General features: G+C 39.5%; 1 protein-coding gene across 2 annotated transcripts; it reads left to right on the top strand.

The window, feature by feature from the left end:
* The first annotated feature begins 50,744 nt into the window (after nucleotides 1-50,744).
* On the top strand, nucleotides 50,745-104,729 carry SP3 (Sp3 transcription factor). 2 transcript variants are annotated; one of them, XM_058549276.1, is made up of 7 exons: nucleotides 50,745-50,835; nucleotides 51,455-51,591; nucleotides 52,031-52,153; nucleotides 60,228-61,587; nucleotides 94,204-94,393; nucleotides 99,771-99,967; nucleotides 102,996-104,729. In XM_058549276.1, the coding sequence occupies exons 1-7, from the start codon at nucleotides 50,829-50,831 to the stop codon at nucleotides 103,310-103,312; spliced, it is 2,331 nt and encodes a 776-aa protein (XP_058405259.1). In that variant the 5' UTR covers nucleotides 50,745-50,828; the 3' UTR covers nucleotides 103,313-104,729. The 2 variants fall into 2 exon arrangements, with proteins under 2 accessions (XP_058405259.1, XP_058405260.1); XM_058549277.1 differs by lacking the exon at nucleotides 52,031-52,153.
* Nucleotides 104,730-144,179: the final 39,450 nt, after the last annotated feature.

The following is a 144,179-nucleotide window of genomic DNA, read 5'->3' as shown; positions in this document are numbered from 1 at the left end:
GGGGAAGAAGACCCCAGAGAGGAAGTGCCTTTCTCATGACGTCGTACCAGGGGGTTCATGATATGAGCATGACACATCACAGTGTTGTTGACCTTGATCACTTGGTTACCATGGTATCTGCCAGTTTTGCCACCTTTGTAAAGTCACTAATTTTCTTTTTCCATATTCTGTTTGTTACCAGTAATTCACACTAAATCCAGCCCACACTCAAAGGAAAAGGAATTAAGCTCCTTCTCTGGAGGAAGGAGTATCAAAGAATTTGCAGACATATGTTAAAACCAGCACAGTAATTAATTAGTATTTTTAGGTAGACACTGTGAGGCTTTGCAAAGATCCTGCTCCTCCTTAAGTCTCCTTCTGACTTCTCCTTAAAGTCTCACCACTAATTTCCCCAGTCCTCAGTGGTCCTGCCTGCCGTCAGTTATCACTGTGGGGCTCTAATGGTGATCTTCTACATCCTCCATTCTGCCTACATTTATATTTTGGAATCCTTCTGTAAGGACAGTTTGTCCCTTCTACTTATTTATTTATTTATGTGGTAAATCATTTATTTCCATCAATATGAACACACGGATCTCTATGTTTTCTTTGAGTTATAATCTAATACTATTGTTATTAATTTTGTTGCTAAAATTGTTCCAGTTTTGGACATTGGGAGCTCTTTCAGATTTGCTTCTGTGTCCTTCTGACGTGCCCTCATCCTTGTCGTGTTTTGTTCATTTTGAGCACAACTTTACTTCCTGTCAGTATAAAATGCCCCAAGCTCACCTTGTATTGTCAGCTCCAGCTGCTCCAGTCCTGGAATCTGCCATTTCTCCAGAGGGCCTCCCAGGGCATTTCTAATTTCCCAGCTGATAGGCTGCTAATCTTACTTGGGGCCTGCTGTTCTGCCAGGATCAGAATCCTTCCTTACAGGCAGCTCTCACAGTGGTAAAGAGCTAAGGGATCCATTGTCCCTGCCCCCATACTTAGTCGTTACACGGCTTTTAGCACATAGCTATGTAAGGGTCAGCATTCTCTTCCATGAAATGGGGAATAATTGTACTTCCTTTTGAGGTCTGTGTGAGAATTAAATGGGAAGCAGTTCACATGCCCATCATAAGTAGTCAATAAGTATTTTTGATAATAATAAAGATGCTGCTGCTTTTGGAGGGGTGATTGGTTTTAAGGGCATGGATTCGAGGCACAGTGCCTGGCTATGCAACCTTAATAAAACTCTCTGTGCATCGGTTTCTCATCTGTAAAATGGGGATAATAACAATAACTATGTCATAGAGTTCTTGTTGGATTAAATGAGTCAATACACAGAAAGCACTCAGAGCAGGGCCTAGCAAATAGTAAGTACTTGTCAACCATTAGCTATTGTTGTTTTTGTAATTATTATTATTGTAGACTAAATCTCTGGTTCCTTTGGTGTTTTCCTACCCATGGTTGGTAGGCCAAGAATTATGATAGAAAGATTAAACTACAGTCATGCAGCGAATAACGATGTTTTGGTCAATGATGGACTGCATATGTGATGGTGGTCCCATAAGATAGTACCATATAGCCCAGGTGTGGCTATACCATCTAGGTTTGTATAAGTGCACTCTATGATGTTCGCACAGTGATGAAATTGCCTAATGATGCATTTCTCAGAACACATCCCTGTCATTAAGCAACTCATGACAGTATCTAGTTTTTTTAAAGAAAAACTGAAATTTAAAGGTAATAGATGGTTAACATCATGCAGTTACAATCCTTAGAATGAGAACATCCAAATTCAAATTCATAACTAGTTTGATCACCATCATGTGCTGCTGACATTTTCTCCTCTGAGGTGTTGACAAATGGCTGAGATTGAATTACTCAACTCACATTTGTCTCACGCTCATGCAAGAGGCCCAAATGGCCAGCGGCTTTGGTGAAACTCTTTGTAAATCCATCAAATTTAGTCATTAAAAAATGATAACTATGATCAGCCAATGCCAAGGGACCCATTTTGTGGAAAAAAGAAAGGGAACCAACACAGTGACACAATAATTAGGACGCAGGGGAGACTGCTGACAATTTGGAAATGTTTTCTTGGAGAAAGTATCAAATGACTTACAGTTTGCAAGACATTAATAGATAATTAAATTGGCAATTTATTGCTGCAGAGTGACAGTTGTGCCCCTCTCCTCTGTGCACATAGAGCCAAGCATCCAAAGGCAATTCCTGCCCAGTCTTAATTGTAGGATAGCGTCATGAAAATTCCTTCCCTCCTGCTGAAAACCCCAATGAGTTTTCTTGTCAAGAACGTTAGGATTTTCTTACTATTCAAGTGCAACTGAAGCCACACTCGAGGAAGAGTGTAGAGGTATGATGATGTGAGGGAAGGCCCCCTGGCTCAGGCTAGTCCATTCAGGAGTCCCTTCTCCTTTCTTTCACTCATCTTATACCCCCGGCCTCCCTCACCCCTCAGTGCCCTCCTTGATGCCAACTTGAGTTATTCACTGGACGAATGCTTCCCCAACTATAGCCATCTGTGAACAACTTTCAAGGTTTTGCCTTATCCACAAACCATATGGGTTATCATTTATGTAATATTTTTCTTTTAATAAACTCACTTTTGAAAAACATGAATGCCCAAGTTGGCCTCATCCTAACCAACAATATCCATGGAGCCACAGGGCTCGGATGACGATGAGGTCGGCTGACCTCAGCCAATGGCTAGGTGGGGCCTCCCCTCTCTGTGAGGAAAACTCCACTGAGACGCCGCAGCTAGGAACAGAAGCAGAATGGACAAGGGCCTGTAGGAGAAACCGGGCTCTCTTCGTGGAGGCAGTTTTCTCCAAAATAAGATGACACTGGCAGCAAGCCCTCCCAACAGTAAGGGACACACGTCTGTTCACTATTGACAAACACTAGGGTTCCTGAGGTCCAAGAGGATGAAAGGCAAGCTGGCTGGGAAAAGTGAGGGTGAAGTTTGTTACATGAGTCAAGAGTCTGCAGGGTGGAGGCAGGCAAGAGGGACGTGCAAAGCCATCTCAAAGACACTGTGGCAGGGAGCTCACTATATTAGGAGGTGTCCCCTAGAGCCTATTCCAGTGATTTGGCAGTCTGCATGACTCTCTGGTTTGGTTATTGACCGCTGTAAGGAAGACAGGGGTCTTTCTAGGTAAAGGCTTAAGGCTAACAAAGATGCTGAGTTGCAAATATTTGGATCCCATCCACATTAGCACAAGAGTAATAGTTTTACTGGAGCACAATGTGCAAGGAGTGAAGCAGTGAGAAGTAAGGCTGGAGAGGTGGTCTGTAGGGGTCAGATTACAGAGGACCCTGTTTGTGAGGCAAAGTAGTTTCGACTTTATCCCAATGATGGTGGGAAGCCCTAAAGGATTTTAAGCAGGGAGTGACGTGAACAGATGTGTGTCTTCAGTCATTCTGGTGACACTGTTCTAGCTGCATTGAGGAGGATGAGTTAGAGGGGTTTGAGACTGGAGGCAAGAGGTCAATGACATTAAAGATGTTAAGTGACGTTACCACTGAACACGTGGTCCAGATGAGAGATAAACCAAGGTAGTTTGTGGAGGTGAAGAGGAGATAAACTACTGAGATCAAACCTGATGGCTGACCTGATGCAGGGGATGTAGGAAGAGGAGCTTATGATGAATCCTGGGTTTCTAGCATAGGTAACAGATACCATAATCAAGGGCAGGAATAGGGGAGAAAGAGCAGGATTTGGGGTAAATGTGATGCATTCAATTATTCACATGATGACTTTGAGAGAACGGTGGGATCCCTTTTGGAGATGTCTTATCTTTGGACACATTATAGACACATTGACCTAGAGTTCAGGACAGTGGGATGGACTTGAGAAACAGATGAGAGACCTAGTGTCTGTGTGATAATAGAAGCTGTGGGCATGGATAACCTCATCCAGGGAGAAGAGAAGGAAAGCAAGGGTTAACTTTTAGTAACGGAAAGGAGAGAGAGGTGCCCAAGGAGACTCAGAAAGAGCAGTCAGAGAAACAGGAGACACACAGAATCTAAGGGAGGACAGTTTCAGAAAAGGAGGGATTGGTGAGCCGTGTCAAATGTTTCAGAAAAATTCTGAAAATTAACCACTGAGGGTTTGGCCAAAGAAAAGGTATTGGTGATTTTAATAGGCGCTTTTTCTGTGGAGAGATGAGGGCAGAATCCACATGAATGGGAGGTGTGGCTCGGGTCAGGGAAGGTTCTACTTTTATAATGCAGGAAAGGTAAAGGCAGAAGGCTGACTTCACATAAACCTCGTCTATGAAGTGGGCAGAGAGCCGGGTTATCCGCTGAGAGATGGAGATGCAGTAAATCTCATGCCTATTTTAGACCCTGTGTCTGTGAAACTGGGATAATAATACTTTCTCACAGCCTGCACACAGTAGGGGCTGTATGTTCTCTCTCTGCCTCCTTTCTCTACTTTTTCCTTTCGTTCCTCACAAATCCAGCACCACCCTCCCAACAATTTGAAAATAAAAATAATTTAACCTTTGGTCTTGACCAAATTAATCAATTGCCTATTTGCTTCTCCTTGAAATAATCTTAGCCAAACTGGAGGACAGTATTTGGGTGCCTCTTCAGTAATCCTTCAGCATCTTTGCTCAGAACTCCATCCCTTAAAAAACAAACAAAAAAACTATAGTTCAGTGACATGTTTGGCAAAACAAATGCAAACTGCACTGGGCAGCAGTTTTAAAACAGAATTGACAATTATATAAATAAAGTATGTGTGGACACCAGGATTCCTCCCCAAACTCAAGTATTCTGAGAACCTAAAGGGATGGAATCATAAAACAATAATCTGGATTCAGCAAACCTGTAGGTTCCTCTCACCATTTCTATTCATTTGCTTTGCTTTGGAAAATTTAGAGTTTTTTGCCAACCAGGTAGAGCCAAAATTTTTTTTTTTTCTTTTTTTTGAGGACGATTAGCCCTGAGCTAACATCTGTTGCCAATCCTCCTCTTTTTGCTGAGGAAGATTGTTTCTGGGCTAACATCCGTGCCCACCTTCCTATACTTTATATGGGACGCCGCCACAGCATGGCTTGACAAGCGGTGCGTCGGTGTGGAGCGTGCGCACTTAACCGCTGCCCGCTGTGCTGCCACCAGGCCTGCCCTCGTTTTTGTTTTTTGACGGATATACTGAGGTACAGTATCCTAGTGACTTATTCACACAGGTTATTATAATCAAAATAATAAGATCAGCACATAACTATTTCTGGATAGTTATGAAGATTAAATATTATTTATCTGGCATTTCTGCTTCCTTTAGTGACAGTAGCTATAAAGCAGTGTTTCTCAATCTTCTTGTGTTCCTGTCACCCTTTTGAATAGTTTTGGTGACCTAGGTAGTTGCAGGCCAGAAGTTACAAACTGGTAGCTCACAGAATGAGTTTTGATGGTCTTGCAAGTGTTTTTCTATAAGTTTGAATTAGCTGACAACATTTAGAAATCAGGTGATTTCACAGAAGTATTCAGATTTCTGGCTTCTCCTGAAAGATTGGGAGACGTCATAACCTGGCCCTGCATGTCAATAATCGCTGCCTGCTTCATGGTGGCTCCCCCTTCAGACCAGGCCTCTCAGCCTCTCACCTTATGTTACCTGTCTCTTCTCTGTAGGCATTTGAGTTTGAGACCAGACTTTCACTCTAGGCCAACTGACAGCTGCTTAAAGTGAATGGCTGATGGCACTGTCACTGTCATTATTTGTGCTTGTCTCCTCCTGAGACTGGGAACTCCCTGAGGGCTGGAGTGTTACTTGTGTCACGTGCTTGTGTACTTATAGCCCTGGGCTGTGCCTGGCACACAGGCACTCAATAAAAGTTTGGTTAATGACTCTATGACATTTAATTCTTTGCCAGCATTTGGCTACAGATGAGGAAGATGAAATTGCAATGACTTGCCTCAGGTCCAAAAGCTTAGAAATCCCATGTATGAGATCAGTTTAATCTGCCTGTGAGGATATGAGTAAAAGATAGGCTTGGTGCTCAAGACTATTTCTTGAGACGATCCGTCAGTCCTGAAGTGTTGATTCCTGGGAATCTCTTTTGAGTCACAATATGCATTCCAAAGGCTTTGAGGAATCCTCTTGTAAAACCACAACAAACAACTTGTTTTATTTGGCTTAACTGAATGTTTCTGAATGTTCATCTATCTTTTCACTATTTTGACACTTGATCTTTGATTCATAACATTCCCTCTTCTCAGATGTACTAAATGGCAAGCTATTTTTTTTTTTTTTTGTGAGGAAGATCAGCACTGGGCCAACATCTAATGCCAATCCTCCTCTTTTCGCTGAGGAAGACTGGCCCTGGGCTAACATCCGTGCCCATCTTCCTCTATTTTACATGGGACGCCGCCACAGCACGGCTCTACAAGCAGTGCGTCGATGTGCGCCTAGATCTGAACCGGCGAACACTGGGCCGCCACAGTGGAGAGAGCACCCTTAACCGCTTGCACCACCGGGCCGGCCCCGCAAGCTATTTTTTAATAATGGTAAAATAGAAGTATCCTAGTTAAGACAATTTTGCAAGAATTTTGTGACAGTCCCACAGATCCCCAGGGTCTCCTTCAGGGTACTGCTAAAACAGTGTTGGGAAATATGGCTTTCACTGTGGTCTTATTGGAAGTTAGAGTGAAACTGTTTCTTTTTCTCCTTCGATTGGACCATAAATCTCTGAAGATATAATAGCTTACATTTGTATGGCATTTTATAGTTTACATTATCACATGCATTATCTCAGTCTCTCCTCACAACAACCCTGAGGGTAGGGATTATTACTCCATTTTATAGTGGAAGAAATGGTCTCAAAGAGCTTCAGTGACTTGTTCAAGGCCTAAACTAGCCAGAGGCAACGCCAAGATTTAAGCCAATCTTTGTACTCTAGATCCGACCACCTTCCTGCACTTCCAACTGACTTTTTTTTCTTGAGCACATCATCTTGCTTTTTGGTCAAATGAAAATTTGGCTCAATTCCTATGATTTGGGATTGTAATCCTCTCCCCCCAACCTAAAATACTGGCTCTACTGTTTCTAGTGAAGCCTTGATGACTACTAGGGGAAGGCGCTAAAGCTGGTTCTAGCACCTCAAGGGCCTGGAGGGCGCTTGCAGGGACATCAAGGGGGCTCAGATCCCCTTGAAGAGGCCCAGGACACAGGCAAGCTAGGTCTGACCTGGGCCTTTTGCTCCTGCACCTAAAATTTTTCCCACTCTGCGCCGTGCCTCTGGGCTACGAGCCTCACCTGCGTCCACACATTTGCTCTAAGGAGTTGCAATCTCGCCTCCTAGTTCTCCGGGTCCTAAGGGAGGAGTCACTCCTGTGAAAAGCTTCATTTGCCGAAAGAGCCTCCTCGACACCCATCTGCGCGCCTTTAACCTGCTTGGCGGGTGTCCCTTGCTCAGTTTGCAGATCTGGGTCCGGAAGCTTCGGGACACAGGCAGGCAGAGAGGCCGGGGCTCCAGTTCCCCAGCTTCCAGCTCCCTAGGGAGGGACCGGGTCTTCACCTCTGCCCGGTGCCCCCTTCCCTGCGGAGCCCCGGGGGAGGGGAGCGGGAGGGAAGGGGGAGAGAGAGGCGTAGTGGGAAGATGAGTGGGCGGGGAGAGTCGGGGGTTGGGAGAGTGGAGGAGAGGGAGAGGGGGAACAGGACGAGGGGGAGGAGACAGCCGTGAGTGGGGGCCGCGAGGCCGCGGGAGGGGAGGCGGGCGGGGAGGGCGGGGCGCTCGGGCGGCGCGCCCCGGGGGCAGGGAGGGGCGGGGGCGGGGCCGGGGAGCCGAGACCTCCCGCGCCGGCCGCCAGTCCTGGCCCTGACCCGCTGGGCGCGCCCGGAGCCGGGCCGGGGCCTCGGCAGTCGGAAGAGGGAGGCTGAGGAGCAGCTCACAACGTCGAAGGGCAGCGTCAACTTCTGTTCCCGCGCTCACCGGCCCCGCTCGGCCCGCGGGTCCCGGGGCGGGCTGGGGGACAGCCGGGGCGCGGCCGGGGGCGTCCGCAGTCCGGGGGAGTGAGCGAAGTCAGAGCAGAAACCGCGGAAGGAGGGGCGGCTGGCGGAGGTCGCCGCAGCCTCTGAGGCCAGTTCAGATTTGCTCTTGCCTCTTCAACTTTCAGGTTTAAGACTAGAGAGTGGCCACGCTGTGCTTTCTGTAGAAAGCAATGGCCAAGAGTGCATCTCGGGTCTGGTGCTCAGATCTGAAAGGCGGCAGCTTGGTGGTCGGGGGTTCAATGCGGCTCTCCGATTCCTCGACCAGCCCTTCAAGGGGCTCCCGGTTGTGAAAATGAGGTCTTCATTTCTGCGGTCCCCATGTTGGAAACTTGCAGAGGAAGTGTGTGTGTGTGTGCGCGCGCGCGCACGCGCGCGTGTTGGCGGGGGTGGTTCTCAGTCTTCCAGGCTCAAGGTGTGTGAATGCGAGCGTGTACAGAGGCTTGCGAGCGTCCGTGTGGGATGAGGGTTTTTCTTCCAGGAACCCCTCTGTCCAAACCTCTAGTGAGTGGTGGGGTGAAGAGTTAGGGCTGCCTGAAGGCGGGGCCGCTTGTCTGAGTTCAAAAGAGCAGGTGATCCCCAGGGAAGCTCCGGACCTGCAGTGCTGAATGCTCCAGACACCTTGCCTCCCGTTCCTGTCCTGCCCGTGGTCATCTCCTGGGAAGTTGCTCATTAAATAGTGACGAGTATTGCATTTGTTCTCACTTCTTGCCTGTCATTCTCAGCTCCCAAACCCAGGTTACAAGCTCATACTTTTGTTTCTGCTAAACTTGATTGGATGTTTCCCCTTCTTTGACTCTCTAGTCTCCCTTGGGCCTTTGGACATCTCACAGAAGGCAGCGTTAAGAGCTCAACTCTGGAGAGACACTTTGGTTGACTCTCAGCTCCACCACTAACTAGCTCTGTGATTTGAGGCAAATTGCTTCATCTCCCTAGGCTGCCGTTTCCACTGCTGTAAAATGGAGATAATAATAACACCCACCTCACAAAGTAGACTAGAGGAGTAGATGAAATGATCATGTAGAGTTTATCTAGTCTTATCTGTCAGAGCCACAAGCCCCTTTGCTCCTAAGCTACCCTTGGTATCTCCCCTTCTGTACCTTTTTACTTTGGCACCTAACTCATTAAACAGGGGGTTGCTTGACATATATTTTCTTTGTGTGTAGATAGCTTGTTTCCTCAGTCTGCTTTTTCAGTTCTTTAAACATAGTCACTTTTATTTTGAAGTATACTCAATGGCACCAATTTGGCACATTGCACATAGCTTGTATTCAATAAATGTTTGTTGATTGATTAATAAAATCACACTGATAGAGAGATTTTTCTAGAAAATTTGAAGTTATGGAAAAGGAAAACTCTTCATGGGGCAGGGTAAGGAGAAGAAAACTTAATATATGAAGTTATCTTGTTAGTTTAGGACCATAAAAATGTATCATGTATAGTAATCCCAATTATATAAGGAAAACTGCAAAGAAGACAATTGGAACAGCATGCCAACTGTTAGAGTTGATGCCCTGGTCTAGTAGGATTAGGAGTGGGTTTTTTTCTCCTGTTTTATAATTTTTAGTCCTTTCCAACTTTTCTACAGTCAGTATGTATTATTCTGTTACTCAGGAAAAGTACTTTAATTATATATATAACTTAGCTGATAAAAATAATCATATTTTGTTTTCTTGTTTTTGTTTTTAAAATTTTTTTTAATGATCATATTTTGGATATGTAGAGATGGAGGGAAAAAAGATCCTGAGAATAAAAGCAATAATTTTCTTCTAACTTTTCATTTTATTTTTCCAGACCAGACAATCTTTTCTGATTTGTGGTAGAAAATCAACTCAGCAGTTTGAAGTATAAAGACATTTCCTTTTCAGTGACCAGAATATTTGTCTTGCCTATTTAGGGGACTTCCTTTGAAATTTCAAGATCCAGGCAGGGAACCAAAACCATAAAAGTGTTCATATTAAATCCAGAGTCAAGGCAGTGTGAGTGGAATGGTCTTAATGGTTATTTCAACCAAGCTGTAACAGTCTAGTGAACTTTGACCTAATCAATGATTTTCTTTTTTGGCTTAAAGATGCACCACTGCCCTCCTGCTTGTATTACTGTAACACTTTTTTTTTTTAATTTCCAAATTTACAATTTACTTCAAAAAGAGTTACCTTCTGAGCCAGCCCTGATGGTCCAGTGGTTAAAGTTCAGCGTTCTCATTGCTTCATCCGCCTGGGTTCACTTCCCTGTCGCAGAACCACACCACCGGTCTGTCAGTTGCCATACTGTGGTGGCAGCTCACATGGAAGAACTAGAAGGACTTACAACTAGGATATACAACCATGCCCTGGGGCTTTGGGGAGAAAAAAAAAAAGAGTTACCTTCCGTTTTTATTGAAAACTAGGACAACATCTTGATTTATCTGTGCACAGAAATATTCATTCAACAAAAATTTGCCACGCACCTACCCAGTGCCAAGCTCCATGCTGATGCTGGGAATACTAGGCAAGACTTGGGCCTTCCAGGAGCTTAGGGTCTAGTTGATGGACATGCATATATAAACAATGAGGTAGAGAGAATTATCTCAGGGGCTTTGGTAGGTCCCTGGGTAGACAAACTTAAAGCAGCCAGTGGGACACTAAGGAAGAGCCAGTTCTAGTGGCACAAGAGGACAGCAAGAAGGAGGAGACAGGAAAAGCTTCATAGAAAACTGGTTATCTGGGCTGATTACGACTCTAGCTTATAAGTGGGTGAGACTATTATTTTTTTCTGTACTTTGCTCTAATCATGTTGTCTTATACACTAGCTGTCTGATTACATTCTCTGATACAATAAGGATATTCTTTGTGATTCCTTCCTTCATTGATAGTTGCAGTGAGTTTACAACATTCAAATCCTATTCCATGGACTGGCCAAAATTTAAAAATAATGTAAGTCCTTTTATCACTATGATTGAGACTGATAAAACACCTTAAACTTTAAATTTTTTGGTTTTACTTAAAGCATGTAATTGTACATTCATTCCCCAGTCTTTAGGTGTTGGAATCACTGTGTGGGTCCTCTGACTGAAATTACGCATTGTTTTTCTTGCATTAGCTCCACTCTTGATACACTGGGTTTAGGATGTCCAGCCTTTGTTTTTCTATAGTGGAGAGAGAGCTTAAAGACACTTGTAAAACAATATCAGTTTTAGGCTTTACAATTTCTTTCCTCATCTTTTACGGTTTTTTAGCTCGCAACTAATTTGACATCAGTTTTTGTTATTTATTTTTTAGTGACCTGCCTTTATGGAGTCTTTTCAAAGCATTCAACTTCTTTTTTACATCATTTTTGATGTCTGATTTTTTTATTTGTTTATTTTGGGTTTTGTTTTGTTTTTTTTTTTACACTCATATTTCATTGTTTTCTGTAATGGGCATAAACACATTTTAGAATAAATAACTGATTCTAAGTATACAATTCAACTGTTCTGTATTGTTTCATTTAAAAAATGCTAGTCATGACCTAGTGAATTATTTCAACCCAGTAAATTGATATGAAGACCTACAGTTTGAAAAATACTGCATCAAAGAGTAGTCTCCTAGTATTCAGTGCACCTGGCTTCATGGGGTTACAGAGGAATAGAGAGTGAAGGTGAATCTAGTGAGTTGGTTAAGCAGTGTTTCATTAAGAGGGCTTCTACTATATTAAGATTTTGTTGGATTGAATTTCTGGGCCAACCACTAGGGTTTGGAAATCTCATTGTACTCAAGTTTGGGCTGTTATGGTTTGAGTTTTAAAGAAACCTGTCCTGGATCTAAAACTCTCAAGCTTAGAGTTAGTGCTAATGGCCCACAGAGTTCATGTTATATATTTAACCAACCATAACTGAGCCATTTTAAGGCCATTTGATTATATCCTTTTCAATGGCTAGAACAAGGAGATTAATTGATAAATTGTCTAAGCTAATCTAAGAAAACATTTTTCCTAGTTTATGACAATATCTAGGGCTTCTAAGAATCTCCACTTAAGTCTTAGCCTTGTGTTCTCTCCAGGGATACAGGACTTGAAAGATATTTGATGGAGCCAGAAGAGGATATGATAAGCAAGAATATTTGTTTAAGTTGAAATCAAGACCTTCCTTCTCCTTGGTGGAGGGTCCTGATACAAAAGGTATTGGGAGCTATCCTACCAGATGGCATAGTAAAGACAGGTGGGTATTTTCCTGGGTTGATAGCTTTATTTACCCTGGTCTGCAGGACTAACTCTCAGAAGTTTACTTCTTTTCAAAATGCCTGTTGTTCAGTGAAGATGGGGCCAGTGATAGGACGGACTATCACTATCTGTGGCAAAATATCTGGGAATCCCCACCTGCGACTCAGGTACCTCTATCCTCTTTTTAATGAGGGCACACAGTATGACATCCTTCATTTTTGAGGATGTCAGGCCTGGAACCTTAAAAGTAGGTTTGTTGTAGAGATGGCTGGGAAACAGGGGTGGCGAGGGGTGTGCACTAGCCACATCTCCTGGCTTCGCTAGCTGTGTTTCTGAATCTTTTAAGATGAAGTTCCCCCTTGCAGTTATAGAGAGGACACAATAATAGCAGAGAGAGAAGCCAACCAATTCTGCAAACAGGGCCTATGGGGGGTCATCACAGTTATGTAGTGAAACTATAAACTCACATTGTCAATGCAAGCAGAGTGACCACGCTCTCAGGGACTGATTCATGCTAGCCAGACTCACTGAAGACTCTTGAGTGAACAGAATGCCAGTTCACAATGGGGACATTCATCTCCAGTGGCCAGAAGACTCATGTATGTTCTCCAGCTCCCTCACTGCTAAATCCTCGGTAACTGGGGAACCATCCTAGTAACTAGAAAGTTGTTTGGTGATCTTAAAATCACAAGAGAGAAATGGTTGGTGTTATAGGTTGAATTCTGTCCCCTCCAAATTCATATGTTGAAGACCTAACTCCTTGGAATGTGACCTTATTTGGAAATAGAGTTATTGTAGATGAATTAGTTAAGATTAAGAGTAGAGTTGCCCCTAATCCAATATGACTGGTATCCTTATAAAAAGGGATAGGATAAAACTTAAGTTGTTATCAACTTAAAATAGACTGTTATAGATATAAGTTGTTTTATGTAAACCTCATGGTAAACACAAAGCAAAAACCTGTAGTAAATACACAAAAGATAAAGAAAGAAATATAAGCATACCACTAAAGAAAATCATCAAACCACAAAGAAAGTGAGCAAGAAAAGAAAGGAATAGAGAGGAACTACAAAAACAGCCAGAAAACAACAAAATGGCAATAAGCACATACCTATGAATAATTACTTTAACTGTAAATGGACTAAATTCTCCAATCAAAAGACATAGAGTGGCTGAGTGGATAAAAAAACAAGACTTATCTGTATGCTGCCTACAAGAGACTCACTTTAGATGTAAGGACACACAGAATGAAAGGGAAGGGATGGAAAAATATATTCCATGCAGGTGGAAACCAAAAGAAATCTGGAGTAGCTATACTTAGATCAGACAAAATAGACTTTAAAACAAAGACTGTATTAAGAGACAAAGGCGTAGAAAAAGACAAAGACATAATGATAAAGGAGTCATCCAACAAGAAGATATAACATTTGTAAATATTTATGTACTGAACATATGAGCACCTAAATATATAAAGCAAATATTAATAGACCTAAAGGGAGAAATAGACAGAAATACATAATAGTAGGGGACTTTAATACCCCACTTACATCAATGGATAGATCATCCAGACAGAAAATCAATAAGGACACTTGACCTAAACCATACGTTAGACCAGATGGACTCAACAGATATTTACAGAATATTCTATCCAAAAGCAATAGAATATACATTCTTCTCAAGTGCGCATGGAACATTTTTCAAGATAGATCATATGTTAGGCCACAAAACAAGTCTTAATAAATTTAAGAGGACAGAAATCATATCAGGCATCTTTTTTGATCACAATGTTATGAAACTAGAAGTTAATTACACAAAACTGGAAAATTCACAAATATGTGGAGATTTAACAATATGCCACTGAACAACGAATGGGTCAAAGAAGAAATCAAAAGAGAAATAAAAACAATACCTGGAGACAAATGAAAATGAAAATGTAACATACTAAAATTTGTGAGATTCAGCAAAAGCAGTTCTAAGAGGGAAGTTCACAGCAATAAATGCCTGCCTCAAGAAACAAGAAAAATCTCAAATGAACAATCTAACTTTATACCTCAAGGAACTAGAAAAAGAACAAATGAAGCCCCAAGTTAGTAGAAGGCAGGCAATAACAAAGATTAGAATAGAAACAAATGAAATAGAAACTAAAAAGACCATAGAAAAAATCAACAAAACTAAGAGCTGGTTCTTTGAAAAGATAAACAAAATTGACAGACCTGTAGCTAGACTCACCATGAAAAAAAGAGAGGACTCAAATAAAATCAGAAATGAAAGAGGAACTGTTACAACTGATACCACAGAAATACAAAAGATCGTAAGAGACTACTGTGAACAACTACACACTAACAAATTGGTCAACCTAGAAATGGATAAATTCCTAGAAACATACAACATACCAAGACTGATTCATAATGAAATAGGAAATCTGAACAGATCAATTACTAGTAAGGAGATTGAATCAGTAATCAAATACCTCCCAAGAAACAAAAGTCCAGGACCAGACGGTTTCACTGGTGAATTCTACGAAACATTCAAAGAAGAATACAAATCCTTCCCAAACTCTTCCAAACTCACTTTATAAGGTCAGCGTTACCCTGATACCAAAATGAGACAAGGATGCCACAAGAAAAGAAAATTACAAGCCAATATCTCTGATGAACACAGATGCAAAAATCCTCAACAAAATATTAGCAAACAGAATTCAACAATACATTAAAACAACATACATCATGATCAAGTGGGATTTATTCCAGGTATGCAAGGGTGGTTCAACATCCACAAATCAGTCAGTATGATATACCACATTAACAAAATGGAGGATAAAAATCATATGATTATCTCAATAGATGCAGAAAAAGCATTTGACAAAATTCAACATCCATTTACGATAAAAATTCTCAACAAAGTGGATATAGAAGGAACGTACCTCAACATAATAAAGGCCATATATCATAAGCCCACAGCTAACATACTCAATGGTGAAAAGCTGAGAGCTTTCTTTTTAAGATCAGGAACAAGACAAGGATGCCCACTCTCACCACTTCAATTCAACACAGTATTGGAAGTCCTAGCCAGAGTAATTAGGCAAGACAGGAAGTAAAACTGTCACTATTTGTAGATGATATGATATTATATATAGAAAATCCTAAACTCTATCAAAAAACTGTTAGAACTAATAAATTCAGTAAACTTACAGGATACAAAATTAATGCACAAAAGTCTATTGCATATCTATACACTAATAATGAACTATCAGAAAGAGAAATTAAGAAAAAAATCCCATTTACAATTGCATGAGAAAGAATAAAAAACCTAGGAATAAATTTAACCAAGGAGGTGAAAGACCTGTACATTGAAAACTACAAGACGTTAATGAAAGAAATTGAAGAAGACACAAATAAATGGAAAAATATTCTGTGTTCATGGATTGGAAGAATCAGTATTGTTTAAATGTCCATACTACCCAAAACAATATACAGATTCAATGCAATCCCTATCAAAATTCCAATGGCATTTTTCAAAGAAATAGAACAAACAATCCTAAAATTTGTGTAGAACCATAAAAGACTTCAAATAGCCAAAGCAATCTTGAAAAAGAAGAACAAAACTGGAGGCATTACACTCCCTGATTTCAAACTATATTACAAAGCTATAGTAATTGAAGCAGTATGGTATTGGTATAAAAATAGAAACACAGATCAATGGAACAGAATAGAAAGCACAGAAATAAACCCACGAATATATGGTCAATTAATTTACGACATAGGAACCAAGAGTATATACAATGGGCATAGGACAATCTCTTCAATAAATGGTGTTAGGAAAATTGGACAACCACATACAAAAGAATGAAACTGGACCACTATCTTACACCATACACAAAAATTAACTCAAAATGGATTAAAGACTTGAACATAAGACCTTAAATCATAAAATTTCTAGAAGAGAACACAGGCTATAAGCTCCTTGGCATAGGTCTTGGCAATGATATTTTGACTCTGACACCCAAAGCAAAAGCAACAAAAGCAAAAATAGACAAGTGGGACTACATCAAACTAAAAGGCTTCTGGATGGCAAAGGAAATCGTCAACAAAATGAAAAGGCAACCTACTGAATGGGAGAAAATATTTACAAATCATATATCTGATAAGGGGCTTATATCCAAAAGATATAAAGAACTCATACAATCTAGGAGCAAACAAACAATCTGATTAAAAAATGGGCAGGGGCCGGCCCTGTGGCTTAGCGGTTAAGTGCGTGCGCTCCGCTGCTGGCAGCCCTGGTTCGGATCCCGGGCGCGCACCGACGCACCGCTTCTCCGGCCATGCTGAGGCCGTGTCCCAAATACAGCAACTAGAAGGATGTGCAGCTATGACATACAACTATCTATTGGGGCTTTGAGGGAAAAAAAAAAATTGGCAGAAGATCTGAATAGACATTTTTCCAGAGAAGACATACAGATGGCCAACAGATACATGAAAAGATGCTCAACATCATTAATCATAGGGAAATGCAAATCAAAACCACTATGAGATATCACATCTGTCAGAATGGCTATTATCAAAAAGACTAGAAATAAAAAGTGTTGGCAAGGATGCAGAGAAAAGGGAACCCTTGTGCACTGTTGGTGGGAATGTAAATTGGTGCAGACACTATGGAAAACAGTATGGAAGTTCCTCAAAAAATAAAAAACTAGAACTATTTTGTGATCCAGCAATTTCACTTCTGGGTATTTATCTGAAGAAAACAAAAACACTAATTTGAAAAGATATATGCACCCCCATGTTCATTGCAGCATTATTTACAATAGCCAAGATATGGAAACAACCTAAGTGTTCTTCGGTGGATGAATAGATAAAGAAAATGTGATGTATATACAATGAAATATTATTCAGCCATAAAAAAGAGTGAAATCTTGCCATTTGTGACAACATGGATGGACCTTGAGGGTGTTATGCTAAGTGAAGTAAGTCAGACAGAGAAAGACAAATACCATATGATCTCTCTTATATGTGGAATCTAGAAAAAAAAATATTAAAAAAAAAACTAAGATCATAGATACAGACCACAGATTGGTGATTGCCAGAGGTGGGGGGAGGGGATGGGAGAAATGGGTAAACTGTTTTTGTTTTTAGTTTAAATAAATTGAATTAAAAAAAATAACTGTATTGTTGAACAAAAAGTAGCCCTTAAATGAAAACTCTCCTTCGGATTCAGAGATTAATTAAATATGATTATAAAAATGTCAAAAGCAAAATCTAGTTCTATAAACTGGAATGAAATTTAACCAGGTGTTAATCTAGTTATATTTAAGGGCTAGAAATAAAAATGCCATTTTTTTTAAATATTGCATATCTGTTGTAGAAGAATCAAGAAATACCACAGATAAGCAAACAAAAAGAAGTAATAATCTAACCAGAACTCCAACTCTCAAAAATCGTAACGGTTTCAACTTGGAAATATTCTTCCAGATTTTTGCCTGTGTGTGTAAATATTCAAAAACAAATATTTTTAAATTTGTAATTATACATATAGACATATATACCTACATGTATAAAACCTGCATTTGTCCCTTAACAATATGATGTAAACAACTTTATATATCAGTACATATACTTCTGCAACATCATCCTTGTAATAAAAAAAAAAAGGAAAATTTGGACACAGACACACTCATAGAAGAAGGACACCATGTGAAGATGAAGGCAGAGATTGGGGTGATGCTTCTATAAGCCAAGGAACTCCAAAGATGGCCAGCAAACCAGCAGAAGCTAGGAGAGAGGCATGGAATGAATTCTTCCTCATAGCGCTCACTCAGAAGGAACCCATCCTGCTGACACCCTGATCTCAGACTTCTGGCCTCCAGAACTTTGAGACAATGAATTATTTAAACCACTTAGTTGGTTTAAACTTTATTATGGCAGCCCTAACAAACTAATAGAGATGGTTTTGCAGACTATTTCATATTGTGGAGCTTGACGAATCAGCTCATAACCCTGTCCAGTGACCAGATTATCTGTAATCCCTAGATCTAGTCTTTGTCCCTTGGGCAGTACTGGAAAAACACTCCCCAAATTTTGGTCTTTGGGTTTCGTTTTCCTAGATCTAAGAACATCGTCCTTCTTGTGTTTATATGTCCTTTCTTCTGATATGTCAGTACCATTTATTCTATCTCAGTCCTCCTCGCCACACTCCAGTTATGACTCACATTACACCTCTGTTGCCCCTGCCAAGCATTTACACACGCTCTCCCACTATTCTCGGTTTTAGTGAATAGAAAAATCATCTGGAGGCTGCTGATTTAAAAAAAGAAAAAGAAAAAAGAACAGGAAAGAAAGAAACAAACAAAAAAAGCAGATTTATGACCCCTGCCCCTCGAAATTTTGATTTCTAAGTTTGTGGTGAGACCCAAGAATAATCATTGTACATAAGCACCACAGGTGCTGTTAACCTCATGGATCATTTGTTGATTCTCACCAGTTTCTTTTTTAGAGAATAATCTAAATTCCACGCTCTGGAGACACCCAGCGTGGTCCAACGTTGGTAGGTCCTATTCCTAGCTTTAAGGACTTAGGCATTCTCCCACTAAGAGTTCAGAGTGGGTGTTCAAGCCAGGCCAATTCACTCATTCAACAAAATTTTTTTAGCACCTCCTATGAACTAAATACTGTTCTAGAGTCTGGAGATACATCAGCAAAACAAATGGACACAAGTGCCTTACATTCTAGCTGAATGTAGAATGGGAGGAAGCAATCAATAAATACACTAGGTGAGCAGTCCTGTAGAAAAAAATAAGCAGTGTTGGGGGATTGCAAGTGCAGAGGGTCTGCAGGCATTGAATTTTCAATGGGTGTCCTGGGTAGGCTTCACTGACACCATGACTCAGGTAACCATGTGACTCTCCAGAAGAAGAGTGGTCCAGGCAGGGGGACAGCCAATATAAAGTCCCCAGTCACAGGCTGAGCACACCTGGCATGTTAACAGAAACAGGAGGCCAGTGTGGCTGTAGTAGAGTGAGAAGGGGAGGAGAGTGGCAGGGGCTGAGGTCAGAAGGGTCACAGGGGAGCCAGATTGTGCCCTTAAGGGGCATTGCAAGGTCGTTGGCTTCTACTTGAGTGAGATGGGGAGCCAATGGAAGATTCTGAGCAGTGACATGATCTGACTTACATTTTTAAAATATCATGCAGGCTGCTGTTGGGGGACAGGAGCAGAAGCAGGGAGACCAGTTTGGAGATGACTCTAGTACCCCAGGTGAAATGTTGATGGCTGGCAGTGGGGCGGTAGCAGCAGAGATGGTGATTGGATGCTGGATATATTTTGAAGGCAGAACTGACCATTTTCTGACAGATTGGATGTGAATGTTGGAGAAGAGAGATGTCAAGGAGGACTCTAATCAGGGTGAATCTTGGAATACTTGCTTGGAGTGCTGATTGGAAACATCCCCAAATGAGGAAGCACAGGACCCACATGTTGCTGGCAGCCATCCTATGCCCATGAGGAGAGCCAGCCTGGGGGTGGAACCAATGCTGTGTTTGGCAGGCAGAGTGGCAGAAAGAAACTGGCCTGAGAGCAGTGCTGAGCCACTGGCTCCACACCTGAAGCCTGATCCACCTCTGCACTTCTAGTTACAAGAGTCAGTGGGTCGCCTTTATTACTTGCATCCAAAACATGCTTACTGCTGCTCTGACCCAGTCTCTGAGATGTCTCTCAGATGCATTATTTGCCTACAGAAACTTTGCACAGTTCCACCACAGCTAGTCTCCAGACCTCAGGGATGACTTTCCCAAAACGTTCTTTCTCATGCCTCTTCCCCCTCATTGGTCTCTTGGCAAATTGTAAGCCCCTTAGAGTGCTGTGTCAGGAGCAGGGCCAGACAGACCCAGCACGGCAGAAAGCCTGAAATGATTAGCACAACATCCCTGCTGGCAGCAGTGGTAGTGGTGGTATGGCCTGTATTTTACAAAGTTGAGAGCAGAGATTAAGGGACTTACCCAGGACCAGAAAGTCTTCTATTTCAAAATTAAGATTGGTTTGTCTGATTAACCAATCACAGTCCATCTGTCACAGAGAAGAGAGTAGAGCTTTTCAGGAGGAAGCCATCTGGCTGCTGCCCTGACTGGCAATGTATTGGTCCAGACACCACAGATCTGATCTTTAGCTTTACAGACCCAGTAACCACTGGGCACCTTCACTCGGGGTGATTAAGCCAGAAAGGATTAATTCATCACAGTCAAACTTATAAGAGACTGATGTATTAACCAGCTTGTCAGATTACTTATAATAGGAGATGTTTCTCAGACTTGAAAACTTGTAGACTCTTGAATATACCCCAGTTTGAGAAACATTGCATTCACACTTACATTATGAGACTTTGGGTGATCACTTGACCAAAGCAGTCATAAATGCAAATCCAGTCTGGGCATTGATATTACAGGGCATTACTTTGTAAAAAGGTGGCGATCCAGCTGAAGGTTTGTTAAAATTTTAATATTATCTTTAAAATAAAAACACAAAATTTTAAATTATTCTAAAGAATTCATGGACCTCTGAGAATATGATTAAAGGCTCTAATATGAAAAACAACACAATAGGAGAAAGGCTTTGTTTGAAACCTGGAGCTGGTTATGTATACAGGATGCTCTAAAGCAAGTCCACTCAGGAAACTGGATTGCAGATCAGAAGGCAGATTGGTGGGTGCAGAATAAGAACAGAGAGAGGTGGCTGTCCTCAGGAAACACAGCCCACAGACAAGGGTAACTAGTTATCCTATCTGCATTTGCTCTACCAATATTTCTGGTTAAGACTCGCTCAGTCATGGAGAACAGAGCTCCATCTTTCTTGCATTATGGTGGAGAAGCCCTGACAAATTATTATCCACTAACTTCCCCTTTCCTAGACTTCATCTTGAATCCATGAACCCTCCCTGCCAATGCATCATTTCTAGGTAAATGGTATTGTGCTCTCCTCCAGACAAGGAAGGGACTGGGACCAGATGGGTGGAACTCCAAAGCGCATGCTCTTTCCGATTAGCACGTTGCTAGTTTCTGTCACTGAACTAAAATTATGAGGGACTCATATACACTATAGGAGATGGTAAAAGCAACTTTTTGATCTCTCCCAATTTTGTCTACAGCAGACTCGGAGAATGATCGTTCTTCTCAAATGACTTCTCCCAGTGTTGTCTCCCTACTCCTATTTCAGATCTGCCTTTGACCGACTCTCCCCTTTCCCTCCTCCAGCCTCAACTGAGTCAGTGCTAGGAACTAGGGAGCACCCACCGCCCATTGCCACGTACTCCCTCCTGGCTCCGAAACCAGATTGGGCTAGAGCCAGACTCCGCGCTGGGCTGCCTCCAAGCAGGCTGAGAGAATGCATCCTGTTCCCAGGCAGCGATTCCTGGGGCAGCATTCAATCGCCAATTCTTCCCTGGCCCGTCAGAGCCAGGCAAAAGGATGTAATCCTTAGGCCACTTGGCAAATGCCTGCTTGTTCTCCGGTATGGTCAGAACGGGGGGGGGGGGGGGGGGGGAGCGGGGAGAGGGATTGTGCCTGGCCAGTTTAGAAATGGGAGGGCTCCCAGGGAGCATGCTTGAACCCAGAGAGTACTGCTCCAGAGCACACGGTCATTGCCGACCCTCCCTTACCTGTCTACCACACCCACTCCTGCGCGTGCGCCCAGTGGCCCCAGCCAGGCTGGCCTCCAGCTGTTGCCTTTCTTTCCCTACCATTTCTTAGCGATGCGCCCGCTTATCTTCTTCTCGCAGCCTGGAATGCTCGTCCCGTTCAGCTCCTCCTCACCAAATCCTCCCCACCCTTTAAAAGCCACAGCTGAAATGAGCCTTCCAGAAAGCCTTTTATGATCTACAACCAGAAAGGATCCCTCCTTTTTTGTCAACAGCCATACCCATTTTCCTGGACCTGTCTTAAAACACAGATAACTTTCTGATTTCTGTTGTTGCTATTGAGGTATATTTATTTTTTCTTTTTCTTTCTTTCTTTTTTTTTTGTGAGGAAGACTGGCTCTAAGCTAACATCCATTGCCAATCCTCCTCTTTTTTTGCTGAGGAAGATTAGCTCTGAGCTAACACCAGCGCCCATCTTTCTCTATTTTGTATATGGAACGCTGCTGCAACAGGGCTTGATGAGCAGTGTGTTTGTCCACTCCTGGGATTCGAACCTGCGAATCCGGGGCTGGTGAAGCGGAGCGCACAAACTTAACCCCTACACCACCGGCTGGCCCCTTGAGGTACATCTCTTATCTGTTCTACTAGGAAACAAGGTAGGACATGAGAGCATGTCTGACTGCCTTTGTTTTTCCCATAAGATTCTGCACATTGTCAGTACTTAATATTTGTTGAATGAATAATAAATCGGAAGCATTGTACACGTAGTACGGTAATTACAGAAGACTGGATCCTTTACCTGTTTCCCTTCAGAAGCTGCCTCTAAGCAGGGCTTCCCTGAGATCCCTCTGATCTCCCCACACACTGCAGGGGGAGGGGAGCCTCCAGGTCCTTGATCCAGCAGTAAGGCAGCGTCCCTTCCCACTGGTCAGCGCCTGGGCCACACCAGTTGTTAAATATTTGTCTTGAATATCAGCTCTGCATCTAAGACAGGAGCACTCAACCATGTGACGTAGAGGAGACAGTGGATACAAATGCACGTTATAGCAGTAAGATGTTCCCATTGTGTGTTAGGCACAGGCTGGGTGTGATGGGGCAGGGGGATGTGAGAGGGTGCGGAAGCTGGGTGTTGCTGGAAAGCATCTTCATTAATTACTTGAATAACCTTGAACAAGAGAGCGCTGGCCTGGCAGTGAGGAGACTCGAGTGCTAGTTCTAGTTCTGACACCTGTGCTTAGAACTTGGGCAAATCTCTTCATCTTGTCACGGTCAATTCATCTCCACAACAGGGGGATGGTTGAGGTTTTAGGGAGATGCAGGGTTGCTGGGTGCATGTAGAAAGTCATGAATGGAGCCTTGAGAATGGATAGGGCAAAGGGATGTGTTTATCTGTTGAGCCTTCCTGTGGAAGAAAGCATCCATTTTCTTCCTGTGCTTTGAGAGGATATATTTATTGGTTTTAGACCAAGCCTTGGAATTGAGTGTCAGGCAAAAGATGGAGAAAATAAATAGGTGTATTCAACATCAACCTGATAATATGCCCTGAAGCATTTTTGCTTGAAGTAGAAAGTGTTTCTTGTCAGGTCAAATCCCAGTTAAACCATTCTTCTATTTTTTTTTAAAGATAATTTTTTGTCATTTAAGTTCTTTGTTATTTCCCTTCTGAAAGGGCTCACAACACATTGCCAGATGTGCCCAGTGAGCAAGGAGTAGGTTATGTAAATGTCTGGCATAGTTTAGTTTATTATCACTGCTTTTAGTACTTGGTAAAAAAAAAAAATCATTTGTTGGTTATATTTTTCTGTGCAAATAGAATTGCTTAATAGAAGAAAAGGAAATAGAGCAACTATTACTAAATAACCCAAAAGCAGAAGCTGAGTTCCTTTCGCATGAGTATTCAAAATTGTTTCAGCCACACACTCTGGTCTTGGCAGCTCAGAATTGAGGAAGGCCTGAGCAGTGTTGAGCAAAGTCAGAAGTGAAGATATACGAGCTGCCGGAGGAATGCAGGCAGGAGGTAGACATGTGGAGGTGGTATTGGGGGTGAATCTTTAAGCAGAACCACTTAGTAGCCGTGAACACCACTCAAAAACCCAGTTATAATCATGTAACAGAAACACATGTAGTGGACTTTCTAATTTCTTAGACACATGTTGTGTTTCAGGAGTCTTGAAAGCTCCCCATGGGAACTTTCTCGGAACTGGTTCTGTTTAAGACCAAACCCCTGACTGGCTGACCAGTAAGATAATTTTCTAGATTTGGGAGATATTTGGAATCTGAAAGTCTTGAAAATAAGCATATTACAACAGCTTAGAATCTGGAACAGAGATTACAGTTTTAACAATATGCACTTAAATGTGAATTGTTATCATTGATTAGACAGATATCAAATTTATCCAACACATAATTCCCAGCCTCTTTTTACCCCATAAGAGCCATAAATACAGTACCAAGTGGGAAATGAAGGCTGCAGGGTAAGCTACGGTAAGACAGCTGATTGTTTCTCTGGCAAAGGGAATTTTCATAACTTGTTCATATGCCACTGCATTAATGCTAAAACTTGCTGTTGGCTGTTATTTATCCCCTACAAAAATTTAGTTTCTGTTTATAATCTTCTTCTTCTTCTTCTTTTTTTTTTTTTTTGGTGTGGAAGATTGGCCCTCAGCTAACATCTGTTGCCAATCTTCCTCTTTTTTGGCTTGAGGAAGATAGTCCCTGAGCTAATATCTGTGTCAATCTTCCTCTATTTTGTATGTGGGATGCCGCCACAGCATGGCTTGATGAGCAGTGTGTAGGTCCATGCCTGGGATCCAAACCTGCGAACCCCGGGCCACCAAAGCAGAGCACATGAACTTAACCACTATACCACTGGGCCGGCCCCTGTTTTGAATCTTGGTGAGAGAGCAGTTGTGACTGTAGTCTTCAGAGAAAGAATGGTCGCTGAGAGAGTGGCGCTGACAGGTAGAGCCAGAGTGTTCACAAGGGCAGCTTTGTTACACAAAAAGGATGAGGGCATGAGGGGAGGTATTTTAACACATTCTGCCTCAGAAGATTAAGTTTTCTCATTGCTTTTGTTGTTAAAATGCAAGTGTACCAAATATGTGTCTGATTAATTTTGTAATAAGAGGGCCAGTCCCCAATTCTGCTTATACCAGTTATAAGCTGATGCTTTATTTTTACCTTAAGTTTGATGTTTTAAGAAAGATTTAAAATTTAAGTATAACTAAGGGACAGTACAGACAATTATCTCCTTCAGGTCTCTAATCAATGTCACCATCTGCATGAGGCCTACTTTGACTGCCTTACTTAAAATCGTGATACCATGCCCAACCCCGCACTCTTTCTTTTCTTCATAGCACTTATGACTTTCCAACCTACTAATTTACTTATTTATTATATTTATTGTTTGTTATCTGTCTCCTTCTACTAGAGGTAACCTTCAGGAAGGAGGGCTTGCCTGTGTTGGTCACTGATATATTTTTAGTGCCATCAACAGTGCCTGGTGTATAATAGGCCCACAGCAAATATTTGTTGAGTGATTGAATGACATCTGTATATCTGCACTTTCAAATCCTCTTCTGTTCGCAGAATGCTGCCAACATGTAAAAACCCTAAAGTGCATTTCTTAAAGGCAAAACCCCTGTGGATGTATGTGATCAAAGTATAGTCAGAGAACTGACGTTGGACCTCTGGTCGCTCTATGAGCATTTACTAGAAGCAGCTAAGTGCCAACTTTGTCTAGGACATAGGAAGAAAGTTCTCTCGGTTACTAGAAAGTCAAGGCAGCATGTATTTGTGGAGCACTCATTTCTGTATACCCAGTGCTGAACCCCCTCTGAAGTTCCCCCAAAAGGAGAAGGTACTGCCCTTGTTCTGAACAAGTTGGCCATCTGGCTGGGGAAATTTCTATAGTAATGGCTGGCTACCTAGGATTTGTGACTCTTAATTGCAAGAGGATCCACCTAAGTTTGACAAAGGAACTGTGCCAACTTGACAGCTTTTTAAAACAAATCTCAATAAAGTTCATTAAAAGCACTGGCAACCACCTGCTCAGACCAGTAGCCAGTTCCTTTGACCTGGTGACCAAAGGTTTTTTGAGTAACTACTTGTGCAGTGAGCCTGTGCTGAATATTTTCAAGGTGTCTCCGTATCCGAGTGTGCTTGAGATGAGAGCTGGAATATTTCCACGCTGTCTTGGACTTGCTGTAAACAATCCTGTCTATTTAACTGAGACCCCAGCTCAGTTAAATTGCTGTAAACAATCCTGTCTATTTAACTGAGACCCCAGCTTGACTCTTGCCCTAGCTCACCAATCAGAGCCCCCAGGTTCTCCTGAGTGAGTTCCCCAGTCTTCTAGAGAGTTCCCCAGTGGTCTCGCCTAAATGATGCAGTCATCTGCTGGTCTCACTGTCTCTGGTTCCTCTACCTCCAGCCCCTCCTGCTCACCAGAGCCAGATTAATCCTTCTAAATCATGGCTTTCACCTTATCACATCCCTCTTTAGAAGTTAATTTTACAAACAATAAGTAGAACTAAATCCAAACTCCTCACCCTAGAATTTTAAGCCTTCCATCAAATAGTCACCTGGCTGAGAGGACCTCAGCTCCTACCCCTTGCCACAATGAACACTGTGCTCCAATCTGGTCTTTTTCCTCTTCTTTCCCCTTCCACTTTCTCATTTTCCCTTTCCCAGCCCTTGCTCTCCGTCTTGACCCCATCTCCTTGCCTTTCTTTGTACCGTTTCTCATTCTTTCATCCATTCATTTGTCAAACAGGTATTGAGCTCCTGCCTTATACTAGTCAGTGTTTTGGGCCCTGGGGATACAAACTCAGCAATTTGGATTATGCCCTCTCCTCTTCTTCCTCAATCCAAGGCCATCCAAACCATACACTGCCCGCAAGAGCCAGTTCAAGCCTCACCTTCTCAAAGGTTTCCTGTCTGACCCCTCTGGACAATGGAAGGTAGCCAAGTGTAATGGTTTAAGAGCAGAGGCTTGGGAATTCGATAAATCTGGGTTGGGATTTTTGCTCTGCCACCAAATATCTATGGAATATTAGGAAAGTTACTCAACCTTTCCAAGCCTCTTATCACCTTACCTATAAAATGGGAATCAGAGTACCTCATGGTTTGTTGTGAGAATGAAGAGAGGTAATAGTAAATGGTGATGTTGCTGTTATTATCTTTTTCTTCTCTGAAACCTCATAGCAGATAAACAATGCCTGGTTACTTAAGAATGAGTGAATATTGCTTATAATGCTTTCGTGTGTTTCATGAAACTCCTTTCCCGATCAGCAGTACTTAACGAGTGTGTAGTGAATATTTGCACAGTAAGAGACACCTGGCTGTCTCGTTGTCTCTCTCCTACTGGATCCCCAATTCCTCAGGGACATCGGCTTCTAGCTATCCTTTCTATGCCACCTCCCCATCAGGAAGAACCCTTTCTGCAGACTGAAAGCCATTAAGATAGAAATGGAGATGCCTCTGTCCGACCTGGGGCTATTGGGACAGGGAAACTTTCACAAACTGGAGAGTGCCTGAATTTCCAGCTAGTGTTAAGTGGCCATAGCAAAGTATAACCCATGGCTTCAATTTGGTCTGTCAAAGATGGAATTAAAAGTAAATTTGAAGTTTCACAACATAGTTCTCTCTATTATGGGTGCTGCTGTGCATTAAAATCATCTGTGTGAGGCTCACGGGATGGGCAGAGATTCAATCACTTCTAATGGCTTAAGGAAATGGGGTGGTGAGAATTAGGGTCATCCATCCCAATTGGGGCAAGAAAGAGAACCAGGAAATGTGTTTTTTCAATCTTGACATCTTGCCAGCTAGAGCTAGAAGGAAATGTTTTTCTGAACTCATTGAACAGCCTACTCACAAATCATAGAGACAGCTGCATTCAATGAGAATAGATATAATTTTTATGTGGTCTAGTTAAAGACTTGCACCACCCACTCAGAGTTGTGCAGAGCACTCCTTAGGGACCCTTGAAATGATACCACATCACTAGGTAGAAGCCCACTTTAGCAAATGCCACCATAACTGGTTTTATGTAGTGAGGTTGTGTACGTATCCCCAGTAACGGTATCGCCCAGTAACGGTTTGGAATATTATAAGAAAAATACGATACGCATATTTAGCCATCAAAAGATAACTCAGATTTTGTCTACCAGGTATAATATTTCAATGTGGTATCTGGTTTTGAATATCTATTGATGTTAAGTGGTCTTAAAAAGAATGAATATTCTGAATAGGTTACAAGCCAACTGTATCATTTTCAAAAAAATTTTCACATGATCTCATCTGGTTCTTATGATAACTCTGGGACAAGGGCAGGGGACTGTCACCATTTTACAGGTGAAGAAAGAGAGGGGTTAAGTGACTTGCCCAAGGTCACAAAGTCTCTAAGTAGCAGAGTCAGATGAGAATCCTAGTAGCCATTATTATTTTTGTTATTATTATGGTGATGATTATTACATTGACTTCTTGACACACTTCTCTGATTTTTCTGCTCTATACACAGAGATTTCTGGAATGCGTGTGCCCCTGAGCTGCTTCTGTTTACCCTGGGCTGGGGAGTAGGCATCCCCGAGTGGGTCCTTGACTTTCACAGAGGCAGAGAGGAGCTGGCTTGGCCCTCCTCATTCATTTTCTAGTTTTACCTCAGGCCGGGCCTGAGTGGGATGGTTAGAACTGGAGCCCTTTTTACATTTCATGTTTTTCTGGTTTCTAAAAATGAAACAGGACAAGAAACCCCTGCAGCAGGAGTGTTTGTTCCAGGCAGGGTAGTGTTTCTTCCTTGCCAGTCTCCTCCTGTAGGAGGATCTCTGCCTTTGGGCATTCCAATTCCCCTACCTTGGTATGTGATCACTCTGACAAGTTTTAAAGATATATCACATTCAGCGTCTAGATCTGACTATTGGATTTGAATGCAAATGCAGTAGGTTACATCGTTTCATTTCATTAAAAAAAACTTTTCTTCAAGTTGGGAGGCGCACATATTTGCTAATTTATGCTAACGCTTTAAGAAGGGACCGTCCCTAGCCCCAGAGGAATCAGGCTGGATGGCTTGACTCTGGGAAGGAGCGGTGGTGACCAGCACAGGCTGAACATGTGCTGGTTTGGTGGTGAGGCACAGGTGGGGCCTGGGCTGGGGCTCTGGTGGCGCATTATCTGAGAGAGAGCTCGTTCACTCTCGTTTGGTCTTTGCTTGAATTTGTTTTGGGAAAAAAAAAAAAAGAAACACACCCAAAATTCCAAGTAATGGAACTTCATTAAGTTGGAAGTGCCAAGGTTGTGTGAATGGGGAGAGTTTCAATTGAACAAGAGAATGCAAAACCCTTGCTCCTTCAAAGCTGGAACTCATCCATATTGCACATCTGCATTAATCCCACTGCCTATGCTTTTCACGGTTGTTTCTGAGGGCAAGGACCTGAGTTTTGGATGTTCCTAAATCAGAACCGTGCCAGGGGAAACCCAGAAACATTTAGCAACTCTATCCAGAGCATGTAAAATTGTTGCACCCTTCCGTTCAGTCCCCTTCACACACCACCTAGATACAGTGGACTCCAAGGGCTGCAGGAAGGCATGACTTTGAAAGTCTCTTTAATGGGCTGTAAGAACGTGCTTTCCCACATAAACTCTGAGACATCTGGGGAGAGAGAGAGATTGGAAGAAAGATGGGTGGAGGCAGGGAGATTTTCTCCTTATAGAATAAGCCAAGAGCGCAACAGTAGCCGTGAACGTACCAGAGGAAGGCAGGCAGATAGCCAAGAAATCTCTGAGCGAAAGCTGAGCAGCAGGGCAGGCCCCTCTCGCAGTAGAGTCACCAGCCTGGAAGAGTTGGATGGTGCCCACCAGTTGCCTAAGCAACCAGGAGGTGTTTGGAACTCCCGGGGGGTTCATTTCAACCCTGGCCTCCAAGGAGGGGCCTCCTTTTTCTTTCCTAACTGCGTGGTGAACAGCTGGAGGGGCTGAAGGGGCCATGGTGCTTTGGGGCTTCAGGAGGCACCTTCCCCCTGCCCAGCTGAGTCCCTGGCCTTCGTGTGACCAGGAATGGACCATGTCATGGCAGCAGCTGTGTGTCTCTCCAGCTACGATCTGCATGTAAAATCATACTTGTTATTGCATCCTAATCCTTTCAGCATAGATGTGGCTTAATTTTTAAATCGTCCTTTGCTGGCTGGCGATTGTGTTCTCCTCCCTAGTCTCTGCATCACAGTTCCTGAGTCTCCAGTGTCCTCCACGACTTAGTTTTTCCCCTCTCCCACGCAGCAAGAAACAAACTGAGCATCGTGATCCTCCAAGTCCTAAGAGGATCTGGCCCTCAGCAGAGGAGGTGGCCTCTGGACACCAGCTGTGTGCCATCACATCCAGGGAGGCCGGGAGGACCACCAAGGCCAGCCTCCTTCAGGCCTCGGCATCACGTCTCTTTTCAACTCTCTTCCCTTCTAAAACTACACTGCACTCCCTAGGCTGCCAGACTCTATTTCCTGGCTCCCAGAAATCTTTGGTGTGAGAACAGGCAGAGGAATCTCCTGGGGTATGTTTGGAAGGAAGGGAGTAAGCTCAGGGTTGGAAAACTTCCATGAGCGGAATCTAAATCAGTGGTTCTTAACCGTGCTGCACAATGGAATCATCTGGGAGCTGTTAAAAAATTGTGACGCCCAGGCCCAGAGATTTGGTTCAATGGGCTTGGACAAAGGTTTTTTTTTTTGACAAAGGTATTTTTTGAACCATTCTCAGGCAATTCTGAGATACAATGAGGGTTGAGAACCACTGATGTAAAGGTGAGTAGCCTGCACATGAGCTCAGATGAAGTCCCTGTGTGCCACACAATGGGTCCCAACCTTATTCGTCTGCAGGAAGCCCCTCAGTTTGGGCCAGTCAGGCAGCTGGACCTGATGGTGGAGACCTCTTTCTTCCTCTCTTTATCTACCACATATGCCCTCTAACTTGTTCTAATCCTGAGGCAGGTAGGTGATCCTGGGTAAAAAGAACCCAGTTCTGTGGCACCATTATAGTAAGGGAGCTTTTGGAAGGTCAGCAGAGGAGAAATACAACTTCAGAGAACTGGGGAGAGAGGGTTGGTTGATTTTTTTCTTTACGTCTAAAATAAAACCGAGAGGAGGGGTGGGGCAAAGACAAAAGAGGGGAAGAAACGGAAGTGAAACAGCAGATAAAGTCATGAACGAAAATGAAAATCCAATAAGATTAAACCTCTCTGCACACCTGTTCTTTGAGAATCTCAGAAGGGGGGGCTTTTGACTCAAACAATTAAAATTGCAAGTGGCCTTCCTTAGAAATCTCTCTCAAATCTCTGAATAGCTATAGCTCTGGCAGCTGCTGTGGGACAGTTATTTCAGTGTCCCAGAGGAAAGATATTTTGGGGTTTAATCCTTGCCAGAAATAAGAAGCCAAGGGAAAAGGAGAAACATTACAGAATTTCCAAAAATATTTTGATAGCAATGCAAAACTTTGTGTAGGCTTAAAGAAAAATTAGAGTACACTCTTATTTTAAGAATGCCTAGTGGACTGGCTTTGTAATTTGGCTAGCAGATTAATTATGTTATCCTGCGTTGTCATCTGCAGAAGGGCCTAGAAGTTTACAGGTATACATGTGGGAGTGTATGTGTGCGTGTGTGTGTATGCATGTGTACACATTTATATATTTTTAGTTAGTGTTATGATTTGTATATATAGAATAGATAAGTTTTAAAATAATATAGAACTTTTCCTATTTGGGAAAATGAAAATGAAGGGAGATGATATCAGGTCTAAGTGAAACAGGGAAGGCTTCAGTTAGTGATTTAAAGTTGGACTATATTGGGGGCCGGCTCCGTGGCTTAGGGGTTAAGTGCACGCGCTCCGCTTCTGGCGGCCTGGGTTCAGATCCCGGGCGCGCACCGACGCACTGCTTCTCCAGCCATGCTGAGGCCGCGTCCCACATACAGCAACTAGAAGGCTGTGCAACTATGACATACAACTATCTACTGGGGCTTTGGGGTAAAAAAATAAATAAATAAATAAATTTATAAAGTTGGACTATACATCTCAAGAGGCCAAATATGACCCTACCTATCTATGGCCATCAGGGCAGTACTGGCCCATTACCATAACTCAGGGACCTTCTGTGGGCCTGCTGAGAAGTAATGCACTCCTATAAAGCTTGCTGTCTTTCTTCTTCAATCCTTCTTCCCTCTACCAACTCCTGCATCTCTTGCATTGCCTAGGAAATGTCTCTTTCTAATGCGTCCCAGTCTTTGTGGTTAAAGGACTTTGCTCCACCCCAGTGGCCTGGCAATAAGACTATTATATGGGTTCTTATTTTTAATTAGCTTAAGCTATTAGTTGTTCTGTAATATTTTATTTGTTATAATGTGCTCATTTTCTCTACAAGCACCCAAGGGCTGTGTTGCACAGGGTGCAATTTTAAAAATAAAATCATGTTAATTATGCCCCGGAGGTCAGCAAATGTGGATTTAAGAATTACTGCATTGTAAGGGTGTTTCTTGGTTATGCGCACGCTCATAAATATCTGCCCATCAGTCGACTTGTCTGGACAGCCCAATCTGTAGAATCAGTTTGGGATCAGAGGTACCAACAGTGGCAAAGCTTTGCTTATCTCAACAAAGAAGGTCTTCATGCAATTTGGGACCAAGTCATAAACGTTTCTGTGGTAGAAAATGAAAGTACAGGGTTTAAAGGAACAAGATTTTCCCAGATGCCAAAAGTGTGAGCCCTCTTGGAGGATGGGCTGCCAATACTGATTCTCATTCTGCTCCAGCGCTCAGAGATTGAGTAAACAATATTTTGTCTGCTCCATAAAGCGTATGTGAAAAAACTTTAAAAACTCACTTCAGTGGCTCTTTTTTGAAAAATTTTTCCTTGATAAGGGAAAGAAATTGTATCTTTTCTTTAAAAAAGATAGAAAAAGTATTTTCATTCATATGATTACACTTGCAGGAATTTATTTTGTTTCTTTGTATTTTAAAATATCAACGTTGGTAACATGTAAACCACCCCAGAGCAGAGTTTCAAGTTCATATTATTACTAAATTTAAGACTGAGTTTAATTAGGAAAGTCAAGTTGAACGTTAATTGAGAATGATGATTAAAATTTTACAGTGCTTTACAGTTTATAAAAAGCGTTCACGTACTTGCTCGGTTAATTTTCACAATGTGGAGAGGATGCTGAGGCAGGTTTTACTATCTCCACTTTATGGGCACAGAGACCAAAGCTCAGAAAAGTGAAGGATCTTGCCCCAAGTCATAAAACTGGTCCATGATGAATTTAAGTCTTCTGATCCCAAACCCATGCTCTTACTTAATTACTAGTTGATTAGTTGGTAAGGACTGTTAAAAACTAATGAATTGGGTATAGGTGTCTTGGATCATATGGTTTCTTATTAAAGTTTTAAATTTTGTTAGAACTCTTTAAGAGAAAATCTCAGACGGTAAGCAATCTCAAGCTTCCTAGGGCTTCAGCTCCCTGTCCCATATTCATCAGCCTTGTTGGCTCAGGCAACTGTTGTTCCTAGTCCCAATACTGAATGAGATCTAGAAAAATTCTCTTTTCTCTTAGTGTAGTCCAGCCCAGCTGTGACAACATTGGACTCTTTCAAAATTGGCTCATCCTAGTAAACTGAGAAAACAGTTATAAAAACATATAATGGATTAGTTTATGGAACATGAATTTTTTTCAGTCTGACTTAACTGTGGACTGTAGCCACAGTGGCTTTCAGTAGACCCAACTCCACTTCCTAAGTCTTGCTTTAAGTCTATTTGGGGTGATAGAGAGGATGTGATACCAAGGTGCTCAAACACCGAGCCTGGGGTGGACTTCAAGTCTAACAGGATATTCAGTCCTCTCTAGCGTTATTCTCAAGTGTGAGCTCTCTCTGACCATGCGTCCTGCTGCACCTCTGTTCTGTAGCCACTTTTAGCTCTTTTGGCCTGTTAGATCCACAGGGTGTGTCACTTATGATATGATGAAAAAGCACTAGGCTGGGAGGAAGGGGCCAGGGCACAAGCCCAGGTCCCCCAGTGTGACACTGGCAAATCACTTTGCTTTTCTGAGTCTCAGTCTCCACATCTGGGAAGTAGGTGGGTTAAACTAGATGATCTCATATTTTTCCCAACCTCTGTCCTGGAAGTCTCTTACAGTAGACAGATTTTCAATGGCCAGAGCCTAAAAAGATACAGGCTGAGGTGGTGAGGAACATGTGATATTTGACCAGTGTGTGTGCACATGGCGGAGAGTCTGGTTGGACCAGGGATCCAGAAATGCAGAGACTCTGCTTCTCCAAAGACATAGCGAGCTGAAAACAGACTCATTTGGGGCCCAGAGATGCAAATAACAAGACAAGCAAGATAATGACCTCCAAGAGCTAAGACCTAGAGAAGATGCAAAACTACCACAAGGATTGTGATGATGCCCAGATGGGACTCTACGCCAGAATGTGAATTTCACCAGGGCAGGGATTTTTGTTCTGTTTGATGATGGATCCCACACATAGGCACTCGATACATGCTGTTGAATGACGAATGAACACTTTAAACTCGTGATAAGCTAAATGAGCAATGTGAGATTATCTAATTTATCTAGCTGCATTCACCCTGAAATCACCTGTGTCCTAGGGCAGGTCTCTGGCTAGCAGTGGTTAATTTAGAATCACTAGCTAAGCTGCTATCCCTGTAGCCACTCTTTGGCTTGGCCTTTCCTTCTATTACTTGCACTTTTGCTAGTTTGACCCTTGCCTGTGGAATGTTTGGTCTGACATTTATGACTCTGCCCATCATCAGTTAATAAACATCCCCAGAATAATCACACTGTAACCGTAAATCAACCGTAAGTCGTACCGTAAGTCATTAAGCTGAAATGGTCAGTGAGCTCACGCAATCCTGTAGCAACTTTGTCTTGAACTAAGGGTGTGTTAACGTGTGGGTGGATATGTAGGAAAGTAAATATTCAACTGAGAAGAAAAGGAGAAAAAGCGGAGAAAGCTGCCTGTTTCTGCGTGCCTCTCTCTGATAATCAGGGATGTGCTCAGATCAGTTTATTCGCCGCTTTGCCTGTGTTCTACCCTGAAAACAGACGTAGTACATAAACCGGTTTCATTAACATCATTTTACACATAATAAAGGCAGTCAGGGTTCTTTGAACACAAGGAAAGCCCGACACAAATAGGGAACAAGCCAAACAGGGTAATAGAGCTGGAAAAAACCCGGCAGCTCTTGCAAAAGCCGCGTGGAGCCCATGCCAAAGCTCTGAACTGCTGTCCAGCCACACCCCCCGAGGCTGGGCTGTTTCTTGTTTGCCTCTCCTTCTCCAGACAGGTTCAGGCTGCTCTCTTTGGCTTATCTCCTCTTCAGAACTCAGTTCCATAACCTGATGATTTTGCTTTCCTGCTTAGTTCCTAATAGTAGTTGCTTTTTTTCTTTTCTACCAACCTCGATTCATCTGGGTCTGTGTCTTCCTATAAAAGATTTCCTCGTGGGTATACTGTTCAGGGCACTGAACACATTGGTTAGCCTGTGTGTTCCTCCCAAGAGGCAGGTAGCTTTACATAGTTTGGGTTATACGTGATCCTTGCCCTCTGAGCAGTTTACAACCAAGTAAACAGATAAGGCAGGTAAATATTGGATGATGTGTAAAGAAGTAAATCGATTGATTACAATATAAATTATGTAAAGCGCATAATGTATATGGAAATAGGGCTAGTTGCTTTTAGTAGAGAGCATAAAAAGGTCTGGCAGATAGGATGGATTTGTGGTTTGTTCATTCATTCCCTCATCCAATGACAACTAAGTAAGTATGCTGTGTGGAGGTGGTAAGAGAAAGAAGATGGGTAAGGCTTGATTCTACTCTCAAAGGTTATAGTTTGTAGAAGAGACATGATGTGTGCACACATATCTAAAATACAAGGTAGAAAGTGTTATGAGAGGTACACAGATACGGCTTAGGCAGGGAGCAATGATTTCTGGCTAGGGAGGAGGTGGAAGCATTTGGTGGACTTGAAGCATAGGTGGGATTTCATATTCTCACATCACCAGTGTTTTACCAGGTCACTGATACCTCGAGGTAAATATGTCACATTAACTGAGAAAACAGTATTTTTCTGGCTTTGACCCATATCCTACCATAGTGGTATTAAAATCTGCTTGCCCCAATATTTTTTTTGGCAGTTGCCAATTCTTAACCTTTTGAGGATCACATCCTCTTTTCAGAATTGGAGAAACTTATAAAACCTATTTCCAGAAAAGTAAACACATATGCCCAGTAAGTTGCATGCAGGTTTCAGGAGTTCATGGACCCCTGCAGCCTATTCTTGGACTCCCAGGGGTCCATGGTGTCTGGTTTAAGAATTCCTGGTGCTGACAGTCCCTGAAGTGCGGAAGCCATTGGTGTTCAAAGCTACACAGCAGACCAGACTGCCAGAGCCTTGGGAACTGTCACATATGGAAGCCATCCTGTGTTCTCTGGAGTCCCCAGTGCCCCTGGTGCAGGCTCAGCTGCATGACTCTGAGGGCCAATTTTGGTGCCAAAGCAGTGCTCCTTGCTAGTGTGTGCCCACGTGTATACACACAAACACACAATCGGAATGGGGGATGCATTTGTGCAGGGTGTACATATTTTTTAAAGTTTCCTTGGTAATTCTGATACCTGGGATGTGTCCCCCCACACCCACTGCCTTAGGATGTTATTTTCTATGTGCCTCCTCAATCCCTATTGCTGAGAGACTCCTGGCAAGCCCATCAGACAAGCCCAGATGAATCTGAATTTTGGCTCTGAGCCCAGCTTCGGCTCAGGCTGGGACATCCCTCCACTCCCCTTCCATGCTGAATTAATATTGAAGCTGCATGGCAAAACAAGGTCACCAACAAGGAGATTCCACAAAGCAGGCGGTTTACAAGTGTTAAAGAAACTATTTCTATAACACAGCTTCATTGAGCAGTTGCTGGGCTGGAGACTTGTAGAATCAGGGGTGTGACCTGGGGTTGCTGGCTGAACTTTTGAGTTGTTCTGATCCGCATCTTCAGAATTAGACCAGCTTCTGGGAGTAGTGAGTAGGCTGGGGTGAAAACCACATCCCTTTTCCTATTTTTTATATCATTTAACATCAGTGTGGTATCTTTCTTAGGACCAAAACTGGATTACCCAGTGGGCAGAGTAAGCACTTGCCTAAGGCACCAGTAGCACCCCACTCCTGGTTCCTACTCCCACCTTAATCAAGGCCATGCAGGCCCTTGCTCCATCAAGATCCCCTTCTCAACTGGAAAGGGAAAATCAGGCAGAACTACAGGTATCCTTTATTTCTAGAGGGCAATCTGCATCTCTGAAGACTTGGGGACAAACACCTAGCTTGTAGACCCCAGTACTTCCTGAGAAAGTACTACATTTCTAGCAGTTTCTGCTAGAAATATTACATTTCTAGCAGTTATTCACAAATACTCTATCTGAGTATTGAGTCAGGCACTTCAGAAAGAAACCATTTATGTTGAGTTTGTGGCAGGGAGATAGTCTGGGGAATGTGTGAGGAGGAGGCCTTTCCGAGGCCCCTTGATTCACAGCACAAAAGTGACTATGTTTATCATCTGTGAACCAGGCCTTCTTCTTTCCTTAAGTCTTTTTTTTAAATTTTTTCTTGGCTTAAATTCAATGTAAAACTTTTTCTGTCTTAAATGTTTTCATTAAAAAAAAAAAAGGAGGGGGGCCGGCCCGGTGGTGCAAGCGGTTAAGTGTGTGTGCTCTGCTGCGGCGGCCCAGGGTTCGCCTGTTCGGATCCCGGGCGTGCACCAATGCACCACTTGGCAAGCCATGCTGTGGCGGCATCTCATATAAACTGGAGGAAGAAGGGCACGGAGGTTAGCCCAGGGCCAGTCTTCCTCAGCAAAAAAAGAGGAGGATTGGCGGATGTTAGCACAGGGCTGATCTTCCTCACACAAAAAAAAAAAATGGAGGAAGAAGGCTTTTAAATCTTTCTGGTTCTTTCTAATAACTTTCAGTCCTGACATTTGCCCTGAAATTGTCATGACTTCAGCCGTCCTAAAATGGAGGCAATGAGAAGGGGAAACAGGAAGAGGACTCCTGGCCTACCTGAGACTAACTTCAGAGCCCAGGCTTTCTTCCCTGTTCAGAGGGAGCCAGGAGCCCTCCTAGGGAAGGACTTGAAGGCAGGGGTGCTGACAAACAGTAGGCTAGGGATCCCTGCTCTGTACAGCACTAAAGCTATTAAAACAGATGATTTTGAGGTTTGGGAGCTGAATTGTCTTAAAAGACAGGCTTTTTTTAACTGAGAGTTATTATGATCTTTGGAATTTATTTCCTTGGAGGTCGGTGTCAGCCTGGTTTTGGCAGCTTTCAAGGCAGTGTGCTTTGGACTTTGCTTTTATTTCTTTTTCTCTCCTAAAACTTAGGACTGTGAGGGCTCAGGGCATTGTCTCATTAGGAATGGGAGCATGTCAACCTGTGCTGAAATTGCTGTGCTGCATGATTCCTAGACTCACAAGAGCTGCCCCGAACAGGAACACCCAGGGTTCAGGACTGAGCTCAATATTAAAACCAAACCAAAACAAACATAAAACCAAAAGCAGCTACCAAAGGCACAAGACAAATGAGAACGATTCACACCTCTGAATGTCAAAATATTATTAAAAGGCAAATGCGGGCTGGCCCGGTGGCGCAGGCGGTTAAGTGCGCGCACTCAGCTGCGGCCGCCCGGGGTTCGCTGGTTCAGATCCCGGGCATGCACCCGATGCACCGCTTGGAGGAGGATGGGCATGGATGTTAGCCCAGGGCCAGTCTTCCTCAGCAAAAAAAGAGGAGAATTGGCAGATGTTAGCTCAGAGCCGATCTTCCTCACACACACACAAAAAAGGCAAATGAAAAACTGGGGAAAAATATTTGAAACATATGAGAAAAAAGTTTAATGTCATTAATGTGCACTTTCAAATCAATAAGAAAACAAAGAATGCCTTGATAGAAAATTGGAAAAGGAGTGGGGCCAGTCCCGTGGCATAGTGGTTAAGTTCGCGTGCTCCGCTGCAGCGGCCAGGGTTCACTGGTTTGGATCCTGGGCACGGACCTACACCACTCATCAGCCATGCTGTGGTGGCAACTCACATACAAAATAGAGGAAAACTGGCACAGATGTTAGCTCAGGGCTAATCTTCCTCAAGTGAAAAAAAGAGGAAAGATTGGCAACAGATATTAACTCAGGGCGCATCTTCCTCACCAAAAAAAACAGAAAAGAAGAGAAAATTGGGTAAGGGGTATAACAAGTAATGCACAGTATAAGAAATACAAATGGCACCAATCATACAAAAATGTACACTCTTACTAGTAATCAAAGGAACACAACTTAAAACAAAATGCCATATTTTTGATGACCAAATTGGCAAAAATTAAAAATAAAAATAAAAACCTAGTGGGTATGTGGAGAAATGGGTACTTTTATAAATTGCTAGTGAGTGTACGTTGGTAAAACCACTCTGGAGGGCAATTTGGCAGTGCATATCAGAAGCCTTAAAACTGTGTATACTCTTTGATGCAGCAAGTTCACTTAAAGGAATTTAACCTTGGGAAATTTTCATGGATCTACGTAAATATTTAGCTAGAAGGATGTTAAGTAATATATCTATACTATGAAATATTATACAGATATTAAAAATGTCATACGTGCTTACTTATATAAAAGGGTATTCATGATGTATCAAATTTTAAAAAGTAATTAAAATTAGTGTGTAACAGTATAATCCAATTTTTGTAAAAGAAAATGTGCTGGATAGAAAAAAAACTAAAAGGATATAAAAAAAGTTAACAGTTATAACCAGTGGTTTCTTCAGGGTGGTGGAATTATGTGTAATTTAATTTTCTTCTTTTTCATTATCTCTATTTTCTAAATTTTCTACAAAGAATATATTTTCTTTTCATAACTAAAAAAATAAACCTTCATAGCTTTATTTATTTAGCCAAATGGTGGTGTATTTTTACCCTATGAGGATGGTACCAGTGGAGAAGCCTCAGGGCTTCAAAGGTAATTTGGGCAATGAGCTTGTCATTTTTAAAGTTTAAATAAGAATTTTTTGAATTTGAAGCAATTTGATTTTGCCCTTTGTGGAAAAATAATGTGAGAATTGTATCTAGAATCAAAAATTCACTCTTACTCTTAGACAAGTGATTTAATCCCCTTTTAAAAATTAAAATGATGTTCTGAGGAATTTAAAGTCCATGATCGCGAATGTAAACATGAAAATAAGCACTGACATTTGCAGAGTTTTAAAATAAACTAGGGCTCCAAAGCCCATAATGCCAGTCTAAATATGAGAGAAACATGAGATAAACCCAAACTGAGGGACATTCTGCAAAATACTTTATAATTACTCCTCATAAGAGTCAAGGTTGTGAGAAGCAAGGAAAGACTGAGAAACTGTCACAGGCCAGAAGACACTCAGACATGATGAGTAAACACAGTGTGGTACCCTGAACTAGATCCTGGAACAGAAGGATATTAGTGGAAAAACTGGTGAAATCCAAATGAAGTGTGGAGTTTAGTTGGTAGTAACACACCAATGTTGGGTTCTTAGTTTTGATGAATGTACCAAGGTCATGTAAGATGTTAATACTGTAGGGTGATGCATCATCCTGGTTTGCCTGGGAGAGTGATTTCTTGGGATGTGGCACTTTTGGTGCTGAAACCAGGACACTCTCGGTAAAACTGGGATGATTGGTGAACCCACCCTAGAGGAAACTGGATTAGAGGTATATGGGAATTCTGTATTATCTTTGTAACTGTTTTTTGTAAATCTAAAAGTATTCCAAAATAAAAAGCTTATTAAAAAATAACCAATAAATTAAAAATAAAATACAAAATAAATTAGGGAGAGCTGACTAATAATGGAATAATAGGGCTAAAGAAGTTGAATATCCATCTATTCAATAAATTTATTGAAGTCCTACTATGTTTCCTGCTGGTCCCTGCTTTCAAGTGGACGAAGCAGATACATCCAAATATATATTTATATTTGTATATGTTAAATATGCTCTTCTTTTGACTATCTTGCTGCTATGTTTTCAGACATACATGTTTGTGGGGAATTCTGTGGGTTTATTCCTTTTGCTTTTTATGCATTCACTTTTAGCATAAATTAGATAAACTTTAAAAAGTTTGTACTTCTCTCCATGCTGTTGCTTTACCCATGGATTTTACCTGCTTTCAAAATATTTGTTTCTAAGCCTTTGTTCATATGCTCTCATCTCCTCAAAAAAGTTTCTGTGATTAACCATACTAAACCCCACTATGTATGGGTCTCTGTGCTATTCTCAGAGTCCTTCACTTTCAGTATTCTATTAGATTTTTTTAAAATGAAGATTCTATTTACTTTTTTCTCCCATTTAAAAATTAAGTTACAATTTACATATAGTAAAACTCAGCCTTTTTAGGTGCAATTTTATGAATTTTTGACTGTTCTACTAGATTTTGACCATTGTAATTCAAATATTTTCTTCATGATTCTTAGTAGATGTTTGAATTCATCAATAAAGATAAAGGTAACCTGAAATACTTTGTCTTTGACTATGTCTATATCAGTTATAATAAATAAAACACTCATTAAATTATTGTTCATTCCCTAAATATCATTTTTCTCCTGAGTACAAGATTCAGAAGTATTGAGTTTAACTTCCATGGACAACAAGACATTGGTAAATTTTACAGGAAATAAATGATTGGATATCAGAAAGTTATGATTTAATTTAAAGTGGCAGTATGGATTCACATCTTGTTTGCTTCAGTGATGTGAAATAACCCCTGGGTCTAATGACAAATATCAGCTGAGGGAAGCCATGAACCAATTACTTAGGATAAAGTACCATGAAAAGAACACTATACAACAACTAATCTAGAAGTCAGAGAAGTATGGTATAGGGATGAACTACTTAAGTAGATTAAACATTGACTTTGATATCAAAGTATAGAATAGTTTGGAATGGATGGATTACAAAGCACCAGGGATCAATATTAGGACCAATTTTATTCATTTTATATGTCAACGACTTAGAAGAAGGAACATGCAGTCAGCTTGTTACACAAAACCAGAGGGAGGGACAGTCAATACAAAGAATGAATGAAATGACTCAAGTAGACTAGGAATATAAGCAGATAAGTGGCTTATTTAATTCGGTGTGGAGGAAATATGAAGTAGAAAGATTATCTCACAATAATGTGATATCAGAATGTTCAAAATAGAGTAAAAAAGTAAAAACTCATGAGATGAGTAAATAAGCATGTTAGAAATAAAATAATTCAAATGCTGTGAGGGAGACAGGAATATTGGCTATAGAATCTAAGTATTAGTATTTAAATAAAAATATTAAGTATATTTTTAATATACAGACTAAGAAAATAACTCACTGGAATATATATAATTAGAGCAAAAATAATGACACTTGCTGTCAATGATGATAGAACCCTTAAATTATGGGTATTCTATCAATACCAGAAACATCTCAAGTTAGGTGATAGGGTCACCTAATTTATTATTTACTATGCTTTGTAATTTACATATACATTGCACATATTTTATATATGTCAAATGGTATACAATAAAAACATTTAAAGATTGCCTTATAAGTTTTTGATGATTTGTTCAACTGGTGAATACTAGTGTTGTGGCCCCTTTACAATCAGCAGGTCATATTACTAGCAAGTTCTCCATTCAAATAAGAAGTCTGAAACTTTAATCCTAACAGAATCCAAACTTGTGGCTTATTGAAATCAATGAATCGTTCAATAGATATTTGTTGATTATCTTCTATTTGCTCAACGCTGTAGAACTGTTTCTTGAACGCATATTAAACAACATATCTCGGGGGGGCCAGCCTGGTGGTGTAGTGGTTAAGTTCGCCTGCTCTGCTTCGGTGGCCCGGGGTTCTCAGGCTGGATCCCGGGCTCGGACCTACACACCACTCATCAAGCCATCTTGTGGTGGCATTCCATATACAAAATAGAGGAAGATTGGCACAGATGTTAGCTCAGGGCCACTCTACCTCACCAAAAAAAAACCCACAAAAAAAGTCTCTCATTTTTTTTTTTTTTTTGGTAAAGCATAGAAATCTAATGTTTTCCTTTAACATTTGAAATTCAAATAAGTTAATATCATAGCTTTTAAAAAAAAGTCCCAGTGGGACAAACTAAGAGCTGTTTTGTTTTCAAACTGTACCTCTCTCCTTCCTTGACAATCACTGTTTACGAGCCACAGAAGGGTGAGACATTGTGCTTGTGGACAAAATGCTTGTGATTTAAACAGTGGTGACAATGCTGTCATGAATTAAGTGTAACATTAAGGGTACATACTAAGTGTAACGGAAAGTTAAAGGTGAGAGAATGACTAATTGCTGGAAGCAATGGCTTTATGGAAAGAGGTTAAGACTTGAACTGAAGCTTAAAGGCTTGTCAGAATTTGCATGATCGGGCCAGCCTGGTGGCATAGCGGTTAAGTTTGTGCCTTCTGCTTCAGGGGCCTAGGGTTAGCCAGTTCCGATCCTGGGCGTGGACCTACTCACCGCTCATCAAGCCATGCTGAGGCAGCGTCCCACATAGAAGAGCTACAACTCTACAACTATGATACACAACTATGTACTGGGGCTTTGGGGAGAAAAAAGAAAGAGAAAGATTGGCAACAGATGTTAGCACAAGGCCAACGTTCCTCAAAAAAAAAAAAAAAAGAATTTGCATGAGCACAGGGGAGAGGGTAGGATGATCCTGGTGGCAGAGTGAGCAAATGTTCAAGGGTAAGAGGATTAAATATAAGGCAGTGAGGAGTTGTGAGAGAGACTCTTGTACGTGTTACATCATGGGGATCACTAACGTTTTTTGAGCAAGGTAAAAGAAGATTAATTTGGTGGCAGATACAGAACAGAAAGGAGCTGGAAAGTCTGGAGTACCATCCAGAGCTGCATAAGTCCAGCCAGGGCAAAGAGATCAGAAGGAGCTGGCCAGCCCTCAGTGATTTCTGAATTAGGAGGGCACTCCTTTGGCAATGCATCTAGTGTACTTTAGACTTTATTTCTCTTCTATAGTATCTGAATTTGTGTATGTTTATATTTTGTCTCCTCATGGGATTATCTGCTTTTTGAGGGTAGGGGCCATGCAGTATCTTGCAGAGTGGGGTTCAATAAATTTTGTGGTTTCAATGGGTAGCAGAGAGAGATTCTGCAGGAAAAGTTAGCACCTGGCAACCGGCTGCCAATGGGAGAAGAGAGAGAGAGAGAGACGTCAAAGGTAATTTCATGTATGGGCTTCTGAGAAAATAATGAGGACACTGCTGTCAGATACAGCAATGTCGTAAGGGACAGGGGGGCTGGTTCTGCAGAGAAAGTTATGGGTTCAGCTTTGAGCATTCTGAGGTTGAGGTGAAAGTGAGACATTCAAGAGGAATGTACAGTGCTTGAGGATACAGAACTGGAACTCAGGTGACAGGAAACAGCTAGAGATGAACTTGGGATTGAATTTAGAGATAAGGCTGAAGTTGCAGGAATGGTTGTGCTTCCAGGGGATGAGCTTGTAAAGAAAAGCTCAGGGAATCAAAAACTGAGTCTGGAGTAATGTTCATATTTAGGGGCTGGAAGAACGAAAAGAAACCCTAAAGCTGCACTGTCGGATATGGTAGTAACTAGCCACACATGGCCATTTAAATTTAAATGAATTAAAATTAAAAATTCAGTTCCTTGGTCACACTAGCCACATTTCAAGTGCTCAGTAGCCACATCTGGCTAGTGGCTACTGTAATGGACAGTGCAAACAGAATGTTTCCATCATCACAGACAGTTTTTTGGACAGCATTGCAAAGATACAGAGAAATATTCATTTGAGAGAAAATCAGAAAGCAGATGACCTTTCAGAGGAGGAGAGAGTTTTAAGGAGGAAATGTTTACAGTGTCAAATGCTGAGAAAAGCTGAAAAAGAATAAAAATCAAGGTGGGGGGTATCCATGGATTCAGCAATAAGGAAGTCATTGGAGACCTTGAAGATAGCAATTTCGAGTATCACAGTAGGGACAGAAACTGAATGTAGCATTAAATTAGGGAGGCAGTAGGTAGAGAGCAAGTCATTGAGACCTTGGACAAGGAAAGGAAAGAAAGAAAAAAGACAATAGTTAGAAAAGACTGCAGAGTCACATGGAAGGTTTTTAAAGATGGGGAGACTTGTTCATTTTTGAAGACAGAGGCCTGTGAAGATGGTAAGGGCTCTGTCTAGGAAAAACTCTGTTTCTCTCTTTACTCTCACTCTCACAATATTCAGAACACTTCACTTCTGGTCACCAAATGTGTGTGTTTATTCCCATACCAACCAACTCTCCAACACCAGCTGGGTGTCCTACAATTCAATTCAGTTCTGACACTATCCACCTGGAATTAGTGTCAGATCTCATAGGTTAAGAGCTCAGTCCCACAAGACTGTCCCCACTTCAGACACCAATTGCAAGTCCTAGGTTGTCCCTAGTACTTCTGACACACTGGCTATAATTCGGGGTTCGCACAACCCCCTCTTTGAGTTTGATAATTTGCTAGAATGTCTCACAGAACTCAGGGAAACAGTTACTTACATTTACCAGTTTACCGTAAAGGATATAGATGAACAGCCAGATGAAGAGAGCCACAGGACCAGGGCAAGGTATGGGGAAGGGGTGCAGAGCATGTGGGCATGCCACCTTCCTAGCACCTCCAAATGTTCAGCAACTCTGAAGCTCTCCGAACTCCAAACTCTGTACTTTAGGGATTTTTATGGAGGCTTCATCACATAGGCATGGCCGATTAGTAACTCATTTTCCAGCCCCTCTCAGGAGGATGGTAGGTGGGGCTGAAAGTTTCAAGCTTCTAACTGTGGCTTGGTCTTTCTGGTGACTAGCTCACATCCAGGAGCCCACCCAGAATCGCCTCATTAGAACAAAAGATGCTCCTATCATCCAGGAATTCCAAGGGATTTAGGAGCTCTATGTGAAGATCCAGGGTCAAAGACCAAATATTTGAACAAAAGGTGCACCTAGTGCTCTTATCACTTAGGAAATCACAAGAATTTTAGGAGCTCTGTGCCAGGAATTGGGGGCAGAGAGCAATATCTATATTTTCTATTATTTCACAGACTCCCAAATCCATGCCCTGCACTTGCTTGGCTTTTTAGCTCTGGGTCCAAATTTACAATAATCGGTTGGTTGTCTCACGGATATCCTGCTAGCACCTCCAACTCAACATATATAAAACCAAACTCATGATTTTCCATCCTATATCCATTCTCATTTTTTATATTCCTTATTCCAGCTCATCTTTCTGGTTACGAAAGCTGGAAAACTTAGTCATATGTGAATCATTCTCTCCCTCCCGTCCACTCCTTCAGTCAATCAGTTGTCTGGGCATGCTTATTTTACTTGCCTCTGCTATAGGCTCATTTATTAATTTATTCTGTTCGTTTGTTTAAAAATAATGATTATGAAGTATTTCAGTCAACAAACTAGTAATAGAGAACAACATCGTAATAATAGTGTACTCAACTTAGCTTAAGTAAAACTTGCAAAAACAAAGCCCCCTGGGAAACTCATTCAAATCTCATTCTCCTCTCCATACCAAAGGTAATCACCATTTAAAATTTAGCATTTATTATTCCTAAGCAAAATTTTATAGTTTTACTCCACATGTATGTATCCACATATAGTATAGACTATAAATTAGTATGTTGTTATACTTTATATAAATGATATTATACTGTTTCTCCTGCTATAATTAGCTTTTCTCATTCAGTATTATTTTTGAGATTTATTCATGATGAATTCTTTTTTCATTTATTTTAAATGTTATTTAAAGACTATACCATAATTTATTAGTCTTTGTGGATTATACTATAGATTGTGTGCATATATATACTATATATGTGTATATATATGCATATATATGTATCTGTGTGTATAATTGCATTTTTTACTCCACCTCTTGTGTTGAAATGGAGTGATGACATGGTGCAGCATTTCAACTATTTTAGGAGTAACTGAAAAATTCTATTCCTTCAAGGCAGGTAAAAACCATTTTCAATATTTTCTACAGTCTATCCAGCTTTCTCCCTGCCACCTCATTCTTTATTTTTTCCCTTTCCTCTTACCTTCTCTAACTAGGCCTTGGGTATGGTTGGTTCTTTTGGGAATAGTTGATGGATATGTCTGGTTTATAAGATTAAAGAAAAAAGTTCCACTATAAGATAGAGATTGAATCATGAAATAAAATATGAATACAATTCATGCTGAAGGTTGTTGCTCATCATTTAAGGACACTACACCTTAGTGGCATCAGGTTATTTATTTATTAGTATTGTTAAGTAAAGCTACCTCCTAAGTTTGCTAATTTACAACCAAGAGAATTTCTAGCATTCTATATTATTCCAAGAAAGATAATTAACACAATTCCTAGTCTTCTATATTTTCCCAAGACAGATTATTCACAAGGTAGATATACGTAAACCACCTTTTCTCAGAAAATTGCGACAACTGAGAAATCTGTCAGTGGACTAAGCTTCCTGGACTGACATGAAGATGACTTCAGAAGTGTTACGAATAATTAGAAAATTTAGAATACCCAGGGATGTCAATAGCCTGGATACAGAATGGGATTCCTTGAATTATAAAAACATCAGTCCTTTTGTACCATGGTGATATCATTGGTGTGGAGCTTGAATGAAAATGAGGGTGTAACTCATTTGGGAAAGGTGATCTTGAAAGAGGCGAACTATTATAAGGTCGAAGAAATTTTATCATGTGGTATTTATTGGTTAATTGTAATTTTTTATTCATCATTCATTTTCCCACAAGATAATTGTCTTGACAATCTCTCCGCTTAATATTAATTAAATATCCACAACGTGTTCAGTATTAGAGCATTCAAAATATATGACCCCGAACAAAAGGAGCTCACATTCTAAAAAGACTTGCTTCAAAAATGATCTTCCCTATAAATATGTACCTATTTTATCTACTTGTTTTCTTTTTTCTTTTCTTTTCTATTTTTTTCATAATGGGTAGGTGAATCTCTTAAACTGATCATTTAAGAAGGCTTGATATGATTGGTGAGACTGACTCATGTGGGTTTGAATCCTGGCTCTGCCACTTATTTGAAAATGACACTGAGCAAGTCCCATAATCTTGATGAGCCTCAGTTTTCTCATCTGTAAAATGATAAACCTATAATACTGATCTCCTAGGGCTGTGAGGATTAAAGACGTGAAGGAGTTAGCACACAGCAAAAGCTCAAAAATGTTGCTCTCTCTTTTGGTAGATTAAGAAAAAATAAGATGAGATATGACTTTTGAGGTATATTTTTGAGAAAGAAGGGAAGATATGAAATATGAAGGGGTTAAGTATACCTAGTCAATGTCAACTAGAATGCTTCTGAAATATGATAGTGATTATGTAAGTAGAACAAACTCGAAGATTCTTGAAATTCAGTGTAAACAGGTTAAAGAGATCCAGGGCCAGGTACAAGGGAGTCATGATCATAGCAACAAATGTTACACATGTTAAAGAGATATTGACTTATGTGGAACTATACAAAATTGCCACTTTTTTAGATAAAAAATGGTTGACTATTGGCAATTTCCTATGGTCCACTTAATAGATGCTCACCAGGGAAGGAAAGCAGTAGGGACTGTGAAGGAAAGGGCAGAGTCCTTCAGGTGAAGTGCACTTAACCCGGACGGTTGCTGTTTTTAATACAGAATGGCTAGGCTCTTGCAGATGTGAATCAAGCATTATTTAGTGCTCTCTTCTCTTTGCAGAAAAAAGGGGTTGAAGATGGGCGAAAGAGTTCATGCCAATGGGTCTATATAGACGTCTTGTAGGCCCTTTGACATTCATCAGTTTCCAAAGGATTTAAGAAAACTTACAAAAACACACACAAACAAGTGAGGAAATTGAGGATAAGGGAAAATAAAGTGACACCCAGATCTCCTGCTGTAATGTAAACAGGGCCAGCACAGAGCTTCCTCAAATCATCTTTGGAAAGGAGAAGTGTACATAATATTCCCATCCCTCCCTCTTTCCCACTCCACTTTTTTTCACTTCTGTCCTCCTCTTGAAGCCTCCCACTTTTCTATTCCCACCACCCTCCCCATCAGCTTATTATATGACCCTGTAATTTTCCTTTAAAATTTAAGTGTAAAATAGTACAGAGTTTATACTATTTACCCTTTAAAGTGATTCTTCTACTTAAATATGAGACCAAAAGATCTTACTGTTAGAAGAGATCAACCTCATTCTTGGATTCAGAATTTCAAGTCTTGTTTTTGCCTATCTGTGGTTTTTAGATCATTTCCCTGGAAGTTATATTGTTTGTACAATTAAGTTCCAAGTACCCATGCTGTTTTTGATCCTATGAGCACAGGTCGCAAGTATAAGTGCTTTAGAACTGAGATACAAAACTCTGTCTCTCAGAAATGGATTAGGAATTCTTTTCAGTTAGGGTACACAAAATCTAGTTCAGGTGCCTAGACGTTACAATCCCAACCTCCAGCGCAACTTTATCACATAAAATATAGTAATCACAATAATTGGAGCACTGGTTCTTGTTTCAGTCAGATATCTAATAAAAAGGGTATCGTGGACAGCGTTTTCACCTCTTGAATTTCTTGGCAATTAGATCTAAAGGTAAATAATAGGCAGGGATGTCTCTTAGCTGGCAACACACACACAAAACTCGAGCATTCCCCCCCCCCCCCCCCCCCCCCCGGGATGACAGCAAGATATCAAGGATGCCAAAGGGCAAAAGAGTGTTAACCTAATCCAATAACTGAAACGAGATTTTAAATTAAAGTATGACTAAAATGTTCCCAGGAAAAAAAAATACTTCGCTGAGGATCACTATTTTAAAAATGTTGGCAATCGTTGATGGGCTTTTTCAGATGTTTGACTTGTTACCAAGATGGTTAAGAAGCAGGAAATAATATATGTTTGTGCAGCAAAATGATTATCTTACTAGATTTTTTTTTTAAACGATTCTGCTCCTTTGAATATATATACATGCAGCGTATTAAATGAAATATACTCGAAGCGCCTATTTTGGTGCCACTGTCCAGAATGAAAGCTCTCCTCCTATAAGTGAGGTGAACTGAGGTTTCCTTTTTTGTTTTAAATGCCTGCCTCCGGGGTCCATAAAAGTGGGAGACGGCTGGCAACCTGGGGCTAAGGGGGATGGGAACGAGATGGCTCTGACTGTGAATCTAAGAGCCGAATGTGTGTGAGAGAAAATCCTCCTCCAGCCTCGGAGGGGGTGTCTCCCCCAATACCAGCTCCCTCCCCCCGGGCTCGTGGGGCGGGTCTGGTTTGCTCAGTAGCAGCAGCGGCCGCAGCAGCAGCCCCGGGGCTGAGCGGCGGCGGCCTCCTGGCAGCGCAGGGAAGCGGCGGCTCCGAGAGCGCGAGGCCCTGGGGAGATCCGGCCGAGGCAGCAGCCGGGATGGAGGAAGCGTCGAGTGGAGCCGGAGCCGCCGGGGTCGGATTTCCTCCCCAACTCGGCTCCCCTACAGCCTGGTGGGGCCTGCTCCGAGCGCCTGCGAGGCGGAAGAGTCCTGCGCCTCGGGCCTGGCAGCGGCAGCCGGCGAGCGAGGCGGGCACAGCGGGGTAACAGGCGAGCCGTAGCCGCTCTCGGGAACCTACGCCGCCAAGGCCGCTCATTGTCTTTCCCCTTCCACCCGGGGGGCAAACAGGAAGCGCGCTGCCTGGCCGAGCGACGGACGGGCGTCCGGGCCAATGCGCACCGCCGACGGAGAGCGTGGTGGCGAATGAGCGCGGAGAAGAGGGGCGGGACTTCCGGGCGGGCTGTCACCCTCTTCCCCCCTTTTGGGCTGGAGGCTCCACCTTTTGTGTTTCCCGCACAGTCAATCAAAATAGGAAAAAAAAATCCCCGGACCGCTCCGGCCGTGTCCGCCGCCGCTTCCCGCATCCTCTCCCGCCGCCGCCGCCGCCTTCGCTCCTCACCATGTGTAAGGCGGCGGGGAGCCCCGCCTGAGGTGCCCTAAACACACTATGACCGGTACGTAAAGCCGAGAGAGCAACCCTTGCTGCTGCCGCCGCCGCCGCTGCCGCCGACCACAGCCAGCCCGGGGCCGCCGCCGCCGGCCCCTGGCCCCGGGTGTGCGCCCGAGTGTCTGTGAGAGGCAGAAAGCCGCACTCCCCTCCGCCTCCCTCCCCTCCCCGTCAGCCATCGTCCACCCCGCACGCCCCAGCAGCGCCGTGTCCCGCCGGGCCCTGGGCGGGCGGCCCGGTCCGCCGGGAGCGCATCCCCCCGTGTGCGGGCGCGGGCGGCGGGCGGGCGTGTGTGAGTGACTGACGGTGCGAGAGGAGCGAGCGCGAGTGAGAGCGAGCGGCGCGAAGGGAAAGGGGAGGAGAGGAGAGGGGGCAGGGGCAGCGCGGGGAGGAGGAGGAGGAGGGATAGAGGAGGAGGAGGAGGGTTACAGGCAGCGGCGGGCGGGGGCAGCAGCAGGAGGGGAGGAGGGAGCCGCCGCCGCCGCCGCCGCCGCCGGGGGGCGGGTGGGGGAGGGGAAGGGGCCTCGGCCCGGGCTTTCGGAGTAATTTGGCCGCGGCCCGCGGGCCCCCTCCCTTCCTCCACCCGCCTTCCTCCCCACCCCCACCCCCCCGCGCTGTGCCTGCAGCTCCCGAAAAGCCCGTGAAACAAGAGGAAATGGCTGCCTTGGACGTGGACAGCGGCGGCGGCGGCAGCGGCGGCGGCCACGGCGAGTATCTGCAGCAGCAGCACGGAAACGGCGCGGTGGCGGCGGCGGCGGCCCAGGTGAGGAGCGACGGAGCCCGGCCTGGCTCCCCCCTCGCGCCGCTTTCTCCTCCCCTCGCCTCTCCCCTCCCTCCGCGCCTCTCTCCTCCCCTCCCCCCGCCCCGGGAGCTGCCCGCCCGAGGCGCCAACGCTCCGACCCCGCCCGCGCTCCCCCGCCCGCCGCCGCCTTTTTGTGTGTGTGTGCGCGCGCCCTCCCGGGGGTGGGATCGGGGCGGAAGGTGCAGGCCCGGCCCGCCGCCCGCCTGCCCGCGGCCGGGGAGCCGCTGTGCGTGCGAGCGGGAGGACGCGGGCCGCAGTCGGGAGGAGGCGGAGAGCGCGGGCTGGCGCCGGCCCCGAGCAGCCGGCAAGGACCGAGTCGCACTTCCTGTGCGAGCGGCGGCCGGCCCTAACCGCCACCCCCTCCCCTGTCTCCCTCTCTGAACCCGCCCATCGGGGGTAGGACACTCAGCCGTCACCGCTCGCTCTGCTGGCCGCTACCTGCAGCAAGATAGGGCCGCCATCGCCGGGCGACGACGACGAGGAGGCGGCCGCCGCAGCCGGGGCCCCCGCCGCCGCCGGAGCGGTAAGTCTCGCGCGCGGCCCGCCCCCGCCGAGGCCCCGCGCCCGCCATCCCGGGCCTGCGGCGCCCGCCCTCGCCGCCCCCGGCGCCCGCGCCTCCCCGGGACGGGCCGCTCGCGCGGCCAGGTCGCCCTTGCCTGCTCTCTGGCATGTCTCTTGGGAGCAGAAGCCAGCCAGGCTTTCTCTAAATTGTCATTGCGGCACCTCGAGCCGAATTCACTCCAAAATGAAGTCGGAGAGGGCGGGGGTAGAGGACTCCAAAATGGATGTTGGAGCAATTCACATCAGTGCTGAAAACTCCTTCGCTGAACACTACAAAATTTTCAAGCACAGCCAGTCCGCCATAGATAGCATCAACTACAGAGGCAGTGTCTTTAGTTTTTAGTATTTTTGAACCTGGATCTTTTTCTGCTGGAAGTTACTAGATCTTACTGATTTAAGTCGTAAATCGTTAAAAAAAAAAGGGGGGGGCGGAAATGAAGGTTTACCCTTTGAATTACCCTTTTGTATGCAGGAGTGAACACTTTTTGAGTGCTTTTTCGGTAGCCAATCTAACTTTTTGAATTTTAGTTTTTGCAGACTATTACTTAAATTTACAATAATTTTTCATATGTGAAGTAAGTGCAACATTTTATTAGCGACCGTTTATCGCTTTTTAATTATCGCTTTTTGAAATCGGCGAAATTACTTAGTACTTTGGTGTTTTGAAGTGGAATGTGAATACCAGTGTTATAAACAAAAGTGCATGTAAGGAATTGGATTTACGTGCATGCCAATGCACGCCATACTTACAGTCGAGTTTGAAAGTTACATTTTCATTTTATTACTGCTAGTCTGATGAGATGTGGTGGGATCCTTTTTGTAGTGTTTTTAGTGTGTCTGGGGTTGGGGGAGGAGCTGGGCAGTGTTATATGAGAGCTTAATACAAATGAGCTAGAAACAGTTTTTAAGGCTAATTGTGAATTTTATATTTGTTTGAGTCATTGCTGTTGCATTAGTTTAATATGTAGATGTGTTCACTTATTAAAATAATTGAAACCTCTCCCAATCATTTATGGTGTTTTGTTTTTTTTGAGGTGGATTTCAGGAAATGATTAGTGATATTTTGAGTAGTCACTGCAGACAAAAAAGTTTGATATTTGGTATAGTCTGCAGGAAATTCTTAGTATGTCTAGGCATTAAAAGTGAAGCTAAAGTTAAGCCAAATTGTTAAATATAGTATTGGTAATTTTGGTGCTTCAAAGCATACTGTAGAGCGATGTGAATAGTTTTAATGTCTTAAAAATATGGTTTTAGGTTTTGTGCTTTTGTAAGCAGATTAAAATGTAAAAGCATAAAATTATGTTGGTGAGAGGCATTGTTACTTTTAAACAAACTTATGGATCGGTTAACTTTTTTATGAACTATATGCCTCTAGCCCCACAGTGCCAAAACCAATTAAAACCACTGTATAAGTAAAATTGCAAAGTACATTGCTTCTATCTTCTTTTTTGGTTCTATCCCTTCTTGTATTTTCAATTAGAACAAAAAACTTTTTGTTACTGCAGTTTACCAAGTTTAGATATCAGTTTACTGATGGGGGAGGGGAGACGTGAAGGAGGAAGTTATGGGTGAAAAATATGTGTATGTATGTGTACATGTATATGTGAGTGTCAGTCCCGGGAATAGAATAGTCTCCAACCTTAGCCTACCATGGCTGTATACTTGTAGGGAAGTTGTTTCCATGCCTCTTCAGCTCCTCCTCTGAACTACCAAATTTCTACTGACCTCACATTTCCCGCCAGATGAACATGAACTAGAATCAGTGGGAGCATTTTTTCTTTGTAGGTTTGGTACCTGTGCATAAAATTTTTCACTGAGTAAGATTGGTAGGACTGGCTTGGATATGTTTTTCTTAGCAAATGAGGAAATTATTTTTCCAGTTCAAAAACTAATTTCAGACATGTACATCTTAGAAAATGAAAGAATTTAAGTGATTTCATGGGCATTTTTTTTCCACTTAAAAATGTGTTTAGATAATCTTACTTTAATTATTCAAATTACTGGGAGTCATGAGAAGTCTATACAGAGCTTTTTTTGTAGCTGTTTTTTTTAAATTTTATTTTGGAATGATTTATATTTACAGAAAAGTTGCAAAGATAGAACTGAGAGTTACCTTATACCCTTTACCCAGCTTCCCCTAATGTTAATATAATCATGGTACATTTGTCAAAACTAGAAATTTGTGAACCATACAGTATTATTAATTATATTAACAGACTTTATTTTGATTTTAATGGTTTTTCCACTAATGCCCAATTTTTGTTCCAGGATCCAGTCCAAGATAACCATATTGCATATAGTATTGTTGTGTTTAAAATCGTGGAAATATACACATACAATTCAACTTTATGCCAGTTTAGTTTGGTATTTTAAGATTTGAAAGGCATTGGAAAGCCAATCCAGCTGCACTGGAGATTTGCTTTAAATATTTTGAATTTAGGATTTGTTATAATATGATATAGGTTCATCCTGGATCCTGGTCAAGAATGTTGCATTACCCTTAGTACAGTGCTGAATAGGATTCCCAAAATTGATTTGATGGCAAGGCTCTTTTGTACGTTATTATTGAAAGGTGTGTAGTTAATTTTGGTAATACATCAGGAAATAGAAAAAAGACGTATGCAATATTAACTGGTCTAGTTTGCGTTTGTGTGAACTTGTGGATTGTTAATTTGCTTTTTTCATTTGTACCCTAGTATAATAAACTGCGCAAGTAAATATTAAGAAAGTCATTGCCTGATCTTCAGGTTAGGTTGTAAATTTAGTGTTCATTAATTTAGTACATAAATGTTGGTGAGCTAAAAAATGAATAATAGCTTATTTCAAAAAGAGGTTATTTTTGCCATTACTTAAAATAAGACCTACACTGTCACTGTAATGAATTTACTGGGTAATTGTTTTTATTTGAAGTCTATTTAAGTTCTTTAGTGTTCTTTGAAGAAACCTTTAGTACTTGTGTAAGAATAGTTCTTAGTTTGTTTCCACCTTAACTTTAGGCTTGTTCTTGTTTCTAGTTATACTCCTCCTTCCCTGCCCGTTTCTGGCTTTCATAAAGCCATTTGTGAGAACTGAGAAGTTAATAATCTTCTCCAAATACTGTGCAATAAGTGGTATGAATTTTTCTTTTTTCCTTTCCACAGGTATTATCTGAGACGATATCTTCTTTTCTTTTTCTCTCAATCCCTTCTCCCCTGCCCCCCAATTTTTATGCCTCGTTGCACCCGAGAATGCCCTTGTAATGAATTGCTATCGCAACGTCCCAGGACTGCTCTTGGTTGTGGTCCTCACCGTGTGATTATGTGTTTATATACAGAGGGAGACTTAGAGTATCTTCAATTAGAACTTTTTTACAATAATGCCAACTTCCATGTTAGGTGGTGTTTTATTTGTTAGTTGTCCAATAAGAATATTAGAGTTACTGAGGGAAAACACTAGTGGATTTTTCTTTTAGTGTGTAAGCTTATGTAGAGGGTTATCTTGAACGTAAACCAAAAACTAGTTCTTGCCTAGGTTATGTGTTTTTATGTCTCTCTTCTTTCTTTAGTGTTTCTGATAGCCTAACATCAAACAATTTTACAACTTTTTTTTAGTCTCAGATGATTTTCTAATTTATCCCTTTTCCATTTGGTATTTAGTGTACTTTATCTCTTTTAGTGGTATGCTGCTGATGAAATTTCTCTTAAAAATGAATGGGCTTAGTAGGCTTTGTAGTTTTGAAATATTTGGGGCTTATTCATTGTGAAATTCTGGAAATAAGTAGGTTTAAAATTGGTGTAGAGTTTTTCATAGAAGACTTTTAATATCTTGAGGTCAGTTTTATTGATTCATTCTTTCTGTCATTTTCTTTGCAGTGATTTTAAAGTAAAATACATTTAACTGTTTATTTAATAAATATTTACTGGTCTTTGTGCCAGGAATTTTGCTAGGCGTCTAATGGATGTTTTCAAATCTGTCCTCATAGTCTTAGTAATCATAATGATACCTTAGGATTGTAGAGTGGTTTATAGTTTATGAAGCTTAACACTTTCTATTAGTTCTTATGACCCTGCAAGGTAATATGTTGCCCATTTTTAGCATAAGGAAATTGAGTCCTTCTCTAAATCACACAATTTAGAACACTTCCACAGTTCTAGGTAGGAATAGAACTCAGTTTTGAGTGCTTTTCTTTCTAGTGTAATATACTCCCCTCCCCAAGCATAGTCTTAGATGAAAGTCCAGTAGTTTTCTGATTCAGTGTTTTTCCCTATTCACTTAAAAAAATTAATACTTAGTAAATTTTTCAAAACTGTAAATTGATTTCACTAAAAAAAATCCTTTTTGTTGCCTGTTTTTTTTGCTTAAATTATCTGTGGCGGGTGCCCCCCCCCGCCCATCCCTGGCTTGTGCTTCATAAATATTTTTTATATATGCTTGTCACCTTAGGTTTATTCAAAAAAGTTCAAGTACAAAATGATTTTTGTCCTAGGTTTGGGGATTTCCCTTCATTTAATGGCCTACATTGTTGGGAAAAGTGGTACTACAGTTTATTTTCATTTAGCATCTGGAGAGAGGGTGCTTGGGAAGTATTTACTCAGACTTGTCATTTGAGTAGTTATATTTATTTTCAAGTAATTTCTTGACTAGAAAGCTGTTCACTGATGGTTGAATATCTGCCCTTATTTCTGCTTTGTTAAAATAATACATTAGGGGCCGGCCCCATGGCATTATGGTTAAGTTTGTGCACTCCGCTTCGGCGGTCGGGGTTTGCAGGCCCGGATCCTGGGCATGCACCTATACACCGCTCATCAAGCCATGCTGTGGCAGGCATCCCACATGTAAAGTAGAGGAAGATGGGCACGGATGTTAGCCCATGGCCAGTCTTCCTCAGGAAAAAGAGGAGGATTGGCAACAGATGTTAGCTCAGGGCTAATCTTCCTCACAAAAAAACAAAAAACCACTTTTGATGGGTGCCTGGCCTGGTGGCATAATGGTTATGTTCGTTTGCTCCGTTTAGGCAGCCCCAGGGTTCGCCGGTTTGAATCCCTGGGTGGACCTCTGTGCCACTCATCAAGCCATGTGTGGTGGCGTCCCACATACAAAATAGAGGAAGATGGGCACGGATGTTAGCTCAGAACCAATCTTCCTCATACACACACACACACAATACTTTAGATTCCGTAGATTTGACTTTTTTTTAAAGATGAAAAAGGGACAAAATGCCAGTATTGTAAAATTAATTTGTATCTGAGATGCTATATTCTTTGATATAAGTTGAATAATTGTAAATTTATTGCTGGTCAGAAAAAATTCAGTCAGTTCTCCCAAGATGAGTGCTAACCTTAAGAAGATAAGGAGTGGATTTTAGACTTCGTACTTTAGTGGAGATTTCAGTATAAAGTATAGATTTAAATATCTTTAGCTTATTCAAAATGCCGAGAGACTGACATGAAACATGAATTTTTATTCTAATATTGGTAAAGGTGACTTAAGCTTATAATTTCTATGCCGGATAGAAGTTGAAGAGTCACATGTGACCTGAATGTCTGGTGCTTCATTTTAATAATTTGTTTAATAAATTTAAAAGTTTGTATTTAAAAGATAGATTATTTTAGTTCTGGCCTAGACATTTGTGCTGGATCCCACAGTTTCTCTGCCTTTAGACTCTTCTGCCCTTGTTTCAGTCTTCTTCACTGGGCCTTAGTTTATCTTTATAAAACACAGATCTGATTGCACTACTCACTCGCTTAAAAACCTTTTATGGCTTTTGTTCACTATCTGCAGGATAAAGTCCAAAATCCTTAGCAGGATCTACAAAGTCATTTACTACAGATCCTGATAAAAATGTCTAGTCCTGTTTCCCATTAGTTTTCTCTATGAATATGAGCCTTTTGTCGATCCTCTCTTGAACTCCAAACTACACATTATGCTTTAGAGTTTCTTTTTGTCTGTGACTTTATTGTTTCTGTGCTTTTATTAATGCCTCTATCTCTATTTTCTAACTGCCTACAGTGAAATCTTAAATTTTATTTTAAGATTACTTTAAATATCTCTCATGTGAAATCTTTGTTTTTTCAATCTTCTATGTTCCCAAATAGCATTTTGATCATATGGCTGGTGTACACCACTGTTCACATAGTAGTAGCGTGTATGTATGTCTGCTTGGATAGATTGTGAACCATTTGAAGAGAGATTGTATAACTCATGGGCTTATTTATGCCTATTTCATCTTGGCAGATATGCTCAAATGTCTTGAATCGAGTCATTAAACTCTGGTTCATCCATTGAAATATGTACTTTTCAACTATGCGTTGACGTGAAAATTAGGTAGTGAGTTTTTTAAAGAAACTTGTAAGATCTTCTGGTTCTACAATATTTGCATTAGATTTTATGGAATGGTTTATGTTGAGAGAACAGTATTTGTCTTAACTTTTTTTTTTTTATTGTCACAGACCTCCTTTGAGAATATGATGAAACCCTAGATTATCCCCACACCGCAATTGCACTTTCTCAAAAAGTTGGTATGCTAATTTAGAGGATTGAAAGATCCCTTGAAGCCCAGGCATGGGTCCTAGGTTGAGAATGCTAGGCTAGGTGTGCTTATGTTCTCATTGTCTAGTGATATGTGGAGTTATAGAAAATCACATTTGGATCTAGAAGCAGATGAGATAGGAATAGCTTTAATTTTGATGGTGAGTTATTCATGTAGTGTCTCATTCCCCATGTCTATACTCTTGGTCTTAGTGGGAGACAAGTATGCTATAGTATTTACGGGCCTGGGTTCTGGAGTTAAACTTGTCCTAGTTTTAAATCCTGTCTTGACTGTTTGATAGTTATGTGATTTTTGTCTCTTAATTTTCTCATTTGTGAAATGGTGATAATAATAACACCTACCTCATAGTATTATTGTTAGGAGATGATATAATTTTATAAACCCCTATCATAGTACTTGACATATAAAAGAACAGCTCAAATGTTAGACATTACTGTTATTATTTCCTTAAAAAATATATACCCTTTGACATTGACATGTAGGATTTTATTGCTTTCTACTTCCCTTTGTTGGTATTTTTCCAATCTTGCCTAACCCATAAAATATGAGGATGATACCTGAGATTCTGGCAGACCACAGAATGCAAATGTAGGTGCCTGGCATTCTGCTGCAAACTTAAATAGAAAGTAGGTAAAAGCCACTATCCTCCAACTTTTAGATTCTAGAAGAACGTTTCAGAATGTGAGGCTATGCCATGTGGTTACAGGGCACTAAGCTTTCCTCATTAAATTTTTTTAAAGTCTCATTTTTTTAGTAGTTCATAGGAAAAGTAAAGAATTTGATGGCTTGCTAATGGAGTAGCCCTAGCCATGAGTTTACTTTGCAGTACATTAATACATGCTGTAAAAGAGTAGCTTTAATTATTTGATTTAAAGTTTATAGCAGTAATATACAAATCTTAACTTGTAAGGTTTATAGCAGTAATATACAAATCTTAACTTTTCTAACTCAGATTACTTAATGACACCACACTAATAATGTTTCTTTTTTGTACACAAATATAATAAACACAAATGTTTCTTTTTTGTACACACACATAAATTTTGTATACAGCACCTGATTTAGTGATATATTTTTAGTGGGTTGTATACCTTTTGAACTCTCTTCAGTGTTTGAGGTATGTTTGGTTTGAGCTGTCCATAATTTTTTCTAGCCACTTCTACTTTTATTTATTTATTTTAAACATTAGAGATCATAGATGAGGGATTAGAAGATCAGTTTGTGGTCATAAAACAAAGAATATTTTGATGGAAATTTTTTCCTGCTGAAATAGTGTGGATTATCTTTGTAATAAGTGTGGATTATCTTTGTAATAACTAACAAAATTGGAAATGATGATTATCGTAGTTTATGTAATACTGCTTCTGTATTTGAATTCTATTGTGTTGTTAAGAGAACTTTTATTTTCAGGTAGTAGGATTTATATCAGTTTGTAGAGTTTCCTGAGAATTAGTTTAAATATACCACAAATATATATCACATAACATTTTTTGTTTTCTTCATCCAGACAGGTGATTTGGCTTCTGCACAGTTGGGAGGAACACCAAACCGATGGGAGGTTTTGTCAGCAACACCTACAACTATAAAAGATGAAGCTGGTAATTTAGTACAGATTCCAAGTGCTGCTACTTCAACTGGGCAGTATGTTCTTCCTCTTCAGAATTTGCAGAATCAACAAATATTTTCAGTTGCACCAGGATCAGAGTCATCAAATGGTACAGTGTCCAATGTTCAATATCAAGTAATACCACAGATTCAGTCAACAGATGGTCAGCAGGTTCAGATTGGTTTCACAGGCTCTTCAGATAATGGGGGTATAAATCAAGAAAGCAGTCAAATTCAGATCATTCCTGGCTCTAATCAAACCTTGCTTGCCTCTGGAACACCTTCTGCTAATATCCAGAATCTCATACCACAGACTGGTCAAGTCCAGGTTCAGGGAGTTGCAATTGGTGGTTCATCTTTTCCTGGCCAAGCCCAAGTAGTTGCTAATGTGCCTCTTGGTCTGCCAGGAAATATTACCTTTGTACCAATCAATAGTGTCGATCTAGATTCTTTGGGACTCTCGGGCAGTTCTCAGACAATGACTGCAGGCATTAATGCCGATGGACATTTGATAAACACAGGACAAGCTATGGATAGTTCAGACAATTCAGAAAGGACTGGTGAGCGGGTTTCTCCTGATATTAGTGAAACTAATACTGATACAGATTTATTTGTGCCAACGTCCTCTTCATCACAGTTGCCTGTTACTATAGATAGTACAGGTATATTACAACAAAACACAAATAGCTTGACCACTTCTAGTGGGCAAGTCCATTCTTCAGATCTTCAGGGAAATTATATCCAGTCGCCTGTTTCTGAAGAGACACAGGCTCAGAATATTCAGGTTTCTACAGCACAACCTGTTGTACAACATCTACAACTTCAAGAGTCTCAGCAGCCAACCAGTCAAGCCCAAATTGTGCAAGGTATTACACCACAGACAATCCATGGTGTGCAAGCCAGTGGTCAAAATATATCACAACAGGCTTTGCAAAATCTTCAGTTGCAGCTGAATCCTGGAACCTTTTTAATTCAGGCACAGACAGTGACCCCTTCTGGACAGATAACTTGGCAAACATTTCAAGTACAAGGGGTCCAGAACTTGCAGAATTTGCAAATACAGAATACTGCTGCCCAACAAATAACTTTGACGCCTGTTCAGACCCTCACGCTTGGTCAAGTTGCAGCAGGTGGAGCCTTGACTTCAACTCCAGTTAGTCTAAGCACTGGTCAGTTGCCAAATCTACAGACAGTTACAGTAAACTCTATAGATTCTACTGGTATACAGCTACATCCGGGAGAGAATGCCGACAGCCCTGCAGGTGAGTCTTAAGTCATGTCACACCATAGATAAGTTCAGTGATTTGTTAATATGGAGAGAAATTTTTTGCTTTAGGTGTTTATCAGCATCTGGCTATCTTTCTTGAAAGGTAATGATACGTTTTCCTATGTTTGTATGAAAAGTAGACATCAGTGTGTCTTCCGAATTGTTCTTCATTGAAAATCTGTAGTTTTTGAAGGATTCATTTCTCCATTATGCCAGTTAAATTTGTGGTTTTTTCTTACTCAGTTTTATATTTGTTTCACATATGATTGGTATTGTCAAGCATTACAAAAGTTTTATTTGGCAGGTAAGGTGTCTTGGTTGTCCTTGGTGTGATGTAAGTTAAATGTTTTATGCATTATATTTGGCTGGGGAATTGGGATAGTGAAAACGTGGTACTGTGCTGTCTCAGCCACTAGCTAGCTGTGTGATTTTGGCCGAGTTGCTTTTTCTCTCACTAACTCAGTTTCCTGATCATGTACGGTGGGGCTAGGTAACTGTATCTAGGGTACTTTCCAGATCTAAAATTCTTTAATTCTGGGATAGTTTATTCTTATAAGTATGTATTGGGCATTAAACTTAGCTGTGCTAGGTATATTGTTATTGGTAGTATGTATGGGTAGGAATTTCAGAAGTCTGCTCTTTGAATGTTGTGCAGGAATTAAATAATGCAGTTTTAAGAGATAGTATCATCATCTTATTAATGTTATTTATTTAGATAACATTTTAGTGGATGTTTTGTTGTGCACTAAATCTTTACTTTCACTCTTCTTCTTTGTATTTGGGTTTTTGTGGAGATTGTACTACTGTAACCTTCTACTGAGTCAGTGATTCCAGACTCTTAAATTGGGACAGTGAATTTAATTTATTGAAATAATTCCCATCACCATAAAGATTGCCTTTTTTATTTTGAGAAATTTGTGATATGTGCTTAGAAAATTGGAATTGTCTTGAAGACTCAGATCTGTACTTGGAAATCCTTTAATTGCATTTGAGCCTTCTGAAGCTATGGTTTAGAGCAGTAGTTCTCAGAGCGTGGTCTGTGGATTCATGAGACTCACTCTTAGGTCCTTGATGTCCAACTGCTTTTCATAATAATAATAACACATTTTCATTGTGTTGACATTTTCACTGATGGTGGCTAAAATTGCTTGTGTTTTAGCACAAATCAAAGCAGTGGCACCAACCTGTACTAGTAGTTGTAAAGAGACCACACACTTGCAGTTAAAGAAAAAAGCCAGTTTCGCTGAAGAATGACCTTGATTAACCAGTCAAAATAGTTATTTTTTACTAAATCTTGACCCTTGAGTGCTGAATGTCTTTTTTAAAATAATAGCTTTATTGAAATATTATTTTACATATCATAAAAGTCATCCTTTAAAGTATGCAGTTCAGTAGTTTTTAATATAGTCACAGACTTGTGTAACCATCACCACTATCTAATTTTAGAGCATTTTCGTCACCTCCCAAAAAACCTTATACCCATTAGTAGTCACTCCTCACCACCACCCCCACCTCCCTTAGCCCCTTGGCAACCACTAATCTTTTTTCTCTGTCTCTTTGGATTTGCCTATTTCATATCAATGGCATCATACAATACATGGCTTTTTGTTTCTGACTTCTTTCATTTAGCATAGTATTTTCAAAGTTCATTCATATTGTAGGCTATATCAGTACTTCATCCCTTTTTGTGGTTGAATAATATTCCATTGTATGGATATATCACATACACTGTTGATGGGCAGAGTTTCCACTTTTTGGCTATTATGGATAATGCTTCTGTGAACATTTGTGTACAGTTTTTTTTTTTTTAATTTTTTTTAAATTTATTTATTTCTTTTTCCCCAAAGCCCCAGTAGATAGTTGTATGTCATAGTTTCACATCCTTCTAGTTGCTGTATGTGGGACGCGGCCTCAGCATGGCCTGAGAAGCGGTGCGTCGGTGCGCGCCCGGGATCCGAACCCGAGCCGCCAGCAGCGGAGCGCACGCACTTAACCGCTAAGCCACGGGGCCGGCCCATGTGTACAGTTTTTTGTGTGGACATATTTTCATTTCTTTTGGGTATATACTTAGGAGTGGAATTGCAGGGTTGCTTGGTAACTCTTATGTTTAACATTTTGAGGACCTGCCAAACTTTTTCCAAAGTGACTGCACCATTTTACATTCTCATCAGCAATGTATGAGGGTTCCAGTTTCTCTACATCCCCACCAACCCTTATCATTGTCCTACTTTTTGATTACAGCCATCCTAATGGGTATGAAGTGGTATCTCATTGTGTTTTTGATTTGCAGTTCCTATTGCATGTCTTTGTGATAGTCTTTATGACAAAATGGGAAGTATGCTTTAATAAAGTACTTATGCTGAGTACCAGAATAAGATGATTGTCTTTGAATTGTGCAGTCGTGTGAGTTGCAAGCTGAACTAGATGCTATTTTCATGAAACACTGTATTTAGTGGAAAGAGTGGCAAACTATGGCTATTGAGAAACTCATGTATTTAAGTGACAGATGTTTTCTTCAAAAAAAGAAAAGTGAGTCTGTCACCTAAAGGAAAAAAACGCCCACAGTATTTGCTACCAATGATAAAATTTGGGCTTTCCAGTGAAAATCAGAATTTTGGAAAACTGGAGTCTACTATGAATTTGGTGCCTTGTTACTAATTACTTTTCTGATGAGATGGATAATGATGTTAATAAATAGGATTTTTTTGACACTGTATTATAATGTGCCAACATTTGGAAGATCTGTATGATAGCTCAGTGATCCAGTAGTTTTCAAATGACCAACTCATGTTATAAAATCATGCATAGGTAAAAGATTAAGTTTGAGATAGACCATATGGGAAGAAGCGTATGGCAAGTTTACCAATATGATTTCAGATTCTGCGTTGCACCTGACCTTTAAGAACTTGCCACTTGTCGAGTTTGTTATAGTGTCAGAGAAAAATACCCACAATTGGCTGAAAGGCTGTCGAATTACTCCTTCCTTCTCCAGCCACATATCTTTGTGTGAGACTAGATATTCTTTGTATGCTTCGGCCCAAACCATATACTGCAGCAGATTGAATGCGGAAGCAAATATGAGACTCCGGTTGTCTTCTTTTAACCTAGATGTTTAAGAGATTTGCAAAAATGTAAAACATGGCCTCTCTTCTCATTAAACTTTTATTTATATTTTTGGAAAATAGTTGTTTTTCACAAAATTTAATTTATGTTAACATGTAATGGATTTATTTTTTAATGAATTAAAAAAATTTAAATTTCTCTTGTAATTTCTAATATGGTAAATATCAAAATATATAACCTACATGAGCAAAAGCTTTTGGGGGGGGACCTCAGTAATATTTAAGAGTTTAGAGGGAGTCCTGAGACCAAAAAGTGTGAGAGCTACTGGTAAAATGACAGACTTTTGAAGACATAGCACATAGTTTTTAGAAACCAGTTTTTAAAGCTTGTACAAAGTTAAGGCTATGGAGTTCTATACATGTTAGATAAACATCTCTAGAGAATTTATGTTGGTCATGAAATAAGGTTGATATAAACCATCAAGTGCTTCAGTATAGTAATTTAGTTCTAAAATACTATCAGAATAGCAGCACTGTATGAATTAAATACAAAATGGAATTTTAAAAGTGGTAATTTAGTTTACTGAATGGTGGCAGGGAAGGGTAAAATAAAGAAGCACTCTAGAAGGCCATTAAATTCGAATTTTATCCCAATTTTAAAGCAATGGGGAAAGAATTTGAGAAAATAAAAGTTCAAGTGAATGAGAATAAAAATGCTGCATAGTACACAGCAGCATATTTAGTAATAAAAACCAGGAAATTTTAATTTTGAGGATATTTGGTAATAGGAAAACTATCTCTTGTACTGTCTTTTTAATTGGCAAGAAGCAAGATAGATTATTTTAGGGTACGTTTTCTCATCTGAAAATCAGAGTAAAAATTTTTGTCTATTAGGGCATAGTATGTCCAGATGAAATGCTTAAAACTTGGACATCATTAGTTTGCATTTTTTTATTTGGTAAGTATGGAGTTATGTAAGAATTTTCCAAAATACATGAGAACGCACATTTTTTTCCCCTACCAAGGCTCTGGAATTCCTCTGACTTTTTATTTATTTATTTATTTTAAAGTTCCCCTTTAAGAAAAATGACTTCCACTCTAACCTTTTTTAAGCAGTGAATCTGACTCTGGGCCCCTCCTCATGAGGCGTACATATGTTGAGCACCTCTTATCCCTTAGAAATCAAACCTCCGTCTTCCTTGGAACATAGAGCTCATCAGGCCCCAAGCTGCAACCCTACTGACTGCTTATATTTCTATTTGTTTCTTGCCCACTGAGAAATGCGTGCTGTTTTAGAGAACTTCTGTTTTTGAAGTTTTATTTTTACTTTGTCTACCATTGCTGTGTATTTGAAACTGAATGGGAGGAGACAAAATATGAATTTATGTATCTTTCGAATGTCTTTTCTAGTCAGAAAATTTCCCCCAAATTCAAGCCTAGACTTATTCAGTCTCTCAAGTTTTAGTCCTCTACCAGATTTTGTTTTATCTAAGTACAAATTTATCCTTCAAGACTGGGGATATTTAAAATGCATCAGGTGTTTGAGGTAGGAGGAAAGGTTTAAAGAAGTCATTACTTCTTTAAAGCAAAAAACCTAATGTTTAGAATTCCCATTATCCATGGAAAACTACATAGTTGTGAACTAATTGGTGGCTGGCTGCTTTTTAAAATGAGTAGTGAGAGAATGGAAGCACTACAAAAAGTTGGATTTTTTAAACTTCATACTTATTTAAGTATTGAAGGGCAAAAGGGAGAGATCTCTTATGTACTTCTACTGTGTAAGGTAGTACTTAGGGGTTTTAGATGTATCATCTCATAATTCTTTCTAGCAGTAGTTCTGATACTATTCTGACATTTGGGTTAGGGAAGGAAACTGGCCCAAGGCTTCAAAACTAGCCTTTGGTTTTGTTTTGTTTTGTTTTACTATATTATACTGACTTGGTGTTCTGCTATTTAATTTACATCAGTGTATTTTTTTTCCTTTCTTTAATTTTTACTTTTACTGTAGATTTTTTGGGGAGAGGTATTAGCCTTATGTATTTTTCTCATAGTAAGTGAAGGAAATGTCTTCTGAAACATTTTTATTGGTGATTCTAACAAAATAAAAGTTTATTGGTTTTACCTAAGGAATCACATGTCAGAACTGGCTGGTTATAGAAATGTACAAATACTACTGAAGGCCAAACCTGTTGCTTGAAAAGCAGAGTGTATGGAGGAAATGCAGTCTTTTTAGAGCCAAAGAAAAAAATGGGAAAAAATGTAAATGACTATGATCTATGCTGATTTAAAGTAATTGGTAGGTCTTTAGCCCTCTTACACAAATAGAGGACCAACTTAGCTATATTTTTATGTTGACCTTAAAGTTGTATTATTAAACATAACCTGAGGACATTTTAGTTAGGTATCATGCAGTGTACTCAGCTTTGTTTCTAATTCTGGACTCCTCATTTGGGAATCCATATATGTGCATGCAATGGTCTTTCACTGTATTTTGGAAATTTCTAAAATTTTTATTTTAAAGTTTGGGAAAATCATTTATATTCTGATTTCCCCAGTAATATTTTTTTGGTTTATTCATTTTCAGTTTTATCATGATGTATTTTCTGTATTTGCTTTATCTGCTTACAAAAGCAGTACGTTTGCTATGGAAAATAAAAACGTTATGGAAATTTTAATGTAGAAAGTGAAAGTTTCTCTAATCTCATCTCTCAGGAATAAAACTTGATGTCATATACATTTTTTAATATTGTCATAATTATACAGCCCATACAGTTTTTTTGTCATGCTTAATTTTGCTTACTCTTTTTTAGTAGGATGAACGTATTTGCTGAAGTATTTAGGTCAGGAATTATATCTTATTTAATTACCTATTAATATAGATAAAAGTACCCCATGTGAGGAGGAGCCAAGAGTCAGATTAACTGCGTAAAACCAGGGGCTGGAGTAGTCTTCTTTTTGTTAAATGGGAGCTACAAAAAACGGTTGTTGCTGTCTGTTACCCCAGAGTATGGCTTAAATGAGGCTGTACACTTACAGAGATGAGGACACAGGGAAATAGGAGGACATCAGCACAGTCTCATGATGAGCATCTGAACCATTGAACTGTTAGCTTAGTGTCTATATTTGTGCTATCTCCAGTCTTACCTCTAAACTCTAAAGCCAGTATAAGACCTGAGTCTGCACTAGGGCCAGAGAGGCTTGGTGGAGGCGCTTGCAAAAATGCCAGACATGGAGGTATAATAGAGAGAGAAAAATTGTACTCAAGATAAGCCTGAAAACCAAAATTCCAAAATGCATGTTGAAGGCAAAATCCATGAAAGATAGCCAATAAAATCAACAATTAGGAGATGAATTCATGTCAGATTAAAGAAAGATAATAGAACAATCTGTTAAAGACTTTAAAATCAGTATGTTTATCATCGTCAGTGAGATAAAGGAAGCTGTAGCATCTTTAGAAAAGAAGTTGTGAAACAAAAAAAGGTACATATGTAAAGAAACAATCAGAGATCCTAGAAAAGAGAAACGTATTTCATTGTTTCTGAGACATTGTTTAACATTTTAACATTTCTGAAATCAGAGTACACTTTACAGTCCATGGTGTGTCAAGGTTTACTTGATGGTGCTTTTTCTTTTTTACTGGTGGTGGTGTGTCTTGTCAGCATTGTTTTTGGGAAAAAAACAGGATAACCTTTAGACTGGACATAGAAGAATAATGAGTGAATAGTAATATACTAAGGAATTTACCCAGAATACAGCACGGAGATAATGAATGAGCAGTCAAAAGACTTGAAAGATGGTTTGAGAGCCACTAACAAAGGAATTTCAGAAAAAGAGAATAGAGTGAATGGCAGGAGAAGCAATACTTGAGATAATGGCTAAGACTTTTCTTGTGTTGATGGAATATAGTCTATAGATGAAAATTTTACTTCAAATATTAAGTAAAGTAAATAAAAATAAGTTTACCCCTAACTTACACTAAAATTACAGAGAAAGAGATAATCTTAAATTTTAACAGACAGAAAAGACAGATTATTAACAAAGAAATTATAGACCCACAAACTTCTCATCAGCCTGACACATATGCCAGAAGATCATGTAGTAATATCTTCATGGTACTAAGAGAAAATAACCAGCAGTTGAGAACTCTATATGCAATTAAACCCCCCTACTCAAGAGTTAGGATATAATGAAGAGCCTTAAAATATTTGAGGACTAAGAGTTTATTGTTCAAAGACCCTTACTAAACTAACTACTGAAAGATTAAGTGGAAAAATGGATCCAGAGGAAGTGAGTGGGCAATGAGAAAATAATAGTGATCACAGAAATGGATGACAAATTAATAATTTAACTGACAGTAAAATACTAGTAAGTGTAAAAAGTTCTAGAAAATTTCAAAAATACATAAAAGCAGAGAAATGTATAATGAACCTTAATGTAATCACCTCCCAGCTTCAACAGTTATCAACATTCTGCCATCCTTATTTCCTCTTTTCCTACCATTTAAAATTTTATTTTTACTGGAGTGTTTTAAAGCAGATCCCAGACATTGTATAATTTTACCCCAAAATACTAATGGAGTGATTCTCAATGTGTGGTCTGGGCGTCCCTGAGACCCTTTTCATAGGGGTTCGTGAGGTCAAAGCTATTTTCATAATAATACTAAGTGTTATTTGCCTATTTCACTCTCACCTCACAAGTAGTGTTCAGTGGAATTTTCCAGAGGCTACCTGAAGTGTGATAACACAACAGATTGAACAAAGATAAGCCAGATACTAAATTTGCAAAAATATCAAACTATTCTCACTAACTTTTTGAAAATATATTTTCATAAAAAGGTGTTACTTATTTAGCATTTAATGAGTTTATTTTAAAATTAATAAGTACATCTTTAAAATTTTGTTTTGATTTCTAATATGGTAAATATTGATAGATATACTTATGTAAATAAAGGCCCTTTGAGGTCCTCAAATTTTTAAACAAATTTTTTCCATTTTCTTATAAATACATAATTTACATGCAGTAAAATTGACTCTTTTTAGTGCACAGTTCTACGTTTTGACAAATGCACGTGGTTGTGTAATCACTACCCTAATCAAGATGTAGTATCATTTCATCAGTCCTCTCCAGTCCCATGTGTCTCTTCATAGTCAGCCATTCTCTCTCACTCCTGTCCTCTCCCAAACAGGTATAAACAAAAGTTCCTTGAAGTCCTTAGTAATTTTTAAGAGTGATCCTGTTATCAAAAAGCTTGAGAACTGCTAGTCCAAAGAATAAGGATTTTTTAAAACAAGCATAGTACCATTATTTACAATACCCTGAGTTTATAGTAATCCCTTAATATTACCTGATATCCTTGTAATGTTCCATTTTCTCCAATTGATTAAAAAAATGTCTTTTTAGAATTGACTTGTTCAGATTAGGATTCAGACAAGGACTGTGTGTTCTATTGGTTGATGTGCCTCCAAGTCTTAGCTTTTCAACTAATGGTTTTAGCAATTTTTCATTGTTGTCTTTTGGAGTCATCATTTCATTAAGGTTTGCGGAATGGTGATTTTTCTAGTTTTCTCAATCTTTTTGTGTTTATAACTGTAATTCTTCCAGAAAGAACCTTCCTTCATTAGCTATTGGCTTACCCAGAAGTATAGTTTGTACGAGAAAGACAGGATAGACTATTTAATTCATTCCTTTTATTTATCTATTTTCAGAATGAATTGCTCTGTCTTAGCTGCCATCACATATTTTCTTTATGTTTTTTGGTGTATGATCATGAACTCATTTTTTATCTATTGTGCTTTAATTCATGGCAGTCATTATTCTTAGTAGTTAATGTTTATATTGGTAAAAAAGAAATGGAATGCTAAGCATGAAAACAAAGAAATAGAGGTGCATTACTGGGAGAGGTGTTGGTCTGTAGGTTAAGGTTCTTGTCATTTTTAGGAAGATAATGTTTATAGAGAATAGTTTTAGCCTTTTTACAGAAATTTATAATTTGGATATAAGTAACTATCAAGAGAATAAAAATGCAATTTTTAAGTTCTAAACTGGGGCCGGAGGTAGAAAATTATCACTCCAACAGAAAATAGGAAAGAAGAAGAAATGTAGCAAAGAAAAAGAGTAATAGCAGATGTAGAAATTCAGGACTGCCCTGAAAAGGAAACAGGAAAAAAAATATTAGTAATCCCAGAGCCGGTAATGATGGTAAATTATTGCTAGTATTCTGCTATATAATCTTCCAGTCTTTTTTCTGTGCATATAATATACTGTATACATAAAGACACTATGTGTCTTTATAAAATTGGGGTCACGTACACAACAACTTTATAACTTTTTTTTTGAAACACTATATTGTGTGCATTTTCCCACATCAGTGGTTTTCTACAATTTGATTATTTGGTTTCATTACTAAGTATTTTTGCATGGATGTTCCCTGATTTAACTAATCCTCTGTTATTAGATATTTAGGTTATTTCTCATTTTTTCCTGTTATGTAAAAATCTTTGCTCACATTTCTAATTCTTTCCTTATGCAGAAGTACTAGAAGTGGAATTATTGGGTTAAAAAATGTTACTATTTAATGCTTTTATATATATTGCAAAAATGCTCATTCACCAGCATTGTGTGAGAGTGTGGGGTTTTGCATATTTCATCCATAACTAGGATATCGTTTTATAAAATGGGCAAAGTTTTGGAGGATATAAATGGAATCTAATGTATTAATTTATTATTAGGGAACTTGAACATTTTTATTTTACATGTTTATTGGCTATTCGTATTTCTTTGGTCAATTGTCTTTCATGTTTTTTCCTTCCCCCCCACCCCTACTAATTTGTAAGAGATCTTGTTTGTTTGTGTTTTTTTTTTGGAGAGGAAGATGAGCCCTGAGCTAACATATGTTGCCAATCCTTCTCTTTTCGCTGAGGAAGATTGGCCCTGAGCTAACATCTGTGCCCATCTTCCTCTATTTTATGTGGGACGCCTGCCACATCATGGCTTGATAAGCGGTGCGTAGGTCCACTCCTGGGATCCGAACCTGTGAACCCTGGGCTGCTGAAGTGGAGCACGCGAACTTAACCACTACACCACTGGGCCGGCCCCTGGTTTTTTTGTTTTTTTTTTTTTAACATATAAGACATCTTTATATGTTAAGGAGATTAATCTTTTGTCACATACCACAAATATTTTCTCCACTTGTTTGCCTTTAAGTTGGGTCATGGTTAGTTTTAGTACATGTAAGTTCTTACTAGACTTTTTTTTAAGCAAAATAATTTAGAAACTTTGAAGCATAGTTTTTGAGTTTAGTTTGTATTGACTTATAAGTCATCTGATGCGATTCAACAGTTTATGGAATAAATTGGGAATTTCAAATTATAATTCCTATGACTAGAAAAATATCTGGACTACATTATGTGCCTTTTAAAATAAAATTATTTTAAATGTATGTTTTTGGTCACACTTGTTATTTTCTTAGTATTCTATGGAAAAATAGTGCTCACAGATCCCTGAGTAATTCTTTGAGGATGATACTTACAGCAGTCTCCAATATCTGTTTAATTTAACAGTATTATTGTGATGTAGCTATGTGATTTAAACCATGGTATCTTAGGTCAACTAATTAAACTCATTAATTGCATCTTCAACAAATGTCTGCTCAGTATCTTTTTAAATGCTTTTCTCTTTAATTTATTTTCTGAAGTAGTATATTCAATTTGTGATTAACCAAATTTACCCCATAATGTAGCCAGTAATAATAATGCAAATTAGAATTCTGGATGGACACAACAGAATGGAAACCACCTAATGTGTGATTTTCATTAGAATGCTTTCTTTGATACATTATTCTGTAGTGCCATATTACTTTTAATCTAAGAGAATAACTTTGTTAAAGCTAGTCTCTAAACTACTTGGCCATTTTAGTGGTTCATGGGGACAGTTTTTGTATCCAACTTTATGAGAGTACTTGACATGTGACACTTTTCATAAATCTCATAAATTCTCTTGTGATGAATAGTATCATCATCCTCACAGCAACCTAGATTAGAGAAGTCAGTCATTATTCATTCAGTCAACAGGTGTTTGAGGGTATACTACAGTATTCCAGGTAATGTTTTTTAGGTTCTTTGTAACAGTGAAAGAGACAAAGTCCCACCCTTGTGAATTTTGTGTTTTAGTGGATAAAAACAAATAAGCAAACATAGTAATTTTCAATTATGGAATAGTAGGGAATATGGAAAAACGATGGAGGATGGTGGTTATTTTAGGTAGGATGGTTGGGAATACCTCTTTAGAAGGAGATGAAGTACAGATCTGAACATTGGGAAAGGAGCCTACCATATTGAGATCTGGAGGAAAGAGTAGTCCAGGAAGAGAAAATGAGCCAAGGTGGCTGGAGCTTAGTGAATGAGAGGTGTTAGAAGATGAGATTGGAAATAGGCAGGGGCCAGATAATATAAGCCATGGTAAGGAATTTAGATTTTATTTTTATTTTTTAATAGGAAAATATTGGAGGATTTTGGGTAGGGAAATGACATCATTTTATTTGTTTTAAGAAGATCACTCTGGCAGATCCCTGTGGCAGACAGGGATTGGGAGGGTGGGGATTGGAATGGTAGGAGTAAGCACAAGGCTAATGCAATAATACAGGCAAAAAAGAATAGTGAGTTTGGCTAGGCTAGTAATAAGGAAAGTCTGGGGAAGGGTGGAGTAAAGAAAATTACGACTTCTGTTTTGGCTTTGTTAAATTTGAAATGCCTAATAGATATCCAAGTGATGGTTCGAGTAGACAGTTGGATATCAGAATCTGGAGCACAGGTTGGGCTAGAGATAAAATTTTTAGTCATTAATGTAGATAGATGTGACCACATGAAATCAAGCAGTGCATCCGTGTGCACCTGGGATCCGAACCCGGGGCCGCCGCAGCGGGGCGCACGCACTTAATCGCTACGCCACCCGGCCGGCCCCTCAATCTCCACACTACTGATTCTTTATTGTGGGTGCCAACCTCTGCATAGGATGTTTAGCAGCATCCCTCCCTTCTACCCACGAGATACCAATAACACCCCCTACCCTCCAGTTGCGACAATAAAAAAATGGCTTCAGATATTGCCAAATGTACCCTGAAGGGCAAAAATGTTCCGTTTCTTTTGAGAGCCATTGAATTAGACAGACATGCAGAAGATTCTGATATAATGTGGTAAATGGTATATTGAACCACAGCACTTTAGGAACAGAAAGGAGAAGAGGAGTAACCTTTGGGTTGACGTCTTTTAAGGCTTAGCTCAGATACTACCTCATCACATATTCTTTCCTGATTCCTGCCTCCTCTAAATTATTGCTTGTTTAATAGCGTGTTTCCTTTGTTTTGTATTAAAATTAACATGTTTGTCTCCTTTTGGAATTCAGTGATCATTTCTTATTCATCTTTCTATCTTTGTGCTTTTTTTGGAGAATGAATAAATGAAGAAATGTCAGTAATAGATATAGATAAACATGGATTTCTGTGGTAATGTACAATGTAAATTTTACCCGTTTGTTTCTGAAATAATTAACTTTGTTCACCTGTGTGAGGTGCATGGTACCTGTTGATATCATACCATTACTAATTATGTAATTATGTTAAATTTTTACCTTTTTAAAGACTCTTGACATTTAGAATTATATTTCAGAAACCAACCTGTAAACCTGTGGGGGGAAAAAACCAAGAGAAGAAAAGGAATTTTAGATTTAGTCTTGCCTGCCTATGAGGGAATTTAGAAGAATTAAATGACTTCACTCATTTCTGAGAATAACATGATGAGAGATTTTAAAAATGTAAGTTCTTTATCTTTGAGCAATACATACTGAAATATTTCTGGATGAAATGTTATGTCTGGGATTTGTTTCATAATAATTTGGAGGCAGTGTGGGGTATAGATGAAACAGAATTGTCCTAGAGTTGATTGTTGAAACTAGGTGATGGGTACATTGGAACTTGTATTGTTCTACTTTTGTATATATTTGAGGTTTTTCTATAAGAAGAAGCTTTTAAAAATGTAAGTTTTATCCTCTCCTGCTTTTGATTAGTGGACGTTTTGGATTGTTAAATTTTTTTAAAAGAAATTCAATATACAAGTAAGATTGGACTTTAATTTTGGTGTCAAAATCCCCTGTGATGTTTGGGTTAGTGAGCGTTGCTCGTAGTAACAGCTTGGACAGGGTGTGAATACTTAGTTGTTTCACAAGTGTCAAGAGGATTTTATGATTCTGTGAAAACCTTGAAGATGGATTTTGACTCTTTAGACTATTTCCCTGCTTTATCACCTGTAATATGAAAAAGGTAGTTGATAAATTTCAGAGAATAGCCAGTCACACCAAACTCCAGTGAAGTGTTCTTGGGTTTTTCTGCGTATGAAGTGGAAAGCTAGATACATTTTTTTTATAGATGCTGTTGGTGCTTAAATTTTGGCAGCCCAGTTTGGGCAAAGGGATTGTAAAAGCTCAAGAACTTGAGAGACGAGAGGAGTTGAACAAGTTTCTTTGAGTAGAACTGTATTTAGTTAAATAAGTCAAATAGCACTTTTTTGGTATTGGGTGGTCTGTAAGAGAAGTAGGTACGTGTTCATATTTCCAAGAAGCTTCCAGATTTGTTGGGGGTATTTAAAGCAGACAGATGGAGCAATAATCAACAGTATAAACCAGTGTGTAATTGGTAATATAAATCAATGTAATGTTACTAATTGCATGATACAGATAATTGTGTAGAGGTTCAGAGGAGGGGAAGATCAAAGAGGGCTCCAGTTGTTAGGGAAGACTTGACAGAGAAGGGAGAACTTCAGTGGAGGAATCTAGATTTGTACAGATAGAGAGATGAGGGGAAGATGTTTACTAACAAGGCAAAAGGCAGTCTAAGTGAGAATAGAGGCAGCCTATCCAGGAGACAGTTTAATAGCCTAGCATTTCCCAAAAAATAGTTTGTGAGATATTAATAGGTATTAAATAAGTTACGAAAGTTCTCATTAGTATATTCAAGTTTTTAAGAAACCTCTAACCGTTTAAGTAAAGGAAGCAGCATCCTTTTTCTTCTTTAGATTATACATCTCTAGAGAGTAGTGTTTCATTGGGTTAATTGTGAGAAACACTTTGGGAAGTGCTGTAGTAGCATGAATAGAAGGCTGGGATGTTGTTTGGGGACTAGTGGCTGACAGGACACGTTTGGGTAAGAGAGTGGAGAGCACTGAACACTACTGGTGAAGATTTTAATATTTTTAGCTTAAAGAGCCCTTGAAGATTTTTGAACAGACAAATAATATGAATAAATCTGTGCTTGGAAGACGTACTTCACGAATAGATTGAAATGGGATGAAACTAGCACTAAAGAAGGTAGGAGGCTATTTCAGTTATACTGGGATAAAGTAAAGAAGTAAGAATGCTAGACATTTCAAAAGAATGAATCCGCCATATTTGGTGATTAGCCATCAGGAGTAAAAGAGGAGTCCTTTGTTTTAAAAAAGGCCATATTGTTGGCAGCGTTGGGAAGGGATACTGATCTGGGGAGACAAAGGGATACCGGTTTTAATGGATTGAATTTGTGGTGCTAGGTTGGAATGACTGTTCGTAGTAGAGATAGGGGATGGATCTCAGGACACAAGACTGGAATTCTGTGGAATAGAGGTGAAAGACATGATTGAAATCATGAGAGCAGATAAACTGAAGAATAAAAGAGTTATAAAAAGTAGTTTGGGGGATGGGGACTATAAATTAATTAGCTACCCTGTTAGCACCAATAAAACATGCAGAAAAACTTGTACATTTTCTACCATTTCTAAGATATTCTTTTAGGATTATAAAGTTTTAGTGGGTAATATATTTCTTTGGGTAGCAGGCAAACAGGTATTTCTTCTTCTGACATCTGGCATCGGAAAGTTTAGTTTGGATGCGGTAGATATTTTTGGTTTTGGTTGTTTTGTTGCTTGGGATTTGGCTTTGTCTTATTGGTTGTTTTCTCTCAGAAAAGCATCTACATAGATTGCTTATCAGTTCTAGATATTATCCCCTCTGCTTTATTTAAAAGAGCTTATTTTATCCTAGACTCATAAGTTAGAACATCCAACTTCAAAACAAAGATTTTGTAGGGAGGAATTAACTGCTGTATGAAACCAATTCACATATATACCAGTACATTTATTCCCTACGCAAAATTTGCTGTTTTATTTATATAAGCCCCTCCTTGTGATGCTTTTTTGTTGCCTACCACTTATACCTCACTGGGATACTCGTTAATTCCCAGTACCTCATATAATCCAGCCATTATCTTGGGTCCTCTAATATGCTGAAATTCTTTTTTTGGATGCTTAAATGAAGGGGGAATAGAATGTAAGCATTTATTTTTAGAAGAAAGGGGTTCCAGCCTTAGACCTGTGAAGTTAAAGCTTTAGGCTTTGACTACCTTATATTTTGGATAAATAAATAGGCAATTGATTTTTATGTTTTATAGTAGTAAATGGCAAAAAGTTAACTTATAAAGGCAGTAAGGAAATCTTTTTGAAAAATAGTAAAAATATCTTTAGTTTTGATTAACATTAATTCCCTCTTCATTTTCCTCTCTTTCACCACACTTTTGAGGAATAAATGTGGCTTTTCCCCTCCCATTTAATTTTCTTTCAGCCTATACTTGTTTCAGCAGCAGCAGCATTTGTAAAGGCTTGGTAAGAGAAGTTTAAAGAGGTTTTGAAGTACTTGTTTGCAGTGAAGTAAAGGGAATAGTATTTGAGCTCTATTCACATCTTTTCAATTGCTTTTACCAAATCTTCAGAAACTTTGTTAAAGAAAAAATTATGTTCCATAGTAAAGAAACTACACATCTTAGAGTTCCTATTTCAAGTAGCTAGTAGTAGAAGTAGTTTACTCTACCACTTGATCATGTTATTTGCTTTTTGAAGTAGGTGTATATTGGGAAGAAAAGGTAAGTTTAAAAGATACAATTCCTTGAAGACATAATTTGAAAGTTTTAAATTGTGATTTAAAAAGTGAATATGGTAGGGGCCGGCCCAGTGGTGTACTGGTTAGGTTTGCACACTCCGCTTCGATGGCCTGGGGTTCGCAGGTTTGGATCCTGGCCACGGACCCACACACTGCTCATCAAGCCATGCTGTGGCGGCGTCCCACATACAAAAAATAGAGAAAGATGGGCACAGATGTTAGCTCAGGGCCAATCTTCCTGACCAAAAAAAAAAAAAACAACAGAATATGGTGGTCATTAGTGCTATCTACCTAATATTTCTGATTTTCTCTCTGGGCAAAACCAAGTTGAAGATAGCTCTGTAGCTTGCTTTGGCCAGTAAAATATGCTATCGTGACTACTCTACCAGTCTTGATCCCTAAGTGAGGAAAGCGTGCGGTACACCTTCAGCTGACCTGTGATGGGCATGAATAAAAAAATAACCCTTTGTTTTAAGCCACTGAGATTTCAGGGTTTGCTTACTACTGCAGCTTAATTTTGCCCTGCGTGGTCTAATATGGTAGCCACTAGATCCGTGATGCTGTTAAGCACTTGAAATGTGGCTAGACTGAATGGAGATGTGATTAAGGGTAAAATACAAACTGGATTTTAAGATTTAGTATGAGAAGAAAGAATGTAAAATATCTTAATTTCTATATTGATTTCAGGTTGAAATTAATTATTTTGGGTATATTGGGTTAAATGAAATATGTTATTATTAATTTCACTGTTTCTTTTTAGCTTTTTAATGTGGCTACTAGAAAATTTAAAATTACGTATGTGACTTGCATTATAATTTTTATTGGGCAGCGCTTATGTAGCCTATCCTGACTAAAATCAAAATTGGTAGGAAGAATAGGGTGCTCTAACAAAAATCCTCAAATGTGGCATTGGCTCAAGCATCAGGCAGCAAGGAAACTGATATTAGAGGCTGGGAAGATGCAGTGCAGAAAAGCATTTGGTAAAACTTGCTGCAGTAACTTGGAAGGCAAGTAGTGTACCTAATGCACTTGTAGCTTTAGAGAACGAGATTGGAAAGCAAATTGTATTTTAGCTACTTTTGGCTCCGTTTGACAAGATAGAAGAAAGAGATGAGCTAGAAAATGATTGGCTGGTTTGCAAGTAGGAATGAGAAACAGTAAAGAGAGTCCAGAAATTTGGGGATTTGTAGGGTTGGAAGGAGCAACTGCTTCTCACCTTGATAAGAAAGAGATGAAACTGAGAAGCCTTTTGAGCAGATAATTAAAATTCAGTCTTATGGGCACTGGCCCTGTGGCGTAGTGGTAAAGTCCAGTGCACTCCACTTTGGTGGCCCCGGTTCACGGGTTTGGATCCTGGGCACAGACCTACACCGCTTGTCAAGCCATGCTGTGGCAGCAACCCTCATACAAAGTGGAGGAAGATTGGCACAGATGTTAGCTCAGGGCTAATCTTCCTCAAGCAAAAAAAAAGAGGAGGAGTGGCAGCAGATGTTAGCTCAGAGGGAATCTTCCTCACCAAAAAAAAAAAAAAAATTTAGTCTTATGGCAAGGATCCAGTCAATCAAGGTTATGACCGTCATTCATTGTTGTTGTTGTTTCTTTGTGTGTGAGGAAGATTAGCCCTGAGCTAACATCCGAAGCCAGTCCTCCTCTTTTTGCTGAGGAAGATTGGCCCTGGGCTAACATCCGTGCCCATCTTCCTCTATTTTATATGGGACACTGCCACAGCATGGCTTGACAAGCGGTGTATATCCGTGCGCGCCTGGGCTCTGAACCTGCGAACCCTGGGCCCCGGGCGCTGAAACGGAGTGTGCGCACCTAACCACTATGCCACCAGGCTGGCCCCTTATTGTTTTTTTTTTAAAGTTATTTTATTGAGGTCATATTGGCTTATAACATTGTGTAAATTTCAGGTGTACATTATTATATTCCAGTTTCTGTCTAGATTGCATCATCTTCACCACCGATAGTCTAGTTTTTATCTGTCACCATACGTATGTGCCGCTTTACCCCTTTTGCCTTCCCCCCACTCCCTTCCTGTCTGGTAACCACCCATCTGTTCTCCTTATCTATGTGTTTATCTTCCACATATGTCACTCTCATTGTTAACACTTTTGAATATATTAAGGTGACACAGTAAAGGTCTAAGGGAGTGGTCCCTTTCAATTGGCTTAGGGAAGAGACTGAAGGTGTGGATGCCGTACTAGAGCCAGGTAAGCCCAAGGTACCCACAATTAAGTAGAGAGAAATAGACACACAGTCTCCTGGGGCAAGAAGGCAAAGAAATGTAGTAAATCTAAGAGACATATCTAGGAAAAAAGCTGTGGTTCTGGATATTGGCGCTTGGAACTGGCTAGAATCAAACAGATAAGAAACCTTCTAAGTTTTTTAGGGAGTTGTGCAGCCATAGAAGCCACAGGCATTGAAAAAAGTATAACTGCTTGAGGTTTAATATTCTTGGTCTCCACCCCCTAACATGCTACCAGCAGGCTGAGAATTCTACTTAGCTGAGGAGGCACACTCTCTGTGTCCAGTTCACTTGTGGTGGAGGAGGATGACAGACAAGGAAAAGTCTCCAAGAGGCAAAGAGAACACTGGACTGAGAAACTCCTCCCACTGATCATCAGTCAGAGCATCCCCTGCCCCCAGAGCAGAGAGCCCCTGCACTATCTGTTTAGCTGAGTTTGTGAATTACTGTGAACCATTGACTGGGGTGTCTGTTGTTCCTCCTCTTTTGAACGGGAGTGTTTTTTTATGGTTATACTTAGCTTGTTCTGTCATTGTGTATTGCATCTGTGAAGGGAGGTAGATAACTTGTTGTTTTAGTTAATAGGTCTCTATGAAGGGGGCCTGTATCTGGACCTGATAGAGAGGTTATTTCCACATCATCCACAGATCCTGGCCTTTGAGTTTAATGCTCTAAACTAGATGGGATTACTGGGTTATCTTCTGCAGGGCGGGGACCAGGGGTATTCCCCATGTGGAAAGAAGAGTAAATTGAGTATTTCACCAGCAGGGGGTACTTGAGAGTCATGACTCTTTATTTATAAATAGTCCACTTCTCTTCTAAGCGCGTGATAGGATTGCCATTTCCTGTCATTTTTGAAGTCAGGCATGGCCATGTGACTTATTGTGGCCAATAATATGTGAGTGAAAGTTTAAGAGCAGGATGTGATTTACCACACTCCCTTTTACCTTCCTTTGAAAGGCAATCTTGGAAGCATGTGTCAAGTGGAGCCTGGGTTCCTGAGGGACTGTGATGAGCAGGTCTCCCTTGCCAGCCCAAAATGGACATGTAAAATTAGTGAGAAATAAACTTTTGTAGTGTCAAGCCATTGAGTTTTGGGGATTGTTTGTTACTGTAGCACAACCTCACTGTCCTGATTAATATGTTAGGTTATAATTTTAGTCACAGTAGGTGCTCAATAAATGTTTGAATTGAATACATTGAAATTTGAGAGCAAAAGAAAATGTACAAATTCTGGACTGCCAAGATACAGCTTTTTGGCTTATATTCTTTGTAATAGCCAGCCCATAAATTGACTAATACATATATAGCCCTCTACTATAGGTAATATGGCAGAGATTATGTAGGTAGAAGACACAGGAAAAAATAGAAAGCAATGCAACTTGTAACATTATAACTAGAAATAACTTCAAAGCTATACGTAGGTGTGGTTTACTGGATCATTTAAAGCATTGTTTCCTATTTCTGGTGATAGCAACTCAAATTAAGATTGTTGAGAATCCAAAGAAAGTCTTGTGAATAATCCTTAGAAAAAATAATATGCATTTCTAACACAGGATTAAGGAAGGAGAGTCATTTTCGTTTTGTTTAAAGGGAATATTTTTTTTAAATGAGAGAGTGGGGGAAAATCCCCAAATGGTTATTTTTTCTAGCTGTAGCAGCAGTGGCAGCAACATCAGTTTTAGTCTAGTGCTAAAGTAGAACTTTTTCCTCAAACGAAGTCTTAGGTAGAACCGCAATGTGTAAAACTGATCTTATGGGGCTGCTCTGATTTATATGAGGACCTGGGACCCCATATATTTATCTTCTCTGCTGACACTTACAGTGTCCTTTAAGGAAACAGTTTGAAAGTTTTTATGCAGGAGCGGGTATAGCCACTGTAGCCATCTTCATTCTTTGAGGTTTGGGGTTTCTTAAGAGAAGCTCGGATTCTTTGTTTATGCCTAATTTTTCCAATATTTATATACAGTTGTAACTATCCTGGCTAATTTTCAAGTTAAGACTGGCTTGGAAGATACACATTAGAAGGGATGATGGGTCTGGTGGCCTGGGAGTTGGGGAATGGAGAGAGTTGATATCACCAGAAGTTGGGAAGAAAGCAAGAAATCAAAAACTAGGATTCTGGACGTTTTTAGTGCAGTGTTCTAGGGCTTGTCTAATACTGTAAATTATTTTTAATAATTGTAGTCATTAGACAAAGATTAAAAATAATATTCTGAGCTTCCTGCCAAAGAAAGTAGGTAAATGTGTAATTAGTTCTGAAGAGATTTCCATTCAAAATATGGTAACCTATAGTTATCTGATAAACTACCATCCTAAACAACTCATGTCCTGAAGTTTTTTTTTCTTCTTCTTCTTCTTCTCCTTTTTTTTTTGTTTTTTGGCTGAGGAAGATTCGCCGTGAGCTAACATGTGTTGCCAATTTTCCTCTATTTTGTATGTGGGTCGCTGCCACAGCATGGCTGCTAACAAGTGGTGTAGGGGACTGCCTGGGAACTGAACCTGGGCCATGGAAGCAGAGCATGCTGAACTTAACCACTAGGCCACGGAGCCAGACCCCCTGAAGTTTTTGATGTATGTTTGAAGTGATATGCAAATAATTAAACATTGAAGTAGTGGATAATAGTCTTTTTCAGTGTTTAATTTTTTATTTTATTTATTTTATTTTTTAATTTATTTTCCCCCAAAGCCCCAGTAGATAGTTGTGTGTTATAGCTGCGCATCCTTCTAGTTGCTGTATGTGGGACACGGCCTCAGCATGGCCGGAGAAGCAGTTCGTCGGTGCGCGCCTGGGATCCGAACCTAGGCCGCCAGTAGCAAAGCACGCGCACTTAACCGCTAAGCCACGGGGCTGGCCCTCAGTGTTTAATTTTTAAAAAACTTTTTATAATTAAAACTTAATGAAAAGTATCCCAGGTTATTTAAATTTGAGAAAATGAGTTTATATTATGCCATATACTATTGTCATTTTATTTCAACAAATTATGATATATGTAGTATCTAAAAAGCATAAGTAAAATCTGTTCCGTCGTGGTTATTTTTTTAAAGAGTATCTTAAGAGATGACTGCAAACCATCCAATTTGGAAGAGCGTTTTCCTGCAACATGAAATTAGAATGAATTAGTACTAGAATTAATGTAGAGTTATTTTTTGCATTCTTGGTGAGTAACATAAACATATATATATGTGAACCTGGAAGAAGATATGTTTATCTGCTGGGTAGATGATATGAAAACTGAGAATAGGATTGTTGAGAGGTGAGGTTAAAAAATCATATACAACTTATTGCTATTTTTGTATATTTGCCCCCTTGGTCTTACTAGACTAAAGAAGATGACTTATTATTTTTTTTTTTTTTAAAGCGTTTTCTCAAGTACTTAGACTAAGAAGGTCTTTGCTTATTCCAATGATAGAAAGTTTAGAAGATTAGGTGATAGGGAGGGTAAACTACTGTAGGATCCAGTTTATATTCTGGTCATAATTTGTTTTGAATCAAGAGCAATATTATATCTCCTGGTTTAAATACTTAACATTCATAATATATGACTTCTGATTGTCTTTAGTTGTCTCTAAACATTGAATCTGCTCTTAGGATGAATGTTTGGTACTGTCAGGATTTGAATAGTGAGAGTTCTGAGAGCTGCTTGTAACAAATCACTTCCTTGCTGTTTCTTAGATAGCAGTCAGGGATTATTGGGAACTATCGTCTTTTTTGGTATTTTTTTTAACTTGGTGTGGTGGAGGAAAACAACTTTTTCTTTTTTAAAAAACTTGATATAGTAGCTTTTTTTTTTTTTAGTGAGGAAGATCAGCCCTGAGCTAACATCCATGCCACTCCTCCTCTCTCTCTCTCTCTTTTTGTTTTGCTGAGGAAGACCGGCCCTGAGCTAACATGTATTGCCAATCCTCCTTTTTTTCCCCCTGCTTTTCTCCCCAGAGCCCCAGTAGATAGTTGTATGTCATAGTTGCACATGCTTCTAGTTGCTGTATGTGGGATGCCGCCTCAGCATGGCCAGACAAGTGGTGCGTCAGTGCACGCCCGGGATCCAAACTGGGGCCACCAGTAGTGGAGCGCGAGCGCTTAACCGCTAAGCCACGGGGCCGGCCCCTTGATAGTAGCTTTAAAGTAGTCTTTTTTTTTTATCTGAAGGAGTAGGAAAGCTAGTCTCTAAAGCTTATGGGGGAAGGGAGGAGCCTTAGGAAAGAGTACTGTTTGCAATAATATCTTATATTGATCTGTATTCATAGTTATTCTAAACTTCTTACCTGTGACATTGAAGATTTGGTCTGTGAGTTTCCTAAAATAAGAAGTCCTGTGTGCGAGTGGGAAGCAACAAGGAGATTTTCCCAGATTTTTTTTATTATGGTAAAAAACACATAATGTTAAATTTACCATCCTAACTGTTGTTAAGTGTACAGTTCAGTAGTGTTAAGCATATTCACACTGTTGTCCAACTGATCTCTAGAACTTTTCATCTTGCAAAACTGAAAGTGTACCCATTCATCCTCTTCCCTGTCCCTGCCCCTTAGCAACCACTTTTCTACTTTCTGTTTCTATGATTTTGACAACTCTTAAATACTTCATATTGGTAGAATCATACTGCATTTGTCCTTTTTTGACTGGTTTATTTCACTTAGCATAATGTTCTCAAAGTTCATCCATGGTGTAGCAAGTGACATGATTTCCTTCTTTAGTAAGGCTACACAATATTCCATTGTATGTATATACAACATTTTCTTTATTCTCCCCCAATTTTTTTTTTGTGTGTGTGGAAGATTGACGCTGAGCTAACATCTGTTGCCAATCTTCCTCTTTTTTTCTTTTTTTCTCCCTAAAGCCCCCAGTACGTAGTTGTATCTCCTAGTTGTAGGTCCTTCTAGTTCTTCTATGTGGGACGCTGCCTCAGCGTGATTCGATGAGTGGTGAGTAGGTCCGTGCCCACAATCCGAACCAGTGAACTCCGGGCTGCTGAAATTCTGGCTGGTCTAAGAATTAAATTGACAGAGACAGATTAACAGGAGAAAAACAAACAAAAGTTTAACAACTTGTATACATGGGAGAAACCTAGGAAAACCGAGTAATTTGCCAAAACGGCCAAAGCTCTAACTTTAAATACCATCCTCAGCTAAAGACAGAAGAAGGTGTGGGGGGTAGGGATAGTCAGGGACTTCAGAGGGAAGGAAGGCAGTTCACAGGTAGGTGAAAAGGAGCAAATGTTAGGAAAACAAGTGTTTGGCCACACAGAAACAGAAGAACAGAGGGGAGCCCCAAGACAGGCTTTTCTAGGTACCCCCCCCCCCCACCATCTACTGCGTAGTTTATGTTATGTTAAGGTAACAGCTCGCTTCCTGAAACAGGTTATTTTTCATGTGAATTCTTCAGGCATTTGGGGGGGTGGGTAACAGGAAAAACTGACTCTTTTGTTTCTTAAAAATAATCAGCCTAAAATAATCCCCTCATTATAGCTATGTGTGTATATCCTATAAAAGCCTGTATTGTCTAGATTTAGTAGGAAGAATAATTCTTTTAATGTATAATCTTCAGTTGGATAGAAAAGCTTTGAAGAGAATTTGGAAAACTGCTATAAAAAAAATAGAAGGGGGTTTGAGAAAGATTAGAAAAGATGAAATTAAAGATTAACTTTAAACGGGGGGGAGGGGAGCAGTCGTAGAAGAGTAATGATCCAAATCTAAGGAGATAGGGTTTGTGGGGAAGAGATTGCTTAATGTTAAAGCAGGGAATATATATATATAAAATATATATATATATATATTTAAAATCCATATATATGTATTATATTTGCTAAAGGAATAAAATTTGGTTTTATATATGTATATAATATAATAATAATTAAGACATGTATATTATATATAATCTATATTTATATAGATTATATTTGGTAAAGGAATAAAATTTGGTTTTAAAACTTTCTCCTGAAGTGTTAACTTCTTTTGATTAGACTAAGGAAGTTATATTTTTAGGAATCCATGTCTATAATTTAGCACTATCTCCTAGAAAGAAAAACTGAGAAAAAAAAGACTTTTGGTAGCTTTGAAATGTCCATTGGAATCTGAAAGTTATGAATGTGAAAATCTAATTAAAATAATATTTGAGATCTTTCAAGATTATCCTGTAATTCTGTTGAGGTGATTTTTATGGCAGGTGAAACTGATTAAAGGGAAAATGTAAACAAAATAAACTTTCAGAATCAAATGAAGTAATTTCATCAGTGCTTAAAAAAATTGAAGGCAGAGAATATGAAAGCCTTTGATAAGAACAACAAAATCCTAATGATAGGCTATTGATAAAGGAGAATGTCTCATTTTATCAAGAGTACTGTAATTTATATTTATCTAGTCTCAGTTATTTAAATTAAATATGCATATTCTAGACTTGATAAACCAGTTAAGAATTTATCTTAAATATTCTATTAGCTCTATTGATAAATAATTAGCAGTTAGTTTTAGGAGGAAGCATTTAGCATTTTCTTCTGGTAATATTTTTAATAGAAATCTAGGCGTGCCCTGAGTTATTAATGCTTAACTAATATTGATTATACAGATTGCCATTGGTATCTTCACTTATTCCATGTCAGCTGTGTTTGTGTTACATAGGACATGCCTGCTCACTCCCTCACGTTTTTGTGTGCTTTTAGCTTGCTGCTGCATATTGCTGTTTATATATGTTTGGGTTAAATGGATTTATATTTTCTGGTTTTAACTGAATAAACATTCAGAGTGGACAAGCTTTAATATTCATGTATAGAAACCGTGGACTAAATAGAAAAAAAAAACAAGTTATCACTGAACAACAAGAAAAGGGCAGAGTAGACACTATCTGCTATTGATAACATCGAAACTCACCCTAAATATTTTGTTGTGACATATTATCTAATACTGAGCTATTGCAATTAACAATACAGTTAAAATTATCTTATTTATCTGTTAAAATATTTCATAATCAGAATAGTATTATGTGTATATGCTTGATTTATGGGATGCATGTTCAAAACTTTACTAATAGGTCAAGCAATCAGGAAGATTTGGAGACGACTGGCTTCATCCTCTTCCTAATCTACGAAAGCAGCCAAACTCTTAGACGTCAACAGTGCTATTTAGTGGTGGCTGTGGGAAGCTGATTTCATCTAAACCCTCACCACCACACTCCTGTACCCCAGGAGATTGTGCTTCTATCACATTCTCTCTCCTTTTTTGGTATTTCTCTACTTAAAGTGTACTAATAATATGTTAAGCTATATCTTTCTATAATTTTGTGTTTGTCCATTGGTTATGTAAGAAAATTAGTCTTCATAATCATTGTGTGTGTGTGTGTGTATATATATAGTTCATCATTTAAACTGTTTCTCTCTCTTTTCCTTCAACTCTTGCCCAGGTGTGCAGGAAATTTTTTTCATTTATATATGTCCCTTTTGCAAACTTGTTTTATTGGAGTATGCCTTGAAAATAACCATAATCATGGGACAAAGATACTGTTAGTCATATACCAGGCCAGATTAAAAGGAAATTTAAAGATTTTGAGGTAGAGAGTAGACGTAATTAAAAAACAGTGCTGTTTATGAAATTCTTAAATGTGCATGCAAATCTTGAGAATTTCTGTTTCCATTGCTTACATTTTTTGCATTTAAACTGGTTTTTCCTTAAGCACCAAAAGTCAAGTTTAAATTAGCATATTCACTTTTTACATTGCTAGTGTATATTATACAGGTATTGCTTTCAGTTATAAAGGTTAGTTTACACTGTTTCAGGTACTCGTATGTGTTAAATCTACCTTTGTGGGCTAGTTTAGGAACTTCAGCACCATTTTTATAATGTTTGCTTTCCCAGCAAAACTCTTGGAAAGAGTTGTATATACTTTGTTTCCAATTTATTTCCTTCCATTCTCTTGAATCTACTCTGGGCAGGGTTGTATCTTCACTTCTCTACTGAAACAGCTCTTCTCAAGATCACCAGTGATTACCTGATTGTTACATCCAAAAGTCATTTCTCAGTCCTTGTTTTACTTGACTTATCAAGCATTTGACACTTATGATTATGTTCTTCTTGAAGTGACTTTTTCACTTGGCTTCTCGATTCCAATTTCCTTCTTTCTTACTGGCTGATTCTTTTTAATCTCCTGTACTTGTTAACTTTGAAATACCCCAAGATTTCCTCCTCTCTCTACACACCATTCCAAGTGAATCAGTAACCAAGTGTATATACTTACGATGCCCAAGTTTGTGTCTGCAGGCCATACTTTTACCTGAACTCCAGACCCATCAGCTGCCTGATCAGCAGCATTGTTTGGATATTTCATAGGCACCTCAAAACTTTCATATCCAAAAATGGGCCTCTGATTGGTACCCCTCTCCCACAATCTTTTCTACCTCCAGTCTACCCTATCTCAGTTAATTAATGGCAACTCCATCTCTCTAGTTGCTTAGGACAAAACCTTGGAATTGTCTTGAACTCCTTTCTTGTTCCCACACCTCACATAAAACTGTTATCAAATGTGTTAGCAAATGTCTTTGACTCTGCCTACAGAATATTCCTGACTGACCAATCCTTACCACTTCCTCATCAACACTGTAGTTTTAGGCCACTATCATCATTTGCTTTGATAATTTAGCATCCTTTTAATTTAATTAATCTCTTTACTTCTGCCCTTGCCTCCCAGCAGTCTCTTTAATACAGCATCCAGAGTGATCCTAGATTTATTTTAATAAAATGTAATTTAAATTATATCACCCCTCTACTCTTAATCCCTCAGTGGCTTCTCTTACTCTGAATAAAATGTAAAGTCCTTATAATGGCCTACAAGGTTGTACACAGTGTATAACATCATATATAATTTTATCCCTCCCCTTCACATTTTTACCTCTCTGATCTTATTACTTTACTGTTCTTCCTACGCATTCATTCCATTCTAGCCACATAGGCCTCCTTGCTTTTCCCTGAACACACCAAGCATACATCCAACTTGCTTTTCCTTCTGCCTGGAATACTTGCCCCCACCTTGATTGCTCCTTTGCCTCCCTCAGTGTCAAATGTCACCATATCAGCAAAGCTTTCTCCGACCGCTCTATTTAAAATAGCAAGTACTTCCCTCCTTTCACTTCCTGTCCCTCTTGACCCTGCTTTTTCCTCATAACACTTCACCACCACCTAAAATACAATGTATTTACTTGTGTGTTTGGTTTTCTCCCAAGTAAAAAGTAAACTTGATAAAGGCACAAACTTAACTCTTGTTAACTGTTTTATCCTTAGAACCTAGAACAGTGATGGGCACATTGTCGTCACTCACATATTTGTTGAGTGAATAACATTATATTCTAAACTTAAAATTGTGGATCTAATTTTTGGAGCACAGTCATCTTAAGGTTTTTTTTGTTTTTGTTTTTGTTTTTAATTCCTTTGGTGGGATAAGGGGGCTAGTTGATTATATAGGAACTAGAGATGAAACCGCAACAAAAGAAGTTGATTGTCTGTCTTTACCAGACTTCCTGAGTAATCTTCTATAGATTCTAATAATCGTTATGTTGCAGTATAATATACATTCAGAAAAACGTGCAGATCATATGTGTATAAATTGATGAATTTTTACAAAATGAGTGCACAGGAAAAATTACCACCCAGATTAAGAAATGGAATATTACCAGCAACCCAGAAATCTCTACCCAGTCATTACCCCTCTTAAAGGTAGGCGGTCACCACAGAATAGTTTTGCCTGTTGTTTTGAGCTTTATATAAGTTGAAGAGAGAGAGAGAGAGAGTGTGTGTTGGGTGTGTGTGTGACTTTTTTAATTTAAAATATGTTTGTGACATTCGTTCCTGTTGTTGCATATAAGTTGTTGATTTTCATTGTCTTAACATATTCCATTGTATGAGTGAATATATCGTGATTGATCTATTCCAGTATTAGTGGCTATTTGAGTTGTTTCCAGTTTAGGATGAATTTTTGTACTTCAATGTGTATGCATTTCTGTTGGAGTGAAATGTCTTGGGTTATAGAGTTTACATAGGTTCAGCTTTAGAAGATCAAAAGGTTTTCCAAAGTTGTTACGCTGATTTACATGCCCACCAGCAGTGTGGGAGAGTGTCAGTTGTTCTACTACTTTGCCAACAATTGTCCTGGTCTATTTTAAAAATTTTAACCATCTTGGTGGGTGTGTGGGATATCACATGATTTTAATTTTAATTTTGCTGATATCGAATAATATTGAATACCTTTTCATACTTTTATGGGCCCTTTTAATGAATTATTACTTCCCCTTCTCCTGAGCTTTATGAACAGTAGATTTCTAAGAATAACTAGGTACCACGTAGGACACTAATACAGCACAGTAAAAAATATTTTCCTATCATCTACACTAAGATATTGAGGAAGATGTAAATTTGACTGCCTAGTACTGAAGACTTATTTTTAAGGTGTCTGTATTAAATTGGTATGTTCTTGGCAAAGGGGAATTATTTAGGATTTATTAGATTAATTAATTTATGATTAAGATTCTAAAATATCCCAGATGTGTTTGAGCAAGTAAAATGATTAAAAATGGATGTGACACTTGTTGGGCAATTAATTTATTGTCTTGAGTGAGCACTTTGTGGTCCTGTCCATATGAACTGACTCCTAATCTTATAAAAATCTTCTCTTTATGTATTATTTGCAGATAGAAGGAACATAGAAGAGTAGAGGGCGAAGTCTTCAGGTAGATTATTACCTATATTAGAAGTTCCTCCTTAGGGAAGATTTGTTCATTTAGTCAGATTGTGTTTTCTGAGCACTTTTGAGAGAAGCATTCATTATCTAAAAGGATGTATGAGCCAGTGAATCTGACATTTGAACTAGTCTTGAAGGAAAGGTGGAGGTTAGTTAGATGGAAAATGAAAGAGGTAGAAAACAGTCCAGGCAAGAGGTGCATACAAGGGTGTGACATTGAGAAGGACATGTGTTATGAAAATGATGAGAATTTCAGTGTTTTATTACTGAAGTTGGAAGAGCAGGTTTGGGCCAGATTGAGAGCGTTCTTGAATACCAAGTTAATAAATTTGGACTTCATACTGTATAAAATAGAGAATTAGTGCAAGTATTGAAACAGGAAAGTGATGCCATTAGGTTTTTAATTTAATTTAATTTTTTTTTTATTTTTTACTTTTTATTTTTAAAAGATTTTATTTATTTATTTATTTTCCCCCAAAGCCCCAGTAGATAGTTGTATGTCATAGCTGCACATCCTTCTAGTTGCTGTATGTGGGATGCGGCCTCAGCATGGCCAGAGAAGCAGTGCGTCGGTGTGCGCCTGGGATCCGAACCTGGGCTGCTAGCAGTGGAGAGCGCGCACCCAACTGCCAAGCCACGGGGCCGGCCCCCCATTAGGTTTTTATTTAGGAAAAAAGTTCTGGAAGATGTGTAGAAGATGGATTGGCAAAAGAGAGAGATGAGAGGCTGGGAATGGACTGAGGAGACTCACCTGAAGTTGATAGTTTGAGCAATTAGGTGGCTTGTAATGCTAGTAACTTTAAGAGGGATACAAGAAGATTTGGTGGGTGGACAAGTTGTGTTCAATTTGGACATGTCAAGTTCTGTGTACCTATGTTATATTCAATAAGAAAGAAAATTAGGTTGTAAGTTTTCTTTGTCCATGACACATTTTTAAGCATATTTTATATGTTCCAGTAAGAGAATTAGCAATAGGAGCAGGAATGTCCTATAATATCTTTATTCCCACAGTCAGGTTGCATGTCATTATTGCCCTCTTTCATCATTTGCTTTTTTTTGTTCTCTATGTTGTCTTTAAATTTTTCTTCAGTCTCTCTAGACTTGTTTATCCATTCTTTTTTTTTGTTTTATAATTTTATTTATTTATTTATTTATTTCCCCAAAGCCCCAGTAGATAGTTCTTATGTCATAGCTGCACATCCTTCTAGTTGCTGTATGTGGGACGTGGCCCCAGCATGGCTGGAGAAGCAGTGTGTCGGTGCACGCCCGGGATCTGAACCCCAGGCCGCCAGCAGCGGAGCACGCGCACTTAACTGCTAAGCCACGGGGCCGGCCCTTGTTTATCCATTCTTGATATTAGTATTTTGTCCTTTTTTCTGCTGTCTTGTCACAAATGTAATATGAGCAGCTTTAAAAACATCTGATAAAATTTCTCATTTTATGGACTTAAAATTTACCCAACTCTGGAAATGTGATACCCATATGCTATGTCTTTTATTTAATTTGTAAAAGCTAGTACTGTGCACTATTTGTGCAAGTACTTAAATGTTTTATCATAATGATTTGGGTGGACGCCTGATTATAAAGGAACAGAGGTCAAGTCTCATGTTGTGTATCTGGAGGAATTTTATACATATCTAATTCTTGCTTGATCCTTTCACTGAGGAAGTAGAAACCAATTTACCCGTTAATTTCCAGCCATCAAATTCTCTCTGTATCTGAGGTCTACCACAGTTAGTGGCATGTAGTAGCTAACTATTGGATTAAATGAATGCCTGTTATCTCCTCTTCTTTGTGTAATACAGGAAGAGGTGGCTGTGCTCCATCAGCTAAACCTGTAAGTGCTGTGGATCATCATACCTTCCTGACTTCTTAGGGACTTCTCCCCTGTGTTTTCAACCTCTCTCTCTGTAGTGAATCTTTCTCATAAGCATTTAAACATGTTCAGGTCTTTCCTGTCTTTAAAAACAAGGCAAAACACTCTCTCTCCCTAAGTCTCTTCTTTGGTCCACTTACTGCCATGTTTCTGTCTCTCTCTCAAGCCAGACTTCCTGAAAAATTTTGTCTATTCTTGTTATTAAACACTTTCTCACTTCTTGCCCAGTTACTTATTTTCTTTCTTGATTTATCTGCAGTATTTAATATTGAACTTGAAACACATTCTTTCTTTTCTTTAATATAGCACATTTTTCTGATGCTCCTTTCCTTTGCAGATTCTTCCTCTTCTGCCTTTTCTTTAAATGTTTGTATTCATCATAGTCAACTTTCTCTTCTCATTCTACTCATAGTCCTTGAGTGATCTAACCTACTTCTTTGGATGGACTCTATCACTGTATATCTCCTGATAACTTCCATATCTCTAGCACACTCCTCTCTTTCTGAGCTCCAGACCTGTAGGTCCAGCTTCTTTACTTTTATGTCTCACAAGCAGTTCTGACTCCATGACCTTCAACCTTGAACTCATTAACTGGCCTTCTTTACCTCCACCTGGACCTTCTCCAGTATATCCTATCTCAGTGAAGGGCACCACCATCTACCCTGTTGGCCAGGCTAGAATCCCCTCTTTTCCCATGTTTTCTCCTGATTCTTGGTTGTGGTTATTCTGATAAAATAAACTAGTTTTAAACCCTTTGAGGTATTTTCCTGGCTGATGGTTATTATTACAGTACATTAATACAGTATAAATTCAGGAGTTATTAGGCACATTTGATTGTTTAGGTTACTTTTGCCCCAATTATTAGTGACTAATATAGATCTAAAAATAATAAATTTCCATTAAGAGTTTTAATTTACATAAATCAAAATAAAAATTTGTGGGACTGTATGTTTTACCAAAGATGGTAATATTCAGTGTGCTAAATCATATATTGTTTCTTAAAAAAGAAGCCATTTCTGAGATGGAAAAACCTCTTGCTTTCACATAGAAAATGATGTTTTATCATTGTCGATATAAATAAAGATGTTTGGCTCTGCTGAGAAAATAACATAACTTCCTTCCATATCCATCCACTCTTCCTCACCATTGCATGCTCATTTTGTTTCCCAGTCTGGTTTATAACAAAACTCCTTGAAAATAGAAACTCTCTCTCATACTTCTGTACCTCTTTCTACAATGATGTTGTGGCCATTATAGATATTTTAGTAATGATTGACTTTAAAGCTTAAGTTTGTGAGTAACAGTTTCAAGTGAATGACACCTTCTTTTGCATTCACGTAGTACCTACAGATAGACATAAATGATACAGGTTTGTGAAGGAGGTTTAAGGCATTAGAATTTGTTCCAATCTGAACTGACCATTGGATTTATTGACTAACTGAACAAGTATAATTGAAGTTTCAGATTATTTATGACTCAGCTTGCTCAAAAAAAAATTACTTGTTTTTCTTAATGAGTCTTTTAAAAAGCAAGCTCTCATGATGGCTTTATTCCCTTTTTGGCTTAATATCTGATATTTAGAATAAAATAGATTGCTTTGAAAGAATGTCACAAGAAGGAGCAATGATTATGCTCCACAAACATGATTTTTGACTTTTACGCAGTATTCATTTTACCTTAGAGAGGCTCAGATCTCATGCTATCTTTTTGGGCCAGTGGGCTGCTTCTCATCTGTATTTGTTTTTTTCCTTTAGATATTAGGATCAAGGAAGAAGAACCTGATCCTGAAGAGTGGCAGCTCAGTGGTGATTCTACATTGAATACCAATGATCTAACACACTTAAGAGTACAGGTGGTAGATGAAGAAGGGGACCAACAACAAGAACGAAAAAGATTTCGGAGGGTAGCTTGCACCTGTCCCAACTGTAAAGAAGGTGGTGGGAGGTATGCATACATGAAACATACTCTTACTTTTTTTTTTCAAGCCTGCTAATATCATCACCCTAATTTTTGAAATACTGCATGTCATGTCACTTAATTATGGGAAATTATTCATTACATGATCATTTCGTGTGTGTGTCTGTATGTGTGTGGCAGAAAAAGTTAGAGAACAAAACATGTGAAATCGAATTTTCAGATCTAAATGCCTTTTTTAAAACTAAAATTACTTAGTTTGCTTAAAAAAAAGACAAAAACAGTGTAACAGATGCCATTTTACAGGCCCATATCAGAAATTAGCCTATTTGCAAACCAGCAATGGGATTCAAGATAAAAAGTTGATTCTTAGCTTGAGAATAGCAGTTATATAAAAACAAGAAGTTCAGAAATAGTTGATAAACATAAGCATTTTCCATTTTCAACAGAAATGAATAATAAGCCTTAATGATGGAACTTTTGAAAAATCAGAACTATAATATTTCAATTCAGTGTTTTTAAAAATAACATTAAGATAGAATAACATGACGGGAATAAACTCAAAACAGATCACTAATTATATTAAATGTGAATGGATTAAGCTTAATAATTAAGACTTAGATCATATTTTTAAAATACAAAATGCAGCCTTATGTTGATTATAAGGAACATCTCAAATAAACTGGCACAGAAATGTTGAAGATAAAGGAGTGGAAAAAAATTTATTAGGCAAATGATAACAGAAAGCTTGGATAGCAATATTAATGTCAGACAAAGTAGGATTAAAGTGAAAATCATCAAATAGATAGGGATATATTTCTTAATAATATAAAGTTTTCACCAAGAAGATTAAAAGTCATGATACCTTTTCCCCATAGCTTTGAAATATATAGAGTAAAAACTGATAGAACTCTAAAGACATACTAACCAAATAAATCCCCAGTCATAGTGAAAGCCCTTAACACACCTCTCTTAGAAATGCACTGTTTAAATAGACAAAAAATACTATTAATACAGTTAATGGGCTTGATCTAATAGAGCCTTTCTGTCTGCCTTTGTGTTGGTCTCATTGGTTGACTTGCAAACTGGCCAGCCCATTTGCAATAACAGTAATGACTAATAACTACTAACATCGAGAGCTTAATGTGTTCTAGACAGTCTTATAAGTGAGGCATTGAGAGGTTGAGTGACTCTTACAAGCACACACAGCTGGGATTTGGACCCAGTTTCTTACTCCAGAGCCTTAACCACTATACTATACTGCCTCCCAAGTGTATTTGCTTCTGCATCTGATCCTTAGATATTTGTATTTACTGGCAATTATTTAATTGTTTGAGATTTTATTTATTCTTTGAAATGTTTTGGTTAATTTAAATAAGTGTGAAATTCTGGTTAGGCAGTAACTTTTCTGAAATTTACTCTCATTTTTAGAGGAACTTTAAAGATAAATTGTTCGTGAAAACCAAATCTAATTGAGGGTCAAGGCCTAGCCTATGTTTTACTTATCCTTTTCTTTAAAATGAAAATCTTTTAAATTTATGTTATTAAACTAATACATGCTTATAAAAATTCAGAAATATAGAGTAGTATTAAAAGAATACCAAAATCCTATCCTACTTAAAGATAACCACTGTAACATTTTTGTATATATCGTTCCAGACTTTATGTATATTTTAAAGTAGAATCATCTTATTCTCACTGTTTTACATGTTTACTCTTCTAATTTGAAAATTTTTGTTATCATATTTCTAGGTCTATATAGAGTCTGCATCAGTTTTTTATGGCTGTATAGTATTCTATTGTATGGATGTATAAGAATTTAACATCTTTTTTTGGAATTTATTGTCATTCTAATCCTTACACATACATCTTTGCACATTTGTCTGATTATTTCATCATTATAAGTTGGCAGAAGTGGAATTGTTGGATCAAAGGGGATTATCTGCTAGAAAGGCTGTATCAATTTTGTACTCCCACTAGTGGTGTGTAAGAATACCTGCTTTCCCACACCCTTGCCAACAGTGGATTTTATCATTTTCAAAATCCTTTTAAAGTCTGACAGATGAAAAATAATACCTCAATACTGGTTTATGTAGTATATTTTTTGTTAGTTTGTGAGATTGAACATTGTTTTGTATGTTATTTTACTATTTTAAGATTTCTTTTGTGAGTTATGTCTTTTGTGAATCTGTTAATTTGTGTGTTTAACTCTCATATGTGCAGATATTTTTTTCAGTTTTACATTGCCTTTCAATTTTATCAGTGGTTTGCAAAACACATTATTACACAAGTAGAGTCCCATCACTTAAAGTTTGCAAATGTTTTTTTAAGCACAAAATTTTTAGTTGGTCAGTCTTTGTGAGATGCGTTGTTATGCTATTAAACGTTTCCCCTATCCTGAGGATTATAAAAATACTTATATTTTTTCTATAACTTTTGTGAGTTCACTTTTTAATAACTTATTCTAAGCAATCAAAATTGAAGTTCTTCAGAAAAAAACTGTATTTTTTCTTAGAGCTCATTTGAACAAAATTCAACTAGTATATATGATAGGCACAAATGTATCATTGACAATTGCTGCATCTAGTTAATAGAAGCATAACATATATACTAGTAAATGCAAAACATTCCAGAGTGTTCTGCAAAGGTGAAATAAGTGATACTTTAAAAATTTTAGAATATTGGCCTTTTTTTACTCAGCCATATTCTTTTAAAAAATATACGTGTAAGTGGCATCTTTAGAGAAGTAAATTTTGTTTGTTTACCCTTTTGAGCAAGGTGTAAAATTAAATATAAAAAAAACTGTATTCATTTGGGCATTTAGCCAATGTTTATTAAGCAGAACCAGCCTTCAGAAACTTTTTAGTCTAGTAGAAGCAAATAATTTTAATAAAGTAAGATAAATTCTAAAGGCATTATTGTTATGTAGATTTTGTGTGGATTAAACATCAATCCATATTTTAAAAATTATTTTGCAAAATCGGTTTTCTCCTGTCAGCATTTCAGTTTGTGTCCTGTTTTTCCTGTCCTAAGCAAAAGAAAAACTCAGTTTGCTTTTCTTAATTCCTCTACCCAGAATTTAGCTTTATTTATTCTGTGTTACTCTATCTCGGCATTATTAAATTATTGGGAACACTTTAGGCAGTTAAGAATAGAAACGTAAAATTGTTAGTTTTTCTAGGTTTTATAATAGGTATTAGTGGTGTGATTATGTAAATCAAGAAGAAAACTTATGGCTGAATCTTTTATTATCTCAAGTTTCTTGAGAAATTCACTTCAGTCCTCTTTCTTCATGTCATATACCATAAATCCCTATCTAGCATATCTAGATCTTGCCTTGAATAAAATTTCCTTTTTAAATAGAAACTTGGACCCAGGTATTGGGCTTTTCCCTTAAATTAAAATATATTTGTGTGCCCCTGTCCCAGTTTTTTTCTTTCTTAGATACTTGTCCCATTTTCAAACAATGAGTATTTCTCATTTCCTTATAATTCAATTGAAAATGTCTTTCACTAGCTTCCTGGTTCTTTGGGAACGCAGATTTGTTGCTGTAATATGTTATAATCTTGTGCTTTGTTAGTGCTCTCAAGCTAGATTTTGCTAGTAAAATGACAGTTGTGAGTTTATAAAAAAGCACATTGATTCACCTGAGTAGTAGCTTAGAAGAGAGGCAAGAAATAATGAGTACAAGAGTGACCTGAATTGGGTTCTCTGTGAAATTGCTATGGTGAACACAATATGTAAAATTGGTTTGTACACCAATAACCAGAAGCATTGCTCTTTTTCTTAGGGCCATTTAGGAATAAAATAAATTTAAAAAGCTAAACTAAATGGAAACAGTATTGCCTTGGTAAAGGCTTTGGCATTGCAAGTGAACCAGAAAAACCTGTTTTCACTCAGCTCAGCTCTTTGAAGAGAGTTGTAGAAATTGGGGGTGGACTGGAGCAGAAACTAGAATTGTTTTAGATTATGACATCCTTGCCCTTGAGACAACAGCATGACTCCTCCTTGTCTTTACTTATGCTATTCCTCTGCCTGGAATGCCTTCCCTCCTTTCTATCTAAATCCTACCCACCTCCTCCATGAAGTCTTCTCTAACTACTGGAGCCCACATTGATGTCTCCCTGTTCAGAACACCTATGGCATCTAACAGCCAGCACTGCACCGTTTAGCACTGTTTGTCCTATGGCAATTTCACATGCTACTGAGTGTGAGTACATTAAAATATAAATGTGGGGAAATATGCATTTTTCCAGTAAAATTTGAAAAATGATAGGTATATTATATACAGGAGGATTTACAGGCTTATGGAAGGTTTACAGGCTATACCTAGACTGTGAAATTGGGGGAGGAGGGGAAGTTGAGGGGTCTTAAATGTACCTTTTTCTAACTTCAGAGAAATTTTATGAAGTTTATGTAATATAATTTTGACAATCAGTGAGTCTAAAATGTCATGTTTTTTATAAATTCATTTATTTTTATTCAGTTAATAGCCTAATTTTTTTTTTAAAGCTTGAGTAATAACATTTTCTTTAGTGTTTAATACTATTTGAATATCAGTTCTAGAATCAAAAAAGGTTTCTTCTTGCTTATGCTAAGATACCTGTGTTCACCCCAGTAAGCACATATCTCCCAAACCCTGTTCTTGATATCAAATAGTGAAATATAACAAATGTCAAATTTTGTGATGTGGAGAAACTATTTTATCTTTGATGTATAATTTTAGGTATCTTTGCATGGTTAATAAGGGAATTTTAACTGTAAAGATAATTTTGATTTATATTTATTTCATATAGTGCTAAGGGAGCTAAGACAATAGCTTTGTCCAGATTTTTTTTTTATTTTCTCTAAGCCAGTGTGTATTCAGAGTGTGATCACACAAATATATGAGTAAATATGTTTACATCATGTTAATTTAAAGTCTGCTTAAGGTGCCTATCTACCTTTTAATTGTACCTGTGATTAGTTATGCATTCATTCTTGGTTTATTTACTTCTTAAATTAGCTGATGCCACGACTTTGAATAGACTATTTAGTTTCCTATACAACTAACTTAATTGGATTGGGCCTATGCATAGAATTTGTTAATGGTTCTGACAGAATAATAAATACCTTTATTATGCATTCTTTATGTATGACATGTCTTTTTAAATTATATAATTCTTGAGCATATTTACATTTGGAACAGTAATCACATTAATTCTAGAGTAAAATTAATGTATAAAACTTACATGTTTGAGACATATAAATTTTTATCTAAATTGATTTTAAATGGTCTTGGTTTCTGATTGACTACATGGTGATAATGTCTTCTATTTGAAATTCAGTATGGGGATGTATGATATAAGTAGTAATGTCCATTTGAATATTTTCATATAAGATATATTATTCTGTGTATGTTTTTTAGAGGTACCAATCTTGGGAAAAAGAAGCAACACATTTGTCATATACCAGGATGTGGTAAAGTCTATGGGAAGACCTCACATCTGAGAGCTCATCTGCGTTGGCATTCTGGGGAGCGCCCTTTTGTTTGTAACTGGTTGCTCTGTGGTAAAAGATTTACTCGAAGTGATGAATTACAGAGGCACAGAAGAACACATACAGGTTACTAATATTTACTTTTAACAGACAAAAATGAATTATAGGGCTACATACTACTTTGAAATCTTTTTTTAGTGTACCTTACTGAACTGAATCTTTTAAAATATGACCAATTACATCAGATTTTTATCTTCAAAACTAATTTAAAAACACTAATTCCAAACAAGCCAGTATTTTGTAAAAGAACATTTTTATGTAGACTTTACTTAACTTTTTTGTTTTCTTTTGACATTGTTGAATGTCTTAAGCCACATTTATGTTATTATTGTTTATGTTAACATTTTAAATTAGTTGTCTGCTTTTCCTCTTGATCTATCTTATTCTTTCTTCTTCCTCCTTAACACTATAATAAAGAATAATTCCTTTTCATCTGATAAATTCAGGTATTTCATCTTTTCTTTTGTTTTAATATCTGTGAGGTAAGCAAAAGAATTTTCATTGAGGAATAACCAAGGCTTTGTTGATGTCAAGACTCATTTAATTGTTTTTACATAATGTTGTGTGGTGGTTATATGAAATGGACCTAGCAATAACCCAAACTGAATCCTAACTTAATATAACTTAGAGTTGTCTCCTGTTACCATGAAATAATTAAGGTGTTTGTCAGTCTGTGCTCAACACTGAAGAAGTGAAAAATACATACAGTCCCTAGAGAGCTTAGAAGGAAGAAAGAAGCATAGTGAAATGGAGGACAATATGGATTTTGGAGTCTCCTAGATCTGAATTGAAATCCACGTTCTCTATTAGATTAAGCAAATAAGCTGTCTCAGACTCTTCTTCCACACCTCCTGCATCGGCTTTTATACAAAATAACCTGTGAAGTACTTAGTAATACAGATATTAGATGTTCTACTTGATTATTTGTTTTTTTTTCCAGTTTTATTGAGAAATAATTGACATACATCACTGTATAAGTTTAAGGCATACAGCATGATGGTTTGATTTACATATATTGTGAAATAATTACACAGCAGGTTCAGCTAACATCCGTCTTCTCATAGATACAGTAAAAAGAAAAAAAAAAAAAGGAAAAAAATTTTCTTCTTGTGATGAGAGCTCTTAAGATTAACTCTCTTAACAACTTTACTATATACCATACAGCAGTGTTAGCTAGAGTTATGTTGTACATTACATCCCTACTACTTATGTATCTTATAACTAGAAGTTTATATTTTTGATCACCTTCCTCCAGTTCTCTCTCCCCACCCTCCGCCTCTGGTAACCACAAATCTGATCTTTTTCTATGAGTTTTTTTTCTTTCTTTTATTTTTTTATGTAAGATTCCATATATGAGAGATCATCACAATATTTGTCTTTCTCTGTCTGACTTATTACGCTTAGCCTAATGCCTTCAAGGCATCCATGTTGTCGCAAATGATAGGATTTCCATCTACTTGTTTTAGTTTCTGTCTCACTCATCAGATGGGTAGATACATGAGCTTAACTTGTTTGAAACTGGAATAAGCAATATAAGAAAGTAGATAAAGTATGCTCAGAGGCAGAGATTATTATAACTTGAGATAGTAAGGCATTGTTGGGCAGTGGGCTGGGATAGTAGACCTTAAGATGGCCCTTTAACAGAATTTTCCTTAGTGGAATTTGATCAGCAGGATATAAAAAGGAATAATGTAAAAGGATAAAAAGGGTGTATGATTAAATAAGTGTGGGAAACACTGGGTTAAAGAGGGTTACTACAAGTACCTTCAAGGAAGCACCTCTTAGGACCTGAAGTTGAATGTTAATGAGCACTGTGCATCTCTAAGTGGGGGGATGTAGTGTGTATAGCATTTCCCAACCTCCTTTGATCGTTGTGCCATTTGCCAGGGAGTGTCTCTCAGGACTAATGTTCCAAGAGAAACTTTGGGAAATATTTTTCCAGAAGAGTAGAATACTATGTGAATAGAAGAGGTGAGAGACCATTTGACATGAGTGAAGATGAGATGTCATATAACACATTTCTGTTAAGTAGGATTGAGCCCCATTATAGAGGTCCTTGTAAGTTAGGCAGTGGAGAATCTAAACTATTGGTTTATCTGTAGATTACTCTTGCATTCCCATAGCACTTAGTACAACGGTGAAGTTTTGTACTGTAATAAAATTTGGTATCTATGGAAGCTTTGCCCAGCATTGATTTGTTGGATTGGAGAGGGAAAGACTAGAGTGTCGTTGTAGTATGTTTAGGCATGAGGTCTGATGAGAACCTACCTAGAGTAGAGGTGCTGGAACAAGAGATAGGTAAGACATTTTTAAGAAAATAAATTAAGAAAATACTAGATTTCTCTGTCGATTGATTTATCCCTGGATTCCTTTTAGGTTGGCCTTTTGCCTTATCTTCCAGTAATCCTCTTACATAGTAGGTCTTCAGAATAGCAGTTCAGTCTTTTGTATTTAAAAGAAGTATTTTATTCATGCTGGGAAATAAATTTAGACATCAGGGTTTTATTAACTTGAACGCCATGATATGTTAGACTTGGCTCTAGATTATTCTAGCTGAAGTCAAGTCAGCTAGCCATCTCCATTATTCTTGGGATTACTCAATCCTTTTGGAGCTCAAGCTTGCGTCTTTGCTTTAATCTAGAAGTACTCTGTGTAGTTACTTGGATCATATTTAAGAGTTGAACCTTTACTATCGTGGATATGACATGTTGATAATATCTTAAATATAGCTTAAAACAGTGTACTTTTCTTTAAAGCAGTGAGTTACAGTTGGTCAGTTTTTAGCTGATGTCTTATAACATGTTTCAAAACAAATTATTAGCATAGTTGAGGTATTAAAGTCTTATCTGAACATCAGTCTATAATAAGTTGAAGATTGTTTTTCATGAAAAAGTAAAGATGGCAGATTTATTTTGAGGAAAAATATTCTGTGAGAGGAATCGTGCAGGGGGAGCAGCTCATGAAACTTAATAAAATTTTAATTGAACTCTGCTCCCTGTCCTGTCAGTGTTGGCTTATTTTCTGTCTCAGGGAATGATCAGTCTATTAAGGTTGAATTTACAAAAACTAAATAACTTAATTTTTTTCTTAACAGGTGAGAAGAAATTTGTTTGTCCAGAATGTTCAAAACGCTTTATGAGAAGTGACCACCTTGCCAAACATATTAAAACACATCAGAATAAAAAAGGTATTCACTCTAGCAGTACAGTGCTGGCATCTGTGGAAGCTGCACGAGATGATACTTTGATTACTGCAGGAGGAACAACACTTATCCTTGCAAATATTCAACAAGGTTCTGTTTCAGGGATAGGAACTGTTAATACTTCCACCACCAGCAATCAAGATATCCTTACCAACACTGAAATACCTTTACAGCTTGTCACAGTTTCTGGAAATGAGACAATGGAGTAAATATTACACAAATACTTATTCATTGTGGTTATTTTTATACAGTAGTGAGAAGAATATTGTTCCTAAGTTCTTAGATATCTTTTTATTGATGTGCAAAAATTTTTGGATTGACAGTAACTTGGTTATACATGACACTGAAATGCCTTACTTTGTATGATATTCCATAGTATATTAAAAATGGTAAAATTGCATGGGTTTTGTAGGTACTTTTGGAATCTAGAAGAAATGAAATTTTACCAAGTTATATAAAGAGGAAATTGAATTTAACAATGCGAATGGTAGTCTAACCAAATGCATCAATCCTGTGTGGTTTAGTGTAAAAATGAGAACATGTTGGTATTTATCTATTGTAAGATAAAAAAAGTTGGTGGGTGAAAGAAATCATGTTATGATGAAAAAAATTTTTGTAATTTTCTTGATGACTGGAATTTTTATTATGCATAACTGACAAATCAAGTTTCCAAGCAAATGTTACATAGTGTAGGCTTTACTTAGCTTATCAATTTGTCATTTTGAAGCTAATTATTTTAATTAGGTTAACTATGTACAATATTTTAAGCATTACTCTTGTAAGATTTTGAAAACTACATTTTAACATGGAACTCTAGGGATAGTCACCTTTTAAATCCTGTTGAAAAGCCATGTTTAAGATTTAATTTGCCAAAATAATGTCTTGTTAATATTCTTTCAATAACGAAGTTGGGCAATATAACCAATGTTTAAAAAAGTTTGAAATGTATAGGTTGAGGCATTTGGGTGGTAAGAAATTGTTATAGTGAATTATCCCTTTTCTTGAATATTGGAGGACCAAAAAATAAGGTATATTGCGTCTTAGCGGTGATTTTTTTTTATCCAATCTTGTTTCCAAAAACCATATGTCTGCCAGGGCCTTAAAAGCCATCATGTAAATTACCAGTAAAGTATAACATATGCAAACATAACAAAATCACTTCCATAGTGACGATACTCCAACCATATGGATATTAGTCATAGAAAACTAGAAGTTTTATGATATTTTTTTAAGTTTTTTTCTTTTGTCTAGGTAGTCAGTCTGCACTTAAATATCAACCATTTTCCTTTTTTGCTTCTTCCCTTAAAATTTATATGTATCCAGTACATTTAATTGAGAAATGTATGTTTTTTATTACGCTGTATTTTCTTTTTATTTTTTAATTATTGTTTATATTTTCAATTATTAAAAAAATGTACAAAATAAAGTTTCATTGCTGGTCTTGTAAGAGCTATACAATTTTCCTAAATGTATACCTATACTGCAGCAGTTCACCTATTTCAAAAATCTGGAATTCTGTTCATTTGTTATTAAGACCACCTCAAATTTAAAGGCTACCTTATTGTACGTTTAATGTGTATTATAACAGTGTGGTAGTTAATAAAACACTATTTTTTTTTCTTTTGAGTTTGTTGTATTCCTGTGCATTTAAAATATTGCAGTGGTATGGGGTAAGAAAATCTGTGTGGTTTGTTTTTCTTCAGCTTACTTTCTGTTCGCAGATTCTTGATTTCAGACACTGAAATTATTGTAAACAGATATATTTACTTAAAAAAGGAGGAGTAGAGGCACTAGCAGATTATGAAGTTTTCACCCAAGAATGAGTTTATTAAATAAAGATTTTGAAGAAGATATTTTAACACTTAGCCCACATTGATTCATACCAATTTTATCAGTGCAAAACCTTATTTTGCGAACCTTTTTTTTTGTTTTTGGTTTCCCATGTTAAGGCAATGCAGAATATTTTGATTTATCACAAACTTGAATTTATGTGAAGAGTCTTAAAAATAATAACATAAGACAACCTGTGGCAACCATGGCAAGAGTTATTTGAAAAGGTTATGTTTTGAATTTGTATATGTCTAATTATGATAAAGGCAGGGTAGGAGGAAAGGGAAATTAACAGAATATTGATATGACTGTATTTTAAACTTTTAAATTAGAAATCCAGTTACTTTCCACATGTATACAGTGTGAGTAAAGATTTCCATTGTCTGTTTTCCAGGCCCTATCTGACATTGTCAGTTATATCTTTGAATGCATAGGACAACTCGAGATACACATATAAACACAAAGGTTTTTCTAAATGTGAGACTTAACGCTTGTGATGTGAAACGGGCAGTATTACTTGGAATTATAGAAATTAATGGAATGTACAATTATTTTGAAGTGACAAGGATTAGAATTTGAATCTTCAAAATCCTTTAGATAATTTTTAGAATATTTATTTAGAATGTGTGAAGAGGGTTATGTGAGGAGGTTGTCCACTTGAGCAAAATATCCGTTAAATCAGGAGATTAAAAAACTTTTTAGTGTGTGGTAGTAGAGATGTTTTTAGATAATATTAAAGTTTTATAGTAAGTTTATAGAGCATTTTTGATCCATGAGTTTCTAAGCGTATTTTGTCAGTTCTTAGAGCATGAATGCAATGAAGAAAGAACGTAGTCTTGAAAATTATTTAAATAAATGTCTTTAGATTTTTTTGAGTGACCACTGGGAATATACCAGTGAACTTTGGATCTTTAGCCAAACAAAGAAATCAAAGTTAGTATTCAACCTCAGCTTAGGTGACTTAAATATTACTATTTTTGCATTAAAAAATGTTGAATATACTCTGGAAACTTAATATTTGAAGTATTACCCCACAGTCATTCTTTTTCTAGTTAAATCTATTTAGTAAAATGTATTAGTATTGTGTATGAATATAACATTTCTTAGTGTAAGTATACTCTTTAATAGATGTTTTCATCAATTGCTTTACTTCTGTGAAGGCTAGAGTTAGTAGCATTTTTGTGTATTTAAATACAAATAATTCCTGTTTATCAGAACATACTCATCTAGTGGACTAGATGTCTATACTCTATACCTCAGTTTAAAGGAAATATCACTTAAGGAAATTTTATTTTCTGTAGATTGAGACGTAATGACTGAGAAGCAATTCAACTAATCAAAAAGCACATAAAGCTTTAAAAGAATACACCTATTGCAGAAAGTCAGATGCCCTGTGAGTAACTTGGGGGTAAAATAGTGAAAATGCTTAAGTAGTAAAAATACATGTACATATAAGTTGAAGGCATGTCAAACATATTTCACAGAAAATAGTTTTTAGCCAGTGTTATTCATCAGAAAATGCTGGGAGCATTTTAAAATGTCCACAGGCTTAGCTTCATCCTTGACCTGCGAAGTCTACGTTTCTGGGAGTGGAGAGTGTATATGTATTTTCTAACAGCTCCTGAAGTGGCTTGGATAAACACTCCTGGGTTAGAATCACTTAAATAGAGCAAGCATCCCCTTAGTATCTTAATTGTAATTCAGATCCTAATGCTGACTGCTCATGATCCTGAAGTTTTATTTTATTGAAAATTTTGTGTTCAATATTGTTTGAAATTTGAGGTTTATTAGTAATAACATTTAGTTTTAAAATACATAAGTTGATGTGTTGATCGTGTTACCCATTAGACAATTTGGTTTTCTGTTTATATTAAGTTGTTAAGAATCCATTATTCTCAATGTAAAAGAGCTATTTGTTTCACTGAACAGTGTGTTTAAAACTTTTTGCCATGAATGAGTAGTTAAGTCTTGTCTGATAATGAGCACAGAACAAATTGGTTGATATCTTGGGAACAAGATTTGATATTTTAGTGAAATCACCTCCTTTATTTAGTGTTGGAGACACAAAGATACATTGATTTGGCCCCTTAACTTGTTCCGACAGATTTGTGTATAATCAAGTATCTTGTGATAAATATATAAAAATAGTGGCAGATACAAAGTGCTGTAGTAACTTAGAAGAGGGAGAATTCTGCATGGAGAAGTTGGGGAAACTCAGGCAAAGGGAACAGCATTAACAAAGGCACAGTGTGATTTGTTATGGATGATGGAATATGTGAGAGATGGAGTGGAAAAGTTTTGGAGGAGGGGCTGTCAAATTGCAAAAGAGTTGAGAATTTAATCTTTACCAGTGATTCTTAATCTTTTTGGGATCATAGGGCTTAGAAAAATGCACATGAAATTCATTCAGTCTAGAGTGTGCAGACACTTCCTGGGCATCTGTTTGAGCTAAGGCCTGAACCTTGGAAAACAGCCACACACGAACTGGTGGAGGAGGAGGAGGAGTCATCAAGGAAGCTGTCATAGAAAGCATAGAAAGTGTCAAGATGGTGACAAACATCAAATGCAGTAGAAAGGTTAAGTTGGATGAAAAGCGAGAAAAGGCTATTGATTTTGTCAATGAGAAGTTGTCTACTGATCTGTGTAAGCAGTTGTGAGAGCATTTGGGTAAAAGATTGGTTCAGAGCACAGGAGAAGAGGCCATGGAGACAGCAAGCATAGACTGTTCAGTTTGGTGGTGAACAGAAGATGGGCAGATGCATGGCTGAGTCAGGATGAGAAAATTGTTGGAAAAATTTCTCTGATTATAAAAGCATGTCACTTTGATAAACATTAAGAAAATAAGAGCGTAAAAGAATTTAAATGACCTCTAAGCTACCTAGAGATAACCATTGTTTCCTTTGAAAATGCATAACGCAATTGGAGTTGAAGTTTAAAAACTACATGATATGCTGTCATGTAACATGAATCATACCATTTTATTGTATATTTAAGATACAGTTTTGTGGTGTTAAAAATAATGTGTTGAAACAGGAGTCTCTATTTCCTTCGACCTTTCCCCACCTCCCAAATTTTAACTCCCTTGTTTCTCTTACAAATCCATAGTAAACTACATACTAGAAATGTGATATTGGGTGATTTCTCACCTGCTTAAAACCTAATTTTCATCATCCATAAAAAGGAGATAACCAACAATAGTACCGCTCATAGGGTTGTTGTGAGGATTAAAATGTAAGCATTTAATAGGGTTGTGAGGATTAAAATGTAAGCATTTAGCATAGTACCCAGCTTGTAGTAGAGACTCAATCCCGCCCCCCCCCCCCGACCATTGTTTATTAACTGGAGATTTCATTTTTCTGTAGCGAAGGGACCAGTGTTTTGGGGTTTCCATCATTTGACTGTGGTTCATGCATTGATTTTCTCCTTCAGAATGAGGGGGAGTTTTGTTTTTAATGCAAAAATGTGAAAAGAACTATAGAATCTAAATTGATAGTGGACAGTGTGTTGCAGTGACTGCCCCCTCAGAAAGGATGGAATGAGAAATGAAGCACAGGAAAATGTCTTTTCTTAAAGAAATTACACCCTGATGTAGAATTCTATCCTATTTTAACATTTCTAGCAACCAGCCAAAGAATCTTTAGGTTCATTTCTATTGAAAGATAAAATTGAGCATTTAGTGGTTCCAACCTTAAGTTGTAAAAGGCTACCAGAGAAATGCAACTTATTTCTCCAAAAAATGGCTAAGCCTTCAATTAATAGACAAGAGAGAGATACAGGAAATGTTAGAGTAGATAACTTTTAGGATATCTGCCCAACTTAGGTCCTGTTTTCTGAATATTACTTTCTGCCACCTTCAGGGACGAGCTGTTTAGATGATCGGACAAGGACTGGATATCTGGTCAAATTTGAGCCAATTAGATGATTTCTCCTGAGAATTTGGAATCAGAAAACTGATGTCTTGGGAGGTTGCATTTGGAACATGCATGTGAGGCAGAAAGAGAATAAAGCAATGATGAGAGACCATACAACCCCAAAAGAAAAAGACGAAGAGATCGGCTGCCTTGATTCTTGATAATTTTACGGTTTTTGTTCCAATGTTTTGTGCTTGTCTGCATTTCCTGCTCCTGAGGTCTATAAGATACCCTTAAAACCTTACAGAGAGACCCCCACTTCCATCTTTAGTTTTTTCTTGAGAGGCTGTTACTTGCTATCAAATGTGAACTAAAACATCTGAGATACAATTCCTTCTTGTGTAAAATACAGTGGTTTGACCTAGTTGATGACTTGGTCCTGTAGGAAATACCAAATAAAAAGTCATTGTTAGTGCCAGATGAGTCAGGTTTAGATGAGGGAGAACTTAGTATAGAGCCTGCAGGAGTCAGACAGGGTGAGCCTTGAAGGATCAGTAAAATGTGCCCAAGAGAACTGATTAAAAAGCCTTGAAGTTCAGCTACAGTTTGAGGACACTCTTATCAAAGGGCTGGGTCTATATGTCTGTGTTTGGTCTTAAGGAATATTGGCTTTCTGTCAACATTAGCTTTATGGTTAATGTCACACGACATGGTCTTTCCTTTATATTTGCATTATGTATTAGGACTTGGGTTTGGTTTGGGCCTCGCTTTTAATTGTGTCTACCCACACTCTGATGCTTTAAAAATTCTTAGTTAATTGCATTTTTCTCATTTTTATCCTGGTAACTTTCTGTGGCTTTTTCATCTTGAATCATTTATTAAAGAGGAAACTTTTCACAGTGTAATGTAGTGCATAGATTTTGGACTCAGACACACTTGGGTTTGTGTCCTAGCTCTGCTTACTAGCTATGTGGCCTTGGACTCTACATTTCCACTCTCCTCCCTGGTTTTCTATTCTGTAAAATAGGGATAATAGCATCATCTTCATAAGGGTGATGGAGGAGATTAATGCATGTAAACCACTTCCCACTGTACCTGGCACATAGTTAAGTATTAGTTAATGCAAGCCTTGGAGAAATCAATATTCTTCCTATACTTGGAAATAATTATCCCCATCTTGTATTAATGTGTTTGTTCATTTTGATCCACCTACTTGTCTGTCAGCAAACATTTATTAACAAAATTGCTAGTATTTGTATTGTGCCTTTTTATTATGAAGCATTTCAAACATACAGAAAAAACTACAGAAAACAATATAGCAAATACCTGTGTATCCACCTTCCAGCTTTTACAGTCTTACCCTACACATATTTGCTTGTTTCTTTTAACAAGAAACAATTATAGCTATAGTTAAAATCTACTGTATAGCCCTGTCTCATTCATTTCTCTCCTTTTACCCACAGAGGTAAATGCTGCTTTGAATTTGATGTTTATCAGAATGATACCATGAATGGTTTTATATGCTTATTATAAGTGTGCATATATAGGATTGTTTTCATGTTTTTGAAACTTTATATAAATGGTATCATACTGTGCCTAACCTTTTGGAACTTGTTTTTCACTCATGTTTTTGAGATATATCCATGTTAATGTGTGTTTCTCTGAATTAGTCATTTTAAATGCTGTAGTTCATTGAATGAGTATATCACAACTTACCCGTTTTCTTGTTGATGCCCATTTCAGTTATTTCCACCTTTTGGCTATTATAAACAATGCTGCAATGAAATATTTGACATGTTTCCTTGTGCATGTATGTGAGTGTTTCTCTGAGATATATATCTGGAGCTTCAATCACTGGCCAATGGGATATTCTTATCTTCAAATATATCAGATATTGCCAATTGATCTCTACAGTGTACATACCAAATTACACCCCTACCAGCAGTATATAGGAGTTCATATTTTCCCACACCCTCCGCAATCCTTGGCCTTGGCAGATATTTCTTTCCAATGAAAAACAATACAATTGTATTTTGGAATTTGACAAAATGATTTAAAATTCATCTGGGAGAAAAACAAGCAAGTGTAACTAAAAGTCAAAAAAGAATAAAAAACTAAGCCATACATACATGTAAAGAAATTGACACCGATAGGCATGCATAACCAAACATTCGTTAGCTGTAACAGAAACAATGCATGTTTTTCTTACTGGTTCCACCTTTTAACTCATTCAGCCCCTGCCCTGGTATGGTACTCAGACAGCCTCTCAATGTAGGGGTCTCTTCACACAGTAGGCAATGCTCTTGGGTTGAATATTGTAAAGAAGGCCCAAGCCCAGCTAGCTGCCTTCCATGGTGTTCACTTCATCCAGGGGCTGAGCTGGCAGTATAGGCTCCTGTATTGTGGCCTCTTGTGTCTGCCGTGTTCTCTCCAGTTCTCCCTCCGTCCCTACCTCCACTGCAACTCAAGCAGACATTGATCAACCCATCAGCTGCATAAGTTGACTTTCAAACCGGGGAAACCCTTTCTTGCAGAGACCCTCAGTATTGCCACTTACATATTTTATGTATGTGTAAATATATATAAATGTATTTAAAATATATTTTATAAAATATACACATGGATGTGAAATAATCACTCATGATTTTGATTCTCATTTCCCTGTATTCTGGTGAGGTTGAGCATATTTTCATTAAGTTTATAATCCATATTTCCTCTGAAGGGAATTACCTATCTGATACTTTACCCATTCGCTTTTTAGGTTATTTGCATTTTTGCATTGATTTTTAAACATTCTTAATAAATTCTGGATACATATTATTTTAGAGATATTTGGGCTGATAATATCTTTTCCCAGTCTGGGGCTTATCTTTTAGCCTTGTTTATGGTGGTGTGTGTGTGTGCTGTTGTTTTACAAAAGTTCTATTGAATCTGTGTGTTGTAGCTTTTCTGTCTTTCTGAAGAAATTCTCTGCTTGATGTCATAAAAATATTTTCCTCTAAACATTTTATGATTTTGCCTTTCAGTTGAGTTTATTAATCCACTTTGGAATTATTTTTGTTTATGGTGTGAAGTCTCTAATTAATTTTCCATATGGATAACCACTTAGCACAGTTTATTGCCCAACTTTTCCCAACCGATTGAAATGCTACCTCTGTCATTTATCAAATTTCCACTTGTGTGTGGATCTATTTCTTGATTCCTTTCTGTCTTTCCTGTGCTGAGACCATACGATCAATACCATGGCTTTCACACCTTGATATCTGGTAGAGCAAGTCTCCTCCACCCGCCCCTTACCTGTTTTTCAAAATAGTTTTACTGTTCTTGAGCCCTGCCTCTTTTTATGAGTTTTAGGATTAAATTGTCAAGTACTACTGAAAAATTACGTTAGGATTTTTATTGGAATTACATTGAGTTTATAGATTAATTTGGAGGAAGAATGTTATCTTCTTATCCATGGACATTCTATATCTCCACTTATTCAAGTCTACTTTATTTATTTATTTATTTATTGTGAGGAGATCAGCCCTGTGTTAACATCTGCCAATCCTCCTCTTTTTTTGCTGAGGAAGACTGACCCTGGGCTCACCTCCGTACCCATCTTCCTCCACTTTATATGGGACGCCGCCACAGCTTGGCTTGACAAGCGGTGCGTCGGTGCGCGCCCGGGATCCGAACCGGTGAACCCTGGGCTGCCGCAGCGGAGCGCGCGCACTTAACTGCTTGCGCCACCAGGCCGGCCCCTCAAGTCTACTTTAACATCCTTTTTATAAATTATTATTTTCTTTGTGAAATTTCTTACACATCTTTTTTTACATTTGTTCCTATGTAGCTTTTTTTTTAGTTCTTTCTATGGGGAATAGGCTTTTTTAAGTTAAATGTGTAAATTGATCAATGCTGGTCTATATAAATCCTTATTGATTTTTGTAAATTGATTTTGTCTCACAATCCTACATAGTTCTCTTGCTAGTTCTAATAGTTTTCATATAGAGTCTATAAGATTTTCTACGGAGACAGTCATATTGTCTTCAAATAAGAAAAGGTTTGTGTCTTTGTTTGCAATTCTAATACCTCTACTTTTTTAAATATCTTATTGCACTGGCAGCTTGATGTTAACCAGAAGTGGTGTAACAGCCATCTCTGTCCTGTTTCTGACTACCGTTTACTTTTCTTTCCCACATGTAACCCTGTTTGATTTTTATGTTATATGCTTGGCACTTGGGATAAAATGATGATCAATTCATGTTTTCTGTCCTGAAGGATATAGTCAGAGAGCCTGATGACATTTTGACTACAATTACTTTTCTGACTTGTAAAAAATTCTATCTGGTTTCTCTAGTTTCCTGTACATTTTCCATTATAACAACATATTCCATTTATTTCAAAGTTAGGAGAAGACTAGCTCTTTTTTTTTTTCCTTAAACATGATCCTCTAAGAGGTCCAGCATAACCCTGCTAAGTGTCCACAGATGTGACATCTGGAACATCGTATCCCAAGCGTGCAAGAGCCTCAGTGTAGGCCCTCTGCTTGGCACTGCCTATATACATGAGAGCACCTAATAAACCCTTTATGACATGCAAAGAAAGAACACAGCGGCTTACTCGCTCAGGCTCTAGAGTTAAGCTCAAGGCTTCCTTGATAGGCGAAATTCAGGGCAGGGAAAAAACAAAGTAAAAAAGGTTGCTAATGGGGTCTGTCTTTCTGGCCAAAGTCTTTTCAAATCTACTCTAATACTGGAGACAGTGAGTCAACCCTGAAATGGAAACTAGAGGCTACAAGGCAGCAACATATGCACACAACCAACTTTCTAATCACAGTTGGTGAAGAAGGAAAAAGTAATGTTCTGCCCTGAAATCATTGACTGATGGCGCATAGCAGAAGGGGCGGTAGGTGTCAACACCAGCCAAAGCCTGGAGGCTTGTATTGTCTGGGTTCCTCTCTGCTGGGCTGGTTCCTTCTTCAACTGGCAAAGGATAAAGGGGCAGTTCTTTAGATATTTCTTGTGTCCCGAAATTTAAACTTAGGGTGCAGGGAGGAGAGGCTTGGAGGAAGGAAGTGAGCAGTTCAGAGCTGCTGGTGTGAGGAATGTGTGGGAAAGTCAGGGAATGGGGCCCAGCCTTCAGCCTTGGCGCTGGGCGCCCTCCTAACCATCTGTACCTAAAGAATTGATGAAGTTGTTCACAGGAGCCAACTTCTTGCTGCTGGAAGAGAGTCTTAACGTTATTTGAAGATGGCTCTTTGGACTCCAACCAAGTGTGATCGTACCTTCTTTGTTCTTGAGGCTTCCCCCACAAGGTGGGGAGGTCTTGGGAAGCACGCGGCAAATTTAAATTCTCCCTTGGTTTTGCAGTACAAGGGCAGAGAAAACCGTCCCTTTCCAAACAGTCATAAAATTAGCAGAATCATGGCATGGCTTCTATCAAGTTGCTAGACAGCAAGGTCTCCAGCTGCAGAAGGACCTAGGTCCTGCTCGTCACTGATCTCTAAGAATTAGCAGCACCACGTTGCTAAATCCTTTGTTTTCGGCAAAGTTTCTTCTGTATTCATCTCCCTCTCGCTGGATGGGCAGGCAGCTAGGGGGAGTGAAGTCGGGGTCTGGCTGGTCTCGCTATCACCTTCTCCTCGCCTTCCCACTCAGCTTCTTGAAAGAGTTGTCCACACTCTTTCCACCTCCTCTTCTCCCATGCTCTTCTCAGTTTACTCTCATCTGGTTTCTGCCCCATCGCTCCACTGAAAATGCTCTTGAAAAGGTCAGTAATGACCTCCATGTCACTAAACCAGGTAACATTTAAATATTCACATCCTGCTTGACCTCAAAAGTGTTGAGGCTAGTTGGGTCTTCTCCCCTCCTTGAAACAGTCTGTTTCCTGGACACCCATGGCCCTCCTGACTTTCCTTCTAACTCTCCATTTTTCTCCTTTGCTAGATTTTCTTCTTCTACCTGACACTTAAATGTCAGGTTTTCTCAAGGCTTGATCCTGAGCCAATTTCTCTTCTTCTCACTTTGCCCTCTTTTACTGGATGATCTCATTCATTCTGGGGATTTTCTTTTATTCCAGACGTGGACAGACCCCAAGTTTCCCATCTCTACTCCACGCCTCACTTGAGTTTCAGCCAAGATATTGAACTACCTATTTGGCCCCTCTATTGGAAGTTTGACCGCTACCTCCAATTTTACGTGCTTAAAACTCAATTTCTGAATGTCTGCCCCTAAATCTGGGCCTTCAGTATTTATCATAATGAATAGCATCATCATATGTGTCTAAATGCTCAAGCCAGAAAAGTGTAAGTTAACCTTGACAGCCCTCTCCTCATCCCCCTTATTGGTCCTGTTGATATTCTGAGTGTCTCAAAGCCATGCATCTCGACATCTCCTCTGCCAGCATCCTAGCCAGCTGCCACCATTTTCTGCCTGGATTATGCCAGTATCCTCTAATTTGAGCTCCCCATAACCACTCTTCTTGACACCCTGCTAGTCTACTCTCCAAATAGCAGCCCAGAGTGATTTTTTAAAAATATCTATCTCCTTAAAACTCTTCATTGACACTTCAAATAGCATCCTGAGTGTTTGTCGTTGGCTAATTGGTCCTCTGCTGACTTCACCTCCTAGGATGGTCTGCCCCTCGTTTGCTGTGCTCCAGCCACACTGCTTTCTCTCATTTCCTCAGGTATCCCTTCTTCCTTCCAGCTTGCCTCCGGCTTTGCGTATTCTGAGAGGGCTGCGGGATGACTTTCATGGGCTCTGGACGTTCTTGCCTTATGAGCCCTGATACGTTTTTTAAAAACTATATTTTATGACTACATTGGTGCAAAGGATGAATATAATCTAGGTAGGATTCTTTTTTTTTCTTTTTTCTATCGAGATAAAATTCACATAACGTAAAATTCACCATTTTAAAATGTACAGTTCAATAGCATTTAATATAGTCACAATGTGTGCAACCACCACCTCTATCTAGTTCCAAAACATTACTCAAAAAAGAAACCCTGTCCCCATTAAGCAGTTATTCTCCATAACTCCCTCTGCCCAGTCCCTGACTAATCTGCTTTCTGTCTCTATGGATTTACCTATTCTGGATATTTCATATAAGTGGATGTGGCCTTTTGTGTCTGGATTCTTTCACTTAGCATAGTGTCTCGGAGATCCATCCACATTCTAGCCTGTATCAGTACTTCATTCCTTTTCAAGGCTGAATATTATTCCATTGAAAGGATATACCACATTGTGTTTATTCGTTCATTCACTGATTGGCATTTGGGTTGGTTAACCTTTTTGCTATTGTGAATAGTGCTGCTATGAATGTTCATGTACCAGTATTTATTTGAATGCCAGTTTCAATTCTTTTGGGTATATACCTAGGAGTGTAATCGCTGGATTCATTATTCTCCTGATTTTAAAAGAAATTAAAAACATTTTCATAGACCCCTAAACATATCATAAGCTTAGGCGCTGCACCTACTGTGCCTGATGATTAAGTGGACCCTGCATTCTATTCCTTCTATTTCATCCTTGCTCCAAGAGAGAGGCAGCCCCAGCTAACAGAATGTCCATTGGGAAGACCTACTGTGCCTTGTAGAGCAGATGGAGCCCACTGAGGAGGACAGAGAATAGATCTGTTCTCAATTTTGATCCCAGGGAGGAGTATGAATTGATGGTGATTGTCAGTCTGAGCTCAAGCAAAGAACCGCTCTGCACATCTGCATAATCAGCTCACTGCCTGGCTCCCTCAGCGGGAGCCTGTCCCACATCCCCAGCTGCTGGCACCAGGGTCCTCTTGGTTCTCACACTTTCACCCCACCTCACTACCTCCCCTTGCGGAATGTGACCTTAACAAAAGAAAAATAACCCATCCCTCTAGTCTTGAGCATGGCACTGGTGGTGGTAGATGGTAAAACATAACCAAGATATGCAGACCTAATTATTTTTTTCAAAACCTTGTGCTTATTAGAAAGTCTTGAGTAAAATTTGAACTTTATGAAGAAAGAAATTCCAAGTAGAATCAAGTATAAGAGAGAGCAGGGTGATTTCCCCAGCATTCTATCACCTGTCTCCTCTGGTATTTTTGCAGCAATCTCATGGTAGCAGAAAAGGGAGAGGACAGCCATGTTTTGCTTGAACACATCTTTCTCTTTTTATGTTAACCTCAAGTTTCTTTCTTTTCTTTTCTCTTTGCTTCTTCTTTTCCTTCTTAGCATGTTAATTCAGCTAGAAGACTAAAAGGGGAATAGTACAGGGTTTTTACCAAAGGGGATGAAGTGTCTAAATTTACTAGCCTTACCATCTAGACTTACGTCTGTTTTTCTCACTATTTGTCTGCATACCAGGTGGTTAAGAGGAACAGCCTGGACAGATCTGCCATCCTTTCATGTTCTTTGCATCAATACTTCCTTATGCTGACATTTGTAACAAGAGAAGATTATAGTCAGGAAAAGTCCCTACCTAATTTTTTTACTTAAACCCACAATATTTTCCGTTCCTTCTTTTAATTACATTTGCTCTGTGGTTTGGGTAAGCAGACCACATTGCTCGCTGCCTAAATTATTTTCCAACTACCAAATTGCTCCCTCCCTGAACTCATCCACAAATCATCTCCTACATGTTTTCAGGCAAGCTGTCTTTTAGGACATTGAATTATATCCTTTATTATATAATTACAGCATCAATGTCTATACACCTTTTGTTACAAATATATGCTAATTATTTTTTCCTGTTTCAAGATTATTAAAGCAGTTCTTAGGCATTAAAGGGTACTGTCAACAGAGTAAATATTGAATGGAAGATTGGGGGGAAATCCAGAGAAGGCAAAGTTTCCATAGATTAACCTAATTCCTTATACTTGCCATGATGCCTTTTAATATGTTTTTGACTGTTAGTAATTGGTGGATTTTCCTACCTCCCTTTGAATTATTTTGTGAAATCAAATGGGTCATTATGAAACCTAGATACTCAGTAATCTTATTTTATTTTATCACGTCAAAATTAGCTCCATTTGGGGACATGCAAATGGTATTTGCTGTACTTAGCAAATGTTTCACCGTGATGGAAAATTGCCTCTACTTTTGTCCAGAGCTCAAGATGATAATAAACATGGTGGTAATATAGAATGGCTAATGAGTCTGGGAAACCTGAGAACATGGGCCAAGACTATCATGAATTAAAAAAAAAAAAATGCAAGGAGGAGAAAGAGTAAAAAGGGTTTCTGGATCCAAGATACTATGAATTTCACCAAGACTCCATATTTTATGAGAGAAACAAGACATAAAAGTGTTTTCTTAGCCTGTTTGATAATTTTTCTCCTCTCTACCTTAGTTTCACTTTGGAACTTTTTTTTTTGGAACATCTTTCACTAGGACTTAGAGGTCTGGTTTTAATTTCAAATTTTGAGCACGGGACTTGGGCCCTTAGTCTTAATTTTCAACATAGGATCTATTTACTGAAATCATTCTATCAGGTGACCCAGGAATGTGCAGGAAGACATAAGAAGGTACATTGTGAAGTTAAAAATAAAATCTGGGGGCTGGCTCGGTGGCGTAGTGGTTAAGTTCGCAGGCTCTGCTGCCATGGCCTGGGGTACACAGGTTAGGATCCTGGGCGTGGATCAATGCACCGCTTGTCAAGCCATGCTGTGGCAGCATCCCATATGAAGTAGAGGAAGATGGGCACGGATGTTAGCCCAAGGCCAGTCTTCCTCAGCAAAGAGGAGGATTGGCATCGGATGTTAGCTCAGGGCTAATCTTCCTCACACACACACACAAAATAATAAATAAATAAATAAATAAATAAATAAATAAATAAAATAAATCTGGGCTATGTAAGTCTGGTAAAGAAGAGGAAGTCTAGTCCTTTTGCCTATCAACATTGGAAACCTGGGTGAAGAAGGTGCTTGTCTATCAGTGCAGTGTTCATGACAAACCTAATTAAGATAATAAAGCAGAGCCTCTCAAAGCTTTGCCAGAGTTAATTAGTGCTCCCCATTATCTGACGTTTCATTACCTTCTAAAGTTTCTCATGAAAAGTCTTGCAAGAGATGTTTTATGAACAAGTTGTAACTATTTTTATGGATTGTAGTGATTTAGACCGGATTCATGACCCACAACCACATTTGCCATTTTAAGCAATATAGACTTTATTTTTTCCAGATTTTGTGCAGTGAATATCGATTTTTTCCCTCCTTTGGGTAGTGCTTAAGGATGATTTTTTAAGAGTTATTTTATGTGGTCCTTTACAACTGAAATGAAAATGAAAGATTTTGAGATGTGAACGAACCTTTGCCCCTACCTGAAATCCTGGGAACTGGGAGTCACCTGTTAGAGCTAAGAGCCCTAGGGGTATGCACAGAAGGTTAGGGGAGAATAGGAGCAGGTCATGTAAACCAGAATTGGGGCTCACGGAAGTCTTCCTGGACGAGTGACAAAAGCTGAAGATGAAAAAGAGCTGGATAGATAAGAATGGCAAATCAGGCAGGAAACTCCACGTCTACTTTGCTCACCACTCTTTGCTCAGGGCTTAGCAGAAGACCTGAGGCAGTATAGCAGGCAGTCAATAAATCTTTGTTACATGATTGAGGAAAGGTCTGCTGATGTGCTATCCTTCCAAAGTAACATGCTTGCATTTAGCAGGACCATTTGGCACGATACCTTAACCCTAAATATTTTGGGTAACAGCAGACTACTGGAAGGAAGAGCTTAAGGGCAGGTGGTGCCTCAGATTAAAAGCTCCTAGGTAGCTGCCTCCTCTACCTTCAGCATCTGCATTATGTCATTGATTGGGAACATTGAAAGGAAAAAACCAAGAAAGTAAGTGCTTACGACAATTGCCTAAGCTTCCTTCATGAATGGAATCTGGGCTCTGATCTGGGCTCACCAAGGATGTGTGGTGCTCTACGGAGGTGGCAGCAATCCTGGGGGGACACCAGATGACCTATGGTCCAAAGTGAGCCTCAGCTTCAACCACCGGCCAGAGAAAAAAGCTGCAGAAAAGAATTTGGGTAAAATCAAAATGAGCATTTGCTGGTTATCTTCACCAGGTGAGATACTCTAAAGGGCGGCTGGGATTTTCTCTGAGCCTCTCCTCACTGCTCTAAAGAGATACTGAGTTAGTTTGCCACTTTCTCATGAAGCAGTCCTACAAATTAGCCCTGTCCTGAATGCTATAGGGATAAATAACTTACAGGGCTCAGTGACTTCCCTAACTTTGACTCTAGTATTTTTTGTAGTAAATAAGGTAGCAGAGGGGCTGGCCCAGTGGCATAGTGGTTAAGTTCGTGTGCTCTGCTTCGGCGGCCTGGGGTTCGCAGGTTCAAATCCCAGGTGCGGACATACCCATCGCGCATCAAGCCACGCTGTGGCAGCATCCCACATACAAAATAAAAGGAGATGGGCACAGATGTTAGCTCAGGGCCAATCTTCCTCACCAAAAAGAAAAAAAAATAAGGTAGCAGAAAAGAGAAGGAATAAAGATGTTTCATTTTCAATGTTCGTTGAGTAGGATTCTGGTAGAATGGAAGCTTCCTCCATTGTCCTCTCCTGTCACCAGCCGGAACAATAGATCAGTACCCACAAAGTTTCCAGTACAGACACTGCTCCAGTAGCCCTATCATTGAAAATAATTTAATAACTGCTGTGAAGTTCTTTCCTGAGCTACAGCCTCCTGTGCGCTGCTTTCTACCACCTCCAAGAGAAGCCTGAGTGTCAGTAGTGTGACTGGGGTGACGGTGGCCTGCGTGCCCAGTTGAGGTGAAAGGCAACAAGGTCCTTTGTCATGTGAAAAGGGATTGAAAATTATTTTGATGCAGGGCTGCCACTGCAAAATATTTGCATCAATTAGAGAAAGGCTTTGGTCTGGGAAGTTGCAGCCCCCTCCAGGACTCAGGGCTTGGCAAAGAGAGTGTGGGCTGCATTTCAATCCCTACTTGCACTCTTGTCCAGGAACAACCTGCATAACTGTGCGTGGTGACCCTGATCTGCTGAGCCCCTTAAACAGGGCTGATATTATTACTGCAACTGGCAGCTGCAGATGGGAATCTTTGGCAAGTTTGTTCTTGGCACCGTGGCACTCTTCTTTCCCGATTCCTTTTCTCTCTCCTGCTCCCTCTTCTCTCCACCTGGTACCCAAAGCCAGCACACTATCCAGGTCTCTCCTCTTAGACTTCAAATCTTGCCTCCCTCCTAGTCCTTCATGAAAAATTACTCACCCTCTGTCCTATTCCTCCAAGACCCTCCCAGGGGGCAGAATTAATCTGGTTAATAAATTGGTGCTATGTTGCTATATTGATAATATATTATTCTTCCAGATAGAATCTGGATGAATATTTATAGATTGGGCCACAGCATTTACATTTTAGTAAAGACCTTCAAAGTCTTAACTCAAAAGGAGATGGACGCTGTCAATTTCATGTTCTAGGGCATGGCGAATAGAAAGTTGTTTTAGAGCTGAGTTTTCTTACATTTCTCAGGCATTCTATTTAGGTAGGTAGAATCCCTATGCAAAAAGTGAATTCAGTTGATAATCCAAAGTGGTATTCAGAAGTGTTGGGCAAATTGGAGAGGCATATTTATAAACATTTCCAGGTTGTCTTTTAAAAATACTCACGGCAATATTCTAACATTTTGTAAAATACAACTGTTATCTGCTTTCCTTGCTGTACCTTTTTCCTCTTCTTTACTCTCAATGGCCTGTGAATTTGCTATACTTACTTAAGTTTAGTGTATTGTGAGACATAGTAAATTTATTTGCACCCTTGTCCAGGAACAACCAAAAAGTCCTGGAGTAAATTAGCTTCAGTCTTAGCTTGCTCCTGGTCATTTGGTGTCATCAGGCCCTGGTCTCCTTCTCTTCCTTCTCCACTGCCCTTTAATCTTCAACCACCCTTGACTTTCACCCTCTCTGTTTTTTTTTTTTAATTTTATTTATTTATTTCCCCCCTAAAGCCCCAGTAGATAGTTGTATGTCATAGCTGCACGTCCTTCTAGTTGCTGTGTGTGGGACTCGGCCTCAGCATGGCTAGAGAAGTGGCCCGTCGATGCACGCCCGGGATCTGAACCCGGGCCGCCAGCATCGGAGCGCAAGCACTTAACTGCTAGGCCACGGGGCCGGCCCACCCTCTCTATTTTTTAAAAAAATGATTAAAATTTTTAAAATTTATTTTAATTTTTTTATTGATATATAATTGACATATAACATTATTTAGTTTCAAGTGTACAACATAATGATTTGGTATTTGTATATATTGTGAAATGATCCATCTAGTTAGCATCTGTCACCATAGTCACAAATTTTTTTTCTTGTAACAGGAACTTTTAAGATCTACGCTCTTAGCAACATTCAAATATGCAATACAGTATTGTTAACTATAGTCACCATGCTGTACAAAATAGTACAAAACTATTTTGAAATAATTTTAAACTTATAGAGAAGTGCAAAAATACAAAAATAGTTCAGAAACTTCCTGTATACCCTTCATCCAGCTTCCCCTGGTGTTAACATCTTGCATGTCAATAGTACAATGATCAAAACTATGAACTTAACACTGGTACCATACAAATAAACTGAAGGCTTTCTTTGAATTTCACCAGTTTTTCCACTAAAGTCTGTTCCAGCACACAATTGAGGATCTCACATCATATTTAGATGTTACATCTCCTTAGTCTCCTCCATTCTGTGACATGTCCTCAATCTTTTATGTCTCTCATGACTCGGATACTTTTAAAGAGTACTGATCAGTTATTTTGTAGAATATCCTTCAATTTGGGTTTGTCTGATGTTCTCTCATGATTAGATTGAGGTTATGCATTTGTGGCAAGAATATCTCAGAAATGATAGAGTCTTCTCAGTCCTTTATGCTGGGGGTACCTGATGTCAGTGCGTCAATGGTTATGTTAACCTAAAGTGGTGTCTGCTGGATTTCTCCAATGAAAAGTTATTATATCTCCCTTTGTTTAATTCATATCTTGGAGGAGATACTTTGAGACTGCACAACTAATTTGTTTCTCCTCAAACTTTTGCCCATTAATTGTAGAAACCATTGGCGGATCTTGCCTGTGACAATTATTGCTATATTATTCTAATAGTAATTTTCTATATTTCCCTCATTCCATCTATGTTTATTGGTTGGAATTTTTCTATTAAAAGAGCTGTCCCTTCTCCTCCATTGGTTTATTTATTCAGTTTTTTATTGATATCATTATGGACTCAGAATATTTATTTTATTCTATGGATTATAATAAAATACTCTTATTATTTATTTTGTTGCTCAAATTGTTCAGCTTTGACTATTGGGAGCTCTTTCAAGCTCTTTGCTATGCCTCTGTCCTTATTTTGAGCCCTTCCCTACTTTCTAGCATTTTGAGGTACTACAGACTCATCTTATGTCCATTGTATGTCTGGAATCAATCACTTTTCCAAGAGGCCCTGGTTCCTTTTATTGGAAAATGGTATTTAGAACTCAAGATCTGCGTGCCAAGTGTGCTCATCACTACTAGGGTGTTGTTGCATCTAGGCCTTCTCAGAAGACAAGCCTAGGAAATATATTACACTGACCCATGCACACACACACATATATCTATTTCTGTGTCTACCTGGGTATATATTAAAAAGCCATGAATTCATACTAGCACCTCCAATTCCAATCCAAAATCTTGGGGTTCATTTAGCCTCCACTCTTTCCTTATTCTTAACTTCTCTCTCTGACAGTGAGAAACTACAATATATTTACCTAGTTGCTCAACCCTGTTATAAACATGTAAAGTAGTCACCGCATTGCTAACCTGTGTCCCTGTGAGAAACCACCCCTCTATCTTGACTCCACTTTGCTCTGCGTAATCCTGTCTCTGAGTGAGGCTCCTCCACGTGGTGGCCCCCAGCATCTCTGAGCTTACAATCTCCCCTCCTAATAATTCTTGAAGAAAGAGTGCTTCTTTCTCTTTCCTAGGAGTTTCAGAAAAAGTTCCAAGATGGATTCTTACCAGACTGCTTGGGTTTTGTGCTCACTTTTGATCCATTTACTGTGGCCAGAGGAGTGGAACAACCTGACTGGTCAGGCCTGAGACACATGCCCGCTCCTGAGCCTGGGAGGGGATGACTGTCCCACCTAAATCTTGAGGACTAGGGTAAATGAGGAGTGATTCTCCACAGAAAAGTTAGAGTCCAACTACCCGAAGAAAGGGAAATAATTCTGGTCAGGCTAAACCCACAGATGTTCACTGTTCCGTCAAATGGGACTGTAGCGCAGCAATGCCAATACCGTGAGGCACCGGGGGTGGAAGGGAGAAGTGTAGGCATGCTGCATAGATGCAACGACCACAACAAAGTGAATTAAAAACAAAACAAAACATAGATACGGTTGATAGGAAAAGGAATATTGCTCCGATTTATCAAGAATTATTGCCAGGCTTGTTGGCCTGACCTAATTTAAGAGGAAATGAAGAAAAGCTTGGTAACATGGATGCTTTTTGTCCAAATTCATGCAGAAACTATGACATGATCTCTAGACTCTGTTTACTTTCAACCCAAGATTTGGGCAGCTGCCGCCTTGTGGCTAGGATGGCCCCGTGAGATTGGAGGGGCCAGTGTTGAGTTGCTGATTTCAAGATCACATTTTTATGTTGCTAATCAAATGGCTATAGCTTAAACCTTCTCTATAGTAGAAAAACTTCAAAATTCAATCTGTTTTTGCGAGATTGGAAAGCCACAGAAAACTTTTATGTAAGATGTAGAGATTTTTTTGTTTGTTTTGTTTTGTTTTTTTAAGATGTAGAATTAACAATTTCTATTCAGTCTTGGGCTGTGAACCACATTCTGTGATTCTTGTTAAAAATCACGTTTTAACAAGACTTTATATCTCCCAGCCTCTTTTAAAAGTCATCTGTATCTTTAAAGGGGCTTGGCCCTTTTTCTCCTCTGAGTTGTTAGAATGTATCTACCACGGGATACAACAGTTTTTCCGCAGCTACTCAGTGGTTTAATCACAATGCAAGAACAACATTGCTAATCTGAACAATCTACATGGATGACAACTCATTGAAATAACTAGCAATTAACAACATAATAATTGTCACTTATACGTTGCCAACATTAAAATAAGTAATTGTTACTTCTACGAGGCTTTTATGCTTTTTTTTTTTTTTCTTCTCTTCACAGGGTGTGGATATAGGGCAGGAGCCTTGGTTGAAAAGTTGAAACTGATGACCAAGTTAATTGTTGTTTTAATCATTGGATGGTGTTTCTTATAGGTCGTTCTGAAGTGAGAACAGTGGTGCTAGTCATACAATTTCACTCCAGGCTCAGCAGGTCATTCTTGCTTTGGTTCTGAAATCTCTATAGCATCAAATGTGCTGCCAGGTCTATATTCTCTTTAATCAGGCGCTATTGTAGACAGAGTTCTGTGAGTTCTCTCCTATTTTGCTCAATTAAGATCATGTCCAAGAAAACCCAGCCTCTGTATGAAGGCAGAGTCCACTTTTGCTAAAGCAGCTGAAAAGAATTTAGCCCAGCATCATCAGGATAATGGCGTCAGTGTCTTCCTCTCTATGTGATTTCAACATAGAGCACCCCTGCCACCCTCAGCCTCTGTGAGTGGTGGGCCCTTCCGCCACCAAGATGATCAAAAGTGCCACAAACACCTTGTGTGTTGCGTTTTTCTCACTTGGCAGACAACAGACGTCAGGGTGGAACCAGGTTCCTGGTCGTGCAGGAAGACCTTCAGGAAGAACTGCCTAAAGGTAAGACTCCAACTTGCGCTTGGATGCAAATCACTTCAGGACGCAAAATCATGTTCCACTAGCCAAGCCCTGGAGCTCGCTAAAATAGGAGTTAAGACATAAACACAACTGGTTCTTTTGCGTTGGGCCAATGCATCCGAACAGCATCAGGTGGTACTTCATCATTTAGAGACAAAAGTTTGAGTTGGAACTTGTGACAAGTAGCCGCTCCCTCCTTGGGGGCATTGAGATGGAGGGGAGAGAAAGCAGGCTTTCCAGCCAGCCCCCAGGGTTTGGAATAGCAGCGCCGTCAGAGTTACTGTCAGAGTGTGGCACATTCCTTTTTCGGATCGTTAATTTCTTACCTCTAAAATGATGAGAATAATTCTGCCGTGTAGGGTTCTTTAGAGGATTAAGTAAATTGACACATGTAACGTGCCTGGTGTGTTGTTACTGCTTACAAATGGCTTGGTCACTATTAATTCAGAGAGCAACAAAGACACTTTTACTGACCTAAAAATATTTAAGTTAATGAAGTAAGTTTGCTTCTTTGATCTTAATGAAAGAGAATTTAAATTCTTAAAAAAATTTTAAAAGTCATTAATCAGTCATCATTTTAGAACTCATTTTTAAAATTCAGTTGGCTTTTATGGTTATTACTATGCATTATAACTTCATTAATCATCAACTTCTGAATGAAGCTTTTCTGTGCAGCTGAGTAGGTGCTGTTTGTAAGTAAGCCAGTTTTGCCAATAGACTGTGACATGTACAGGTGGCATTTAATAATAGTATAAGGAATATCCTCTGTCCTCCCCTCATGGTTACATCATTTGACTGTTTATAGTATAGTCAGCATTCCAAAGAGAACAAGAATTCTCTATTACCCTAATTTAACAATCATGTTCTTACTTGGAGAAGATATGACTCTGCTTTTTATGCGCATCAGGTTAGGGGTGATGGGAGGCACTTTTTAGGTGCCAAAGAGCAAGATTTCCTATTATTTACTATTTTGTATGCCTCTCTTCTCTAAATGCTTCCCTGAAGCCAGCCCATTGTTGCTCTTGTCACTGAGGACTTTAGTGGTTCTAGACGTGTGTGTTTTTCCCCAGCTGTGTGGGAGATGCACTCACCTTGTGTCTCGGCCCTTCAAAGGTTACGTTTGCTGCATGGAGGAACAGTTGACTTTGCCGATAGGGAACGTCTCATTGCACCCCTTTTCCACGCCATCTGTCTGACCTGGACCCATTCCAAACACTACGACTTTGCTGGCAGAATGGTCTTCCTGCTACAGAAGTTTTGTAATCTGCTAATTGACAGGGTAAGGAAAATTTATATTCGGGTTACAGCTGAAAAGTTGGCTGTTTCTTTGATGGGGCTTTAAATACTGACATATGCTGCATTGGTTTTTGATTTTAGGCATCCCTGTTGGTGCATGATCACGCACTCTCCCCTGTGTTCTCTGCCTCATTGAGAATATGGCATCCTTTGGAGAAGAACACCAATATGATCTACCAGGGAATTATCTTCTACTTAGTTTACTCATTAAGCAATGATTTTATTATTATTATCTCTTTGTAGTATGAGACAGATGGCAAAGAAGGAGTTTGCTTTATTGAAAAAAATGCAGTGTTGGGCATGGCAAATCTCCCTGAATTGTTAATATTTTCAGTAGTCATTCTGTCTATTAAGCATCTTTGCTTTTGCACAGGGCTTGGTCCTGCGCTAATATTAGTTTAAATGCAAAGTTGTTATCAATCCTCTTTTTCTACACATAGGCTGAGGGCAGAAGAATCCTGTAGAAGGAAGTATCATTAAAATTGTGCTGTTCAGGTTGACTTTTGTAGTTGTCCTCATAGTGAAATTGTACTTTAAAACTTGGTATGAGCAAGCCTCACGTCAGTGAGCGTGGTCACGCTCACAGATCCAGACCCACGTCCCTAAAGCACGGTCCTCTCTGCACAGAGCTACATGTCCACATGAGGGCAGGGCACGGGTGTGGTGAGACGTTGTGCCTCTGGACTCCACAGGCCCCTTTCTCGTTGCAGCCCCCTCCACCTGCCCTGAACAATGCTCGGCACAAAGAAAGATGAGAACGAAAGAGGATTTCTTCCCTACCTTTGAAAACTTCAAAGAAATTGTTCCCAATCTGGTTCTGATGATCCATGTCTCAGTGCAAAGCATACATAAAGATCTGAAATCTGCACACTGATCGGAAGTAGTTTTTGGAAAGTCGGATTTAATCCCACGAGCCAAATGATCACTACCAACAGTGATCAGGGAAAACCAAAGTCCACAGCAAATTTTAATTTGGCTAATGCATAAAATGTTCAAAAGAGCAGAGGTCTCATTTACATTCCTCCCTCTTATATGGGATTTTCTTGCATATTAGTAATTAAAGGGTTCAGGCTATAGAGCGCAACTATATCACATAATAGCCATCGGGGACACACTAACAACTTCCTTGAAGTAACGCACACTAGGGTGTTTATGGTTCAGTGTCACATAGACTCCCTTTGATCTAAATTAGGATTCATTGGCAAACTCACAATAGGCTCCACATGTACCCCTCTCAACCTCTTTCTTTTAATCATGGAAATTAGAGATGGAAAATACCCATTAAGTCACTTAGTCCACTTCCCTGCCAGGGTGAAATTGTTGCCTGTGATACACGGCTAGTGCTCGGTCCAGCTTAAATTTAAATGTCTCAGGGGATATGCGGCCTCCTGATTTTATAATTTTCTTCTTTCCCTTAAAGTTCGGAGGGTAAAAAAAATAAAACAGAGAAAGAGATTTCCTTCTGTCTTTACGGATTGGAGGTAATGGCGGTGGGTGGGTAAATGTGCCCATAAGGTGTCAGCTTTCTGGAAACCACACCTCTTGCTATGTCATTACTCATAAGGTACACAGTGAAATTCAACCCCTGTCCCCAACATGTTTTGCTCTATGGAACTAGCCACATTCCTGGACTTTTCCTGTAAGCTCGAGTAAGCCCTCTAGGTTTGGTGAGGGAGGGGAGGCCCAGGAAAGGAGAACCTGTCTATTTTAGGTTCTCTGGTTGATTAGTTATAAATTGCACAGCCCTCAGTCAGAGTGTGATGTCACTGATGGAGTGTGAGCTCATGAATGGACCACTGCCTGTCTTATTCTAGGGAGTGACCAGTTGAGATATTCTTATATTTTGAACGCTGGGCATCTGAAAGATAAGAAACGTGCGTTGTTGCACAATGAATTCTCTCCTGACTCGTGGTCAGCAGCAGAAGACTGTCACTCAGCGTCTGCCCACATCTTCAGCTGTTGAAGTCAGTTCTGTGGGAAAGCAGCAAAAACCCACCGACCATCTCTCCCGGAATCCACACTAGAGAACACACAGCAGTGCTGAGATGAGCTTTCCAAAGGGAAATAATGACCTGAGATTCACATTTTGGGTTTGCTTCAGAGGCTTTCTTTTAGTCTGCTAAAATCACCAATGAGATTACACTAATTTAGGAAAATCTGATAAGTGAACATTTCAAATTCTGATACAGATGTGTTAGAGTGTGATTATTCACAGGTTAAGATGGAAGTCTTCCCCCCGAAGTCACTGTGGGTTTCATTAAATAGCTAACTTCCCTAATGCATTTGAAGGAGGATCAGGTTTGCAAAACCTGATGTACGACAATGCCTTAGGAATATGCTTATTATGGTTTCTATTAGACAGAAAAGGTTTGTCTTTTGGCATGTCTGTATTAACTGTGCATTCACAGAGATATTTTTCAGGGCTTCTTCAATGTACAATGTATTCCAGGGATGATTCTTGTTTTAAATACCCCTGGGTGGTAATAGATAATGGGTCTTTGAATGGAAAGAAAATGATCAGAATCAGTTATGAGCTGGTGGTCTAGAATCAGAATGCTACTGAAGGCAATTGTAGTATTGGGTCCTGTACTTTGCTAATGAAAATCTCAAGTTTTAAAGCAGCTGTGGCAGAGACTGCTGGTTGTTCTCCTGACATCCATTCTCCCTGATTTATGGCGCCCACGTTTCCCCCCGGCAAACGTATGATGGTCTCACTATCTTCTGGCCAAGGCCACGTAAGGGGATGTGGGGTGGATCCTCCTGTGGTGTGTCCTTAAGAGCACCGTCTCTTCCCCTCCTCCCTCTTGCTGTCAGCCTGGAAAATGGACACGGTGTTTGGAGCTCCAGCTGCCTGAAATTATCTGGGACCCTGCCCTCCAGCTGCAGAGATGAAGGCCGCATCCTGGGAGTGACTGAAGGTGGCTGGGTCCCAGATAATTTCATGGAGCTGCCAGGCAAACCCCAGAGAACCTTCCTCTGGACTTCTTTTACATAAAAGAATAAAACCTAGTGTTTTTTTTTTTTTTTTTTTTTTTGGTGAGGAAGAGTAGCCCTGAGCTAACATCTGTTGCCAATCCTCCTCTTTTTGCTGAGGAAGATTGGCCCTGGGCTAACATTCGTGCCCATCTTCCTCTACTTTGCATGTGGGATGCCTGCCACAGCATGGCTTGATAAGCCGTGCGTAGGTCTGCACCTGGGATCTGAACCCTCGAACCCCAGGCTGCCGAAGCACAGCACGTGAACTTAACCACTACACCACTGGGCTGGTCCCCCGGTGTGTTTTAAGACACTATTTTCTGAGGGTTTCTGTCACTAAACCTAATTCTGATTTGATAGATATTTAAGATCTTGTTTAAGTCTAAATATTTCACTTTAAGTTGATGATCAGTGCTAGTTCACATTTATTCCTCTGAACCTGACCTTGAAATGCTTCGAGACCTAAGTGGACGGAATAACCCCAAACTTACAGGTTCCCAAATATATGATTAGCTAAAATAATAATACGGATGTCGAGAAAAAGAGTTCTCGTTCAGTTTCTTGTATCCGTTCTGTTCACAACATGTAGGAATGTACACTCTTATTCCATAAAGGATTTAATAGAATCCAGGCCAAAAATAATGGTTAGTATAAATAAAAACAGAGTGACAGTGAGAAAAAAACGTGAATAGGAAGTCAGGACCAGGAGAAGGTAAAAACAAATAGATGGTTTCCAGAGGGGTGTGTGTACATGAGATCAACTGCGGTATGGGAAGAAAATATATTAGAATGATCAGTTAGAGATATTTTTCATCCTAAAATGAGAGACGTTAAGATTTAGTAATATTTAACATGTGCTAGTCACATGCTTCCCTTGGCTGGCACGTGACACTTCCGGAAGGCGTCCTGGGGGACTCTGGGCGGATGTTCCCCACCCAGAGAGGCCGAAGAGCCTCCTCGTTCGCTTGGTCGCTTTCGGCATGCTGTGGCATCTTTCGGCACATGTGTGTCCAGTTACGTGGATTTCTGGTTCGTATTATCCATGTTTAAGTATATCCTCACAAAAGGAGGATAGTTTAAAAATATTCCTGCAAAGAAACTGCTGATTTTGCTTGTCGTACCGGTATTATCTTCAAGCGAAGAAGAAAATAGCAAAGCTGGTACTTCTCGTGCTGCTTGGGCAAGTTCTTTGTCAATCTCATTAAAGTAAGTCTAATGCTGGGGATGTAAGGTACAGCAGAGGGAATATGGTCAATAATACTGTAATAACTTTGTATGGTGACAGGTGGTTACTAGACTTACCGTGGTGATCATTTCGTAATGTATATAAATGTTGAATCACTATATTGTACACTTGAAAATGAACATGATATTGTGTGTCAACTATACTTCAATAAAAAAAAAAGTAAATATAATGACAGTCCAATCTAGTTGGGGCTAAAAGAAGGAGCTAAAACAATTTTGAAATTATTAGGAGACCCTTTGAAATATGGATTTATATCCTTAGTCATTAACAATGAACTTTGGCCTCTGTGTATATTATGTTTTAAAATATCAGGTAATAATATATAATCAGGTACATGTATGTCATTTATGGATAAACAAGCAAACAAACATCTATTAGGGAGTTGTCCTTCAATTTTTCCCTATGAGCATGGTGAGATAAAAAACAGTTTTGAGGCCCCCGGTAGAGGTTATAAAGGCCCCTACCTTCAATTTCAAGTTTGACTCTGAGCTTCCTAGAAGCTTTAAAGAATGAGAGGGAGAGAGAAAAAGAGATGGACAGTTAGAACATAATTTTCATGCTCAGAAATGATAAAACATACTATTTCCTCAAGGTAAGGAAAGCTTTTCTCAGTTTCAAAAAAAACACAAAAAATGAAATTTCTTATAGGGTCTTCACTATGGGGACTGGGTGATACAGTGGACAATATCCTCAAAATTTTTCCCATGGCAGATGCTGTAAGAATTTCATTTGACTATTTCACAAAGGATTTTTGATAAATGTTGACAGCAAAATATACGAATGCAACTCAAGGGGGAAGAAATTCTGCGAAGGATGAGGACGACACAGCCCAGGTATTTAGCTTTCTGGTGGTCCATCTAAATGCAAGGATGGGACCTAGAGTAAGTAATCCTTCCATGAACGTCTGTTCCTTCAGCAGGGGTTTGGGTTGGAGCGGGCTGGCACTCGGTCTGAGTTAAGGTTCTCTAAGGGCTGGAGTGCCCGTTACCTGAGGTGCTAGTTGGGGCAGATTCACATGCTTGGGAATGTGAGAGGCTGTCTTTTTGAGGAAACAAATGAGTTCGGGGATGCCCTCACCTGGGTGGAGATCCAGCCCATCTGTGCCAGGAGTGTGGTACTTAGGGCAAAGCCACGTCTGATAAACTGGGGCCGCAGCTCCCACGGCAATAACACCAAAGGGTGCACTTGTCGCCTGTTCCCATGTCCTGACTCCTGAATGTGGGCAGCCAGTTGGAAACCTTCCCCACTCATGACCTTGGTCAGATTTCAGGCAGGGCCGATCTCAATGAGTGCTTTCCCTCGACCCGGACGTGTGTATTTTTCAGCCAGTTGCTGGCTGGTCAGAAGCATGAGCCCCGGAACCGGGCGACCAAGTGTTGCAGCCTGGCTCTATCCCGAACTGAATAGGAGATCTGGGGAAATGTACCTCTCTTCTGTGTGCCTCCATTTTCCCATTTGTGAAAAAATAAAGGATGAGATGGTATCTCATCACAATGAGAATTAAATGAGTTAATATGGGTAAACTGCTTAGGACAGTGCCTGGAACACAGTGAGCACCCAGTCAATGTTAGTGACGAATACTATAAGCAAAGAGCACATAAACGTACAGAAATGATGGGCTCTGGGCTCAGGCTGCCTGGAGTCAACCTTGGCTCTGCCACGTCGCACTTGTGTGGCCCCTTGCACAGGTGGTAGCCATGTGGGTTACAGGAGATGTCATCTGAAATGCGGTCAGAACAGGTGCCTGTGCACAGTGAGCACTCCGAAAGTGTTGGCTGTTACTGCTGTAAATGCTGCGTCAATAATTGGGATCTGTGCAGTACTAACATTTAGCTTTTAGGTGAATTTTACGTCAAAATAGCTCAGTTTTCACTGTTACCTTCCAACTATTGATTGGTGGTTTGATGCTTGGCTTAAAATTCAAACCAGGGTCCCTCACCCTTTTGCCTGACACAGGCTCTTGGCATTGGATGCCCCCTTTTCTTGTGCTCTGATTTCCTTACATCTGTGCAAAACGATTGCCATAGTATTGCATAAACAATGTATATCGGCCCGTATTTTTTTTTTACGAGCTTTTATTCCATAATTTGGTTAACATCTTTGAAGTGGCAAACTCATGATTTGTTTTCACTGTCTTCTCCTGAGACTCCCAGCTCTGTGGCAATCCTCTGACCTTCCTGTGGGCCTCCTCCTCCTCCTTCCCTCCCTCTTCCCTCGCTCCTCCCTCCCTCCCTGCTGGATGACATTTTCTCGGAAGTTGCCAAAACTGCCATACTCTTGCCCTAGCCGACTGAGAACTTGCAACACTGAAGCAATGAGCTGCTCCTCTTGGTTATATTTTGGGTGCGTTTTTCCCAGCTCAAATGTGAAATCTGAGATAAATTTGGGTAATATTTTAGGAATCTCTCCCTCTCTCTCCCTCTACCCACCAGATTCTTCATGAGCAACAATTATTTGCCTCAGCTTCCAATCAGAGCCCCCAGGACGGCCTTCTGGTGGAGAGAGGGGGAGCGGTGTCCTCACGGATGCAGTTAGATGTGCTTGTGCTGTGGCCCAGTTAAGACATCTGGGACCTCATTAAGGATGGGTTAAGGAGGATGCCAAAGGGTTTTTTAAAAATTTAAATCTCCTAAGCCACAAAAACCCTTATGCTCTATATCTGCACCAGGTTATACCAGGACTCATATTTTGCTCATACACACTAATGTGCATACTGGTTGTGTGAAAGTGGAAATCCATCTGTGGTCATTGGTAGCTTGCTCCTGCTCCAAGCCCCCATGCCATGCCCTCTCCTTCATCCCGGCTGCATTGGACCCCATAGGAATCTTCCCGTCGCTTCCCCACAATCCGGAATATCACACTTGGATTAAACCAGATGGTGAGGTAGATTATTGAAGTGTCTCCCCATGCCATAGATCTGAACCCAGTGAGCCTCAAACTGTCCTCTCAGAGTCTCTTTCCTGTCCCCTGGCATCCTTGATCCCTCAGCAGCCTTGGCATTGTGATTGCTTCTGCCACTCACAGATGTGAGCAGGGGCAAGTTCCTAACCTACCCTGGCCTCAGATCACCCAGTGCAAGAGGGAATTGCTGCGTGAGGTCAGGAAAGAAAATGATGAGACTCTGAGCTTGGCATATGGGCACCTCCCATGGAGGTTGGCTCTCCCCTCCTCCTCCCCCTCTACCTCCCTCCGCCTGCTCCTCTTCCTCTCTGTCATCGTCACCATCATTCCACACCCAGGGACCCAGTCCCACTCAGTAGCTATTTACCAAGCCCTGTTAGGGTGACAGATGTTAATTAAAATGCTAGTAGTGCTCAAGTATGTTCAGAAAGAGTCAAAAGGGAAGAGGTGGGGAGAGCCTTCATCCTTCCAGTTTTGACCTATTCACTTCTTGCTGACTCTTGAGGAACAATCAGGAGGATAAGAGTGTGTTCCCAGTTCTTTGGTGACTTCTGGGAAGCATCTTCTGGTCATTTTATCCCATAAAGGATAGTGTCCCTGCTGGGCCTGCCCTACGCTATCCTAGTCTCTTGTCTGTGTTTGTAGTTGTGATCTTTTCCGGCAAGTCTGATCTCAGGGGCTTTGTTAGGTACTTTGACGGTGGTTCCTAAACTTCTCTACACACTGAAATCACCTGAGTGCCTTAAACCAATATTGATGCCTGGCTCGCACCCCCGGACGTTCTGATTTGGTCCCTATGCGTGGCTACCTGGGCAGTGGGAGCTTTAAAATCTCCCCACGTCTAGTTGATTCTAATGTGCAGCAAAATCTGGGAACCATTGTCACAGCAACCTAAAACCATGTCGGACACAGGGATACCAGACAAATTCTTGCTGAGTTTCTGGGTGTGGGTGGGGTGTGGGTGGATGAGTGGCATTTAGTTGTAATAAGAAACTTTCATCATTCCCTGTTTATCATTTCCTGAAGGCAGTGGTTCTCAAACTTTAATGTGCATCGGAATCATCTGGATGGTGTGGTAAAATCCAGATTACTGGGCCCCACACCTGGAGTTCCTGATTCAGTAGGTGTGGGTGGGCCCAAGAATTTGAGTTTGTAACCAGTTCCCAGGTGACGATGCTGCTGGCCCAGCGACCACACCTTGAGAACCACCGCTTTAAAACAGGGCTTCCCCTCCTTCCTTAGGGCCCTTGTTAAAGAACAAAGATTCCTGGGTCCCCTTCGCCCTCCCAACCTCCTCAACCTGACTCTCCAGGGGAGGAGCCTGAGCTTACTTTGGTGGACAAGCACCTCGTGGTTCTTATCTTTGGAGAGGTTTGGGAATGTGGCCTTAAAGCAACACCAAGTGAAGAACCAGATCCACGAACCTGTGTTAGAATAACAAGCATGTGAATTTGGAGTTTTGGAGTTGCTAGTGGTTTCACTGGAAATTTTTAAAAAGGCCAAAATAAATATGTTTATAGAGAGATGTTTTAGAACATCTGCCTCTTTTCATCCCAAACTCGGCCCTAGACGCTAGTACTGGATCTTCTAATGGATGGTGTGGAATGACTTCGCTAAAGCAGTGGATCTCTTGCTGAACGTTGGTCAGCGTTGTAGGGCTTTCTCTTATAGAGTATAACTGATCTCAACTTATTTTTGAACCCCGTTCCACAGATGATTTAGGGGTTGGGGAAGAATTTAAATTTGAAAATTGAAGACAGATACCTCTATTTTCTGGTTTAAAATAGTAAACTCAAGCTTTTATTGGTAAGTGCTCAATCTTTGGGAGTTTCTCTCCCTTCCCCCTTCCTCTAGCTAATCTAGTTTCTGGTGTAGGGGGATGCTTCGGTGGCCAGTGTGTCAAGGGAGAGGGGATAGCTGGTCCCTAATTCTGACGATCACCTGTCAGTGGTCTTGATGGCCTTAGACCTTCAAACGGATGCTTCTTGAGCCCTGCAGAAATTTGTTCTGCTGATAAAGAGGGGGAATTTGTATATACATTGGTAGATGTCTATGAATTTTCTTGGGCTCAGGAAGATTCAATGATTTGACTTAGATCACAGAACCTGCTTTTTAGTGATTGACCAGGGACAGAACACAGGTCACTTAGCTCCTGAACCGGGATTTGGGATGCTAGCCCATCTCCTGACCCTACCGCCATCTCTGTGCCTGGCCACAGATCCATGCCATTGTTTAAGGACAACTGTTTCATTCCATCTATCTTCATATGCTGATCTAAGCTTCTCCAGATCCATGAGACAATTTGTTGTAAGAGTAAGTGACAGAATTGAGCCAAAATCTGCTGACTTAAGTCTGACATAGACCTCAATTCCTGAAGACTAAAAATGCCAAGCTGTGTAGAAAGTTATTCCATTCACTCATTCATTCATTACTTCATTCATTCATGCATCTACTTATGGAGCCTCTACTATGCCTTGTCATTGGGCCCGGTGCCAGGGAACAAGCACACAGCAAGGTCCCAGACATAGGCATGTAAAAATCAAATTGCAATACTAGGCAGACTTTGATTAAGATCAAAGTACTAATGCTATAAGTAAGAGCTTAGAAGAGAACGAACCGTGTGCTGGGATAGTAAGAGAAACATTCATCAGGGTGGGGTGGGTCTTGGAGCCAGGATCTGGGTTAGGTCAGAGCTCAAGGGTGTGGGATGAACCTGGCAGGTGACGAGGTTCAACTGTACACAATGTCACACACCACAGGTGGTGAGAGAGTGGCCACTGCTGTTGGTAGCCCACGTATGTCTAGGGAAATGGAAACCTGGGCCAGGCGAATTCAAGTGCCTTGCCATACATCATGGTCATTTACAGACTGGAGGAGCAGATGACATGGGGACTATCGAGGAAAGAGATGAGGAGCCAGGAAAGGGGGTAGAGTTTGAGTCTGTGCCACCATGAAGACATTGCATTTCATATTATTTTATCAAGAACAGATGTTGGTGTGAGTCAAACTGATTCAAATGCAAAAAACGCCAAATCTTAGATGTACTAAATTCTCTAAGCTTTGGGAAAACTGGAAATTTTACGATCTATTGATTTCAGTGCTCCATTGGTGTAGTAATCTTACCTAAGAAATGTGTACTATGAAGTCTATTTTTCTTCTCATAAAACTTAAGGATGAAATGTATGAGGGAAGACAACATAGAGAATATTTTTGTAGGACTGCTAGTAAATTCAAGTTATCCATGCACAGCTGGGTATGTTCATTGGCATTACTCCAACAAGTTATAAAGGGAATATGAGCAAATGCAGCTTTTGCTCCTTGGAGTTCATCAAAATCCAAATCTTTTACAGTTCTTTTTATGTTGGCCCTAAAATGTTACTTGACTGAAATAATCTTCCCCTCGATAGTGAAGAATGTCTCACAAGCTACAGATTAATTGGTCAACTTGACATTCCAGGTTCGCAATAGCTAATGCTGGCCCCCCTTTTTCTAGAACACGGATCTTGTGGGTGATTTATGGTGGGAATGATTTAAGGTTCAATTACTCTCCTTTTAACAACTCCTATAGTGCCTCTTACTCTGAATTGTACAGCATTTCCCATTCGGTTCCCTGTGCTCCAAATAATTTTCCTCTCTGTTTTAACATGCTTTCTTCCTCCTTGACTTTAAGACTCACCTTGGAAGGAAAATGAACATTTATTGATGCTTCATATATACCAGACATTGCACCAGCCTTTGACATTGGTTATCTATGTAAAATGATCAACAGCTCTTTGAAGAAGGTATTATTTTTGTGCTCTCCCCACCCAACTGTTTCGTTTTACAATGAAGAAACAAAGGTTCAGAGAAGTTAAGGAACTTACCCCCTGCCACACATAGTGGTAGACGTGAATTAGGGTGACTGCAGGGCCTCAATTTCCCCTCTCCTGAGAAAGACCTCCATTACTCAGGGGTAGGAGTGGGCATCTGACCCTCATCAGACCAACGGAGTCATTCCTTGTGGGTTTTGCAACTGGAATTGGGGAGAGGGAGCTAATCTCTCCCTGATGGTTAAACTGGGCATGAGGAAGACCTCACGGCTTCACTACATGGACAAAGCCAGTCTGGGAGAAATGATGCTGACTCAGAGACAGATGTAGAGAAAAGAGAGAGACTGCTGGGGGCTTGTGAGTCCTGGTCCCAGCTGTCTCTGATGTCCACTGGCATCTCTGCTCTTCCCAGATGAGGATGTAAGCCTTCTCATAATAAGTTTCTCTTTTTGCTCAAACTAATTTGGTTTTCTGTCTTTTGCAATTAAGAGTCCTCATTTTCCTAGTGAGCAGGACAGAGATTCCAGACATGCTTTTTCTGTCTGCCGTATGACATGAATGGAGGTTGTTTCATCAGGCCTCCCCTGGCTTAGTCTCATGGATGACCTGTAAGTTATTTCATCTCGTCACTCCCACTCCATGGCCTTCTTCTTACCTTTGGGGAAACCAAGAAGAAAGGCAAGAGTTTGACAATACAAAACTGAATTCTAGGCTATGACCACAACAGATGCTGTGTTCTGTGCCACGTGAATTACCTAAGCATAGATACAAGCACTTTTGAATTATTATATATGATAATAGAACATCTTAACTGTAAAGACACTGAATAATGAGACTTTGAAGACTGAATCTAAATGAAGTCTTGTAAGAAAATCTGGAATTAAACTGTCTTTGAGTTAACAGGCAAGCAAACAAACCTCCAAGCTCATAGAGTATGCACAAGGCTAAATTGCTCCGGAGAGAGAAAAAATAGTCATTGGAAGGGAGGTGAACGACAACAAAGTGTATATGGAAGAAGGAGTTGAAGCCCAAGGCTTCGCCATACATTTACCTCCCTGTGCAGTTCATGAGAACTGAGGAACAGAACATACAAGGCCGGGGACCCTCACTTGAAAGAGCTCTTGGTCTATTTTGGCTCTTCGGGCAGCTGAGAAATGTGGATTCAACAGACAGGCTCAGCGTTTGGAAGGTGGAAATGGAGAGACTTCAGTAGGCTGGACCTTCTCGGGCACGTGCCTTGACCTGCCTTGGCCCTGGGCTCCTCCCTGGTAATATGAAGATAGTCACAGAAGCTTCCTTCCAGCTCCAAAATACAATCATTCTGTGAGTGGGAATGGAAAGGGAAGAATAGCATATACAGCTCTCTAATGGAATCCCGGTAGAGATCTGCTTAGATAATGTATGTCTTCTAGAAAAAGCGGAGGAGACACAATTAGCATCGTTGCTTCTCTGCTCAGTCTCGGCTGATGGAGGAAATGCACGAATGGGAGCCAGAGACAGTGTGACTCCTATTATTTTCCGTGACTGAATTATCTTTGTCATCTGCTTTTAATTGAAAAGAAAAAAAGTTTCTCCCCATTCCCACCCCTGGCCCTTTATAAGGAATAAAATCAAATCTAAAAATAACAGGAGGGGGCAGGCTTAAACTGACAGACAAGGAAACCCTGGAAACTCAGAAGTGGAGCGCGGAAGAGTTTTAGCTGGAAGCATCTGCACAGGAATTGCCTGAGTTGGAATAGATAGTTCAATACATGAGATCGCCCTTATGACCTCGGGACTGCATTTTCGATTTTGGCTTCTGGCTGTCAGTGGAAAGCAGCTGATTCCTTCTATGGTAGAGGAGAAAGAAATGCAGAAATATGAGTGTTTGGTTATGAACAGAGGGAGAAAGTAGCATCTCTGATAGGTCCTGAGGCAAGTCTGAGTCTGCTTTTTAGAAAAACCGGCTATGAATTGAATTCAGTGAGTGGGCTGGAGAGGAACCAGGAGGCCAGCCAAGGACAGGATAGTTCCCCGAGGGAGCTGGTGTCTGGGCATGAGCTTGCTGGGGGGAGTGTCCTGGAACTGAGTCCTGGCTGCACAGGGATTACCAGCAATTGTCTTCTCAGAATGCCCATGAGCCTGCTTGGAAAGAGCAGGTGTGTTGTGCTGAGGCGGGCCAGAAGAAGGTGGTGTTTCTTGAGGTAGAAGGCATCTCCTGGAGGAGTTCTGGGTCTGTGCGACTCAATGTATGTGTCCTTCCCCACGATTGGAAAGTAGGGCTTGCTATAGAATGTGCAGAACATTTATAAGGGGAATAGCTGGTCCAGGCGGCTTAGGAGCAACGCCAGCTCAAGTCATTGGATTCATCAGGATACTGTAGAAACAAACAACCCCAAACTCAGTGGTTTAACACAGCAACCTTCCTTTCTAGGTCCTGTTACAAGTTCCACTCAAGTTGGCAGGAGGCCCTACTCCACACAGTCACTTAGAAACCCCTGATAACAAAGGCTCCACCATCTTCTAGCTGCACCATCTGGAGTATGTTGCCTTGTCATCACCCTGGAGGATCCCACGTAGGCTTTTCTGTGCTTCTTCCCAGAAATGACACTCCCTTCTCCTCACAGCCTATTGGTCAGGAATAGGCACATGACCCAACAGCAAGGGGGCTAAGACTTGAGAAGTCTTCTGTGTGCACCAGTCAAGGAATTGTGAGGCTTCACAGGGCATGCAGCATTGATCACTGGGCTGTGCTGGAGGGGTGACAGATCAAGGCAGTTTAGAATGATCTCTGACAATACAGAAGAACTGGAGGGATGAGTAAGCAATAGGAATGTGTACTTACAAGTACAGTACAGTATTGCCAGAAGTTCATTGACAAGCATCGATCTGGCCATTTGGCAGGCGGGATAAATCGGTTGAGTGTTTGTATGTTAAAGGGGCAGGAATCCAGGTTAGAATAATTCCTACGGTATTGTTTTTAGTGAATACTCCTGGAAACTCACATAGTTAATTTGTAGGAGATTAGAGTGTTCGTTTTTTTTGTGTGTGTGTGAATGCTTACCCAAGAGTATGAAGAGTAACGAAGGCCTATTTTTATGAAGAGCATATTGTTTCAGTTATTTTGGGCTAATATTGATTGCATATCCATAGGACATGACACTCTGTGGACCTCTTGTTCCCCCTCCCTCCAAAAGAAAGAAGTAGAAGAGGAGCTTAAATGTAAGAGCAGAGATGAAACCTTCAACTAAATAACTCTTCAAAGAAATCAAGTACTCTGTGTACAACTGAAATCCCGTGAGAGTGCATAGTGGTACAAAGTGTGTAAGCGCGTCTAATTTACAGTTGCATGACTTGAATGTAAGACCTGCAACCACAAAACTTCTAGAAGAAAACATAGGCAGTACGCTTTTTGACATCAGTCTTAGCAACATATTTTCAAGCACCATGTCTGACCAGGCAAGAGAAACAATAGAAAAAATAAACAAATAGGACTACATCAAACTAAAAAGCTTCTGCACAGCAAAGGAAACCATCAACAAAACGAAAAGACAACCTAACAATTGGGAGAAGATATTTGCAAACCATATATCTGATAAGGGGTTAATCTCCAAAATATATAAAGAACTCATACATCTCAACAACAAAAAAACTAACAACCCGATTAAGAAATGGGCAAAAGACCTGAATAGATGTTTCTCCAAAGAAGATTTACAGATGGCCAACAGACACATGAAAAGATGTTCAACATCATTAACTATCAGGGAAATGCAAATCAAAACTATAATGAGATATCAGCTCGCGCCCGTGAGAATGGCTATAACTAACAAGACAGGAAACAACAAGTGTTGGAGAGGATATGGAGAGAAGGGAACTCTCATACATTGCTGGTGGGAGTGCAAACTGGTGCAGCCACTATGGAAAACAGTATGGAGATTCCTTAAAAAATTAAGGATAGAACCACCATACGATCCAGCTATTCCACTGCTGGGTATTTATCCAAAGAACTTGAAAACGCCAATGTGTAAAGATACATGCACCCCTGTGTTCTCTGCAGCATTATTCACAATAGCCAAGACTTGGAAGCAAACTAAGTGCCCATCAACGGACGAATGGATGAAGAAGATGTGGTATATATACACAATGGAATACTACTCAGCCGTAAGAAACAAGAAATCCAGCCATTTGTGACAACATGGATGGACATTGAGGGTATTACGCAAAGTGAAATAAGTCAGAGGGACAAGGTCAAATACCGTATGATTTCCTTCATTAAGTAGTAGATAATAACAACAACAAACAAACACATAGAGACAGAGATTGGATTGGTGGTTACCAGAGGGGAAGGGGGGAGGGAGGAGGGCGAAAGGGATAATTAGGCACATGTGTGTGGTGATGGGTTGTAATTAGTATTTGGGTGGTGAACATGAGAACATGATGTAATCTATGCAGAAATAGAAATATAATGATGTACACTTGAAATTTATACAATGTTATAAACCAATGTTACCGCAATAAAAAAAACCCAAAAAACAAAAACAGACAAACAAAAAAAGAAACAATCAAAAAGATGAAAAGGCAACTACGGAATGGGAGAAAATATTTACAAACCATATAGTATCTGATAAGGAATTAATATCCAAAATATATAAGGAACTCAATAGCAAAAACCCAAACGATCTGATTAAAAAATGGGCAGAGGACTTGAACAGACATTTTTCCAAAGAATACATACAGATGGCCAAAAATTACATGAAAAGATGCTCAACATCACTAATCATCAGGGGAATGCAAATCAAAACCGCAACAAGATATCACCTCACACCTGTTAGAATGGTTATTATCACAAAGACGAGAGATAACAAATGCTGGCGAGGATGTGGAGAAAAGGGAACCCTGGTGCACTGTTGGTGGGAATGTAAATTGGTGCAGCCACTATGGAAAACAGTATGGAGGTTCCTCAAAAAATTAAAAATAGAAGTACCATACTATCCAGCAATCCCACTTCTGGGTATATATCTGAAGGAAATGAAATCACTACTCCCATGTTCATTGCAGCATTATTCACAATAGCCAAGACATGGAAACAAACTAGCTGTCCATTAATGGATGAATGGATAAAGAAAATGTGGCATATATATACAGTGGAATATTATTTGGCCACGGAAAATAAGGAAATCCTGCTATTTGCGACAACATGTATGGCCCTTGAGGGCATTATGCTAAATGAAATAAGTCGGGCAGAGAAAGACAAATACAGCCTGATCTCACTTGTAGGTGAAATCTAAAAACATCAAATTCATAGAAACAGTAGAATGGTAGTTGCCAGGGGCTGGAGGGGTAACAGGGAGATGTTGGTCAAAGGGCACAAACATTCAGTTATAGGAGGAATAAGTTCCAGGGATGTTATGTGCAGCATGGTGACTATAGTTAACAATACTGTATGGTATACTTAAAAGCTCTGTGAGAGTAGAGCCTGAATGTTCTCACCATCACAACAACAACAACAAAATGGTAATTATGTGAGGTGAAGGACGTGTTAACTAAACTTATTGTGGTAAACGTTTCACAATACATACATGTATCAAATCATCACATTGTATACCTTAGACTTACACAGTTATGCGTCACATGTATCTCATTAAAGCTGAAAGAAAATAAGGCCTCCAACTGCCAATCAAGCCTGGCCACGTTGTGCTCTGGACAGGTCTTCTCCTGGCCCTGTTGGTGGCCCTGTAGGCAGAGAAAGGCTCTTCTCAGCTGTGGCTGAAGAAGCCAAGCACAAGTGGCATTAACTAAAGGTTCGTTTTGAGAGAATCAAGGTGGTGGTCCGGGGAGGGCCAGGAAGTGCCATGGATTGTGCTAACCCGATTTCCTGGTTAGATCCAGCCCTCGGTTTCCATGGCAATGAGCTGGATCCTCACTGTTTGTGCTCTGGGTGGTGTGCTAGCACAGATACATGGAGTGCCAGCCCGCTATTGACACTGGCAAGGATTTGGTAATCCTATACTTTCGTTTATCCTTTTAAGTAGGGGAGGAGGGAACACCTAACTACCTTTTCCAACTAAAATTAAAAACTGCTTGCTCTCAGAACATATGAAATGAAAACATGACAGATGCTTTTCCTTGAGCCCTTTGCACCATGCTCTATGGCTCCAGATTCTTCAGTTTGGCCTGCTGGGTCTGCAGTCTTCCGCATTTTGGATGATGGTGGCTCCATCTTTCCAGCCACTCAGGCCAAAAACCCTGGAGTCATCCCACGTTCAACCAGGTAGGAAATCCTCTTGGCTCTCCCTTCACTCAATATCCAGAAACTGGCCTCTGCTCACCAGTGCCACTGCTGCCACCCACTCCAAGGCCCCATCATCTCCTGGCTGGACTCTTTCAGCAGCCTCCTAACTGCTGTCTCTGCTTCTGCCCATCCTCGACACAGCAGCCAGAGTGGTCCTG

This window comes from Diceros bicornis, chromosome 10 (genome assembly GCF_020826845.1).
Source record: "Diceros bicornis minor isolate mBicDic1 chromosome 10, mDicBic1.mat.cur, whole genome shotgun sequence".
Lineage (NCBI taxonomy): Eukaryota > Metazoa > Chordata > Mammalia > Perissodactyla > Rhinocerotidae > Diceros > Diceros bicornis.
The sequence above is the reverse complement of the archived record's forward strand: the minus strand, read 5'-3'. Positions and strand labels throughout refer to the sequence as shown.

Bases quoted from the DNA above. Each gene is read 5' to 3' on its own strand.
- SP3 (XM_058549276.1), top strand. The intron at 51,592-52,030 runs GTGAGGAGCGAC...CATCGGGGGTAG, and splicing joins TGGCGGCGGCGGCGGCCCAG to GACACTCAGCCGTCACCGCT. The intron at 99,968-102,995 runs GTTACTAATATT...TTTTCTTAACAG, and splicing joins GCACAGAAGAACACATACAG to GTGAGAAGAAATTTGTTTGT.